The 114,962-nt window shown below is 37.8% G+C and overlaps 10 protein-coding genes and 1 pseudogene across 14 annotated transcripts; 5 read left to right on the forward strand and 6 right to left on the reverse strand.

The window, feature by feature from the left end:
- The first annotated feature begins 11,036 nt into the window (after nucleotides 1–11,036).
- On the forward strand, nucleotides 11,037–17,318 carry LOC103405850 (T-complex protein 1 subunit theta). Its single transcript, XM_029097274.2, has 13 exons — nucleotides 11,037–11,424; nucleotides 11,557–11,819; nucleotides 11,905–12,051; nucleotides 12,196–12,357; nucleotides 13,497–13,574; nucleotides 14,311–14,444; nucleotides 14,623–14,695; nucleotides 14,779–14,856; nucleotides 14,964–15,086; nucleotides 15,250–15,344; nucleotides 16,032–16,241; nucleotides 16,709–16,766; nucleotides 16,998–17,318. The coding sequence occupies exons 1-13, from the start codon at nucleotides 11,289–11,291 to the stop codon at nucleotides 17,064–17,066; spliced, it is 1,626 nt and encodes a 541-aa protein (XP_028953107.1). The 5' UTR covers nucleotides 11,037–11,288; the 3' UTR covers nucleotides 17,067–17,318.
- A 1,174-nt stretch (nucleotides 17,319–18,492) lies between these two features.
- On the forward strand, nucleotides 18,493–20,810 carry LOC103426199 (uncharacterized). 2 transcript variants are annotated; one of them, XM_070816982.1, is made up of 4 exons: nucleotides 18,493–19,363; nucleotides 19,624–19,734; nucleotides 20,487–20,610; nucleotides 20,671–20,810. In XM_070816982.1, the coding sequence occupies exons 1-3, from the start codon at nucleotides 19,109–19,111 to the stop codon at nucleotides 20,565–20,567; spliced, it is 447 nt and encodes a 148-aa protein (XP_070673083.1). In that variant the 5' UTR covers nucleotides 18,493–19,108; the 3' UTR covers nucleotides 20,568–20,610; nucleotides 20,671–20,810. The 2 variants fall into 2 exon arrangements, with proteins under 2 accessions (XP_070673083.1, XP_008362516.2); XM_008364294.4 differs by having other exon boundaries at nucleotides 18,499–19,363; nucleotides 20,487–20,810.
- Nucleotides 20,811–20,974: 164 nt separating this feature from the next.
- Nucleotides 20,975–23,342, reverse strand: LOC103426200 (large ribosomal subunit protein uL5). Of its 2 annotated transcripts, XM_008364296.4 has the most exons (5): nucleotides 23,118–23,342; nucleotides 22,893–23,000; nucleotides 22,727–22,769; nucleotides 21,702–21,897; nucleotides 20,975–21,362 (listed from the first exon to the last, which is right to left on the reverse strand). In XM_008364296.4, exons 1-5 carry the CDS (start codon nucleotides 23,118–23,120, stop codon nucleotides 21,164–21,166), a joined length of 549 nt encoding a protein of 182 aa, XP_008362518.2. In that variant the 5' UTR covers nucleotides 23,121–23,342; the 3' UTR covers nucleotides 20,975–21,163. The 2 variants fall into 2 exon arrangements, with proteins under 2 accessions (XP_008362518.2, XP_008362517.2); XM_008364295.2 differs by lacking the exon at nucleotides 23,118–23,342 and having other exon boundaries at nucleotides 22,893–23,006.
- A 615-nt stretch (nucleotides 23,343–23,957) lies between these two features.
- Nucleotides 23,958–31,224, forward strand: LOC103426201 (T-complex protein 1 subunit theta-like). Its single transcript, XM_008364297.4, has 13 exons — nucleotides 23,958–24,270; nucleotides 24,429–24,691; nucleotides 24,797–24,943; nucleotides 25,087–25,248; nucleotides 26,496–26,573; nucleotides 27,580–27,713; nucleotides 27,887–27,959; nucleotides 28,067–28,144; nucleotides 28,710–28,832; nucleotides 28,996–29,090; nucleotides 29,212–29,421; nucleotides 29,954–30,011; nucleotides 30,867–31,224. The coding sequence occupies exons 1-13, from the start codon at nucleotides 24,123–24,125 to the stop codon at nucleotides 30,933–30,935; spliced, it is 1,638 nt and encodes a 545-aa protein (XP_008362519.2). The 5' UTR covers nucleotides 23,958–24,122; the 3' UTR covers nucleotides 30,936–31,224.
- Nucleotides 31,225–31,936: 712 nt separating this feature from the next.
- LOC103405853 (photosynthetic NDH subunit of subcomplex B 2, chloroplastic) lies at nucleotides 31,937–33,867 on the forward strand. The gene is made up of 3 exons (XM_008344867.4): nucleotides 31,937–32,515; nucleotides 32,637–33,077; nucleotides 33,564–33,867. The coding sequence occupies exons 1-3, from the start codon at nucleotides 32,087–32,089 to the stop codon at nucleotides 33,759–33,761; spliced, it is 1,068 nt and encodes a 355-aa protein (XP_008343089.2). The 5' UTR covers nucleotides 31,937–32,086; the 3' UTR covers nucleotides 33,762–33,867.
- Nucleotides 33,868–34,230: 363 nt separating this feature from the next.
- Nucleotides 34,231–48,234, reverse strand: LOC108172349 (vacuolar-processing enzyme-like; annotated as a pseudogene).
- Nucleotides 48,235–55,322: 7,088 nt separating this feature from the next.
- LOC103405859 (aspartate aminotransferase, mitochondrial) lies at nucleotides 55,323–61,458 on the forward strand. The gene is made up of 10 exons (XM_008344874.4): nucleotides 55,323–55,683; nucleotides 56,253–56,338; nucleotides 57,735–57,941; nucleotides 58,059–58,164; nucleotides 58,338–58,442; nucleotides 58,545–58,717; nucleotides 59,370–59,529; nucleotides 60,564–60,659; nucleotides 60,871–60,965; nucleotides 61,105–61,458. The coding sequence occupies exons 1-10, from the start codon at nucleotides 55,522–55,524 to the stop codon at nucleotides 61,175–61,177; spliced, it is 1,263 nt and encodes a 420-aa protein (XP_008343096.2). The 5' UTR covers nucleotides 55,323–55,521; the 3' UTR covers nucleotides 61,178–61,458.
- A 672-nt stretch (nucleotides 61,459–62,130) lies between these two features.
- LOC103426248 (pentatricopeptide repeat-containing protein At1g25360) lies at nucleotides 62,131–65,551 on the reverse strand. Its single transcript, XM_029097432.2, has 4 exons — nucleotides 63,004–65,551; nucleotides 62,573–62,728; nucleotides 62,436–62,486; nucleotides 62,131–62,357 (listed from the first exon to the last, which is right to left on the reverse strand). The coding sequence occupies exon 1, from the start codon at nucleotides 65,382–65,384 to the stop codon at nucleotides 63,105–63,107; it is 2,280 nt and encodes a 759-aa protein (XP_028953265.1). The 5' UTR covers nucleotides 65,385–65,551; the 3' UTR covers nucleotides 62,131–62,357; nucleotides 62,436–62,486; nucleotides 62,573–62,728; nucleotides 63,004–63,104.
- A 586-nt stretch (nucleotides 65,552–66,137) lies between these two features.
- Nucleotides 66,138–71,886, reverse strand: LOC103405857 (shaggy-related protein kinase zeta). Of its 3 annotated transcripts, none has more exons than XM_008344871.4 (12): nucleotides 71,656–71,886; nucleotides 70,086–70,178; nucleotides 69,703–69,762; nucleotides 69,348–69,620; nucleotides 69,143–69,217; nucleotides 69,004–69,060; nucleotides 68,686–68,826; nucleotides 68,528–68,578; nucleotides 68,357–68,452; nucleotides 67,651–67,734; nucleotides 67,304–67,405; nucleotides 66,138–66,712 (listed from the first exon to the last, which is right to left on the reverse strand). In XM_008344871.4, the coding sequence occupies exons 1-12, from the start codon at nucleotides 71,776–71,778 to the stop codon at nucleotides 66,617–66,619; spliced, it is 1,251 nt and encodes a 416-aa protein (XP_008343093.1). In that variant the 5' UTR covers nucleotides 71,779–71,886; the 3' UTR covers nucleotides 66,138–66,616. The 3 variants fall into 3 exon arrangements, with proteins under 3 accessions (XP_008343093.1, XP_008343095.1, XP_028953270.1); XM_008344873.4 differs by having other exon boundaries at nucleotides 71,563–71,836; XM_029097437.2 differs by lacking the exon at nucleotides 71,656–71,886 and adding an exon at nucleotides 71,437–71,612.
- Nucleotides 71,887–97,206: 25,320 nt separating this feature from the next.
- Nucleotides 97,207–98,717, reverse strand: LOC103405860 (peroxidase P7-like). The gene is made up of 3 exons (XM_008344875.4): nucleotides 98,476–98,717; nucleotides 98,181–98,372; nucleotides 97,207–97,992 (listed from the first exon to the last, which is right to left on the reverse strand). Exons 1-3 carry the CDS (start codon nucleotides 98,677–98,679, stop codon nucleotides 97,444–97,446), a joined length of 945 nt encoding a protein of 314 aa, XP_008343097.2. The 5' UTR covers nucleotides 98,680–98,717; the 3' UTR covers nucleotides 97,207–97,443.
- A 10,589-nt stretch (nucleotides 98,718–109,306) lies between these two features.
- Nucleotides 109,307–112,260, reverse strand: LOC103405862 (probable serine/threonine-protein kinase PBL7). Its single transcript, XM_008344877.4, has 6 exons — nucleotides 111,941–112,260; nucleotides 111,376–111,614; nucleotides 110,937–111,075; nucleotides 110,241–110,502; nucleotides 109,969–110,101; nucleotides 109,307–109,809 (listed from the first exon to the last, which is right to left on the reverse strand). Exons 1-6 carry the CDS (start codon nucleotides 112,092–112,094, stop codon nucleotides 109,537–109,539), a joined length of 1,200 nt encoding a protein of 399 aa, XP_008343099.2. The 5' UTR covers nucleotides 112,095–112,260; the 3' UTR covers nucleotides 109,307–109,536.
- Between the last annotated feature and the right edge of the window lie 2,702 nt (nucleotides 112,261–114,962).

The following is a 114,962-nucleotide window of genomic DNA, read 5'->3' on the forward strand; positions in this document are numbered from 1 at the left end:
TTGAGATATATAGGATTCTCATGCCTTCTCAAAACAGATGTAATTGTTTGATTCAAGTTCAAACAAATACTGTGAATGCAAATTTTTGCCTTCTCCTTCTTGGACGAAAATGCACCTGCCAAACAATTAATACCTTAGGTCAAGGCCAAGAGCTTCACGCACCCACGATGACTGAGGGGCTTTGGCCGAAGAACCTCTGATGCCAAAGTTAGAATTTGAGAGAGAAAGTGTTTAGAGAAATTTGGAGAATTTTAGAAGAGAATTCGACTTAGGTTTTTGGGAGAAATGAGAGCTATTTATAGGGGTGTGGCAGGCCCTTATTTGGAGAAAAGGGGTCCGGCCACTTATGGTGGGTTTTTGGTGTAATTGCAAGATATTATGTAAAAATAATATCTTGTAATCAATTAGAAAATTAATTAATTAATTAATTAGGAAATTAATAAATTAATTTAGGTAATTAATCATAATTTGAATGAATAATTGATGGTTAACTTGTGGGGAGGATTTGATGAGGATGGATGAAATAGGTTTTGAATAAATACCTATTTTAGTCACTTTTGACCTTGATTGAGTCGTGATTGTTCGTTGCTTGTGCGTGGGAGTTCTGGTGTGGCTCGAGGGTACTTTTGTCCATTTCACCCAAAAGTACACATGTTACTTCCATAATTTTCTTGATTGTTTTTTACTCCACAAATGCCCCCAGACCTACTGGGCTGCTTGCAGGAAATGGCAGCAAGTGTAGAGATCTCCAGTTTTGATGCAGATTCTCACTTGGACTTGGAATTAGATTCTTCTAGGAAAGAGAAATAAATCACCTCCAAAGCCTATTTAAGCCTACCTTAAGTAGGGGATTAAATCAACTTCGGAGGACAATTATTTATCCCTACATGAAAGAGAGAAAACTAGAGGATATTTGTTCTCCCTCCTCTAGCATTCTTCTTTGCTTGCCCATGCAAAGAACCGTCTTCCGTTGATTTATTTGTCTTCTTCGTGCCACACCGATATAAGAAAAACTTAATTCTCATTGTCTTCTTTATGGGTAGTGATGTCATAGGGCAGCCGTCAGGGTGGTGTGGCATATCGGCTAGCAAGGGCAAAGAGTCGGCTTGGCATGAGGCCAAATAGATGGTGTGGCAGGGGCCATTACTTGTGCTGTTCGGCTTGACTGAAGCTAAGGACTGGTTCGACATGGACCAAGGAAGTGGCGTGGCATGGGTCACGATTTGGGCTGCCATGTCTGGGTTGCTTGCCAAAAATGATGAAACTGCTTAAGTTTGATTTCTCAACTGCCGTAGATGGAGCAACCAAGGATGAATCTGCCAAGATTGGAGCTGCTGAAGATGAAACGTCAGATAAGTGAACTATTGAGTGCTAAGTGGTTGTTTCCCCTTGACCATCTGTTGCTTAGTTGGTCTTCAAGTATTCTATCTTTTGAGCTGTGTGGCATTCTCGCACTGGAGAGCTTACCTATATGGGTGTCAGGGAATTAGTTTGCCTTCTCGCACTCGAGAGCAATTAGTTTACCCTATGGCACTGGAGAGCAATTAGTTTACCCTTTCGCACTAGAGAGCAATTAGTTTACTTTCTCGCACTGGAGAACTTACCCATATAGGTGTCGGGAATTGATTTACCTTCTTGCATTGGAGAACAATTAGTTTATCCTCTCACACTGGAGAGCTGACCCATATGGGTGTTGGAGAATTAGTTTACCGTCTAGCATTGGAGAGCAATTAGTTTATCATCTCGCATTATATAGCAGACTCGGATGGGTGTCGGAGAATTAGTTTACCATCTCGCACTAGAGAGCAATTAGTTTACATTCACGTACTGAAGAGTTTACTCAGTTAGGTGTTGGGGGATTAGTTTACTTTTTCGCACTGGAGAACAATTAGTTTACCATTTCGCACTAGAGAGCTTACCCAGATGAGTGTTGGAGGATTAGTTTACCCTCTCACATTGGAGAGCATGGAAATCGTTGTCATGAGTGCAGCTGATGAAAGTTAGACTATTGGACAACTAAAATAATCATCAGCTTGTGAAGTCTTGTTTGGTGATCTGCTTAAGGCTTCGAACTGCTTGTGGAACCTGCGTAAGGGTGTAAGCATAGTGAGTTGCTCCCAGAATTATTACGTCATCATTAGATGTTTTGTTGTGTGCCATTTTGAGGCTTGGTTGATGATTAGCTGAGAATCTGAATGGATTGCAAGCTTCTTCACCACTAAGTCTTTCGATAGTAGAGGCTGCTAATAAAGCCGTGTCTTCTGCTCTGTCGTTGGATGCTTTAAAGTTTGAAGTGTCATGGGTTTAGTCGACATGAGCCATGGGGTAAGATCAACATAGTTGGAAGCCGCGGTGCAAAATTGTCACATTTATGAGCCATATTGATTGATCAATGGTTGTCAGGAGCCATGGAGTAGGTAGGCATGATTGTGAAAGCAAAGCTAAGGCTGGCTTGAGCTATCTTGTGCATAATAGGAGGTCGGCTACTAGTGATGTGTTGCTTTAGTATTGAATTGCCTAGAGTGTTGAGAATAAAGTCTACCCGGATTCTAGTTATGCTGGTGTGTCCTTCTGGTACTCATCTACATCGCGGCTGCAGTGTATGTGGTACGTCTCTAGCAGGCGAGTGAACTTCTCGCAGGCTGCCGATTGAACTTGAGCTAGATTGAGTGACTGCTTATCTCCATCCATTGTGCTGCCTACTCCGATATGAGGTGAATGATGCTTATTGTGAGCCTAGACGCAAATAAACAATTCACCTGAAATGTTGCTTATATTGATTATCGAGAATGGTCTCAATTATGAGTGTATGCTCGTCGGTGGGCCCAATCGAGAACGCACACTCATTCGCGCGTTAGAACATGAATATACGCTATCTCGAGGACCCAGTTAGGAGTGTATACTACCGGAATGCTCAGTTCGTGGCTGATCGAGTGGTTGCTTGTCGAGACGCTGCTATAGAGGTTCTTCGTCTGCCCTTGTTCTACTTCGGGACTGATGTAAATTTAAACTAACCTAATAAATAGATTAATTCAACCCAAATTTACTCGCAAGTGCACAAATAAGTTGTAGTGGAAATATGTAAATACAAGATCGAATCCACCGGAGTTGATTTAACAATTTAATCCTATAACTATTACTTAACAAATTGAAATAAAGATTAGGTTTGTATCGAAGAATAATTAAAATTAACAATGCTTAAATAGAAATATGATTGAGAACAAATATAAGAAAACATTAAGGCTTTGATTCCACCACTAATTGTCATACCCTAGTATCCAATTGTCAACTCATGAATTATCAAATTAATGAAAACAACTTCCATACACATGTTCGTGGTCAGGTACACATGCCAATAATTTCCCAAATAGATGTGAATTTTACCATGGTCAGGCTTAAACCCAATTATTCCTACAGTCGCTATATCCATGGTCCAGTATACACAAACATGTAGAAATCCAATTAAGCAAAGTGAGAAACAAATTAACCACTTATCAACTTGGTCACATCAAACAAATAGCTAATTTTCTAGGAAGCCACACAAACCAATATTCGTCTACGGTCGGATCAAAATATCAGTTCAATATTCTCATTCACAGAGCATTGATAGAATCCAATTCATGGTCAGAAATAAATTCATATGCACATAATTTCAATATCAAAATTCTAGGCTATTGTCAAGCACAAAGAACCCAATATCAAAATTGCAATTCAACTAGTGAATGAAAACTAATCATCAAACTGAAATTCACAAATTGAACAATCAAAGTAATCATAATTAGGGCTTCCTCTTAGCCTTAGCTAAGAGTTTAGAACCCCATGAACGAAGAATTCATAGTAGTTCTATAGAAAATATGCATAAAATAAAACTGAATAAGAGAAACCAAATTGTTGCCACTCTGCCGTTACCTTGTTTTTCGCCAGCAGAAGAAATCAAAGACCCCTTTTATTTCGCTGCTCTCCCTCATTTTTATCTGTGCCTCTCTGTTCCAAGTTTTCTAAAAAATAGGAATACAAATCAAGTTAAGATTCATATGTTTAAAACATCTCCACCGCTTTACTTAAAAGCCATAGACTGGAATTTGGTTTTTGGGCCATGTTGATGCACAAAACCGGAGGGGTCTTGGAACAACGTAAATCCGACCGTGAATCTGCAAGAAAGTAAAGAACACAAGATGTATCGTGGTTCACCCCAATGTTTGGGCTACATCCACATTGATGTTGTATTTCTTTGTTTGTGAGAGGATTGAGAGGGAGAGAGAGATTCCTTATGTGAGGATGAGCTTATCTGAATATGAGAGGGGATGTGAGGCTCTCCATAATTGTGAGGGGAGGAGTCCCTTTTATAGAATAAGGGCTCCTTACTTATTACATATTTGCCCCTTCCTTTATTACATAATTACATTTAAGTCATCTGAGTATTTATACGAGATCTAAATACGGATGCCCTAAGTATGGTACAAATAGTAGTCCCCCAAGTCTTCAGTCAAGAGAGTCTTTTGGCTGGAGACTTGAAATTCAGTCTATGTGTGAGCCGAAGTAACTAGATGTCGTCTAGAACTGATACTCGATATGAGGCGATGCTCAATGTGAAATGATGCTCAATTAGAAGTAGCATATGTTGCGAGGTTGCTTGGCTTGTGGCTTGTGTTGCCTTGGTTGGCTCGGCTTGTGGCGTTGAAGGTGAGGGAGTCATTTTATAGAATAAAGGCTCGCTCTTCAATACATAAGTGATGAGCTAAGAGTTGATGCTCGCGGTGAGACGGTTGCTCTCTAATGATGGTAAGGGAGTTCCTTTTATAGAGTAAGGGTTCGCTCCTCAATACATAAGTGATGGGTTATGAGTGATGCTCTCGGTGAGGCGGTTGCTCAACTGGTGGCGATGCTCTCTAATAAAGGTGAGAGAGTCCCTTTTATAAAATAAGGGCTCACTCCTCAGTACATGAATAATGGGTGCTCTCTAATGAAAGTGAGGGAGTCATTTTTATAGAATAAGGGCTCGCTCCTCAGTACACAGATAATGAGCTAAGTCCCCAAGTATTTTTCATAAGGCCTAGTTAAGGCCCAATATATGGTACATAATGTAGTCCCCCAAGTCTTCGGTCAATAGAGTTTGTTGGCTGGAGACTTCAAATTGAATCCATGTATGGGCCGAAGTGGTGGTTGTTCGGAGGCAGTATTTGTATACCTTACACTGAAGCTTTGTAGGTGAAGCTTTGCAAGTGAAGCTTTTGAAGCTGGAGCTTTGTAAATGAAGCTTTTGAAGCTGGAGCTTTGTAAATGAAGCTTTCGAAGCTGATTGACATGAGTGATGCTCATGAATGTTTATGTTGATTGACATGAGTGATGTTCATAGATGTTAACACGAGTGATGCTCATGAATGTTGACATAAGTGATGGTCATGAATGTTTATGTATGATTGACATGAGTGATGTTCATGAATGTTTATGTATGATTGACATAAGTGATGCTCATGTATAATTTTGGAGTATTGGACGTACTTTTGATCACCTGATTGATGATAATAGCGGCAGGTTGCCGAATAATTTTGGAGTACTGGGCGTACTTTTGATCACCTGGTTGGTGGTAATAGCGGCAGGCTACCGAATAATTTTGGAGTATTGAGGGTACTTTTGATAACTTGGTTGGTGGTAATAGCGACAGGCTACCGAATAATTTTGGAGTACTGGACGTACTTTTGATCACCTGGTTGGTGATAATAGCGGTAGGTTGCCGAATAATTTTGGAGTACTGGGCGTACTTTTGATCACCTGGTTGGTGGTAATAGCGGCAGGCTGCCGAATAATTTTGGAGTACTGGGCGTACTTTTGATCACCTGGTTGGTGGTGATAGCAGCATGTTGCCGAATAATTTTGGAGTCATAGGGCTTGACTCTTTTGGGCATATGGGCCTTCGCCCTCCACATAACATTCCAGCCCATTATTTTGGGCTTGCCATTTTTTTTTATTTTTTACCCTCTGATGTGGTTTATACAGATGTTTCTGAAAGATAAGAAAAATAAATTACATGTTTTCAGCATGTTGATGGGCATCTTCTGGTCCAACAGAGAGTGGAGACGAGGAACCTTGGTGGCCATCTTCTTATCTTTAATCACGTTAGCCCGTGGGATAGTGGAATAGTGGAATAGTGGAGCATCTTCTTTTCGGTTTTTCCTTTTCTACTTTCTTTTGCTTTTACTTTATCTTTTCTGCTTTCTTTTTCTTTTCCTTTTTCTTTTCTGCTTTTGTTTCTTTTCCTGTAGCTTTACTGGTGGTCTCCATTTTCTTTTTCTTTTTCTTTTGCGTTGTCCGATGGCCTTTGTTTTTGTTGGACAAGATCGAATCTTGAAGCTTTTCTTGGAGGGACGAAATGTTGAGATCCTTACTTTCGGATTTGGTCTCCAATTTCTTGATTGTTTATTTCCTCCATCCTTGTTTTTCTTTCTTTTGGTTAGCAGATGGCAGACAGTCATCATATCATTAATAATAAAGAAAAAGAAAAAAACTTATCTTCTGCCTGTCTTCCACTCTGGAGTTCGCTCCATCAGCTCCAATCATGTTCTGCTTGGCGTCGATTAGCCGCACAATATCCGACTTGACACTGGAGATGCGCCAAATCCCATTGTTTTTCTCCTAAATACTGAAATCGCCATTGCGTTCTACGACATGGTTTTCCACACTCCATATCTCGCTCTCTGGTTTTGCGTTTCGGCGTGAATGTGGAGGACAGGGTTGCTGGGTTTGTAAGAGCCATTGTTTTTGTCTCTCCTGCTCTTGTGTGGAACTTTTCCAGACAGTAGCAACAGAGACAGATAATGAACAAGCTTAGCCCGAAAATCATAAACCAGACAGCAGCAACGACAAAGAAGGGAGTCGCAGTGAAACTAACAGAAGCCCAGTAATGCTTATTGGTGATATTCCACCCACCATTGTACTTCTTAAAACTATCAAGCGGGTCATTCCTGCACGTCCTATCCTCAGCCAACAGCAAAGACGAGTTCTGGGCAGTTTCGACCCACTAGTATCATCATCCCCTCTCTCAACACCTGTGTGGGAAATGTGAGAGCTTGTGAAGTGAAAGAATGAAAGGCACAACGGTGGACGGAAAGAAAGCGGGGGTCCAAGAAAACCCAAAACCAGCGAATCTGGCAGCGAATGCGCTTTCGTCGCTGAGATCGACGGCAATCTCGATTCGACACTGGGCTCCGGAGGTGAGGGTCCCGCTCGGAGGGTAGCGTGGGGACGGCGGTTGAACTGCGATTGCAGCGGCGGGCTGGCGATCCCCGGGTTTTGATAATGGACTCTTTCTGGGAGAAGCCATAGGGAGTTGATCGGAATTTTTGGGAAGAAAAATGGTAAAATGATTCAGGTGGTTTCTTTTGAGTATTTTTCAAATGGGGTTTGCTGGATATAGAGAAAAGTAATGAACTTTGGAGTTTTATTTTACAGATTCATTGTGGAGGTGAAAAAATGAAAGAGAACCGATATAGTTTTTCGTGTCATTTCCCATAGACGGCGCTAAATGTTGATGCACAAAACCGGAGGGGTCTTGGAACAACGTAAATTCGACCGTGAATCTGCAAGAAAGTAAAGAACACAAGATGTATCGTGGTTCACCCCAATATTTGGGCTACGTCCACATTGATATTGTATTTCTCTGTTTGTGAGAGGATTGAGAGGGAGATAGAGCTTCCTTATGTGAGGATGAGCTTCTTTGAATATGAAAAGGGATGTGAGGCTTTCCATAATTGTGAGGGTGATGAGTCCCTTTTATAGAATAAGGGCTCATCACTTATTACATATTTACCCATTCCTTTATTACATAATTACATTTGAGTCCCCCGAGTATTTATACGAGATCTAAATACAGAGGCTCTAATTATGGTGCAAACAGGCCACATAAGTAAAAAGAATCACCCAGCTGATTGGTCTTCAACCTAAGAATACAATAACATTTAATTAAATGGATGAAGCCAATGTGAAGACTAAAGCGTATAAGATGTATTAACACCATGTTAAATTCCACTTTTATCAATAAGCTTCATAATCCTTATAAATTACAAAACTAAAGTAATTTACTCCAAATAATCAGTATCAAGCACTAATAAATATAAATATAAAGGTAATAAATGGAATAATTATGTGTCTATCAGGGACACCTTGTTCGGGGCACGTTGCATCTCGGTGTGCTACAGAAGCTGATTCACAAAGGTCGTCTGCTGTGCGAGGGCGCTCGTCAACTCTATGACTTGTCAAGATAAGTATTGTTCTCCACTAGGTTAGAAGAGCTTGGATAAAATGTGTCTCTTTGAGTAGTGGAAGTGTGGTAGACTCCGAAAGTGAGATTTAAGTTGGAAAATGTCAAATCCACGAAGAAATATGGTGAAAATACCCCCGGTTCAATCGTCGGCCCATAAATTTGGAGTCAGGATGGTTGAACCAATCTTGGATACATTTGGGCTGCTTAGGACACCACGGGAATGGGCTGGAGTGTGTGCGGCGCACGTGGGTGCAAGGCTTGGGCTCGATTTGGGTGTGTAATGGGCTCGTGCTGGGTCGTGGCTTGGGTCGAGTCTTTTTGGGCTGGGCCTGTGCGGTTTGATGTGGTGCGGGGAGCTGAGCTGCATTCGACACTATTGGGCCTGCTCGCCTTGGGCTTGGACTAGTGTAGGTTACTAGAGGGGTCAAGGGAATAGGTTGGACCTCAAATTAAACCGTGGGAGCAGGTCGGGTCGTAAGCACGAGTCGGACCGTGGACGCGGGCTAGGTTGTTGAAGTGCATGGATGCTGGGCTTCATTCGGCGCGGCTTGGGCCTACAGATCTTGGGCTCGGCTTTGAAGGGTGCTGGGTCGCTTTCGGCTCGGCTTAGGCCTGCTATAGTGCAGCGCAGGCCTAGGTTTGGCGCTGCTTTGTGACGTGGGCCTGGGCGTGCCAGGCTTCAACTGCTGAGATCTGGGCTTGGGCTGCTGAAGTGGCAGCAAGCTGGGCTGCTTTCAAGGCTTGTGTCTTTTAGGTCGTGGCCTGCTCAATTTGGGCTAGCTTCCTTGTGGCACGGGCTAGGGCATGTTGTTGCGAGGTGGCCTACTCATGTGAGCAATGGGATCGCCGAGGGTTACTACCGTGGCTGCTACCACAGTGGTTGTCACAGTAGTGCCTCGTGAGGGTGATGTCACTCCACTCGTAATCTTGAGCCTCGTAGATCGTTGTGGTCCAAAATCTTGAACGTTGGAAGTTCCATTCGTTGTGGTTTCCGAATCTCTATTCATTATACTTTTCTTTTATGTTTATTCAAAGAATTTTATAAAAAATTCTAGGAATAAGAATGTACAAAAAATCTACAAATGAACGAGAAATTAGAAATGTTGAATACGAGAGTCTTCTTCGAGCTTGTGAATCAAACTCTTAATGAAACCACCAATTTGTGGATGCAAATTTCCACCTTCTCCTTCTTGGACGAAAATGCATTTGCAAAACAATTAACACCTTAGGTCAAAGCCAAGAGCCTCACACACTCACGATGAATGGGGGAGCTTTGGCCGAAGAACCTCCGATACCAAAGTTAGAATTTGAAAGAGAAAGTTTTTAGAGAAATTTGGTGAATTTTAGAAGAGAATTCGACTTAGGTTTTTGGGAGAAATGAGAGCTATTTATAGGGGTGTGGCCGACCCCGATTTGGAGAAAAGGGGTCCGGCCACTTATGGTGGTTTTTGGTGTAATTGCAAGATATTATGTCAAAATAATATCTTGCAATAAATTAGGAAATTAATTAGAAACATAATTAATTAATTAGGAAATTAATAAATTAATTTATGTAATTAATCATAATTTGAATGAATAATTGAGGGTTACCTTATGGGGAGGATTTGATGAAGATGGATGAAATATGTTTTGAATAAATACATATTTTGATCACTTTTGACCTTGATTGAGTTGAGATTGCCTGTTGCTTGCGCGTGGGAGTTTTGGTGTGGCTCGAGGGTAATTTTGTCCTTTGCACGCATTGGGGAATTCTGAAATTGTCGCCCGAACTTCGTTTCAGGCTCATAATACCCTATTGGAAATAGTGCGATGTCCCAGTTCAAACTCATTTATTTGCTGTGATGTATGAGGATTTTATCCATCCGATGTCGTTTACTTAGTCCAAAAACTCATTTTTAAGTTTTACAACAAAAAATAAACTTTCCATTTCACATCCAGATATTGTCGTTGTTTGTTCTAGATACTATCGAGTCTTTCCAAAGTTGAAATTTTAACTCAAACATTGTTCTTCAACACCAACAAGGATGTGCCCTCAACCCACGTGCATGATATATTAGTTGTCATTCGTATACATATGAGATGAAGAACATGGAAACTATGGGTCAAATTTGTGAATGCAAAGCCGAGAAGAGGGGTAGAGGGAGGTGAGTAACTACCTCCAATTCTGGAGATGAAATGAGAATCGAGGGACTGATACTTGCTCCTCAAGCATCATAGTTATATAAAAAGGGAGTTGAGATAGAGAACAATGTACACAATCTGAAACCATTGACTAGATAATGCCAATTCATCCTGATTGACGTGAGCATCGAAGTACTTTTTTTGCAGGTACACCACCACAACCACTCAAACAAAGCCACCCTAACAGCCTTTAGAGTTACATCTCGACGAGGGATTCGACAAGCGTGCAGATTACAATCAACGAACCTGTGAAGGTATTTCTTCGTGTAAGAAATTTCGGTCTTGTGGTGATAGAGTATTCAGAATAAAGCCCCATAGTAAAAACATTTAAGAATTAAACCCTTGTCATAAAGTTTGTTAGATTCAAGTCCAAAATTAAAAGTTTCGCTAACTCTTCGTTAAAAGTCTCAACATGCAGGCGATCAAAAATTTAACTTGGTGACGAAACTTTTAATTTTGAACGTAAATCCTAATGGACTTTATCATATGAGTTTATTTAATTTTAATTTTTTACCGTGAGGGTTATCTTATGAATACCCCGTCCCCGATTCACCATGAGGGGTTATTTCTCCAATTAACAAGAGTTGTTTCAAATGACCTGGCAACCGATCAATCCATTGGATTAGTTGGAGGATGCAGATTTCGTACCGGGCAAACAAGTGCAGAAGGCATAACTGCAGAGGAGCCGCATCCTTGACAAGAAAAAGAGCTCCGCGCAGTCTGAGTTCAAAGAAAACGTCTTCAGTTGCAGAGAGTAGGGTTTTGTAAGGCAGCCATTTCTAGGGTTAGGGTTTTGCAGAATCTGTGAGAAAGAAAGAGTAGTGAAAGAAGAAGAAAAGAGTTCAAAATGCAGCCCTACGGAATACAATCGATGCTGAAGGAGGGCCACAAGCACCTCTCCGGTTTGGACGAGGCGGTGGTGAAGAACATCGATGCCTGCAAGCAACTCTCCACCATCACCAGAACTTCTCTCGGTCCCAATGGTATTCCTTTTCTTACTCTACTGACTACAAATCACAGACCCTTTTGGTGGATCTCTTTAGTGGATCCGATACTTGCAAGCATACTTTTTAATTTTAATTTTTGAATTATTTGTCCACTTTTTCACTAATCAGGTATGAATAAGATGGTAATCAATCACTTGGACAAGCTATTTGTGACAAATGATGCCGCCACCATTGTCAATGAACTGGAGGTTCAGCATCCTGCTGCCAAGATTTTGGTTTTGGCAGGCAGGGCTCAGCAGGAAGAAATCGGCGACGGCGCTAATCTCACCATTTCTTTTGCCGGGGAGCTCCTTCAAAACGCAGAGGAGCTTATCAGGATGGGTCTGCACCCGAGTGAGATCATTAGTGGATACAACAAAGCCATAAAAAAGGTTTTTCAATCCCCCTTTCTGATTTTTATCTGTTATTAGAATTTCTAATGTTCTGAGTTTTGTTCCATTTTTTTGAATATTTCAGACGCTTGAAGTCTTAGATGAACTGGTTGAGGAAGGTTCCGAGATTATGGACGTGCGCAACAAAGAACAAGTGGTTTCTAGAATGAGAGCTGCTGTTGCCAGCAAGCAATTTGGCCAAGAAGATATCTTGTCCTCACTTGTTGCCGATGTAATTATTACTTGTTTCCCCTTTTGTAATATTGGTTAATTTCTATGTCAGCTACTCAGTTATTTTGAAGCCAAGGAAAGAAGTATAGCATGTCACTGTTTGTTAGCAAGTTCTAATGGTAAACATTTTTATTGGATGATACAGGCATGTATACAAGTATGCCCCAAGAACCCAGCAAACTTCAATGTGGATAATGTACGTGTTGCAAAGATTGCAGGAGGGGGTTTGCATAATTGTACAGTAGTTCGAGGTATGGTGTTGAAAACTGATGCTGTGGGGAGTATAAAGCGAATTGAGAAGGCCAAGGTTAGCAATCTTTTACACATCTGCTTTTGAACTTTTGCATAAGATATACATGATATACCCTTATATGATGAGTTTCATTTCTCATGGTCCATTAAAAACTTTGTCAGATTTACTCTTGTCTTTTTAGCACCATTTTGGGAGTTTTCACTATCCGTTAACTCTGGATTTTGATATAAAGGCACAAATTACTGGTATTGTGAGGACGCTATACTGAGGATCTCATATCAAATTTGGAACAGCTTGTAAATGATGGACGAAACATCATTGAAACTTTCAGCATGAAATATTGGGTATAGGGAAGAAGCAACTCAATAATTATAAGAAAATGAGCATGATTTTCATATCTTTTCGTTACCATAAATGTCCTTGAAGGTAGTTTATGTTGGTCAAGGGCAGTTGCCAAATGGAATTGCTATTTGCTTGTGATAGTCAGCATGGTTGAAGATACTTTTGAAAAATCTATGGAAATTGTGGGTTTGTTGAATGATTATGATGTAAAATTGATGATTCAACGCAAATACCCATTAGAATAAGTAGGTGTTGGTCTGGTGTGAACTTACACACTGCCTTCTTCCCTATTTTTCATACTTCAAACTTTTGGAATCAGGAAAAATGTTGGCCTGGTTTGTTGGGTACCAGAGAAAATGGTGTTCTTTTTATTTTATTAATTGTGGTGATTAGGGCTTCTGATTTCATGTTATTACATTGATAACACTAATTTTTGGCATATTGCATTCAATAATATGCTATGCTCAAGATTTGCAGCAGCCTTCTTGTCATAACATGTTCTTCTTCATGTATTGAAGTTCAGAAAATGCACCACACGTTGACTATTTGGAATTTAGTTTTCTATCTTCACGTATATCTGCTAACAGTTTGCTTGTTTTCGTAAGCTAGTAACATAAGTGTGTGTTTGTATTGGCGATTTGAATAATATTATTAACTTTATAGTGCTTTGGTGCCGTTGAACTTTTGAATCTTCTTCAATTGTAGTTTATAATACTTTATGCTTGATCATACCTGTTTTCTGTATTGTGATCGCTATCTCTTATTATAAAACCCTTTACCTTTACGCGGTCTAAATATATGCTTGAAAGGTTCAAGTTTATGAGCTTGTATATTCTGTTAAACCTTTTCAGGTTGCTGTGTTTGCGGGTGGAGTTGATACCTCTGCAACTGAGACGAAGGGAACTGTTCTAATTCATACTGCTGACCAGGTATGTTTGTGTGTGTTTGTTGTTCTGGAGGAATGGGAGATTGTTTGTAATTCTATGTAGCAAAAGTTCGAATTTTCTTTTTATGTTGCAACCAAAAAACTTAGTTTATATGTGCAATTGATCCCATAAAGGTCATGTTTGGTGGCAGTTTCTTGAATACTTAGTTTATATGTGCAACTAGTTAAGTTCTTCTTCGTATGCATATGGTTCACAAGGTTTAATTTATTTCTATTGTGCTTGTACATGATTGGAACACTCTGTACTCTTCTTGAAGTGGTCCTTGTTATTTCTTTTTAATCTCCCCTAGTTTGTCTTTTGGTTAAAGGGCTGTACATGAAGAAGTGATGATTTCTTCTAATGTGTTTTACCAGTTTCTGCGATTTCACTTTACTACTATATCTAAGTCTGTTTTACTTTCATTTTGGAAAAGTTTCACAAAATATAGTTTCTATCCCTTTGTACATCTTAACAGAATGTATTGGACCTCTTGGTGTTTTAATATGCTTGCCTTTAGGTCCATAGTACTTGAGCTGGTGTCAGTTTATTGCAGCTAATTTTTTTTTGGTATTTCTTAAAATGTTTTGATCTATTTTCTCCTGGGTATTAGCAAAATATCTGTATCTGTTTCTGTAGTTGGTATTTTAAAGTTGTGTGCCTTTTGTCTTCCATTGTTTGCAAAGTTAGGTTTAAGGTGGTTGATATCTCATTAACTATGATTTTCTTGGTCATTATGTAGCTTGAAAATTATGCAAAAACTGAAGAAGCTAAAATTGAGGAGCTCATTAAAGCAGTTGCAGATTCTGGTGCCAAGGTAATTGTGAGTGGAGCAGCAGTTGGAGAGATGGCACTACATTTCTGTGAGCGGTACAAGTAAGTATCAACATCTTGTCATATTTTTTTTTTATCCTTTCCAACCGTTGCAGCATAAACTGATACTTGTGTCCGTAGAATCAGATAAACCCTTCAATACCCATCTTAAGGTATTCAAATCTCTTTAAGAGATCTTTGAGCTCTTTTTCTGTTTTAACTTGTTATTTCTTGATTCCAGGCTCATGGTGCTGAAAATCAGTTCAAAATTTGAATTGAGACGATTTTGCCGTACAACTGGTGCTGTTGCCATGGTAATCTCACGAGAATCTGATTTGTGAGAACCTTATTGAATGTTTCTTAATTATGAGAATCTTACAAAGTATTTTTGCAACAGTTGAAGCTTAGCCAACCTAACCCAGATGATCTGGGATATGCTGACTCTGTCGCGGTTGAGGAAATTGCCGGTGTTAGGGTATGCTGAAAAGATGTTTCCTTAGACCTAGTACTGTATCAAAATTATCTTGTTCTCGGTTATTTTCTTTTTCATCTTCTTGATACATCTAACGATTTTTTATGTAGGTCACTGTTGTGAAGAATGAAGAAGGTGGGAATTCAGTAGCTACTGTGGTTCTACGGGCAAGTACTGATAGTATATTAGATGACCTTGAAAGAGCAGTTGATGATGGAGTGAACACATACAAGGTAATTTATGTGGAGCATTAAGAGTTTTCTGTGTTGTTTGGCTGGCTTGTTTTAGCAATCACTGGAGGCATATTGTTCTCTGGAACTCTTGAAGTTGTTCTGTATTCAGGTGTCCAAACCATTGAAAGTAATTTCTTGCTTTCCTAATGCATTTCATTGTCAGGCCATGTGCAAGGATAGCCGCATTGTTCCTGGAGCTGCTGCTACTGAAATTGAGTTAGCTAGAAGAGTGAAGGAATTCTCTTTTAAAGAAACAGGGTAAATTGTCTCTGTTTTTGAATTATTTTAGTTCAACTGAATTACATAATACACATGGAGATTTCTGCTCGTCAGACAAAAATGACCAACAATAAGTAATGATTTAATCCTCAAATGAGGTGGAATTAGCTAGTCAAAGGTTAAAACGTAGACCGTTTCTAGAATTTAAGTCACTGTTTCTGGAATTTAAGTCATTGTTTATGGATTTTGGTTCTTTTCTTTCCAGATACAGTGTTTGTTTGTGCATAGACAAAACAAACACCGTATCTGATTTTTTTTTTCCAGAAACAGTTTTATGTTTTGGTTTTGTTTTGTTTTTTTTTTTTTTCAGACACTTTTTCGCCAGTTTCTGTCATTAAACTTCTTTGAACTTGTTTCGGCAGCTTTGTTCCGATGAATGCTTCCTTTTTCGCAGTTTTAAATGATCCAACCAAATTAACACGTAAAGGAAATATGACTAGCAGCAAAAGCAAAACAAAAGAAAAAAAACAGATATGTCATGGATGTTCTGGTCCAAAAACGGTGTGGTTTAGAAATCATGAATTTTGATATGATTCGTTTAGATTTTTTAGGGTGATCTGCAATATTGGATTTGTAATTTGCTTGTAACGTTGTCCCTGACAGCATAAAATAGAATCTGGGCGTGAGAGAAATAAGTAACACACTAAAGAAACACTGGTTTTGCAGATTGGATCAGTATGCTATAGCAAAATTTGCCGAAAGTTTTGAGATGGTGCCTAAAACTCTGGCTGAGAATGCTGGGAAGAATGCAATGGAGATCATATCTTCTCTCTATGCTGAACATGCATCAGGAAATACGAAAGCGGGCATTGACTTAGAGGAAGGCCGTTGCAAAGATGTGTCGACTATTAATGTTTGGGACCTCCACATAACTAAGTAAGCTTTCTTTGTCATCTTTCAAGTCAAGTTTTTATGGGAACGGATTTCATTGTGTATTGTTACAACTTACAACTGTGATGCTTGATGCGATTTTGTTCATGAAGATTAAGTTTTGTGCATTAAATTTTGGGTCTAGAATTTGTTTGTAGAGGACACTTTGAATTTCCATGCCCTTTTTGGTGGTTTTGAAATTGAATAGTCAATGAGTTCCTTCTGCATCTGTAGTTGTTCATCAGTTTAGGTTCACTTGTTGGCCAATTACTCCTTACACAAGGGAATATTTGTAATTGTAGATCTTTTATTTGATTCATTGAAATCAAAATTATTTGTTGAACCACTAGATTTTTCGGTAAACTCTTGCCCAATGTTGTTTTTCTTTATATGTGATATTAGGCGTCCATATTTCGTCTTGGGATTTTATTCTTTCTTTTTTGGCCTGACCTTTCTTGTGATGTTTGTTACAGGTTCTTTGCTCTCAAGTATGCTGTGGATGCTGCCTGCACTGTCCTAAGAGTAGATCAAGTAAGTAATTAGTAACCATTGGTCAATGCTTTTTTTGGTCCCTAAGTGTATCGTTACCAATATATCTTCTCGTAAGGATGCCCACCTTATCGCAACTATTGCATATAAATTGACGGCTGCTTTCAAATATTTCGCTCATTATGATTACCTTAATAAATATAAGTAATGGTAGTAAGATAAAAAAAGGCGGCAGCTGATATTTTTTTTGACAATGCCTTGACCGTGTTGCAGATTATAATGGCAAAACCAGCAGGTGGCCCAAGTAAGAGAGATCAGCCTGCAGGGATGGATGAGGATTAACTTGTTTTGTGTCACAAAACAAGTTTTGTGCCACAACTAACTATCTCGCTTGTATTTTAGGATACGAGGACAGTTGAAAAGCGTGTTTGGTTTCTCGAGTTTTTGTTCTAGCTGGTCCTCGAGTTTTTGTGGTCTTGGCTGGTCCTTGAGGTTTTGTCGAAAGCTTTTGTTTTCGTATGTGCCCCTGCTAGACACTAATGGATTGGAATTATATAAATTCTCCTTCTATGACTGCAGATTATGTTTCTTCAATTCGTTCTTTCCTCTAGCCTTTGTTCAATGATACTTCCCCGGTGCAGTTTTCGTCTTTGTATTTGCTTGCCATCTTCTCTTTAGCTGTTCAAATGTTTATGTGGTCCTCTTTGTTTCTCAAAGTTGCTGTAATTCTGGTGTCGGTTTCTCCGATTGTCCTTTTTATTGTTCTTGTGAGAAAGTTTTTCCGGCCAAAAACTACACCCGAGGTCGAGCGTTTGAATCTCTCTCTTTCCCAATATCGTCTGTTTTGGTGGCTAAAAGAAAAACTCGGTTAAAAAAGGATTAGAACCCAAGGTTTACCATTCACCCACTCCCCTTTGCTCGAGCGGTTGAGCTTAATCCGAAATTTACTTGAGCAAAATTTTCTGTTCACCCTCCCTCATGCTGGTACGGTGGTGTTTTGATCTATTAACACAAAGTCATATGAAGTGAGATTAGCAAATTGTATTATATTATTTGATCGAGACGTCACTGTGAGAGTGTATGTATATAGTTCATCTAAGTTTCCTCTTTTAAAGGGAGAACCTAAGAGGGTTATTGGGCATTTTTAGTGTAAATTTACATCAAAAGAGGGTGCAACATTGCTCTTTTTTTTTTTTTTGAAATGCAAATAGCATTAAAGTGAGAAAGGTAAAATGCCTTGAAATGGGCATTGTTAGTATCTTGTTTGCCGGAAAGCTATTTAATAGTAAAATATTATCTTCGAAGGATGTTAATTTTTTACATTTTTAAAACCATCTCTAATTCTGAGCCTAAAATATAAAATTTTTAGCATAGAAAATTTAGGTTTTAACTCAGAAATAGCTTTTTTGCTCCAACCCTTCTGGCCTAGAATTTTAGCCCCAGATTATTAAATAATGAATTTAGACTATTTTTTAAAATTAACTTTAAAAAAAATTATGTAGACTATCATAAATTAATTTTATGAACATTTTAACAAAAAATATTTAAATTCCGATAAATATTGAAAAATCACTAAATCGATACATGAAACTCATGAAACACTATGGAAGAATATGAAAATCATGATAGGGATGTATAAACACAAAATATATGAAACACACAAGACACACAAAACACAAAACACATATGAAACATATACAAAACACATGATAGAGCCACAAACCTTCAATCATCCTCTATATAAGAATATGTTGAATATCTAACCATCACACAACATATTCACCAATCTTCCAACTTTCAAAGTGTTTTTGTTTCCTCAAAATCATTAATATCTCATCAATGAACGATAGAAGAAGGCGTAGCTTGACAATGCAGATGTCACAATACCAAGCAAGTGTTGAAATTGCGGATGCAGAAATGATTAACGAAGAAGCCGAATTGGTATACTCACTTATGCAATATGCGCACCATGCCGAATTTAGCTACCATGATTCTGTCAAGATGCGTTCATTTGTAAGTTCTGTTAGTAAATGAGAAATATAAATGTGATTTTTATGTCTCAATTTTGTATTTGTTGGTGAAAATACTCTAATATAATTATACTAAATTAAAATATAGGGAATAGTTATTGGTACTTTAAAAATTTTGTTTTGCACTTTAAACTTTTTATAATTAGAAAGAACAATACTGTAATAATAGTCTCCAAAACATTTAGACACGTATAAATCGGTTATTTTTTTTAAAACAAAAATGGGTACTTATTTGTAAGAAAAAAAAAGTCCTGAAGTGCCAAAGTAGGAGATCTGACTGAAAAACCTCAACCCCAACATAAAGTCTCAAGCTCTTCTCCTCGCCTTCCCTTTCCCCCCTTGAACCAACCATCAATGTCCGACCGAAGCTCCGCCGCTGGCGACGGCGATCCTAAGGACGACTCCATCGCCAAGACTGCCGGCTTAGTGGTGTTCTCCGGCATCGCTATGAGCATTCTCAAAGCTCTAAACCCTTTTAACAAAAGCGGAAATGAAGAAACTCCTCCACTCTCCGAGTCAACTCAGCCCATTCAGCCTCCATCGCAGCCGCCTCTCCCTTCCCAGCAACAGCAACCCATCACTGCCGAGGAACCACACCCTCCTCTTCCGGTACGCGCAAGTTTTGATTTGACGATTTGGGGTCACCCATTTCCTTGTTTGTTTCGACTTGTTTGTGAATTTTTGAATTTTTATTGTTATTTGAGTGATCAAATCATGTGTACATTTTAGAAAGAAAAAAAAAAAACCCTTTACTTGTATTCTGATTTAGTTTTGGAGAAAATTTTCAGTGTGTATTTTATCGTTTTATCGGGCCGTGTTCTGGCACACTGCAAAATCGACATTGATTTGATTTGTGGATGTTATTGCAGAAATCCATTACCAGCAAGGACCAAAATGCACGGGAGACGCCGAAGTCATCGCATAAAACGATAGAGATCGAGAAAGGAGACACTCTTTGGGGACTCTCTAGAGAACATGGGGTAAGCTTTTCAACTATTTTAACCGTCTTTGTATTGCACATGTGTCTACATTTTTCTTGGAGAATTGGCATCCATGAAGTAGTTCTTTTGGCGTCGAATTGCGGCCTGCTAAGTTTATGATTTTAAACCATATCCATATGCTTTGGGAGATATATGTTGAAGAGATGTTGAAAACACCTTTAACTTGCACATTGTGAATCTGTTTTTTCGAACAATAATCATACAAACAAGACGCAACCCCTGGAAAAAGAAAACAGCTGTGAAATTTTCGACGGACTTTGAAACATGTACTTTGTATCTCGATGACTACGTGTCTGTAAAGTTCCTGCCCTTTTGTCCTTGAATGTTCGGGAAATTCTAGGCCATGTTTTGAAAACCTTGAAATTTGTCACTTGCAAAGAAGTGGCTCGTTCGTGACTGAACTAAGCTTGATCCAACTAACCGGCTCAAAGGATTTGAATGTTACTTGGTTACTAGAGCAACATATAACATTTGATCAACGGATTTGAATGTTGGTTACCAGAGCAACATATGACATTTGAATTTGATTTACTTCATTCTGAAATGCTTGAGTGCTTCCGCTCGAGAAACGATTGAAGGTTAAGACAATCTGCATCTCTCGTTGCTCATTGCACAAGGCCTACTTCAATTGAATCGCAGCAATATGACTAGTTAGTTATATTTATTTTGGTAATCTTGGTTTGCTTTTCAATTGATGTATACATTGTCTTTTCATGCACGTCTCATATTAGGTATCCATTGATGCGATCAAAGAGGCGAACGGTCTTACAGGAGACACGATCTATGCTGGCAAGAAGCTTATCATTCCATGAACACATATGGTCCCTGTCGTCCTATAAACTGGTTTGGAGAAATGTTAGGCAATCAAATGCAGTCGCTTTTGCCTCCCTTACATCCTTTGTAGTTTCAAGAAAGGTTGGCAATCAAATGCAGTCGCTTTTGTCTGCCTTCATCCTTTGGAGTTTTGAATCGTATTTCTTTGGATTTTTGATATGGGGTGGTGTAAGCTAGTTACGAGACAATTTTATCAGAAATCTTTACTTTGATCCTGTGAATTCTCTGGATTCAATTTGTTCCGTTTGTTTCATTACCTGAAGTTGAGAAGTAAATTTATACTTTTGACTCTTTTAAATCGAACAAATTTTCAAGCAGATAAATACACAACTTGTTTCGACACAAACAAGAAGCTTACGACAAGCGTGCAGCAAAGAAACCGAAGTTCCGGGCAACTCAAGATCTAATGGTATATAGTAACTACAAAAATTTTGGAGGTACATCCAGAAGCTTATCATTCGAAAAACAAATTAACATACTCTGTTCCAAACCTTGACTCAAGCTTTGACAAAACTGAAATTTAACAGAAGCTGGTCATAGAGACCGAACAAACTAATTCGACAAAAGTTGGGGCCTAAGCTGTGAGCTGCTGCGACTTGTTAAGAATCACACCCTCATACTTGACCTGGAACCATTTCATGGCATCATCCTTTGTGACTCTGTGCCGGATCCCCACGCGAGATTTGCACCTGCGACGACGACCCACACGGTAACCTGGACGCTCCAAAACAATGTAGAAATCCATTCCATAGATACCAGTAGAAGGATCGTACCTGAAAGAAAGATGATAAATAACAAGAATGAATAAACAATGCATTGAGCAAGAACATCAGATAAATAAGACAGGAAAAGCAACAAAAGAGTCCAAATAACAATCAAATTGACCCAAAGTTTCTATAACTGCTTCCAGGACGGAATACAAAACAAACTAAGAACTGCTTCCTAAGAGTCACTGTAAAATTATAGGACAATCCTAACTAGCAAATACACTACTATGCATGCAAAACGCCTGTACATGGTAGACGGAAATTACATATCATCTACAAAATTCAGCTATTACGGTCTCCAGCAAAATCACGAATCCATTTATTCTAGAAAATAAAGCAGCTTACTTGATTCCCAAATCAATGTGCTCCTGGATGCCAAATCCAAAACAACCAGTGTCACTGAAGTTCCTTCGTAGCAACTCATATTCCTTGACCTTCAATCCACTCTCCAAAAGTTGCATCGCCTTGTCGCCCCTCACGGTAACATAACAGGCAATCTTCTCATTACGCCTGATACCAAAGGATCGAACAGTGTACCTCGCTATATATTGCAAATGAGAGAATCACATTAGTATACGGTATAACACAGATGAAAACATATACAACAAATACTCATAAACCAAATGAAAAATTACTATCCAATAAAAGGAAAATTCCAAAAATTCATACATTCACACTACTTAGTTCCAGAAAGTAATTACAGAAGAGGCTGGTCTATCAGCAAAAACCTTTTTACTAGAAAATTTAACCAGAGTTAACAACGTCAATCCGCTAGACTCAACGTCAATCTGCTAGACTCCTTAACAACTAAGTCATTAGCCAAGACCTTAAACATATCTAACTAGAAGGGCTAAAAGCACGAAAACAGAACAAAGTCCACACTCAATTCAACTTTTGGGCTCTTGGAGTATTATAGACAAAATTCCTCAACCGTTGAAGCAATAAGAAGGTAAAATATAGGCAAATTGATGAAACACAAAGGAAAAGATCATATGCAAACACCGCCCCATGATACAGATAAAATCAGAAAACTCTTAATGCACTCAAACTCATAGTCAATTTATGATTCCGAAAACAAATAACAAAAGAAGTAGTCAACATAGTGAAACATAAACCCAAGATTTTGATTTCACTTCCAATGAGAACCCATGAAAAGCAAACTAATTTGTAGCAGCAGACAGATGAAATAATGCAAAAAAAGAATTACCAATAAAAATCCAAACAACAACAACAAAGCTTTTTCCCACTAAATGGGGTCGGCTATATGAATCTTATAATGCCATTGGGCTCGGTTATGTGTCACGTCTTCCGATAGATCCAAGTACTCTAAGTCACCAATAAAAATCCAAACGGGTAAAAAAAATTATTACCTTTGGAGAAAACGGGTGTTTGGCCACTGAGTTGCTCCAACACCTTCAAACAAAAAACAATTAAATCAAACAGAAAACAAAAATTCCTCTACAGGCTCTACTATAAGATAGCATTACAGAATTTGTGTGAGATGGGATGGGAGGTGAGGATAGCAATGGGGAGTACCTTGGCGGCTCTCGTGAGTCTATCTCCGCTCTCACCGACGGAGATGTTGAGCACCAGCTTCTGGACCTTGATCTCCCTCATGGGGTTCGCTAACTTCTTCTCTTCAGCCTGCATTTCCCACACCCCACAAAATCCAATTCAAAACCATTACCAAACTTGATTAACATACACCCAAATGCAGAAATTAAACATTGAAATCGATGAGAGAGAGAGAGAGAGAGAGACCATTTGGGATTGGTGGGTGGCAGCCGCAGTAGGGGTCTGGTACGAAGAGTGAGAGAGAAGCAAGAACCCTAATATGACCAGAGCTCCAGTGTATGAGGAGCTAGGGTTTTAGGAGACACAAGCACCCCTCTTAGACTTTCAAAATTACAGTTTTGCTTCTATATTTTAGGGCTTGGGTAGCTTCGCACTGGCCCGCCCGTGGAGAATATCGTCACATGAATCACTCATTTCTACTTACCATATTTGTCGAATTGCTTCCAAAATTTGTATGTTACAGTTAATTTTCTTCTTGAATTTTAATTTTAATCTATTAATTTTAAATTTTTTATAATTAGCATATTTTCCTTTTAAATTTTAATTTTGCCAATTATTTTCTGAATTTTTATAAATAATTAATTTTTTAAGAAAACTAACAAAAAGTTCAAAAAAAACTTCCATTTTAATGAAAAGCCATTTTTAAAGGTATAATGAATAGTATCAGAGAAATGTATAAATGTGACTTTTCGTTAAAAGTAAACAATACTGGAAATGTTTTGTTAAAACTTCATAATTTTTTTTCCTAATGCTAGATATTAAAAATTTTCATCAAATTTACTATCCATTTTGATCTCGCATAAATTTTAGATCTAACGCAATGGGAAAAATTAACTATTTATAAAAGTTCAAAAAGATAATCACATAAAATTAAAGTTCAAAAAAAAAAAAAATGGTAGTTCTATACAAATTCGGAACAAACCCACAAATATCTCTTTCAACTTCAATGGGAGAATTTTTATTTAATATGCCTATTGGGCCACGTAAGCCGTCAGTAACAATAGAGTACTTACTGGTCAGTAGTTGTGTTTTACCTCTTTTAATGGAGAAGAAAAACCCGCGAGAACTAGAAGCGTCTGGGTTGAACGAGAAAGGGCTTGAGTTTGAGGGAGCAAGGTTTAAGCGGCCATTTCCACTTTTCTAGGGTTGCAGTTGCAACGAAAAGTACAGGAGTAGCAGAGGAAGAAGAAGATGGGGTTCGGAATGCAGCCCTACGGAATACAATCGATGCTGAAGGAGGGCCACAAGCATCTCTCCGGTTTGGACGAGGCGGTGCTGAAGAACATCGATGCCTGCAAGCAACTCTCCACCATCACCAGAACTTCTCTCGGTCCCAATGGTATGTCCTCTCTTACGCCACCCACTACAAATCACACTCCCTTTTGGTGGATCAGATGCATACTTTTGCAAGTGTGTGTGTGTGTGTGTGTGTGTGTGTGTGTGTGTATATATATTTTTAATTTTTTCGAATTATTTGTATACTTTTTCGATAATCAGGTATGAATAAGATGGTGATCAATCACTTGGACAAGCTATTTGTGACAAATGATGCCGCCACCATTGTCAACGAACTGGAGGTTCAGCATCCTGCTGCCAAAATTTTGGTTTTGGCAGCCAGGGCTCAGCAGGAAGAAATCGGCGACGGCGCTAATCTCACCATTTCTTTTGCCGGGGAGCTCCTTCAAAACGCGGAGGAGCTTATCAGGATGGGCCTGCACCCGAGCGAGATCATCAGTGGGTACAATAAAGCTATCAAAAAGGTTTGTCAATTCCGTTTTATGACTGAGTGTTTTTTTTTTCTCGTTGAACTGAGATCATTGGAATTCTTGTGTTCTGAGTTTTGTTTTATTTTTTGAACGTTTCAGACGATTGAAATCTTAGATGGACTGGTTGAGGAAGGTTCTGAGAACATGGATGTGCGCAACAAAGAACAAGTGGTTTGTAGAATGAAAGCTGCTGTTGCCAGCAAGCAATTTGGGCAAGAGGATATCTTATCCTCACTCGTTGCCGATGTAAGTATTACTTTTATCTCCTTATGTGTTAGTCCTTAATTTCTATGTCAGCTACTCAGCTTACTTTGAGCCAAGGAAAGAAGAATAGTGTATTACCGTTTGTTAGCAAGTTTTAATGGTAAATTTTTTATTGGACGATATAGGCGTGTATACAAGTGTGCCCGAAGAACCCAATAAACTTCAATGTGGATAATGTACGTGTTGCAAAGATTGTGGGAGGGGGTTTGCATAATTGTACAGTAGTTCGAGGTATGGTGTTGAAAAGTGATGCTCTGGGGAGTATAAAGCGAATGGAGAAGGCCAAGGTTCGCAGTCTTTTATGTATATGTACTTTTGAACATTTTGCATAAAATGTACATGCTATACCCTTGAAATGATGTGTTTTGTTTCCACATGGTCTATTAAAAACTTTGACAGATTACTCTTTGCTAATTACTTTGAGTTGTCCTTTTAGCACCCTTTATGGAGTTTTCACTATTCTTTACCTTTGGACTTTGATATAAAGGCACAAATTATTGGTTTCTCTGGGAACTGTAGGGACATTATACTGAGAATCTCATATGAAATTTGAAGCAACTTGTGAATGATGGGTAGAGGTGTACTTTATTTGAACTTCCAGCATGGAATACTGGGTGTAGGGAAGGGGAAATTCAATGATTGTAACAGGAAAGTTAGCATGATTATCATTTATCATACTTTTTCGCCACCATTAAATGTCATTAAGCTGGTTGATATTTGCCAATGTCAGATGCCTAAATTGATTTGCTTTTTGTTTGTCATAGACAGTATAATGCAATGATATTTCAGAAAAAATTCACTGGAAATGGCAGGTTTGTTGAATGATTAAAATAAACCTTTGGTCTGTGTTGGTCTGATGATGTTTGATCAAAGAAATACCAGTTAGAATAGGGTAGGTGTTGGTCTGTTTTGGACTTACAATGTCCCCTATTTGTCACACTTCAAACCTTTGGAAGCAGGAAAATAGTGACCTGGTTAGCTGCAATTCACATAATAATGTATTATTTTACTTTTTTTAACTGTGACTGCTAGTTTAGTTTAGTGAACTCTAGAGACATTGGAGAACAGCTGATAACCCAGTAAAGTCCAATGCTTTACAATCTGTATATATTTGACCATTTTATTTGTTGTTTTTGTTATATGTAAAGGGTAACTGATATTTCAGACACATTTAATTTTATTTTTGCTTTTTGGATTGTACATATACTTAATATGAGTGTGCTTCGGTCTTTCGTTTATAGAGTGTTAAATTATTAAACCAAAAAGGCTTTGGAGCTAAATTTGTTAGTTATATGTTTGTGTTTCGTGAATTGTTGGTATGAATAATAGTAATTAAAGTTATATAGTTTTGGTGCCATTTATTTTTTAAACTTTCTTCTGTTGTAGTTCATAATTCTTTATGATCGGTCGTGCCTGTTCTTCGTTGTGTGATCCAGTTTTTATTAAAAAAATCCTTTAACTTTTTTATGTGCTCTAAATATATGCTTGCAAGGTTCAGGTATCTCAGCTTGTATATTCTATTTTACCTTTTCAGGTTGCTGTGTTTGCTGGTGGTGTTGATACCTCTGCAACTGAGACCAAAGGAACTGTCCTAATTCATACTGCTGACCAGGTAATTGACGAAGAGGAAGGTTTTCTGTGTGTTGAAGCTGATTAGTGAGAGAAGTCTTTTGTGTTGTATATAGAAGTCCTTTATTAGTGAGAGAAGTCGTTTGTGTTGATAAGTTGATATAAAGACACAAATTATTGGTTCCTGTGGGTGTTGCGAGGATCATATACTGTGCATCTCATATCCAATTCGTAGCGACTTGTATATCTACATGTCATTGATGATTTGGTACAGATTTCCCTGTGTCTAGAATTGTGTCATATATAATACATCTTAATAGTTCCTCTGACGGTGTCTCACATTGTGGGATTCCAACCCCTTTAGGCTTCTTTATCGTCCTTTCCATGTAATGAGATAATTTGTTATTCTAGGGTGTAATGTTGGGTTTTAGGACTGGGGATTTAGAATTTAGCTTTGTGTTTGGGGCCTTGAAGTGTGGGTTTTGAATATTTTGCTGCATTGTTTGGACATTTCCATTTGAACCGTGAGATCCTGTTTAAGAAGCAATCTCGTGTACGTGTATACTAATATATACATATAGTAGTTTGGGTTTTCATAATTAAACAGTGTTAGGTTGACATCTGTTCTTGAACTCTAATGACAAGACTAACCTCATGTACAAATACAATTAAGCCTCTTGACCCTACTGAAATCTAGTGTGTATGCAGACTATTGTAAACTCATTGTCCCCTACAGATCCATGCAACCACTTTTGATTACATTCCTTCTTTACTTTTAGTCTCAGGAAATTGAGACATGGTAAATATGTTTGAATCGGGTGATGCATGAGCCTGAATTATTTGGTATTTGCATGATTAGTTTAACAGATTTTGTTTTAAATCGTTCTGACCTTTTCTTTCTCTCTTTGGTATTAGCAATATATAATATGTCTGTTTCTCTAGTCTCCGTATATTAATATTTTGCCTATATGTTTCCATTATTTGCAAAGTTTAGTTTAACGTGGTTGATATGTCATTAACTAGCAACTGTTTTCTTGGTCATCATGTAGCTAGAAAATTATGCAAAAACAGAAGAAGCTAAAATTGAGGAGCTCATCAAAGCAGTTGCAGATTCCGGTGCTAAAGTAATTGTCAGCGGAGCAGCAGTTGGAGAGATGGCACTACATTTTTGTGAGCGGTACAAGTAAGTGTTAACTCCTTGTTATTTTTAACTTTTTCGGACCTTGTAGCATTCATGCTACGTAAACTGTTTTACTTAGAACTGCAGAATCAGATACACTTCAATATGTGTACTTTAAGATCTCTTTAGATATCCTTGCGCTCTTTTGTGTTTGACCTTCTAGTTCTTGGTTCCAGGCTCATGGTGTTGAAAATCAGTTCAAAGTTTGAGTTGAGACGCTTTTGCCGTACAACTGGTGCTGTTGCCATGGTAATTTTAGAAGAATTTGATATCTTATGAGAAAACCTTTTTTTGGTCATATATCTTATGAGTACCTTATCGAATGCTTCTTAATACACTTTGTATTTTTGCAACAGTTGAAGCTCAGCCAGCCTAACCCAGGTGATTTGGGATATGTTGACTCTGTCTCGGTCGAGGAAATTGCTGGTGTTAGGGTATGTTGAAAGTTGTTTCCATGAACATCAGTATTTTCATTGGGGTGGGTGTTGAGGCGAGGTTAAGACACGTTACTTTAATTGGAAGAAATATAAATAATTAAAAGAATTAATTACAAGTATAAACTTTATTTCAAGGGTGATGGCAATCCTAGAACAAATAACATTCACTTTGTCCATAAAATACAGTTCCAAACTAACATCAGTATATCAATTGTATATAACCGTGCAAACAACCAATTGAGAAGGTTCAAACTCTCTCAGAAGAAAGCTGCTCAAGTATTCAAAGATAAACAAAAAGCATAGGAAAAGATACAGGTAGTTTGTGGCATTCTTGCTGCCACTGCAGCATCGTTTGTACCTTGTGCCGTCTCATTGTCATGGCAGAAGCATGTCTTGCTAAACCGTACAGCAGAGCCTGTTCTTCGGCCTTGCTCTGATTCACACCTCAGAAATGACTGTGATAACAACACTGGGCATAGAATTTGGTTTATAATATATATTTTTTTTCCTGGCCTCGTTTGTTTTTCCTTGTTTCTTTTTGACCCATTGATTTATCACATAGGTCACTGTTGTGAAGAATGAAGAAGGGGGTAACTCTGTATCCACTGTGCTTCTACGAGGGAGTACTGACAGTATATTGGATGACCTCGAAAGAGCAGTTGATGATGGAGTGAACACGTACAAGGTAATTTACGAGAAACATTCAGATTCACATTTTCTTGTTGGGATGGTTTTGTTTTACCTCTGCATCATTACTAGTGTATGGTTCTCAGGAACTTTTAAGAAAATTGTTTAATCAGGTGTCCAAGCCATTGGAATCTTTCTATCATGATGCATTTCATTTTTAGGCAATGTGCAAGGATAGCCGTATTGTTCCTGGAGCTGCAGCTACTGAAATTGAGTTAGCTAGGAGAGTAAAGGAATTCTCTTTTACAGAAACAGGGTAAATAGTATCTGCCTTTTGTATTTTATTTATTTTTCAGTGATATTTTATATGTAACATGCCTGTTGTTGGCCTCGATTGGGCATGAGTGAAATCATGTACTAAAACAATGGTTTTGCAGATTGGATCAGTATGCTATAGCAAAATTTGCTGAAAGATTCGAGATGGTACCTAAAACACTGGCTGAAAATGCTGGGCTTAATGCAATGGAGATCATATCTTCTCTATATGCTGAACATGCATCAGGAAATACCAAAGTTGGCCTTGACTTGGAGGGAGGCTGTTGCAAGGATGTGTCAACTCTTAATGTTTGGGACCTCCACATAACCAAGTAAGCTGTTAGATGTCTTGTAACAATCCATACTTTTGTGTGAGAGTTCTCAATACGTTGTATGATGTTACAGCTGTGATGTTTGACGCAATATTGTTATGAAGATTAAGTTTTGTACATTAAATTTTGGTCTGAATTTGTTTGCAAAAGAAGTTAAGTTTTGTGGTCTAACAACTACATCTTTATGCTGAAATCCTTTATTCGCCATATGACCTAGTCATTGAGTTATAATGAAACGACAATGCCACATTTTTCATTTATTTGTTTTAAAGATACTTGTGGATGGTTCACATTAGTCAATATGAGCTACATCTGCGTGAAAGGATTTGTAGTATTTTGGGACCAATGAGGTTTCATTTGGATAATTGAGTAGTAACTTGAAAAGATCTTGAATTCATACATATTGGATATTTTAGTAATTGTAGACGGTTCTTTTTCCTTAATTTATGGGAATCAATGTGTTTTGGTTGGTCAGGAAAGTCGTATCATGTCTTATAGGTAACAATCTTCTTTGTTGGGCTGTTTGTTTCAGGTTCTTTGCTCTCAAGTATGCTGCAGATGCTGCCTGCACTGTTCTACGAGTAGATCAGGTAATATATCTTATATTTGCCAATAACTTTCTTAGTTTTGGAGTACCCAAACTTGGTATGCACTTCTTTTATAAATCTCCGGTTGCATCTTTTGAGGCGAAAGTAGAAAAATGCTAATTAGTTGGAAATTGGTCGAGGCACTATGGATTAGTTGTCTATTTATCTTTTGTTTTATGTAATGTTTCTCTCATTTCGTCTTTGAGCTACGTTCTAACTTAGTACACACGCATATATTCATGTGTATCCACACAAAACAAAGTCCCATTCTAACCATAAAGAACCACAAATGTTAGTTTTTTATTTCCACAGAAGAAAAGAAGAAAGATTTGGGAGCAGCCTCTCCATAAATGGGGTAAGGTTAGCCGACATTCACCTCTCCCAGACCTTGCGTAAAGCGGGAGCCTTGTGCACTGGGTACGACGAGAAGAAAAGAAGAAAGATAGTTTTGTGAACTGTTTCACCTTTTTAGTAAATTTGGCGTCAGTGCAGAAGGCTCGATAGGAAATAGGAATTTCCATATGCTTGGCTGTCGGGCTTTCTGGTTACCTAAATACGTGAGAGAGAAGAAATTTTCGGCTTCCAAATGCATTTTCTAATATAGCATCTGTTAGTGTTGCCCATCTTATCACAGCTGAGTGCATAAGTAGGGGGTCGTTTTTCAAAGGTTTGGTTGATTGGCTCTTGATGATTACCTACCAATAGAAAATTAAACGACGAAAACAAGATCACAAAGTGCATAAAAGCTATCTTGATGTCTAGTCCAGTGTCGAAAGTCGTTTTTCTAATTTCACGGCTGAGATGTTTCTAATATTCGTTAAGAAGTGTTTATTGACAATGCCTTCGACTGTCTTGCAGATCATAATGGCAAAACCAGCAGGTGGCCCAAGTCGGAGAGATCAGCCTGCCGGGATGGACGAAGACTAATTTTCGTGCGACACACAATTGACGGACTATCTTCCTTGTACTATTGCTCCGTTAGTGATATTTTGTTTCATTAAGATATGAAAAGCACATTTTAGAAACAGTTTTGTTTAGAGGAAAAGAAACTTATCGCTGATCACGCTTTGTAAATGCCGCTTTTATGTTACAGTAGAAGCGTTGTTTTCGCGTTGTTTGCCCGTTGTTGGGGTGTACAGGTTTTGGATCGGAAAGACGATTTGGTGCTTGAGCCATGTTTAGTGAAAAGCTTGAATGAATTTTGTTTTCTGTTGTATTTAGCTCTTGAATCTTTTTCAAGCATTAGTGATGAATGCCACGAATATATAGTCTGAGATTATACAATCTTTGCTGTGGATGCTGAATGTTTGTTATTCGAGTTTGGGGATAGTGAGTCGACTTGAAGTCTTTCTTGGGAATTCTCAGTCGATAGAGAGGATAAGTGCTATACAATTAAAGTTGACTCGTTTGGAAGTGCTCTTAAAATGACTGAGAGTGCTTTAAGAGAATTTTTTTAGGCTCCAAAAGCAGTTGAAGTGCTTTAGAAAGCACTTCCAAGTGTGTGTATTTTTTGTTTTGTTTTTATTTTTATAAGGATTTATTGGCGTTTTTACCTAAGTTTAATTCTAAAAACATTTTCAACAAAAGTGTTTAGTTATTTTAAAAACACTTCCAAATAAACCCATAAGCTGTCAGGTTTGTCAACTGGATAAATGTTGTATTGCCAAAACTTGAAACTACTGAGTTCCTTTTTTGAATATAGGAGATATCGTACCATACATTGATGATATACTAATCCCCTTCTTATGCAGCCTCGGTACTACATGAGGGCACAATGTAAGCCAAAGCAGAGCCAATAACCCTAAGAAATACATTCATGGGAGTTTGAGCTCAAATTTGATGTTTCAAACCTCTACTCGCTTTCCACTAAACCAATCCTATGGTTATGCTTAAGGTTTGCAAAGAAACATTTATGTGGAACTTTGAACAGATAGGCTTAGCCAAGAGAAAAAGTGGTAGTGTCCAAAATATACATACAAACAAAACAGCTGAGCAAAAAGGATGAGCCTCCTAACAAACTAGTGACTAGAGTGTGTGGAAGCTGTCAAAAGCTTCTTCATTCTCTCTCTCTTACTCCCATGGCTTCTCTTCTTTCCTTCTCCGTTCCCACTTCAAAGATGATAAGAGCTTCTTCAACAGCTGCTTCTGCACCGGCAATTTCGGTTCCAGAGACCCTCAGTGACAAATTTGGCAGAAAAGGCATCAAGTTTTCGGAGTCGGACAGCATCCCAATGGTTGAGCTCACGGTCAGAAATGGAAGTTCATTAAAGCTTCAAATACCCAATGCCCATGTGACTTCATACAAGCCAAAGGTGTACTGGAATGACGACGGCTTTCAGGAGGTTCTGTACACCATTCCAGGCAATGAGACGGATTCTATCAAAGCCAAGGGGGGAATTGGTTTGGTTTTGAATGATGCATCGGAAGCAGGCTCTAAAGGCTCAATTCTTTCCGCTTCCGAATGGACTGTTAAAGATGTTGATTCCGATGCCATCGATGCTCTCCAGGTAATTTTTCGATTGCCATTACAAACAAAAACTCCAGGACACACCGGCACATAGTAAAATTTTCGGATCAATGTATTGTTTCCTTATTTTCCCATTGGGTTTGGAACTTAATTTGTTGCAGGTTGAGCTAAGCAGCACTAGTGGAACACTTGATATAACATATGTTGTGACACTCTATCCAGTAAGCATGGCAACGGCTGTGATTGTGAAAAACAAAGGCCGGAAGCCGGTGACTATGACGAATGCAATACTCAGCCACTTCAAATTTAAACGACGAGGCGGAGCAGCAATCCAAGGTCTCAAGGGATGTGGCTACACTGCGCACCCTCCACCGTCTTCTCCTTTCGAAATTATGTCTCCCGGTGAAGCAATGAAAGCTGACACTCCAGGGTGGTTCTCTTTCGGTTCTGAGCCTCAAGAAAAACCAGGTTCCTGGAGCCGCCAGGATGTGCCGTACACCATTTTGAAAAACAAGCTCAGCAGAGTCTATGCTGCGCCTCCTCAAGAGAGACTGAAGCCCGTTTATAACACCCCACCTTCAAAATATGAAACACTGGATAAGGTAACACATTCATTATCTAGTATTTTTACATTTAAGTCCTGAAAAACATAAACATAGCCGATGCGCGTCTAGTTTAGTGACATTTCATCTTCACTTTGTTGGAGCACGTATTAAGGATGAGAGTTTCATGTGTTTTTAATGGAAAAAAACACATTTAGTCTAATGGCTGTTATATACCTCCATTTTGTGTTCTGAGCTCAAATCTCATGACCGAGAGTTTGATGTGTTGTTCAATCTAAACAATAAAAAATCGACAAAAACATAAAGGATGGAAACTTGGCTCGGCCGGACGTAAAGCCACTTGATATTGTTTGGCAGCTTTTGACCGGATTTCCAGACTGTGAATCAGGGCCGTGCCACTTACCTTAATCAAGGTTTCTGATTCACGGTCGGGTGGGAAAACTAGCAATCCTATAAAATGTTGTACATGTTCATATATGTATATAGACAAACTCATTTTGTTTTATTGGTTTGTGAATATTTCAGGGGCGTGATTTGTTCTACAGGGTGATACGCATGGGATTTGAGGATATATATTTGTCAAGTCCTGGTTCTTTCTATGAGAAATATGGCAGTAAGGAGTACTTTATATGCACTGGACCAGCTTCATTGCTCGTTCCTGTGGTTATTAACCCTGCTGAGGAATGGAGAGGAGCTCAAGTTATTGAGCACGATAATTTGTAGTAAATAAATCATAAAAAATCAAAAAAAATTTCTTCTTCTTTTAATTATATATATCTGAGTGAACTGATTGATTGTTTGTTTTAAATTTAGAAGTGCATTTAAAATCGCTCTCAGAGACTGAAAGTATAGATTTTTAGTTGTTGGCGCCTTAAAACCTCACAAACAATCTAAATTCCCTTCGCCTCAGCTCAAGATCATATATGAGCTACCACCATAGTTTGAGCCATCGGTTCCCCATGTACCATAGAAAGAAAGCTTATATTTGACGTTTTTGTTCAAGATGTCTAATAAAGTGGAGACTGAATACAACTAGACCAACCATTCATGTCAATTTTGGCGGTCTATGTGCATTGAAATTTGTTTTGCCAATACAATGGTATTCAACCAACTTAAGAAGAAGATGCATGAAAGGTGTCACATATGCATGACTATTTATTAATTACTTAATTCAATCAGAAACAAATTAAAACTAGAGATGGGGTTTCTTAGAACAAGCTTCATGTGAGGCTGCATCCATTTTCTCCATGCTGGTCCCAGCATTGCATATGTTGGCAATTGCCCTTGGGTATTTCCTTCCATATCTTGATAAACCTTCACAACGCCTCCCATAAGTTCCCAACTACATACAAAAATAAAATAAAATTCCAACATCGATCAACATCCAATTTATTAGTTTAATTAAAAGAACTAAATACATAATTAGCACAATAATTTTCTAAAGGGGAGCGATACTCTAAAGTCTAAACTACAATAATCTTCCGTGGTGGGATTTGAACTCAGGTGTCAGGCATCGGATTCATTGCCCTGGCTACTTGGCTTAGTCTGTAACGTTATGTTTGGAGTTAGCGGAAGAACTTACAAGCGTCTTAAAGCAGTCCCAATCATCTACCAACCGTTGCCCCGGAGGCCTGACATTCATCAACACCTTGGAGGCCATCTCATTCCCAAACAAAAGCTCGCCAATTTTCTTTACGCTGTAGTCCGCATGCTCCCTTTGAGCAATTTCATCGAGCAGCTGCTTCCGAGCTTCCAGCTTCTTCTGAGAACCAGTTGGAGCTCCATGGAACTGAAGATTAAAGGGACATGGTTCATAGATATAAGACAAACATCTCGAGCTCATAGAATTAAATTATCCAAGTGTACGACGAAATTTCTCATATGTTGTCAGACTGAAAATCTGAACAATGGATCAACGTTATAATGCAAATAAAGAACAATCGAGGCTAGAAACTGAGGATAAACTAAGAGTATAAAACCTTGTGCAGGAAGTAAACGAGGTCGGCGTCGAGTTGGCTAACAATCCTTGAGCTCGATGTGGAGTTGTCTTTGATGGAAGTGGAAGTATAGCTAGGGTTTGCTGCAGGAGCTCCACCCATGTAAGTAGAGAGGACATCCTGCCTATGACTCATATCTCCATACTCCATAACATGAGATGCATTTGTTCTTTTTCGAACCTGTAATTTCATCGACATGATTATCATACATTTACTTTATATGGCGAGAAAAATTATTATATTGCGAGACCATAGATCTTGTTTAGACAGTTAAATAAAATCATAATTTACAGTAAGAAAAGAGGAAGTTGCAGATTAATACTACATTATAATTTAAACAGATAATTAGATTTAAGACTAAAAAAAATTCACGATTTTAAATGGGACAGGGATCAATAAGCCCCTTAATTTGAAAAGACAAATTTCATGACTTTACCAGTTCATATTGCTTGGCCAAAGTTTCTGTCTGCAAATCTTCTGCATCGCTGCTCTCAATGTAAACACCAAAAGTCTAACGCAAGAGCAAAGTAATTAGTATTAGCCTTGGATTGGATTTAAACATGTTTAAATACTGATAAATCAAAGTATTTTGTTGCATTAAAATATGTTATATATATTGCATGCATGCATGCATACCAATCCTCCATCCAGGATATACTGTACAAGTCTCCCAAGCAGGTGTGATATTCTGGAGGAACATGAACTTGGCCAGGGCAGTAAGTTGCGTAACTACTCTCTTCTGCATTTGCTGCAGCCATAGCGTAAATATTTATGCTGTTTGGACTACATCCAGGTAAATTACCTGATCATATATATAATTTTTATAAATAAATTAATAAATGTCTTAATTTTGAAGTGGTAATTTAGATTTAGTGAGGCAGCGGAAAATTCTTATGAATTAGGATTTTTTTTTCATGTTATTATTATTAAGAAGAATGAGAGAGTTCGAACACATTTGTAAAAATCCAACATCCTATTCACCTACTATTTATTAAGTCAAAAGGAATTCTTACCATGCTTTTGTAACCTTTAGCACCATGTTTTTTCTCCAACACATGTACGAGATCTTTAGCGTAAGCAGGATCACCCACAGGTATCCCTGGAAACATTTTATGCATACAGAAGTTATGCAATAATTAATTGGACAAACTGAGATCAAATATAAATCCTTTTCTTTTTTAATTTAAATACTAATTTAGTACTAGTTAAAAAGTCAAAGAAACTTTTAGCAAAGAAACTTCTAGTTTTTACTTTGTGCTTGAGATCATATACGGAAAGTATAAAGGAGAAATAAGAGATGAAGGATGGTTGAGGAAGATAACGAAATAACGAAAAATGAATAAAAACAAAATCGATATTGAAAATAAATTGAAACAATTTAGGGGATACCCTTTTTAGCTTTCGATTTTTTATTGGGTTTATCCTTTATTGTACATTTCCTCTATCTCTCCTACCGCCATTCATCCATTAGAGCAAGTCCAGCGTATCAAGGCCCTCTAGGGCAACTTCCTATTAAATAGTCTTCAGTGAACAATAATTGTCTTTAATGAACAGTAATTATCTTTTACATCTCCACCCCTAAACTAAATAGCCATGACAATAAACAATAAAATATTAGTATTTTTTATTTTATAAAATAATAAAAAAATAATTTTATTTGTAATTTCGGATATGATTTTTAATCGGTCTCATTGTACCATGTGTCATTAAATAAGAAATTACAACCCAAAGTATTTGAGAAAATATAAAATTGTGGTGTAAGTTGGAAGATAATGATAACATATTTATAGAAAAATTAAACCTTTTTTTTTTGTTATTAATTTTTCACATTTTTTTTAAAATTTTTAAAATTAATTTATTACCTTTTTAATTAATTTCTTACATTTTTTTTATTAATTTTATAACGTGGCTGACGTCACCATGACGTTAGCCTTGCATCAACTCGCCTCAAGCTCTCGGGCTGTGGATTCCCGCTTCCCATTTCACTCGGACCTCTCCTGAGCCCAATCGCCCGTATGGGCTGGAGCAAGGGAGGGAGGCAATTGCAATTAAATGGTCCCCGGTCCAACGGGCCATCACCCCCGCTGGACTTGCTCTTAGCTCTTCTTTATTATTCTTTTGCACCATATATTTTTCTTATAAATACAAACAACAACAACAACAACAACCGAACTTTGTTTCACTAAGTGTGGTCAATTGTATGAATCCTAAAACGCTACCGCGCTCGGTATTGCGTCAAGCACAAAAAATAGACGCTAAAAATAAAAAATCAAATAGTTATTAGCATAATGGGAATAATCCAAGTAGACCAAGTGAAATGAAAAACCCCAACCATTCTTTCTGGAAAAGGTGCCAAGTGTTAGAATATAATGTTGTATGGATGAGATCTTGTCATTTGTAAGTAGATTAGGTGGTTTGTTAGATTAGTTAGTTTGTTAGGAAGTCTGTTAGAGTGACTAGTTCACTATAAATACATATTCTTGTAATTACTTCAACATTAAGTAAACAATTCAGAAATCTGTTTTACCTTTTTACTTCTCTCTCTGTTCTTTGCTACTCTTTCTCATAACTATGGTTTCTATTTCTTCATATTAACATGGCATCAAGAGCCAAAGAAGCTTAATCGCAAAATTTCTTCGATCATTTGTTCTTTGCTTCCGTTATTTACGATCTCTCTGGGACCTTTCCTATGTGATTTCCTTAAATTGGCATTTATTTGAGGCCTATAAGTTTCTTCCCGTACCTCCCTATATCCAAGTTCCGATTGTTGCTGCTACTGTTCCCGCGCTTCTCCTCTGGCAAATCTCTTTCTTCTCGACGCCCCTATTTTTTTTTTTAGGGATCTTGTTTCCGTTTTTGACTAACCAGAAGGTATTGGTTATGTCTTCTCTGTTTTTCTGGGCATCTCTGATTGCCCATTTCTGCATTCTACATTCAATAAAGTTTGGCACACCAAGTGTTTGATCTTTTGCCTCAGTTAAATTTTCTACAATTTCTCAACATGGTTGCTGCAAATCAGCTACAAATCTTGCAATCACCAATTACTGGCTTGATTTCTTCGGTCTCTACATCCGTTTCTGTCAAGATGGATGAGACCAACTACCTTTAATGGCACTTTCTGTTGTAGTTGATGCTTGAGGGCCTTGGCATTATGGGATTCGTTGATGGATCAAATTTATGTCCTCCTCAGTCTGCAGCAACCTCTGCACATTCTGTAATCACAAATGGGCCATCTACTAGCCATGAATTAGATGAGTTTAAAGCATGGAAATCACATGATTATGCTTTGATGTTGCTATTTATTGCAACTCTCTCTTCATCTGCTATTTCCTGTGTAATTGGTAGCAAGAGTTCTCGAGAGATGTGGGTTCGTCTTCAAAACCACTTTTTCTTACCAAGTACAAAAAGTAGTATAATTAAGTACAGAGTGATCTTTACAACATGAAGAAATGATCAGATTCAATTTCCCAATATCTTCGAAGGCTTAAAGAAGCAAGGGATGGACTTTTTGTTCTTAGTGTCACATTTGATGATGAAGACTTTGTGATCATTGCATTAAATGGACTACCTGCAAAATACAACACATTCAAGTGTGTAATCCGGGGGCGTGAGAGTGCCATTTCACTCAAGGACTTTCGTGCATAATTGCTTGATGAGGAAGCCCTTGTGGATTGTGCTTCTGTGACACCTCTTATGTCTGATATGGTAACTCAATATGGTGATTGTGAGACACAAGGTTCTTTCTTTTCTCTCACTAGCTCTCAGTTGCAAGCTAGTTTTAATGATGGTTATCATGCTTAATACAAGTTTAGTTCATGCTAGTCAAGCTATAACAATATTCTTGATGGTTATAATAGTATGTACAAAAACTTTCGATTCAAGAATCATGGTAAATGGAGGTTCCATTACGATAATGGTGCAACCTACAAGTCTTTTCCTCATTTTTCACCTGGAATTCTTGGCTCCCTTCCATCTCCATATCATAATTCTCTGCCACTTGAAATTACTACATGTCAAATTTGTTCACAAAAGGGCCATCTTGCTGCCCATTATTCTGCTCAAATTACCAACTAATCTATTACTCGAGATACAAACTTGCAAGATCAGCTTCGAGTTTTTGATTTAATGGATTTCGTCGAGCAGGACTATGTTATGGTAAATTCCACAATAAAAATTGAGGAACATGCAGCTAGTTTTGGTGCAAAAAGTTCACAAACTAGCGAATCAGCTAAATTACCAACATCTTGTGATTCAACTCCATTACTGGAAGTGCAAAGACTATCTATACTGCACCCTTCTACTAGGCTCCATCTGGTACATCAATTTGTAGAGGTTCTTGCAGACATGTCGCAAGAACAGTATAATGCATGATTCTTTCTCGAATTTTTGGTTCAACTTGTTGTTTTGGCCATATGGGAGAAATATATTCAAACTGCTGCACATGAGGATATTATGTGTCTTGCTTATGCAATGGTGGCGATATATTTGATATTCAATTGGGCTACCATATGGGCATTTGTGAAAAGGGAGGTGGCACCAGCAACCTCACTTGCCAACTGCAGGGAATACACCAAACTAATGTTCTTTGACAACCTGATGAAATACTACATTTGTGGTGATACTGCTTCAACCTCATGATTGGGCACCCCAATCTTAAGATTGAGGGGGGATGTTAGAGTATAATGTTGTATGGATGGGATCTTGCCATTTGTAATTAGATTAGGTGGTTTGTTAGATTAGTTAGTTTGTTAGAAAGTCTGTTAGAGTAACTAGTTCACTATAAATACATACTCTTGTAATTACTTCAACATTAAGTAAACAATTCAGAAATCTCTTTTACCTTTTTACTTCTCCCTCTGTTCTCTGCTGCTCTCTCTCATAACTATGGTTTCTATTTCTTCATATTAACACCAAGAACTAGAATTTCTTCTTCGTTCCCCAATAAGGTTTTGGTTCATAATTTGGGGCAAGTTCAACTTAGGTTTTTCAATCTTTATTGGGTCAAACATGCAGCTTAAGTTTTATTGCACAAGTCACACCTGTTTGTAGAACCTCGGCAAGAAAATAAGAAAAATAGACATAGTTGCTAACCAATTAATCCTGCAGCACCATGATCAGTATATTATATGAATACATGATCATTTGGACCACTATTCAGAACCTTTGCCACTACCTCCACTGAGGGCACTTTTGTTCCCAAGAATAACTGCATACAAATTCCCTGCCTTTACATCATCCTTTGTATAATCCTGCTTGGAAAAATGAACACAAAAAAAAAAAAAAAATCCAATTAAGTACATCTAAAATTTGCACGCTATTGTTGAGAAAGAGCTAATCTTGTCTAATTCTTATATATTTTCATTAAAAAAATGAAATACTGTTAAACTTATAATTATGCTGGTAATTAAATAGAATGAGAAATACCAAAGGGACTCTCTAAAAAATGACACTTTTCATAGACTCTCCACCACCTTATAATTTTGACACAATGCTTTATAATTTGGCATATAAATTAACGTTAAATTATAGAATAACATAGAGTCATGTTAGCGTTGCTCACTTAGAAATCAATTAGAACAAATAAACCTTTGGAACTCCTTTATAAACATCCTTGCCGTCTGGCTTGTTGACGATGACACCAGATTTGGGATTATCCTCGGCCAATGTAATATCATCATACATGAAAACAATGATATTTTCATCATTCATTCCACCTTTCTTCAGTATTTGGTGTGCATGGCATACATCAGCTTGCAATAACTAAGCCACAGTAATTATTTATGTTAGATTTTCTCTGTGCAGAATGTCTGGCCTTTGTTTAAGGTTAAAAACTGTGAACACGGAAAATTCCTGAAACGAAAGAGACAAGAACGACGCGCACAAATAAATATTTGTATTTGATGATTTTGGGTTACAATCTCTCTTCTATTTGATCCTCTGATTCGATCTCCGTAAGGTGTTGATTTGTGGATGTTTCGTTGATCCAAGGGCCGTCGAGGTTTGATCTTGGATGAACTGTTGGAAGTTTTTTTCAAGGGGCCGTTTAAGGCTTGATCTTGAATAACGGTGATGAACGGATCTTCAAGGGCTTTTGGGCTTGATCTTGAAGAACGGTTGGATGTGTGGATTTGTTGATGATGTTGATCCAAGGGCCGTCGGGGCTTGATCTTGGAAGAACGATGAACGAAGAACGAAGAACACTTTCTTCAATCTTCAAGATGAACGGATGATGAACAATGAACACTTTCTTCAAGGGCCGTCGGGGCTTGATCTTGAATTGGTAGAAGTTCTTCAAGGGCCTTTGGGGCTTGATCTTGAATTGGTAGATTGTTGATCCAAGGGCCGTCGGGGCTTGATCTTGGAAGAACGATGAACGAAGAACGAAGAACGCTTTCTTGATTCTTCGGGAACCTGGATGCTTGAGAGCTTCGGAGTTTCAGAGCTTCAGAGCTTCAAGAATTTTGCCTAATGATTTTGGTTCCCCCCTAAATGAATGAAATGGGCTTGTATTTATAGAATTTTCCAAGGCCTAATTTTGAATATAATATTCCAGATGAAATAAGTCGTTTCTGCCAGGTGTTGACACGTGTCATATTTGATGACTTTTCCAACTCATTTCAATTTTTGTTGAGTCACACGTCACGTGTAAAATTTATGTAATACATGAGCGTTGACACTTTAATTTATCGGTCAACATTTATTTACCGAAATTTCGATGTCTACAAATGCCCCCATGACTGATGAAGCGGTGGAATTTACAGTATCTTGGGTTGTCGGTACGATTCATCTCTTCCGGCCGTCTGCACTCAGGCAAATTGATCACCTTCTTGTCCAACAGGTCATCCAGCATGGCAACAAGGTGTGTATTTGTGGATGTGTGATTGATCCAAAGGGCCGTTGGGCTTGATCTAAGGATGAACGTTCTTCAAGGGCCGTGGACTTGATCTTGAAGGTGGATTTGAGCGGATCTTCAAAGGGGCTTTTGGGCTTGATCTTTGAAGAACAGTGATGAACGGATCTCCAAGGGCTTTTGGGCTTGATCTTGAAGAACGGTTGGATGTGTGGATTTGTCGACGTTGTTGATCCAAAGGGCCGTTGGGGCTTGATCTTGGATGAATGGATGATGAACGATGGTGCTTTCTTCAAGGGCCGTCGGGGCTTGATCTTGAATTGGTGGATGATTGTTGATCCAAAGGGCCGTTGGGGCTTGATCTTGGAAGAACGATGAACGAAGAACGAAGAAGGCTTTCTTGATTCTTCGGGAACCTAGATGCTTGAGAGCTTCGGGGTTTCAGAGCTTCAGAGCTTCAAGGTGTAATATGAATTCGTTTTTCAAATGAATGAAATGGGCTTGTATTTATAGAATTTTCCAAGGCCTAATTTTGAATATAATATCCCAGATGAAATAAGTCGTTTCTCCCAGGTGTTGACACGTGTCCTATTTGATGACTTTTCCAACTCATTTCAATTTTCGTTGAGTCACACGCTACGTGTAAAATTTATGTAATACATGAGCGTTGACACTTTGATTTATCGGTCAACATTTATTTACCGAAATTTCGATGTCTACAAATGCCCCCACTTCAAGGCGCGTCGTATACATGTGATTGTCACGTGTAGGAGATGCGTTTTGAAGTCCCTTACTGTAGATGTCGATCCAAGGGCCGTTGAGGCTTGATCTTGAATTGGGCTGGAGATTTCTTCAAGGGCCGTCGAGGCTTGATCTTGAATTGGGCTTGAGATTTCTTCAAGGGCCGTTGAGGCTTGTTCTTGAACTTTTGTTTGAAATTTCTTCAAGGGCCGTCGAGACTTGATCTTGAAGGTTGAAATTGGGCCACAAGGAGCTTCATGTGGTAGATGATCTTTGGCTTTGGTAGTGGATGAATCGGCACGTATTTTGTTGCGCTTGTTGACTTTCCACAGCTTTGATTTTGAACTGGGTTGGAGGATTTTCTGGATTCCTCCAATTGTTGATTTTCCACAGCTTATTCTTGAACTAGGTTTTGATTCAAGGGTGGTAGACACTTGATCTTGAATCAGACTTGTGATTTCTTCCAGGGCCGTCGAGGCTTGATTTTGAATTTGGCTGAAAGCTTCTTCAAGGGCCGTTGAGGCTTGATTCTTGAAGGTTGACTCGAACATATGGCAAGCAGGCACGAGGTGAAGGTGACGACTTGTTATTTTGTTCAATCTTTCTAATCCACACCTGAGCAGTTTGGTCAGCGGTATGATCTTCAAGATTGATGGGCTCTTCTTCCAATTGGTGACTTGGTCTTTAAGGATTTGATTCAAGGGTGGTGAATCGGCACGTGCAGCCTACAACGCCTAGTAAGTCGACCCAAGAATTTGAGGGTCAAAACGAATTCACCGTCAGAGTGATTGCAACTTTGATGATATGAGATACCCTTACTTTTGAAGAAGTAGCGGATGAATCAGCACGTGCTTGGTTGCACTTGTCTCTACATGCTTCAAGGTATCATCTTCATTTCCTTTATCTGTTCCTCAGGCAGAGGTGGCATCTTCTCGAGTTCTTCGTCTCAGACTTTTTCTGCTGAGTTGACTGTTCATGTTGCATTCTTCTCTGCTTGTTTCTTCAGGCAGATATGGCAGCTTCTCGAGTTCCTCAGTTCGGACTCCTTTTGCTGAGTTGACTGTGCAGACTGCATTCTTCTCTGCTTGTTCCTTCCGCACGTTGTCTCCACATGCTTCAAGGTATCTTTTTCACTTGCCTTATCTGTTCTCCGGGCAGATGTGGCAACTTCTTTGAAAGTACAGCAGCAATGGGAGGGGGGGTACTTGAGAGCAGTGCCAGGTAGGCAATCATGGAAGGGTTTCAAGCAGTTGGTTCCTTACCCGAGTTTGAGTGGAGGTTCCGGCATATTGTTTTCTTTATCCTTGTCTTTGTAAGTAAGAACAAGGACAAAGGAAAGGACAGGGAGAACGCATGATATGAGATACTCTTGCTTTCTACCCTAGTGATATGAGATACTTTTGCTTTGGTGTCATTTGTTTGCCGAGGTACCCCAAGGAATAAGGAACACTGAATGACTCGAAAGGCTTCGTTGAGAAAGCATATTTGGAGATGAAGAAAGACTCTGTATGTTTGCCTTGCTATGGAAGGTGAAGGTGGACAGTTATAGGATGTCCCTTAATACCTGTAGAGGTACTATTCTTTCACTTGTGTCGGCAACTAACGCGTGATTGAACAGTAAACTTTCACGTGCTTTCTCCTTCACTGAAAATCTTCGGCAAATTGCCCGCGATTTGCGCAAAGTTGAGTGCGCATATGACAGGTGATGACGCGGCTGAAAATGACTGGCGCCTCTTCGATATCTGGGATTGGCGCTTCGACAAATTACCCGTGATTTCCGCAAAGCTGAGTTTGCGTGTGATGGGTGCGACGCGTCTGGAAAAGCAAGATGCTTCTCCGATTTCTGAGCTTGCCTCTTCGATTTTTGAATGGCCTCTTTGAATTCTGAGCGCGCCTCTTCGAGCTCTGAAATCCCGTCGAGCGCTGATTTTTATAGAGGCATGCAGTTCGTTTCAAAGCACACTTGAATTTTCACTTGTGAAAACTCCCTTCTTGCACTTCTAAGATCTTGATTTGTCCGATCTCTTATTTCTTCAACACTTTGAAAATGTCTGGACCCTCCGACCGTCGTTTTGACTTGAATCTTGGTGAAGAGGCAGTCCCGCCTTCTCCAGACAACATATGGCGCCCATCCTTCATATCCCCTACTGGTCCTCTTACCGTTGGGGATTCGGTGGTGAAGAATGATATGACCGCTGCGGTGGTGGCCCGGAACCTTGTCACTCCCAGAGATAACAGATTACTTTCCAAACGGTCTGATGAGTTGGCTGTTAAGGATTCTCTGGCGCTTAGTGTGCAGTGTGCAGGTTCTGTGTCTAATATAGCCCAACGCCTATTTGCTCGAACCCGTCAAGTTGAATCCTTGGCGGCTGAAGTGATGAGTCTTAAACAGGAGATTAGAGGGCTCAAGCAGGAGAATAAACAGTTGCATAAGCTCGCACATAGCTATGCGACAAACATGAAGAGGAAGATTGACCAGATGCAGGAATCTGATGGTCAGATTTTACTTGATCATCAGCGGTTTGTGGGTTTGTTCCAGCAGCATTTGCCTTCGTCTTCTGGGACTCTGCCGACCGCTGAGGCTTCAAACAGTCAACCTCCGACGCCTCCTCTTCCTGGAGCTCCGCCGAGTTGTGAGGCGCCACCTGATCGTTCTTGAAGATCCCCTCTTGTAAATTTGATTTGATTTGATATTTTTTTTTTTTTTTTTTTTTTTTTTTGCATAATGCAAATTTGTGTAAAATTTCCAGAAAAAAAATAAATAAAATGGACTTTATTTCTCTCGATGCATTTTTTTTTGTTGCTATATACATACATATATTATGTACATACACACCATATTATCATAACTTCATTTTCTTTTCTTTTCTCCTTCTTTTTTTTTTTTTTTTTTAAAAATAAATATATATATATATTTTTTCTTTCTTTTTCTGCACATGGTGCCAGACGCACCATGAAACCCTTTTTTTTTATTTTTTGTATTATTTTCTGTTTCTTTAGTTGGTGCCCATGCACCATTCCCTTTTTTCACGTGGTGCCAGATGCACCACCACCTTTTTTTCTTTTTTTTTTTTTGTGTATAAATTTGGGTGATGGGTAGAGGAACTTGCAGGGAGCGGACGAAGACGGACGGAGAGTTGGAGTTTGAGGAAGCGCTTCTCGGCCGGCTAGTCGTTTGACAGCGGTCTTTGAAGTTGTTGGCAGCTGCGAGGCAAGAGACGGAAGAGGTGGAGGCTGATTTATCGTCAATTAGCGTCTTCAGCAGAGTCCCCGACTCGGTGTCCCAAATCTTACAGGACCCGTCGTGGCTGGCGGAGACGACAATCGAACCGTCGCGATTGAAGCTCACGGAGGTCAGAGGCTGGTGCTGGAGAAGGAGCAATGGACTTGACCGCTATGGAGAAGTGCCCTTGTTGAACTGCTGAACACATATTGCCTGATTCCACATTGCTGAAATTGATTGAACCATCCAAATGGAACAAAACACTGTGCCACTGCATCTCCACTGCACCATCCCCATTGCTTCTGCACCGCACACTGTTTTGCATCTTCACTGCGCTGTTTCCTTGCTGCACAGCCTTGTCGTCCTCACTGCACAAAGCTTTGCACAAAACTGCACTGCCCTATCTCGCTTGCTGCTGCACCACTGTACCTTTACTGCACCACCACTGCCTTCCCCGCACTGCTGCTGCATCACCACTGCAAGGGGAGAGACAGATTGACAGCGCTTCCGAAGCTTCTTCGCCACCGTCAACAGCGCCAATCTTCGCTCTCTTAGTTAAGCAAAAGCTTCAGGATCATTTGCGAGTCCAATGACCGAGTCATGAAGATGGAAAGCATGGATCCTGCAGCACCAACCCAAGTCACAGCCTCAAGCCGAGTCAGAGACACCAATCTAAGTTACAACCTTCAAGTCCAGTGACTGAACTTGAAGATGGAAAGCATGGATCCTGCAGCACCAACCCAAGTCGCAACCTCAGTCTTGCACTTCTTCCTTCTTTCGACTAGCTGTGGGAGACCAACCGAGAGAAGCAGCAGCAGTGATAACACCAGCTACAACAGCAGAATTCCGGTATTTGTCAGTCGATACCTTGGCAGTTGACGCTCCAGAGGAAGAGGCATTTGGTTTGGCATCAGAGACTGAGCCTCCTGAGCTTCCAGCTGATAGATCTGCTCGTTCAGAAAGCGGCAACTGTTAGTCGTTGATCCTGATCGTTGGGTGCGGTAACAGCACCACCGTTCTGGGGCGTCGTCGAAGTCTCCGGGTTCCGATTCGCCGAGTTCGACCCCACGCTCTTCCCAAGCTCCACCCCTGCATTCTCAACCACTGCCATAGCTCTTTCTCTCTCTCTCTTCCCTTTTTTCGAAAAAGGAGTTCCTTTTCGGATTGGATTTGGGATCCAACCTCTCTCTCTGTTGTGAAGATCGTCTTCACCTCCCATACGACATCGTCTTAGGAATGGCGAGGGCTCTTCAACTCAGATTCTGCTCTCCCTCTCTCTCACTCAATCACATCACCATCAATACTATAACCACAATCTATTGGAATCATAGAAGAAGCAGCAGCAGGAATAGTACCAATCTAGAACGCCCAGCAGGTGTTTGAATAAATGCTTGAGAGATGACAGAGAGAGCTACATCTACCTGGTGCAGAGGGCGATTAAGATGGCGGCGGGTGTCTCTACTGCGGCAGAGGGCCTGCCAGAAGTAGGGTTTGAAGCAATGGACCGGCTTTTATCACAGCCTGCAAAAGCTTTCCCTTTTCAGGCAACGGCTTCTCAGGCAGCAGCTCCACTGATGGGTGAGGCAATGATGGTCCTGGTGGCAGCTGCTGGGTTTGCTGAATTGGGTCAATAACTAGGGAAGAAACAATGCTTTCTTCACAATCTGAGAAGGAGAAGCCATTGTTGGAGTCGATTCCTCTTCTGGGTTCGTCTTCGATGCTTGAAATTCCAGAGAGAGGAGTTGTTTGCTGATTCTGCTGGGTTTGGTGCGGGGAAGGAGGACAGTGTCGGTCTTCTGAGCAACGAGGTGGGATTCTTGGGTCGTCAGCGTAGGCGAGTGGCTCCAGTCCGATAAGATCTGGTCGGGTCAGCTTCGGGTCGTGTCGTGCAAGGTCCACTGCGAGATCCGGCTGGAGGATCCGAACTCCAGCGAGCTGTTCGCCGCCTACTTCGTGCTCAAGATCGAGGATGGCACCGGGAAGCACGCCTTCATCGGATAGGATTCGCGGAGGCACGGCAGTCCAGTGTGACCACGCTGACCGTCGGCCGTGTGTCGATTAAGTCTCGTTTGAGCACGACGTACTGAACCAGGACGTCCGTAGTGTTGGACTTTGGGATATCCGAAGTGGCTTCTGAACAAATTTTGAACCAACAACTTTCTCCGATGAAGGTAGCAGTTGTATGATTAGCAACAGCCTTTGGTAACACGGTTTTACCGGTTCCAGGTGGACCATAGAGTAATACACCACGTGGGGGGATCTATTCCAATCTGGGCCAGGATCGACAATGGCGAAAGCTACAAAATGTTGCAGACGGTGGGTGCGGTGTCGATCGAGAGAAAAACGGGCTTGGGCTGGTGCGTTTTGTTGCCTGGGCCTAGACATATACACATATATATATTTCCTTTCCTTTTTTTTTTCTTTTTTTTTTTTTTGATCTTTTGAAGAAATTGTTTTTTTTTTTTTTTTTTTTTTTTTTTGCACAAACAAATTGTAATAGCATCAAAACTTTTAATAAAATTTCTTATTCTTTATTTTTTGATGTGACTGAACTCGAAATTGAATGCTCGAGTTGCCTACGTACCCTTCCAAAGAAGAGATCAAGTCGTAACGTAGTTCAAATACATACATATTTTTTTTGTATTTTCTTTTTGTGCCGTTTGCAGTTTTAACTCATGCAGGCAAGGAGTGTTGGTGCCATTTGCAGTTTCAACTCGTGCAGGCAAGGAGCATTTGGTGCCGTGTTGCAGTTTCAGCTCGTGCAGGCAAGGAGCGTTGGTGTTGCATTTTATGCTCGTGCAGACCAGGAGCGTTGTGCCATGCAGTTTAGGCTCGTGTAGGCGAGGAGCCTTGTGTCTTGCAGTTTAGGCTCGTGCGGACAAGGAGCTTTGGTTCGTCAAGCGATCTGAGAGAGTCGTTCCTCGCAATCTTCATAGCAAGGAGCCTTGACTGAGTAGTTGAAGAAGTCTTCGGGCAAGAAATCACGCATCGTGATGGGGATGGACGATCTATGTGTCGAAATTTCATCATTTTCAACACGTTCACGTTGCTTTGAAGGTTGACAAGCGCTGCTTTGCCCCCTTTCCAATTGGCGGACTTGTGGAGGAGACGTATGCTTCTTGTGCAATTTCTTAGGAGTGACTTGAGTCCATCCTTCAATTTTGCTTGTCTTGGAGGATGCCCCTAGCGGTTGAGGTGAAAACTTTGAGTCGGAAGAGCCAGAAGTGAAGGTGGTATAGTTTGACTTCACCACATCGTCAAGATCTAGCTCGATGATTCCTTTCTGAGCCAGCTTCATGATGAGATCTTTCAGCACGAAACATTTTTCTGTCGGATGACTGATGAAGCGGTGAAATTTACAGTACCTTGGACTGTCAGTGCGATTCATCTCTTCTGGCCGTTTGCACTCAGGCAAACCGATCACTTTCTTTTCCAGCAAGTCTTCTAACATGGCAACCACATCAGAGTCGGGGAATGGATAAGTCCTCTCCTCAAGCTCCTTCAAAGTGCGTCTACACATCTCTTGATCACGAAAAGCTTCGGTTTGAATCGCCTTGCCTCGTGTGGAGATTTTGACGGGAGCTGTGTTGACCGTCATTGCTTCCTTGGTGGGTTTCCATGCAGCCTTTTCCACCTTTGTCCCAAGAACTTTGTTGTTCTTGTAGTCGGCGATCGGTTCTTTCTTCCCATGATGGGCGATGCTCAACTCCATGTCATGGGCGCGAGTGGCCAATTCCTCGAAGGTCCGTGGTTTAATGCCTTGAAGGATGTATTGCAAACCCCATTGCATGCCTTGGATGCACATCTCGATTGAAGAGGTTTCCGAGAGCCTATCTTTACAGTCGAGGCTTAGAGTGCGCCATCTGTTGATGTAGTCAATGACTGGCTCGTCCTTCCACTGCTTTGTGCTTGTTAGCTCTAGCATGCTCACAGTGCGGCGGGTACTATAGAAGCGGTTGAGGAATTCCCGCTCTAATTGCTCCCAACTGTTGATGGACTCAGGCTCTAGATCCGTGTACCACTCAAAGGCGTTTCCTTTCAGCGAGCGCACAAACTGCTTGGCGAGGTAATCTCCTTCGGTTCCTGCGTTGTTGCAGGTTTCAACGAAGTGGGCAACGTGCTGTTTCGGGTTTCCCTTTCCATCAAATTGCATGAACTTTGGTGGTTGATAACCCCTCGGCATCCTTAAGGCGTCGATCTTCTTTGAATACGGCTTTGAGTACAACCCGAAGGTATTTGAGCTCCCTTCGTACTGTGCCTTGATGGTGTTGGTGATCATCTCTTGCAGCTGCTGGATAGAAAGAGATCCCATGAGTGCCGCTGCTTGGTCTGGCTCGGGCTTTGCATCGTTTTTCTCCACCTGAGGCTCATCTTCTGGGTTAGGGTTCTCGTCGTCCTGTGGCTCCAGTCGGCTGACGAGTGCAGCGATTTGCAAGTCTTTTTCTTCCACAGTTCGGGTTAGCCTTGCGATTGCTTCATTCATCTGAGCCAGTTGTTCTTCAACGGAGGTAACGCCGATAGTCATGACTTGTGCGACCAATAGACGTGACTTTCCTTTAGACATCCAGGATGCTGATGAAGAACGTTGTTGGCTACTTTGAGATGTCATCTTATGTGCCTCAGCATCATGCTTCGGTGCCCCCAATGAGGTCAGGTTGATGACAGACTCACACCTTGGATGCTCCCCTTGCTCTTTTAGCGGCACCAATTTTGAAGTGGCATGTTGAGGAGCGGTTGTGGCGCCAATGGATTGTCCGTTTGCGGCAGAAGTGCTTAGGATCCTTCCCTTAGTGGTTGCAAGAACGGCTTGTCCCTTGCTTGATGCCATTGACTTTGAGGTGTGCTTGGATTCCTTGAACGGAGAAAGAGATGAGAGGTAGAGATTGTCCCACTGGGCGTGCCAATTTGTGAACACGGAAAATTCCTGAAACGAAAGAGACAAGAACGAACGTGCACAAACAAATATTTGTATTTGATGATGATTTTGGGTTACAATCTCTCTCTAATTTGATCCTCTGATTCGATCTCCGTAAGGTGTGTATTTGTGGATGTGTGATTGATCCAAAGGGCCGTTGGGCTTGATCTAAGGATGAACGTTCTTCAAGGGCCGTGGACTTGATCTTGAAGGTGGATTTGAGCGGATCTTCAAAGGGGCTTTTGGGCTTGATCTTTGAAGAACAGTGATGAACGGATCTCCAAGGGCTTTTGGGCTTGATCTTGAAGAACAGTGACGAACGGATCTTCAAGGGCTTTTGGGCTTGATCTTGAAGAACGGTTGGATGTGTGGATTTGTCGACGTTGTTGATCCAAAGGGCCGTTGGGGCTTGATCTTGGATGAACGGATGATGAACGATGGTGCTTTCTTCAAGGGCCGTCGGGGCTTGATCTTGAATTGGTGGATGATTGTTGATCCAAAGGGCCGTTGGGGCTTGATCTTGGAAGAACGATGAACGAAGAACGAAGAAGGCTTTCTTGATTCTTCGGGAACCTAGATGCTTGAGAGCTTCGGGGTTTCAGAGCTTCAGAGCTTCAAGGTGTAATATGAATTCGTTTTTCAAATGAATGAAATGGGCTTGTATTTATAGAATTTTCCAAGGCCTAATTTTGAATATAATATCCCAGATGAAATAAGTCGTTTCTGCCAGGTGTTGACACGTGTCCTATTTGATGACTTTTCCAACTCATTTCAATTTTCGTTGAGTCACACGCTACGTGTAAAATTTATGTAATACATGAGCGTTGACACTTTGATTTATCGGTCAACATTTATTTACCGAAATTTCGATGTCTACAAAAACGTATCAATAAAACATATTTTTCGATTCCAAAAGCACTTAAAGTGTTTTCTACAAGAATCACTAATAATGTACTTCTTTCCGGAAGCATTTTAAGTGTTTTTTTTTTCAGGATTTACTTGCATTTTTACTAATGATTGGTTTTAAAACATTTTCACTAAAAAAACTTTCAGTCATTTTGAAAGCACATTTAAACGAGTTTTATACTACATGGAAAAAATTTGGACAAAATATAACCGTTTGATCCAGTGCCCATGTTTTTCCCTCATCCTCGTTGGTATTTGGAGAGGCATTGGCGATGAGGCACCAACTTGCAACGGTCAAGCTTAAAAAAGCAAGGTACAACCCTGACTAGTCATGATTTTGTACTAGTTCAAATTAATATGTTCTTGAAAATTTTCAATGAAAAATATTTCTCTAAGGCTTAATTTATAGAGTTTTGTGGCTGAGATTTATTTAATTATTTGTTCAGATTAGATCTTCCATGTGTATAAAATTCATAGCTAATTAAACAAATCCTTCCCTTTTCTTTTTCTTTCTTCTTTTCCTCAAATTTTATGTGTTCAAACTCATTTAAACAAAATCCAATAGCTAATTAAATAAAATCCACCAGCCATTTTTTGTTTTCACAAGAAAAATACATCTGTAGTTAGACCAAATTTTGAGAGTTAATAAAAAAGACAATTTATCATTTCCCATGATATGTTTTATATCAAAACAAAACCAAAAAGTTTCTATGAATCTGTTTGGACCCAAAATTACACAATCAGCCCGAACGATCGAAGTCGTTGATGAACATAGCTCTCAACCGTTGGATGACATAATAGTTAAGATAATTATTATTGAAGGATATATTGTGGTTTTAATCATGATATAATCTTTTGATGGTGAATTATCTTGATACTTTATTGTACAAGATAGATGAGATGCAAACTATATCTCAAGCTTTGGGACTCTTATCTGGTTAAACAACAATTTGCGTGCAAGTTAAATGTTGGTTAGATAAGAGAACAAAGAGGTACATATGAGGTTGAATGGGTGTTTGACTGATGCCGTGCAAGAGCTGGATGGCATATACTTTTGTCTTATCATGAAGTCTATCAAATGATAAGTTTGATGGAAGATGGTCTTTAAAGTATCAGATTATATAGCGATTAAAGGTAATTTATTATGCATGCATGGTTGTACTTGGACCAACATGGTGGAAAAAGAGAAGTTTTAGTTGGAATAGGATGCATTCATTTGGTCAGGCCATGCATGTGGAAAAGGTATCTTTATCTTTTCAAGGAAAATTGGGAGATATTGGATGGCTAAGGCGGTTCCACACAATCTAATGGTTCAGAGTCAACGTAGCAAGTGATATTCTACAAAGTTAGAGAGGCGATTGGACTTTACAAAGTTATCAGGCTGTGCTAAGCAAAATACAACCACTATAAATACAGAATTGCATACAACATTAAGGCCCCTCCATTTCAACACAAAAACTGCCTTGCGCAACCTCTCGCTCTACGCGAAACCTCTCAATAACCTTGAGATTTTTATTTTCTTTTCCCGCCAACACATCTTCAGTTTGGATAAATAGCACTAGAGCCATAGAATCAGCTGACCGCGGAGCACTTTCAATTTGGATAAACAACACTGCATCGAGGCCGACTGGTTATCTATCCAAGTCTTGATCGAGAAAGATTTTTGAATCCTTATTGGCAGAGGTAATCTCATTAACCTTCTCGACGAAGTGAGGTGTTACAGATTACTACATTCGGCACATTGAAAGCCGAATCTAATATTGAACTTCGCAGAACTAGCAACCTTGTCTTCAGGCTCTAGAACCCAAATGTTGAGACGTGTTCCTTCCTCGGTCGCAGTCGCAAAGTTAAGAAGTCAGCAGCGTGCTCAACGCCACATCCACATATTTTACTCACCGGCTAAGCTTAGCCATCGAGTTGGCACGCCCTGCACATAATCGAAAGACGTAGTTAGCTTATTAATTACTTGGCCTGCGTGCCACGTAGGCTTGGTAATTTTTAGGGTCAATAAAATCAAAGTCTTAGATTACAAAATAAAATAGTAATTTAAAGCTAACATGCGAAGTTTTTTTTTCTTCTTGATTATAATAATTATTGATCCCTTTGCTTGTTGGATTTTTTTTTTCCTTATTCAAAACGAAATTATTTAATAGTGTGGAACCATCTATTTATCTTTTACTCTACTTTTTATATTTCTCAAATAATTAGTTATTTATTGTATAAGAATCAAACTCATGAGTTTAGTATTAAACTCGAGAAATGAAATCACTATTTAAAAACTCAAAATTCTTGGGCCATCTTAAGAGTTTGATTCCTATAAAATTGAATCAAATTCAAAATTTTCCGACCCAATGGGAGGCCTAACTGTCATGATTTAAGCTTAAGCTATCAAAAAAAAAAAAAAGAAGAAAACTTTACCAATTTAAATCAAACCTCATCAACTAGCTAGTTACTTGAAGTTTATTTTCTTTAAAATACGGAGTAGTTTGTTGAACCTGGTAAATGAAGAAGGCATTTTGAGCAAGTGTTCAACCTAAGTTCACGAGGCTACCAACCTCCTGTGGCGTTATACCAAAGAGGAGTTTTATAGTTGCAACCATAGAAGAGAAGGATAAAACTTAGCAAAAGCAGGAAGAAGAGTGGAAATCAAAGGATTCCCAAGTTGGGAATCCCTATAAATTAAAGAGGTCAGTACGTTGAAGGGGACAACAACGAGGGAAAGAGGGGATGGACTAGGGCAAGAACGCACCAAACAGAGCAAACTTCCTCTAAGTGCAAGAAACCTTATTATTGAGTGATAAGCTTTCCTTTAATTCTCCCCTAAGTTTCCTTAGGCTTTATAAAACTGCCAAAGTATTAGAAACCCTAGATTAGCCATCCTTAAACCATGCATGCAAGCACAAGCTATCTTTCATGATAAATCAGTGACCTTTTAGCTTTCATGCCATGTTTCAATCAGGCAAGTTACAAGTTATTGTAATTATTCAATCCTTGCTAAATCAGAGTCATTGATTCATTTGGAATGCTTCCTAAAACGTGTTAATTTTTTCAAAATATTGTGGGACTTGGTGCCGAAAATGAATCAAAACAGCTGAGAGTTTTTACCAAAGCCCAAATCCAACTCGATCATGCATGTTCTGCCTCCAATATTTTGTCTTGCAATGGAAATGCAAAGATTCATATCTTTAAACTCAAAGTTTAAGAATACACGTTTTTGCATTTGAGATTTGAGTAAAAAATCAAAATACTTAAATTCTTTTTGGACCAAAGAGAAAAATATAAACTTAAAATTTACGTATTTACGAATTTAACTATAATGATTATGACGTTGAAATATAATTTACGTGAGTATATGAAATGCTCTAGGCGGATGGAGTGACATGGGGAATGCTTGTGCAGACTAGTGACAGCAGAGCCAGTCAAACCCCGTAAGCATTACAGCCAAAAATGGAATTGCACCCATCCTGATCCAATTTATGGGATCAAAATGATCTTTTTATTTATCGTGGATCATAAGATCAGAAATTTTTTAATTTTTTAATTTAAAATTAAACATAAATATTATTTAATAAAAATTAATCGTAAAATAGTACGGTTAAAAATAACCAACTAATTAGTAATTATAAAGAGCGAGAAGAGAGATGCCAAAAGAAGCGTCAGCAAAAGCGTAACTAACATTCTAGAAACAACGCACACAAAATTGTCACGCACATCAAGGAATCCATCCCAATTCCCATCACTGCCCACCTGTATATATCAACTCTTAATCCCTCGATCTTGTCACTCCCATTTTAGAAACCAAAGTTAGGCTTGCTTTGCTGCTTCGGCTTCCCGCATCCCCTCCAGTTCCGATGGCGCTTTCCCGGAAACTTGTTCAGCAGCGGAGCTCCGTATTCGGAAGCCGATCCATGTCGTGGTGGCGGAGCGTCGAGCCGGCTCCTAAGGATCCGATTCTCGGTGTCACCGAGGCTTTCCTCGCCGATCCAAGTCCCGACAAAGTCAATGTTGGAGTGGTGAGCCTCTTTCATCGTTTTGAGAGAGAGAATGATTAAGCTTTTGATAAGAAAGAAATTGAAACATAAATTTGTTTGTGTGTTTATATTTTCTCTGTGAAACTCGATTAGCTCAACCGAGACCGGAATTTTCAGAAATTTTGGAAATTCGGTAGGAAACAGGGCCATGAATACAACAGTGAAAAAAAATTCCAGTACTTTTTTAAATTTTCACTTTCTCAGAAGCCAAACAGGAATTAAATGAACTAAAGGAAAAGCAGAGGATAATTTCTTTTGCTATTAATTGAAGGACATGCAAATCCTCACCGGGCTGGACTGTATCTTGTGCTTGGTTGGCGGGATTTTGTTTGATCCGAATCGACGATAATTTGAATCTCAATATTTCTGCAGTAATATTTAAGATGATTTTATCTCTTTTTTTTTTTAATGTTTTATTTATTTTGTAATATGTTTGTCAGTCAACAGCTAACACAGTGATGCTGATTTATCTCTGGGCTATGTTGTTTGTTCATTGCGTTTAATATTTTTTTCATATTTATTTTCTAATTATTTTGTTTAATTAATTAAAGGGTGCGTATCGAGATGATAATGGAAAGCCAGTTGTTCTGCAATGCGTTAGAGAAGCCGAGCGGAGGATTGCCGGAAACTTAAACATGTGAGTAGCAACTAATTTAGCTACATTCATCATTTTCAAAAACTAAAAGTTTGATCCAAGAAGGATACCGAATAGATTGATCCGTCACTTCCCCATTTTTATGCATTTTTAGTATTTTTATATTTATAATTAGAGCTGTGAAATTATTCGATATGTCATCGTGTTTCACAACTTGCCAATGTTTCAGTGGTCCCTTTAAGTTCACCTTTATATTGCCCCACTCAGGCACAAACACATTTGATTCTTTTGTCACGTTGCTCACATAGTGTGCTTCCTTTTCACTATTTGGATTTAGATTCTTAACTTTATTATTCACTGACTCGAATCTCTATCATCCAAGTAATATATGCTTCTGCTTTTGCTGTTTATTTAATTTGGGGAGTACTTGTAGCTAACGGGAGACTTGGCGCAAAACCAAGCGCAATGACGTTCTAGGATTCATACAGCTGACCTGCTTAGTGGGACAAGACTTTGTTGTTGTTGTTGTTGTATTTTATTTGGGGAGTGCTGGAGCTTTATAGAATTGGATGTTTGATGTACTGAAAAACTGGACTAGCATTTGGCAACTTTAGAAGATAATCATGAAGAGTCAGTCCATGCTTGGACGTGTTTTCTTGATAACCAGGTCGTGGTGAATGAAATTTTTACCTGTATATTGTATCATGACTTTGTTATTTGAGTTTCGTAATGTTGTGTCTGGTATTCAATAATTGGATTTGGATTGAGATTTCATTTCCTTCACAGCTGCATTATTGGATGATTAAAGCATGGGTTGTTGCTACCACCCTATATAGCTGAGAGTTGTAGCCACCACCTTACCGAGCTGTTTTCACTTTACCAAAGTATGGGGTGTAATAGTGCTTAGACCTTACTAACCCATCATAACTGTCATATGTTATGGGTCTTCAGTATGGTGCGGTTCTAGTTGCTGACCCTCAATCTTTCTTCATGTATATATCTTCTTGTAATTGTACATCTCAAGATTAGTATACAATTTCCTTATCAAAATCTACACAAAAAAGGGTTTATATAGGATGTGAAATGTAGGAGAAGTCTGTTAGCAGCACTAGCAAAGGAACATGTAATCCTTTTACAAGTATGAATAGAGGGAAGATAAGTAGGTAGAATAGAGTTAGTCAATCTACTGTTCGTAGACACCCTAAACTGCCACTCTCCTTATAATTCAAAAAGCACTCGTGGCAGATAAGTTACTGTGGGAACTTTTGCGCAAAGTAGAAAGTAAGGACTGGAATCTTGCAAATACATGCATCTTTTACATATTACAATAGGAACTAAAGACCAAACACCTTCCATTGTTATCATGCAAGTTCACTTATCTTCTTAACTTCTCCTTATACTAATGTATAGTGATTTACGATTGGTTTGTTCGCAACAGGGAGTATCTTCCTATGGGGGGAAGTGTGAAGATGGTGGAAGAAACACTGAAGCTAGCATATGGGGAGAATTCGGAGCACATCAAAGATAAAAGGATAGCAGCAGTGCAAGCTCTCTCTGGAACGGGTGCATGCCGTCTTTTTGCAGACTTTCAAAAGCGTTTTCGTCCCGAGTCTCAAATCTATATACCAGTGCCAACATGGGCCAAGTGAGCATTGTTTAGAACTTCTTTTATTGCTTAAAAATTTCCCATTTCTCTCCATTCCTCTCCATTTTAACTATTAGCATTTTCTGATGCGGGGCTTCTTAAATGAAATATCAACAGCCATCATAACATCTGGAGAGATGCTCACGTCCCCCAAAAGACATTCCATTACTATCATCCGGAAACTAAGGGGTTGGACTTTGCAGGACTGGTCGATGACATAAGGGTAGAAAGAAACATATCTTACTTTTACATTATTCCACTTGCGTTGTTTTAAAATAATTAATTCTGCTGCTTTAATCTTTCCTGGTAAATATAATTTGCATGTACTTTTTACCCTATATGTATGTTCTCTTCATTGACACCCTGTTCCTTGCTCTGCGACTGGGCATTGTACAGAATGCTCCAAACGGCTCATTCTTTCTACTTCATGCCTGTGCTCACAATCCCACTGGAGTGGATCCTTCAGAGGAACAGTGGAAAGAGATTTCAAAACTGATCAAGGTAAATTTCTTAGAATATTTTCTTTAAAAGTTTTTTCTTCTTTACCTCTAATAACCTTCCGCTACTCCCTTTGGTTAATTTTGATTTTTGTGGTTGATTCAGGAAAGGGGACATTTCCCCTTCTTCGACATGGCATATCAAGGCTTTGCTAGCGGTGACCCAGAGAGAGACGCAAAAGCCATCAGGATTTTCCTTGAGGATGGTCATCTAATTGGAATTGCCCAATCATATGCCAAAAACATGGGACTCTATGGCCAGAGAGTAGGATGTCTTAGGTAATTGTCTATTTCTAAATACAGTCTATTTAATTTGGTACTTTTAATCCTACTGCCTAGTGGCTGTTACTGCAATCTTAATGAAAGTAGCAGCTGCTTGTTTCTTTTGTTCTATCTGTTCCCCCTATCATCCAAGACACGACTGAATATGAACTATGTGATCAATTAGCAATTCTGTAAAGGATGACATAGAAGTAGGACATATTTTTTATGTTTAGTACTGTGTACAACCTTTACATGTGATGCTTAAATTGATTATAGTCAATTTCCGGTATATTTCAATCAAAACTCGATGATTAATCTCGTACATCACTTTGCTTAATATCACACTGGTTTCATCAGAATCTCTGTCCATGCCTTTTACGTTGTGAAGTAAACATAGTTTATATATGATAAATGAGCATTCTTCATATCGCAAGTAGTTTGAACTTTACTCATGCACAATGTGAATTTTTATTTTCTCCTTTAAATGATAGTGACTAGTCTTGTGGAGTAGCATTTGTAGGATTATGGCCATACTTTCTAATGCACTTTAGGTACCTAGTGTACACATGGCTTATATGTCCATTCTACTTATAAGTTATGGAAGTATACTAAGAAAGCAGGGGGTCTTTCGGTACATCTTGTATGCTTATGTTCTTTATGTTTGCAGCGTGCTTTGTGAGGATGAAAAACAAGCCGTGGCAGTAAAAAGCCAGTTGCAGATGCTTGCCAGGCCCATGTATAGTAACCCACCTGTTCATGGAGCGCTTGTAGTTTCAACTATCCTTGGTGATCAAGAATTGAAAACTTTATGGCTGAAGGAAGTTGAGGTAAGTAATTGTTCCTATGCTTCAAAGTTATCGTTAGAATTTCTTATTAAGTCTCATTTTAGAGTAGGATAGATGTATTCTCAACTCTTTACCATAAAGGAGATGCCAATATGTGATCAAACCAACTACCAAGTAGGAGCCCATATCCAAGTATAAAGTAATTGAAAGTGACTTTGGATCTATGTTTATGTACATATGTACAGCTTTAATGAAATACTTTTGATACTGCATGAAAAGCTTTGTTTCAAAGCTAACGTTGAACATGAAATATACGGTAAAGAGTGAGGTCTGTAAGTTGATTAGTGTGTTCTCTAGTTCCGTATAACATGCTACCAGAAGTACCAGTATGTTTATCATGAAATCGACATCTGGAGCCTCCTAGATGTTAAATTGTTTCTGTTAAGTTCAAAATTCTCTTCAGGTCATTAGGTTAAAAATAAGTACTAGCTGAAATATGGAGAAGTGAATAGTGAACTGTAGAACTTCTTTAAAAACTTGATCATCATGTATAGGCTTCTTGTGTTTACCATTTCTGTGATGAACTTCATTCTTTTAAGGTGATATGCTATAACTAACTTACGCTTTTAGCTGGAAAAGTAGAAGTAAAGTGAACAGAGTACACTCCTGGGGACAAACATTTTTATATTTATGAAGGACATCCGACACGCTTGTTTTAGTGTTTCAACTTCCAATGACGGATGTTGGCTGGTTTGCACCTCCTATAAGAAATTTTGTTATGGATTAGCTGGCCAACTTTGGGCTAGGCCTCATTGTCCTGGGAGTGCAAATCTATTTATCCTCTGAGACTACATAAATTGCGTGATTCTACCCTAAAAACTCGTTCTATTATTTTGTTTTTCCTTGGAACTGGGGAATTTGAGGATAAACTTGTATTTCATTCAAGTGTTTCGTCGTAATGTATTTTGAATTCAATTGCTTTTATCCTCTCAAATATGTAACCAATGATGGCATGCTATGCTGAATCTTTGTTTCTTTTATCTTCTGATTTTTATCTCCATCATTCTTCTCTACAGGGCATGGCAGATCGCATCATTGGAATGAGAACTGCTCTACGAGAAAATCTTGAGAAAGTGGGGTCACCCTTATCGTGGGAGCACGTAACTAATCAGGTGTGTCGTCAAACAAACATTACCTAAATTTTAGGGCGCGGGCCTAACGTTAAAGAACACTTTCTTTTTTGTTGGTATTTTCTGTGTAAATGTATTTATAATTAGGGGTCCCTTGTCTGTGGTACATACAATCTGTGTTGCTCGGTCCCTATGGGTCTTCAGCTTGTTTTTAAGTTATGTTATTTACGATCTTGCTGGTTTTTGCAAACAGATAGGTATGTTTTGCTACAGCGGGATGACACCTGAACAGGTTGATCGCTTGACTAATGAATTTCATATCTATATGACTCGCAATGGTCGTATAAGGTACCCTCTCTCTCTGTCCCTCCCTCTCTCTCTCTCTCTCTCTCTTACACACACACACACACACACACACACACGCAGACACACAAACACAAGCAGTGCTGTTGGATATTTCTCACGTATGATATTCATGTGCATGCAGCATGGCCGGTGTTACAACGGGCAATGTTGGATATCTAGCAAATGCTATACATGAAGTCACAAAATCAACATAGAGAATTCAATCGTAGGTCAGTTAGTCCCCAAGGGACCTTAGGAACTGTATCAGACATTGATTTGCTTGTCGTCCTCATCTTCTTATGATAGAGAAGGAAGGATCAATAAACTACAACCGCCATTGGTGCGCTCTTCTCAGTTTCTTCCCCCATTTTTCGATTCTGCAAGGGCGAGCTGTCATCTATACAAGTAGTCCTAAAAGAAGAGTGACATGTATCTCGATAGTTTGTAGTAAAATACTTTGGGTTTTGCCTTCAGCAATAAAATTAGGTTTGAAGTATTTTGTTGCATCAAATCATCATAAAGTACAACCATGATTTAGACGATTACGATATTTGCATGGACAAATTGAAATCTAAATGGTGGGTAATAATTTCTGCAATGAAATTGTGGTTGCATATAATTTCTACCATTGTTGTTCTCTTGGACTCTACAGTCCGAAGGAAATTGTGGTCATCCACAGTGTCATTTAGCTTTTGTCGTACTTTCTCTTACTGTTGGATTAAGATTAAACGATAGGTCATCACAATTTCGTGGACCATGAGATTTAGGAGATTGAGACTCTAATCTCTACCGAGGAAATTTACATTTGAGATTAACACTTGAAAGCGTATCAAATGGTAGGGCCTCTGTTTTTTTTCCCCCTTAAAGGGGGACTAACCGGTGGCTTCGCCACGTTAGTCCTCTTTTTCGGGGGTCAAAAGTCTTATAGAGGCATTTCAGCCTCTTATGACCATCATCGTGTGGTTGATCAACATCAAAAAAGCAAACTCACGACGTGTTGTGTAAAATATAGGCCTGGAATTCGTCCACAACCACTAGATCACCCCATGGTTATTAAATGACGGGGCTTGTTGGCTGCCATAGAAACATGGCTCGTATACCTTCCCCTTCAGCAGCATTGGAATGCCGAATAGGGAGACTGTTAACACGCTACCCTTTCAAGTTAGCATTGCCAAAGAAAAATGATCTCTTTATGTTCAGAATATAAGGTGCAACACTGACTTTTGGTTGCAGAATACACAAATCATGGTCTGATGTTGCAGATCTACGTGTTATAATACAAGTGAACAATAGGGTTATATCTAAGGTCCTATTACAAATAAATGAAGCTTATAACATGGGTTCGGGTTCATGCGTCGAATTTCTTCTCTAGTTGGATTGCCAAGAACCTGCATTCTGCAAGAAGACACCTAAACCGTAAATTTACGCTTTTCACATGATCCACTTGATTCAACAGAGAAAGTGAGGCTTCACCTTCATAATCTCTATAAGGTGGTCCGCTGCATTCCCTCCCGGAAGCAATGGCTGTAGAAGAGTTTGAATTTCTTCAATTCAAAATGGGAATATATTTCAACCTAAAAGTTAACTTAGGCCAAGACTAAGAATATTACTGCCAAATGAGCCGATAATCTGGCACAAGAGCTCAGCAAGGACACCGTCTGACCAGATATTGACGGATGTTGTATATATTCTGTTGCACCAAAGATGAGACCAGGAGCCTGATAATAATGCGAACATATGTATGATATCTTTTCATCCCCCTTGACCTGATTAGAAAGAAAATCACTAGAATCATACAAGGAAACTGATTTTCTTAGCAACGTAGCAACTGCATTAGCAAGATTTTTTTGGTAGCAATATGTTGTGTTGAAGTCGTGCATTGTTTTTCATCAAACCAGACGGGATGGATTATGGTTTTATCAGGAAGTAAACATTCAATGGTAGTGAAAGAAACTGCATCTGGTCATTCTGCTACCAAAGTTTAAATAAACAGTGTAATGATATAGCCGAATAAAAAAGTATGACGAAAGGACGAACGTACCGGAACTTTTGCACTTCCGGGGTCACGAAGCTTAACCTGGTGGGTGAAGGGATCAACTGCCTCGTATATGAATCCTCTTCCCATCAAGCTTTCATTCCTGGCTACCAGTAATCGCCACAAGAGCATTCACCGTTCCTAAAATGATGAAACCTCTTCCCATCTCTCACAATTATTTCTCTCCCTACCACTCTTGATATAAACTTGAATGCATTATGGCAATCCCCACAAATCCTAAGATTCTTAAATACTCTGATTGTGTGTCCAGGAGGAAGCTTCATGAGCCCAAATGCAACTGCAAGCTTCTCACTGTGAGTGGAAATGGCATACTCCTTATGTTCGGACTCCATATCATGCAACACATAATTTGTGTCCGGTACATATCCTAACTTCCTCATTTCAAGTCCTAGTTGCTCCAGATACTTGTACACTGCTTGCACCTCAGGGTGCTTTGTGTCATCAACCAAGAAGACGTGGACCATGTTTTCAACGTCAATCCAACTACAACCAGGCTCTTTCTTAACCCCTCTATCTCTCATTAGTTTCCGTACCTTAGCCACATCATCCCAATAGCCTGCGGTGGCATACAAGTTTGACAACAGTACGTAGGTTCCATCATGCTGTGGCACCAACTCCAAGAGTCGTTCTGCAGCTTGAATTCCTAAATCCAGATTCCCATGAGTCTTGCAACCAGCAAGAAGAGCCTCCCATATTGGTGCACCTGGCTCAAAAGGCATTGATTCAATCAAGTCCTTCGCTTCTGTGAACTCCCCGCACCGACACAACAGATCAATCATGCGAGCATAATGTTCTTCATCGGGGCTAATACCATAAGAATCACGCATTGAACTAAAATAATGGCGCCCTTCTTTGACTAAACCAGCATGACTACAAGCTGAGAGAATGATGAGGAAAGTTACTCTATCTGGTAGCATATCCTCCTTCAACATTTGCTCAAAAAGTCCTATTGCTTGGACACCATATCCATGCTGTGCGAGAGCTGCAATCATAGCATTCCAAGACACGGAATCAATATAAGACATCGTGAGGAACAGAGTGTTTGCATCCTCAACAACTCCGCATCTACCATACATCGTGATAAGTGCATTTGCAGCTGAAAGGCTTGAATCATGCCCCAACCTAATCAGTTGAGCGTGGAGCTGGCGTCCATGCTTCAATGCTCCCAGCGCAGCACAAGAAGTAATAGCTCCAGCAAATGCATAATCACATGGTTCACAACCCTCTAATCTCATTTGGTTGAATAGCTTCATAGCCTCTTCTCCAAATCCGTTTTGAGCTAAACCAGATATTATCACAGTCCATGTTAGAATGCTCCTCTCTGGCATTTCCTTGAAAAAGGATTTTGCTTCTTGGATGCGCCCTGCATTTACATATCCTGACAGGATTGCATTCCAAGAAACAAGATCTCTAACAGGCATATTATTAAAAATATAACGTGCTTCATCAAGTTTATCACATTTATAATATAGTGTAATCAATGCATTGCTCACTGATAATGAAAAATCCAGAGTGGGCTTTGCTTCGGTTCTTAGTATGTAAGCATGCACCTGCTTCCCCAACTGAAATAATCCAATATTAGCACAAGCACTGATAACACTTGTGTATGTAAACTCATCCTGACGAATCCCCAGCAAACGCATTTTCCTAAACAACAACAATGCTTCTTGGAAAGAATCATGACGCACATAACCTGAAATCATGGCATTCCATGCAACTTCCAACTTTTCATCCATCCCGTCCAGCAACTCACGAGCTGCATCAAGGTCTTCATTCCTTACATACCCAGTAATCATTGTCGTCCACGACAGTTCATCTCTCTTAGGCATCTCATCGAACAATTTCCTAGCTTCCCTCATCAACGATGACGATGATACCAATGGCGAAGAAGCACATTTAACATAAACAGATAATAGCGCATTCCACACTGAACTGGCAAACGCCGTTCCAGACTTAACTATTCCACAATGCAGTTGCTTGCACTGCTTCTCGTCATCCACTATCTGCGCCGAGGCACTAAGTACACACGTGAATGTGAAATCGTCAGGCCTAACATCCCCTCGCCTCATGTCGCAAAACAGTCTAACAGCGGCATAGCCATCGTTGTTATGGGAATAGCCAGTGATCATGGCATTGTAAGAAACAGTGTCTCGCATGCTCAACGGGGTTTCATCGAATATTTTACGGGCCAGCGTTAGATTTCCAATGACAGAGTATGCCTTAACCAAGGTCGTTCGAGCAACAATGTCTGGTTTGGGAATTTTATCAAACAGTTGGCGGGCGTAGCTAATATTTGAAGATTTGCAGTAAATATCAATCAAACGGTTAAGAATATGGCCACGTGGACTGAACCCAGAAGCGATCATGTGGGCGTGGATGGTTCGAGCCAAAGAGTGAGAGGTGGGGCTTTGGGGGCAGCATAGCTGCAGCTGAGCTGCGTAACGGTTAGCCACTGTAAACCAAGTGAAGCGGTTGAAAGGGAAGCAGTGCAAAAAAAGCGCCTATTTTTGCAGGCTGCTAGGAAATTCGAAATGGGATCCGAATCTCCTTTTTCTAGGTTTTCTTACCAGTAATGGTGCGGGTCGGGTCAACCTGGATCCAAACCAGTTTTGTTTTTAACTAATGTTTAGGGATAGAGTTGTGCTGAGGGTAGACTTGGCAAACGGGTGTTTTTTGGTCTGGTCGTGTTGTTGGACACAATTCCCTTCCTTAACAAGTTGACACAAGTCGAGATCCCTTCAGGATTTTTATGTTCGGAGTCCATAGATCTGGAGATTTGAACCGTTGAAGTGAGAAAAAAAATAGAACCTAACCTTCAGTTTAACTTTATCATATAATGAACCCTTTTTTAGGTTTTTTTTTTGTTTTTTTTGCAAGGTTGACCCTTAAAAAAGTACTTAAAATACAGACGGTTCAAATCATAAAATCGTCGAACACTACGTTTATGTTCTCAATAGGTTCAAATCATTGAACTTTTGCCCATCTATTGATTTTTATTTTGGATATACTATACACATTGAGAGGCAAATTTGTTATTTGGTTTTACCTCAAAGTTAGAAATAAAATCAACGCTCCAGGAGTAATATTACGTCCCCAAGAAAAATAACTGAGTAGAAAAATACAAAGCAAGAATATTCAGCTACATTAGAAATTATCCGGAAAGTGCAGTACTGAAACGGACGGTGATCAACGATACCAAAGATAAAATTTACGAGGATACCGCAAACAGACGGTAGAAATAACATACGATGATCAAAAGTAAAAGACACGCCGCTACTATTACGCCCCTCGGGCTCCTGCTGGACTTTTTACACCCCCTAATAGCTAGATGCGAACAGCAATACCTTGTACATTTGGCTTTCTGGAATCCTTAACACTCAAAAATGATGTACAGACGGCGGAAGACAGCTAAAATGACGGTTGATAGGACCAACAATTTCCAGGTTAAGCCGGAGAGCCAGTATATGTATCATCTTCGGGAGGCGAGAACAGCAGGTTAGGCCAAAATGCTCAGTTATATATAGACCACAAAGAGGCCCTCTTTTGCTTCACATCCATGCACTAGTACAAGATAATTCCTTGTTTCATCGCTTTATATTTAAGTACCGACTGGGTGTGGGAATCCAAGTCCAGCCTGCTGCCGCACATGCTCTGGTATGAGCCTTTTGATCAGTTCTGGTGACACTCCGTTTAACTGCAAGTCAATTTTGGGGCCGGTGGGAGGAATGAATCAATCAACACTTGCAGGAGTATAAAATGTGAAAATATGATTGCTAAGAAAGACGGAAAATTTTCATTTTAACTTGTGGATGGCAATAGAGGTCGCACTTGGTGCGATGGCAAGTGCCTTCGCCCATAAGCGGTAGGTCTCGGGTTCGAGACTTTGGAGTAGCCTCTCCATAAATGAGGGTAAGGCTAGCCGACATTCACCTCTCTCATACCCTGCGTAAAGCGGGAGCCTTGTGCACTGGGTACGACCTTTAACTTGTGGATGGCAATGAAAAGACGAGACATAAATATTATTTATATTTATATGTGTCAAAGTATGTTCATAGAGTTGGTGCCTTACGAATTTACAACCACTTAGATGTCCCCTACTCTAATTCTTTCAGATTATGCAACCCATCTAAACCTAGGGAAATGGTTGCTACTTGACCTTCATGTTACTAAAATTCAAAGAAATTCAACACGTTCAAGTGCTGAAAGGCCCAGAATATTTTCAACAAGCAATGAATATTTTCAACATGTCATTAACAGGTAGAAAGTAAATGAATATGGAACTCACTTCTTGTTTGAAGTTGAAAAGTGGCGGCAATGGGCGACCATTTGGTAGGCGAGCATTGGGCTCACGAAGATCGTCAAAGAAAGGATGCGTGCATGCCTCTAGCTGTAATTGGACAATCAATGAGAATTCGGATATTAGAACATGTAATGGAGTGAAGCAACTCAAAATCGACAAATAAATCTTTCAAATGCAACAGCTGAGTGCAAAAGCTGCAACTCAGCACAAAAATGGAAGATGCCATATAGAGGGAGCTCTTTAAATCTTCATTCAAAACCACATCAATGTCAAGGCATGATGTCTTGGTTTTGAAAACAGTAGAACTCCATGTGAATAGAAATCCAACTCACCGCAGTGCAGCGTAGACTCGGTGAATATTGAAGTAGTCGTGAAGCAAGGTCAATTGCTTCTGGCGGCATTCTCTTGTGGAAAACCTGAATAGAGGAGCATTGTCACATATGCAAACTTTAGGATGGATGCAAAACGAAAATAATCCCACAGATAACAGTAATTAAATCCCTACAATCATAGCATAATAATCAATAATTTTATTACCACATAAACAAAATTTTACTTGAGGAAATTACATTTTGTGGAGCAGTAGTTCACAGCAACAGAGATGAAACTAAAAACTCTAAATTGCTACCATACCACATACCCAAGAAATAAACAACTATAAGAATAAAACAGAACGAAACAAAAGCTCCTTGAATTCCATCACAACTGAAGCCCAAAGAGAGGACCAGAAACAAATTTTTTCCCATAGTTACTCCATACCCATTCCTTCATAAATTTCAAGATTCTTCTACTTCGTTCCCACAAAACCAACCAAAGTCCAGCTAACACCATACTCCCAAAACCAATTTAGCTTACTTAACCCTCCCAGTCACCTTATGCTACCAGACAATAATGGCTAACTCAAATTTTGAACAAAAGATTTCACCATGTCCAGAACTTAGATACATGTATATGTATGTCTTCACAGTGTTCTAGCATTTTCCTCTACAAGCATTGCATTAACAATCAACTTATTTGAAGGGTTAACTAAATTCATACCTTATGCCAAGGATGAGCTTTGATCTGAGGGAACCTAAAATCTGTGTAATTCGGATTCATGCATCGAATCTCTTCTCTAGTTGGAGTGCCAAGAACCTGCAAGAAGACACACAAATAGTAAGCACACACACTTGAGTGATCTATTTAATTCAAAAGAGATAATGGCATGACCTTGATAATCTCCACAAGTTGGTCCACTGCATTCTCTCCTGGAAATAGTGGCTGTAGAATAGTTTGAAATTTTTTTATTAGTCCAAAGTACAAACAGTTTAACCCAAAAGTTAAATTAGGCCAAGAATAAGAACTTTATTCCCAAAGAAGTAGATAACCTGGCCTAGAAGGAGCTCAGCCAGGACACAACCAGCTGACCAGATGTCAATGGATGATGTATATTCTGTCGCACCAAAGATAAGTTCAGGAGCCCGATAGTAACGAGTACATATGTATGATATGTTTGCTTCCCCCTTGACCTGATTACAACCAGAATCATTAAAACAGAAATTATACAAGGAAACTGATTTTTTTTTTTTCACAACTTCGCAACTGCATTAACATGAAGCCTCTGGATAGATAGATGACTGATGTATGGCCAGTCTAATATTCAGACTAGCAGAACTATGTGGAAAATAATGTGGAGGACACCATACCAGAACTTTTGCACTTCCAAAGTCACAAAGCTTAACTTGGTGCGTAAGGGGATCAACCTGCCGAGTGTGCGTGAAAATAGAATAAGTACTTTAGTTCATAATGGAGAATGAAAATAAAAAATAAACAAAGAGCACGTACCAAAAGATTTTGAGGCTTCACATCTCTGTGGCATACCCCAGGAACAGCATGGATATAAGCCAGGCCCCTAAAAATCTGAAAAGGTTTTTTTCCATTTATTACAAGGGCATAAGTCAATACAAACGATTATCAACAAAAAAAAAAAAGAAAAAAGAAAAAAGAAGTTAACAAGGAAAAAAGCATCATAACAAACAATGAGTCATACTTGATATGTATAAAGTTTCACATAGAGGAGTGGCATCCTTTGGTTCATACTACTGTAGTGCTTCAGAACTCTCTGCATAGTCTCGGGTACATACTCCATAACCAAATTCAGGAAAAGCTCATCCTTAGTCGTTGTAGAGAAGAAACAATGCTTCAGTGAAACAACATTTGGATGATCCATCAAGCGCATCAACTGCAACTCACGATTTTTATACCTCCTGTCCTGTAAGACCTTCTTTATAGCCACCGTTTCTCCAGTTTCAATACATTTAGCCTGAATTAAAAAAGATCATCAGAGACTCAAATAATGATTAGAACGTGAAAGCGCTTAGCTGTCATTATAGTAAAATATATACCTGAAAAACGATTCCAAATGATCCAGTACCTACAACACGTTCTGCCATATAACTGATCGTCTGTAATTAAGAACAAAAGGAACACTTAAGAATACAAAAATAAATGGAAACTGCATAATTCTTCAGAAATCATAGTGTTCACATAGAGCCTCAACTGTTAGAACCTCTTTCTGATGAACATGAAATAAAAAATTGACCAAAAACAGTGTTCACATAGAATTTATCCTCTCTCATGTCATGTAATCCTTGATTATGAATGAGAAAACTGCACAGCTTTTTGTGCTATAAAAGGAATTAAATGGGATGAAGAAAAGTTTGATCGTAGTTTTAGCCATCAAATGGATCAAAAGGGGTAAAGGATGGAAGAAAGAACCAGTACTAACCCGCTTGGGTTCGCCATTTTTACCACCTATTGTTGTTGAAATAATGTGACCGGTGACTGCATCATTTCCCTCCATAACAGGAGCTGACATTTCCTGCAATTTACAGAAACACAAAAGTTCAAACACAAGCACAAACTTCAGGCTTGCTTTGAAAAAATATGACTGGCAGGCTGGTGCTTGCTAAGGATTCACCCTGCCTAAATGCAACTGAAACCAGTAGGCCCCTTATGGGTGATACCCCAAAATAGCCCTAAAAGAATCCAAATGAACACGTTGACAATGTCTTTCTGTCTTCTTCATACCAATTCTAACATTTATCACTCTTCGGTCATCACTTTAGGTAACCTCTAATGGCTAGTAAGTGCCTTATGTGTATACCATATTGTTTTGTATGTTTGAATATGTGATGCAGTACATTATGTGTATGGTGAAGTTACAAAAGCATGCACCCCCCTCTATATTATAATAGTAGTAAGAATTGGGAAAAAAAGTTACGCTTGGAAACCTATGTACTACACAAAGTGAGAAATTAAAGTACACTTAACAACCGTCTTAAGCAACCAAATGTTGAATGCATTGATGATAACAGAAGTTAATACATACAAGTTTAAAAGAGACTCAACAAACCAACATAACTGCCGCAAACGTATGGATATTCAGAACGAAATTTAGGAAAGGGGAAAGCACAAAGATCCCAAGACATATTTAAACTAAAAGCAAAACAAGGTGACCCTAGTTTCCAAGAAAGCATCACATGCTACAAAACTTGCATGCTAAAGAATCAAAGAACATCAACTTCCTGAAGCAAACTAGAATACTCTGAAGAACAATCCACCTCGAGGAAAGAAAAAGGACAAAAAGTTGGCAAAAATTACAACATTGTTAACAAAACTAGAAAACCCAAACGAAAACCAGATTAACAACAGCCTCCAAATACCATCAGATGAGTGCCAAAACAGGCATTTGATCACAAGAAACCGAGTCGGAAAGCAAAAGTGCAACGGCGTCAAACTTAAAATATGAATTTGCACAAAAGGAAACAATTCAAAAACAACAAACCCCAATTGCTCAAATTAGCTGCTAAGTGGGAAAGTTCGAGCAATCAGAACTTCTAAATTCAGCTCCACTAAGCTATAATTTCCATTTTAAGTAACTTAACAAGCTTATAAACGCAATTATAATTTAACCCAATCCCACATTTTCTATAATTTTTTCTCCTAATTGTGCTAAAGCAGCTCCACCTCATTCAGGAAAACATAATTTACAAAAAAAATATTATAACTACAGAAATAATAGAAGAAATACCAAAATTAAACAAAAAATTTGAAAAAAAAAAAGCACAAAATCTGACCGGAGAGAAGCTCCGGCGAGGTGGGTAAGACCTCAAAAGACGCAGAAAGTTGCGGATCGACTAGAATTAGTGACGAAAATGAAGAGTTGAGGTGGATCAAGGGCGATCTGAGCACCAAAAACCTACCTTTACGCAGATGAAGCAAACCTCTAAGAGGAGCAGAGCTCAAATAGGTGTGGCTGAGAAATGTGTGAGAGAGAGTGAGGAGAGAGAGAGTACCTTGTCGGAGTCCATTTGGGGGGCTCGGCGAGTCACGTGGTTCAGTGGCTCACTGTGGTCTGGCTGTCGCTGTGGCTGTGCCTCTGCTTGTTGATGCTTCGGCCCCAAACCCACAGAGGCCATGTGATGTGAGATTGCGAGTCTCTCTCACACGCACACCCCTTCTCTCTCTTCACTCTCTTACTCTCTTTTACTGTTACAAAAGGGGGAAAGTCTATATTTCCTAACATGTCGTTATTTTGGTATTACGTCAGAGTTGAAAACTTTTATTTTCTCTATCATTACAAAGATCATCTCGTCAAAAGAATATTTCTAGAAAATTTCATTTGATTTGGAAACTTGAATGTCGTTCGATTATTTATGAATTATAAAATTAAAAGCTTTTCATGATAAGGCTACTTATTAATGTGATCGTCAATTAGTTTAAGCATATGAATGTTTAAGCAGTTTCTAAATCGAATTTTTTTTATTTTTGACAAAATCAAATAAAATCTTCTTTTTTTTTCTGAATAAATTCTTTCAGATACGATGTTTATGTCAGGATAAAATGAAGGTTTAGTTTACCCTACATTTAATAGAAAAATATATTAGTATCGTTTAATTTCAACGTTAATACTTTAATGTAATAACGTTGGAGTATAACTTTCTACCTTAACTATGTGATCTAGCATCTACATCTTAAAAGGCAACTTTGTTGTGGTAATGTAATTAATTATAATGTTGTGTAGTGTAAGTTTAAATGATTACAATGTAACCCCACCTTAGACGTTGAATATTAGCGTCATGTTGTAACACCATTACGATGTAGTGTAATTTTATGTTGTTTCTTATTAATAGCATACGTCTATGTCATAATCGGAACTCAATGATGTAATCATAAACGTTGTTATTGTAATTCAATCACATCTAAGTATAAAAATATACCATTACACTGTAATAGAAAGTCAAAAAAAAAAAAGGGGGGGGGACAACTACAGTTATCCACCCTTTATAGGGGCCGGGAAGACTCACGGTCTTCAATGTAAGTACTAACCTTGTTATAGTAATAACAACGTTATTATGTGCTATTAATAACCTTGTAGTATTAACTCTCTAATTAAATGATATCAATACCAATTTCTTACTAAAGGTACCATAGAATTGTTAGGGTCTTTTTCGTTCAAAGACTTTTGTTGGACTTGTGTTTGAAATTGGTGGACAAGCCTTCGTTTTCCCCATTTCTAAGTTAGCGAGAAGTAGGCACAAAACATCCTGAAGAGAAGTGAGTCCCTAGGAATATACTTTGTTGTTCTTTCAACAGCTCCTAAGCGTTTGGTTTGTTGTTACGTTGAAATGCTTTCGGAGTTCATGAAATGTTCCCGGGTGGCTCTTATAGTACTTCCAGTGGCTATTTAGGAATTTTACAATGTATTTGCTTCTTTTAGGTTTTCTTGTCAATTCCAATCTCCCTCTTTGACTTACCTTGAAAAAACATCGAGCTAAAGCTAATCCCAACCCAATCCTTGAGCTTGAATCTTTCTCCAAAAAATATATTGCAAAACCATACACAACTTCTCTTCTAAATTTTGCATCAGTTTTTGCCAATATGTCTGCCCAACCTCTTTGTGCAAATCCAATCTTCCATTCTCAAATTATACATTTAGATTTTGATTACCACTTCGTTAGAGAAAGGGTGCAACAGTTGGTTGTTGATGCAGTATATTCTTACTAAATATCAATATTTAGATGTCTTCACTTACGTATGCACAGTCCTACTTTCTTTAAACATTGCTTCAATAGCAAGGTTGGTTACCTATCTGAGATTGAGGATGATGTTAAGAAAAGCTTATTGACGTTAGTATAAGATTGGAGACGTACCAACTCAACCTATATTGTTAATTAGTAGTGTTAAAGAGACTAAGCTAGCTAGGTTTAAAGAGGTGACACTTCAAAATTTCTTTTAAATTGAAACCTTGGGATTTCATTGTAGGCTCTGGAACAACATGCACACAAAGATTCAACAACATATGCAAGCAAAGGATAAAAGCGGAAGTGCCTTTAAAATAACAGAAAGCCGGGGTCGATGTTGGTCTCGTTGTATATGCGGGTTTTGAAAGAAGAACACTAAGACTGGCCTAATGTATGGCCGCCGGAGAGCACGGTCATGTCACTGTCAGTTAAACCTTTGGCTGCGAAGCTTGAGATTAGGGTTGCGAGGTCGGCGAATGGGGAGGGGAGCTGGTTGTTGGCATCAGTTTGGCTTGCGGTTCTTGCATCTCTTCGGCCTAGGGCTACAGTCCATGCGGTTCCTCCAAGCTGCATATTGAAACAAACGACAAGTGCTCATGTCAATATTTATCATGTGATCAAAATTATCTGATTAACCCTAGAGATAAGTGGAGTTGCATTGTATCCATGCAAATTGTACGTAGCAGGTTAATTTGTCCCCATGCATGACGACGGAGTTGGCATGCAGCAATATATGACTAAAAGCCAGAAAGTAGGGACCATATAGTTGAGGAGAAAATTTTGAAGGTGCAAGGCACACGGATACATACATCACATGTTATTATATAATTAGAAAGACACTTGAATAAAAAAAAAATCTTCCCTTCAATTATAATGAAATTAATGTATTGCTTTGTGTTCCAGAAAATTTAAAAAGTTTCTCATGATTGATAGTTCTGCACTCATTCAAAAAGAGGGAAAAAATTAAGGGGTGTGATATCCACACACCCTTTTTTACTTCTCTCACACCTTTTTTATTTTCAGCCGTCGGATCGGATGAATTGAAGAAGATCAACGGACAGAAATTAACAAAAGGTGTGTGAGAAGTAAAAAGGGGTGTATGGATAGCACACCCCAAAATTAAATAATTGACAAGAATAATTAACCTATTATTTTTAACAAGACTACTCGTCTTCTTTAATAAATAAAGAAACAAATCAAGAGATCGAAGACAAAACAACTTTAATTTTGTGAAAAGTTGGATCAAACTGAAGTGCAACATGATGAATTCACTGTTCTAGCTAATTAATATAACGCACCTACAATATAGCGATAAGTTAATATTGATTCTACTAACTAAAATTATGATTTATATACTATATTAAGCATAGACACACACACATACAATGAAAATACACAGCTTAAGTATATAAGGCTTGATGAGGGTTTTTAAATGTTTTGTAGGAGAAAAAAGAGTTTGCCGTATAGCTAGAAAACTAAAGACGGCTAATTCTCCGCAAAATTAACAGTGTTGCAGGTACTAACCAAGACAACGCCGTCTCTTGCTGCAAGTGCTAAAATATCTGCACACGATACAGTAGCATTACAAGCAGCTTCAACACGAGTTTTAGGGCTGGTTTGGTATTGCTGTGCTTTGAAAAAAAGCTGCTGTGAGAATAAGCGGCTGTGCTGTAGAGAATAAGCGGCTGTGAAATAAATCAGCAGAATGTTTGGTAAACTTTTTTGTAAAAGTGCTTTTGGAAAAAAAAGCAGTCTAATAGTGGGTCTTTTCATTAAATAAGCACTGTAGCTCCGTGTGCTTTGAAAAAAAGCCAGTTTTCCAAAGCTGCAAATAGCAGCTTCAGCTTTTTCCTTTGATTTCAGCTTATTCTCAGAGCAGCTTCCAAAATAAGCCCTTTTTTTTTCAGTTTACCAAACACCTAAAACCCTCACAGCTTTTTTTCATGGGTGCTTTTTTTTTAAGCACCTCACTCCCAAATTAGGTCTTAATGGTGTCAATGACTTCAAAACCCCTAGCTGAGTTCCGGTGTGGGAATACATTCTTTTCACCTGTGAAGGTGGCCGTGTCGTCCAACAGTATGGAAGCATCGCAACCCTGCAAGTAATAGACACAATCAGAAAGTCATGAATCAAATTAAACCACATAGTTAAACATGAGTCATGTAATCAGCATATATTGTGTGACAAGAAAAGATTTATTGTGCTATCTATTCTCACATTTACGAAGCAGTCGTGGAAGAATAAACGAGGGATAGAGGCAGCCATCCGACCCTCGCGAGCAACAGCTTGACTCATGACATTGCGAACGATGGATGGAAGAGTTGGGGCAAGTTTTTGCATAAAAATTGGCCGAGAGCTGTGCATTGACACAACAGCCAAAGAAAGGGGCGATGAAGAGTACTGTAATGATGAAGCATTGGGATAGAGGGCCCATTGTATATGATATGAGCTTCAATATTAGAGCTGGAGATATGAACCAGCTTGCTTTGTGGGTGTAAGGAGAAGGTTTAAGGACACTCTCTATATATATATATAGAGAGAGAGAGAGAGAGAGAGAGTAAGATTGTGAATTGCATGCATTCCCGGGGGGGGGGGGGGGGGGGGTGAGAGAGAGAGAGGAAATTTGAACCTATCTTTCCTGGTGTTGGAAATTCAAACTTTGCTACTTAATTAACGCGTTTACTTGCTGGGGTATAAAGGAACGCCATCGAGCTAGCTCCATTACAAAAAGAAAGCATCCAACCATTAAAAGCAGGGTTGACTTCTTTGCAAATTGCACGTACGTATGAACCAAATGCATGTAATTGTAAAACAAGAAGACATTAAACGGGGGTAATTAAACTATAATTATTGGGTAATGCTAGAAAGACTAAATTTGTATACAAAATTTGTAAACTAAATGATGTGTCACTAATAGGAATGAGCACATTTATCAATGCTTAAGTCATAATCAAAACATCAACTTCCATGTCCTTTTTTTTTAACAAACAATATTATCTAGTCTCTGCACAAAGGGGGGTGGGTTTAGGGAGGCTCACAATAGACTAACAATAATGTGGTTCAAATTTGCCTATGGCGAGTAAGGGTGGGCACGGTTCAGTTCGGTGCGGTTTTGAGTGAAATCGCAACCGAAAGAGAATTTTTTTGCGGTGCAGTTCGATGCAATTTTGAAGCCAAAACCGAAATGAAACCAAACCGTTTGGTTCGGTTCTGTGTGGTTTCAAATGGTTTCAGTTTGATTTTTTAGAAAAAATGTAGAGTTTGAAATTTACACTTATCTACACGTAACACGGTTTCATTTTCCACATAATACATGTTTACACCTATCTAATGCAAGTGTTAGTTTATGTTGAAAATTAATAAAATATGATCGTCTGTATGTTTTCACTTGGCCACGAAGGAGATTTGTATTTTGCAGCAAAGGCAGATTAGCATAATACAACCTACATTGTACATGTACACATGAGGAGGATGGGAGAATTGTTTTTAAGTCAACCCAATTTATTGAGTAATGCTAGGAATACTAAATTTTGGAAACTAAATGACATGTAAGTTGATGATCGGTTTATTACTCAGGCGGTGATAGACATGCTCACTTCTATTGGTGACAGATCATTTAGTTTGCAAATTTAATCTCTCTAGCATTACTCCAATATATTTGCTTGTAACAGATATATATATATATATATATATATATGCAAGTGTTGATTTGCACCATCTACCATTAAGCTTATGGTTATCAAACCTAAGAACATGGTTGATTAATTCGTGTTTTGGTTTTGGTTTTTGGTATCAAGTGCTCATCCCTATTGGCGAGAATTGAATCTAAGACCTCTCACTTACAAGTGAAGATGAATACCACTAGACCATAGTATTAAGTGACAACTTCCATGTCATTTAGTTTATAAATTTAGTCTCCCTAACATTACATATAATTGATTAGAATAAAAAATCCAAAATGTTACCTTCTATTATTTTGAGACTCGTTAATTGAAAGGATAATATTACGGTGACCAAATTTTTAAACCAATTTTGCAAACAAAATGATATGATCACCAATATGAAATGGGTAATGTTAAGGAGACCAAATTTGTAAACTAAATTTGCAAACCAAATGATGTGGGTGTTGATTAAACGGTTGATTAACGAGCACATTATTTAAAATCTCATCGTTTGTTTATATATAATGAAATTTGTAGTTATTTATATATAATGAGATTTTAAAAAATGAATTAGTAAGTGTTGATTAACGTGCTTATTTCGTATGGATAATGCGAGGGAGACCAAATTTTTTAACCAAATTTTGCAAATGATGTGTCACCCATAATAAACAAGCACATTAATGACAATTAATAATTCAATCATCTATAATAAACAAGCACATTATTTAAAATCTCATTACATATAAATAACTACAAATTTCATTTTTTAATTTAAAAATATAATAACCTACATAGAAATACATTATTATATTAATGTTAGGAACTTCGATAAAAAACTAAAAATTACAAAAGTTTCAGTCAAAGAACATTGGTAGTTAAGAACATCATCCAAAGTGTCCCTAAAAAATTTGTCCACCTAACATTAACTGGATGAAAATGTTTGACTTTATTTAATTAAGCTACCCATTTCACCAAATTAAATAGGATAAACCAAATATTGGGCCACCAATACATATCAATATCATCCTCAAAATATAGGTAGCTTTGAGCCACGAAAGTTGCTGCCTCATGGATTAAATCCATTTTGAAGTAGTTATTGAGTCCATGGTCACTTATAACTCCAGCTGCTTTATTATTATGGCGCTAAAAAATTCTCATTTATCAAGAAAGTTGAGGATTATAAAACCAATTAGCAATATGAAAAGTAGCTTGATATGAGACTCTTTTCATGCCAAACACGTTGTAACACGAATTGGGTGATGTCGAGTACGTGTGGCCGTTGAGATTCACACGTAGGCCAACCTGCTCTAATATCATGAAGAAAATTGAGGTTCCACCATCATAGACAGAGCTACTAAGGGACCAGAATAGTCATGAGCCCATTCTGCCTTTTTTCTTGATATAATAACATATTGTTATTGTTGCTGCTTATTAGTGGAATGTCATTAAATTCAAGTGTGCCCCTTCTTAATCTAAACTCTATTCCTTTTACATGCCCCCTTTTTCACTCAATCTCTCTTATTTCAGTGCAGACTTCCTTTCCCCTACTTTTGCTATCAACTTTTCTTTGTCATTTCTTTAGTCCTTTTGTTATATTTTCAAATCTTTCATGCTTAACTCTTACCTTGTATTCAAGTGTTTGAGTTTGTACAATGTTTTTAGTTCTTTGTACTAAATTTGATTGGTTTTCTAAATGTGCAATTTTCTACAACTTTTCATGTTGCGAGGCCTCTCCTCACATAAAATTCTTGCTCCGCCACTGTCCACTATAAAACCAATTGGTAATATGTGAAGTAGTCCAAGCTCTTATAAGTCATTTCAAGGTTTCTGCTTTTACCAATGTAGGACTTTTATACCTTCACATCCTCACAATTTACACTCCACATTTCTATAGTTAGAAAAAATAATACACTTATGAGGAATGCAAAATGAAAATTTTTAAATGCTAATAACAATTTATTATTATTATTATTATTATTATTATTGTTTAAAAAACAGTGAATTTCATTGAAAATGATCAATTTAATCGTTAGTATATAATTAACAGTACTCTCTTTTTTCTAAATTGAACATTACTCTTCTATGGTATGGGCTCGTTTGGTATAAAGTAATAGGTTGGAATGGATATCCGTATGAATTCAATGCACATTGAAAATAGGTGAGAGCTATTTTATATTTTAAGGGAATATGGAAAAAACATCTTCTTCTAATCTTCCTACTTTGGGACGGATTGTAATGGATAAGTTTCATGCTACAGTCCTGTGTTATTAGAGTAAACAAGAGAAAATGTATATATGTAAGGAGTGCATGGTAACGTTTTTAGAGTATTGAACACACCTTAAGGACATGAGTACTTGTACAAAGAAATGATAACTATACATGCCTTGTCTCATCCTACGCATTTTTTCTTTATTTCTGATAGTTAAATTGAATAATAAAACAGAAACAACGAACCAAAGTAAATAGACGTGTGCATAGTAATGTGTGTGGCAATCGTTTTTACTTGTATATCATAACATCAACATACATATGATATGGACATGAATATTGCCCTATATAATTTTGATCGTAAACTTTTTTGAGTTTTTTTTTTTTAACTCAATATATATGTATATATATTCGTATAGATGCCTTTTTTGGTCAATTATTATAGTCTATAGATTGCTATTTTGTTTTCGAACAACTTATAGAGATTGCTTTATGTTTGAATTTGAACAACTTCAGTATGTCACACTCACATATATATCCAGAAATGTAATTAACAAATATTGCGTGCATGTCCTCTATTTTCTAAAAATACTTTGGGAAGGAGAAAAGTCAAGAGAGGCATGCATATATATATAGGGATAGGATCAAGGGAAAAATACTTTTACATTCTTTTTAAACCTTTTGATTACATGACATCCAATGGTTCTTATTTATTCATTAAATGACATGGATGCTTATGTGGATTTTAACTAATATTAAAGATAAAATAAAACTGGAAAAAAAAATCTGAAAAATTAAAAATATAATTAAAAGGGGGAAGAAACCCTAGATTGATACGAAGTTGAATATATTACCCTTGAAGAAAAAAAGGCACAATTATTATCAGATATTCGTCATACAAGGGTAATATGAACAGTTTAAGTGAAGATTTCGACTTCATATATTCGTCATCCAAGGCACAATTATTCGTCAAGGGTACATGATCCTATGGCAATTACATGAAGTTGAATATATTACCCTTGTTCATGTTATTTTAGTTTGAATTGTGTTTCGGTTGTTGAACAATGGGGATTCAGTTTTGTTTTCTTGGAAGGTACTTGAATATTTGAATGATTATTTTTCAAAATTACTTGTATAAAAAACCGTCTATAAATATAAACTCGAGCATGTTTTTATCAGACCAATTCAAAAACAAGATGATAAATACGATAAAAGCTCCAAGGAAGGAAAAGAGTATGTTGTTTTGTTATTATTAGGGTTTATTTTTGATAAAAATAAAAACTCAATCCTTGTTTACGTTGGGTATTACCTATGCCTGGTATCATGTTTCTTTTTTGTTTTTAATTTAAAATGTATCTTGTTTTGTTATTATTAGGGTTTATTTTTGATAAAATGAAAGAAGAGATTCTATCAAGCTTCCTCATCGGAAAAGAAGAAGTTTCATGATTTTTTTTATTAGGGTTCAAAGTCTGAATCCAAGTCTTGATCGAAATGGGAATGGGAGAACCAATTTCAGTTAAATTATCTTTCTTTTTTAATTATATTTTTAATTTTCTATATTTTATTTTATTTTTTTCAGTTTTATTTATCTTTAATATTAATTAAAATCCACATAAGCATCCATGTCATTTAATGAATAAATAAAAACCATTGGATATCATGTAATCAAAAGGCTTAAAAAGAGTGTAAAAATATTTGTAAAAATATTTGTTCCTTGATCCTATCCCATATATATATATATATATATTGTTTGTAATAGGTTGAATGCAGTTGATTTGAACTCCAAGTGGAGAAATTTTTAATTGCGACCGGAACACAACTGGTACACCACGTGCTTAATTGAAATGGTAGGAAATTTTATTTTTTAAGTTATTAACTGTTTAGCACACATATCCAACCATTTGTATAATGACACATAGTGTACTACCCCGTGTACCAGTTACACTAAAAAATATCTTCTCCAAGTGGGATGAGGGATTGGTTACTTTTCCTTATGTTCAATTCAACTACTCTCGTGATAAGCTTAAGCCAATTGATAACTTAACAATAATTTGGTATTTTTGCTTTCGTTTTCGATAAGTTTGTTGATGCACAAAATCAGCGAGGACTTTGGTACAACAGAAAGTGTTAAGTTTGTGACCTTCGCTAGATTGCTCCGGTCATAGTGTGGATAAGTAAGTAAATGGATAGGGACAGGAAAGCAAACACAAGATGTATATGGTTTACCCAGATTGGCTACGTCCACGAAGTAGAGGAGTTCTCATTAATTGTGAAGGGTTTACACAAGTACATAGGTTCAAGCTCTCATTTAATGCGTACTAGTGAATGATTTAGTACAAATGACATTAGGAAATATTGTGAGAGAATGATTTCTATTTATAGAAGAAAGTTTCTAGTTTCATTCTGACATTGACACGTGTTGTGTTGTGATTGGCTTCTGATGTTGACATGTGTCGCACTATGATTGGCTTCTTATGTCAACACGTGTCGCTCTGTGATTGGCCTCCTGGTTGGAGGGAAACTCTTCTGGGTCCTTGACGGTATAACGTTCACTGGTGCTCAGTAGTTTTGGGATTGGTCAAGTATGGTACAAATAGTGCTTCCCTAAGTTCCCGAGTGAGGGAAGCTCCTCGGTTGGGGACTGCAAGATCCAAGCTATTAAGTAATCACGAAACTTCTAAGTACTGAAGTGTGGTATCATTTTCACTTGCCTTATCTGTCTCATATGTAGATGTGGCATCTTCTCTGGAAGTACTTTTCCTCCATCCATCGATGGTATCTTTAACCGATGAAGATGCACAAGGTAATGTATCAACTTCACTTGAAGCTTACTTGTAGTTTCGGGCTTGGTCAAGTGTGATACAAACCCTATAGTAGGAGTCCTCCAAGTCGCCGAGCTAAGAGATTTGCCGAATGAGGTAATAGACAAGGTAAGCAATCAGACTTCCAAGCAAGCAACCTGGATCGGAGGTTCGACTTCGGCTTCTGGTTGATTGTTTTCCTTCTCCTTGTGTTGTAAACAGCAATAAGGATAAGGAGAAGCAAATGGAGAAGAGATGATATGAGATACTTTTGCTTTTGAAGAAGTAACTTTCTACAGGCTTATTCTTGAACTGGGCTGGAGGGTTTTCTGGTTTTCTCCAGAGTATAAGGCCGACTTAAGAATTTGAGGGTCAAAACAAGTCCATTAAATTTAGAATACGTTCAACCTTGATGATATAGGATACTTTTGCTGTTGACAAAGTAGTGGATGTATCGGCACGTGTTCTGTTACGTTTGTCTCCACATGCTTCCTTGTATCCTTCTTACTTACCATATATGTTCCTCAGGCAGATGTGGTATCTTCTTTGGAAGCATAAGATGTTGAAGAGGAGTACTCGAGAGCAATGCCAGGTAAGTAATCAGGCAAGGGGTTCCAAGTAGTCAGTTCCTGACTGGAAGCTTGATTCCAAGTGCTAACTGATTGCTCTCTTTCTCATTGTCTTGAATGTAAGAACAAGGGCAAAGGAAAGGACAGGGAAAAAGCATGATATGGGATACTTTTACTTTTGACCCTGATGATATGAGATACTCTTGCTCTGGTGTGGCTGGTTTGCATATGTATTATTAGGAGGGAAAAGCTGAGTATTTCGAGAGGCTTCATTAGGAGTAGCCTCTCAGATATGAGGAAGGGTTGAGCATTTTTGCAGGTCTGCTTGTCCGTGGAGGATGAAGGTCGACATATATAGGAGTCTCCCTAACAACAAGTAGTAATGCTATTCATTTACCCTTCTTAGTCATAGCAATGTAGTGAGAGCTGCAAGCTTCACGTGTTTTAACTTTGTCAGAGCACTTTGAAAAAATGGCTTATGGTATCTGGAAAGCTGATGTTGCGTGTGAAGATTGCAAACAAGCTTTAACCAAGGAAATCTGGCTCTCGAAGTTCGGAGAGTGGTGCCTCTTCAATTTTCGAACAAGCAACCTGTCGCGGATTTGGCTCTCGAGATTCGGAGAACGGTGCCTCTTCAATTTTTGAGAAAGTAATCCTGTTGGGAGTCTGGATAGCGGTACCTCTTCAATTTTTGAGAAAGCAATCCTGGTAAGAGTCTGGCTCTCGAGATTCGGGGAGCGGTGCCTCTTCGATTTTTGAGAAAGTAATCTTGGTGGGAGTCTGGCTCTCGAGATTCGAATAGCGGTGCCTCTTCAATTTTTTAGCAAGCAATCTTATTGGGAGTGTTTTCTCGAATGTGAGTAATGGTTGGGCATTTTTGCCAGTCTGCCTTGCCACAGAGCACGGAAGTTGACACACATAGGGACTTTCTAGTTATCAATCAGTGGTGTTGTTCCTTTACCTTTGTGGGTAATAGTAGGGTAGCTGGACCTTCAAAATTTATGTGTCTAAACTTTGTCAGAGATCTTTGGCAAAGTTATCTGTGGTACCCGAGGAGTTGATGTTGCATGTGGAAAGTGGTGCCTCTTCGAAATCCAGAGAGTGGTGCTTCTTCGATTTTTGAATCAACGGCCATGTTACCCTTTCTTTTATAAGGGCACCAATTGTGTGCAAGAAGTACATTCAGAGAGTTATTGCTTGTAGGAATTTTCACCTTACTTTAGAGATTTATTGCACCTCATTTCTCATTCATCATTTCTGAGAATGTTTGGCTCATCCGACCGTCGTTTTGACTTGAACTTTGATGAAGAGGCAGTTATGCCTTCTTAAGACAACATATGGCTCTCATCCTTCTTATCCCCTACTGGTCATCTAACCGTGGTGACCAGGAACCTTCTCACTCTCAAGGATAACAAACTACTTTCCAAACGGTCTGATGAATTGGCTGTTAAGGATTCTCTGACTCTCAGTGTTCAGTGTGTAGGTTCTGTGTCTAATATGGCCCAACGCCTATTTGCTCGAACCCGCCAAGTTGAATCATTGGCGGCTGAAGTGATAAGTCTTAAAAAGAAGATCAGAGGGCTCAAGCATGAGAATAAACAGTTGCACAGGCTCGCACATGATTATGCTACAAACATGAAGAGGAAGCTCGACCAGCTACAGGAATCTGATGGTTAGATTTTACTTGATCCTTAGAGGTTTGTAGGTTTGTTCCAAAGGCATTTATTGCCTTCGTCTTCTAGGGTTGTACAGCGTAATGAAGCTCCAAATGATCAACCTTCGGTGCCTCCTCCTTCTGGGGTTCTGCCTAGTACTGAGGCTCCAAATAATCACCCTCTGGTGCCTCCTCTTTCTGGGGCTCTACCGACTGCTAAGACTTTTCCTGAGCAACCTTTGTGAATGTTCCCTCTTGTTTGTTTATTTTGATTCATGTATATGTACATATTTGTAACTTATCGGAGATATCAATAAACAAGCTTTGCTTCATTTCAACGTATTGTGTTAAATACACCAAGGCCTTCTTCACTAAGTTCTTTGAATTTTTCCTTTTGTTGAAGCTTGTATGTTGAAGCTTTGTGAGTGAAGCATGTAGGTTGAGGTAGTGCTCCCTTAATTTCCCGAGTGAGGAAAACTTCTCATTTGGAGACTTGAAAAATCCAAGTCACTGAGTGGTCGTGAGACTTCCGAGTATCAAGGTGCAGTAGCGTATAGTAGGTGTCCCCCAAGTCTCCAGTCGATGGAGTTGACGAATGAAGCATTTCCTTTCTAAGTGGTAGCCCAAAACTCCTTCTTCATATATATTTGTTATGAAAGTTGTTAGACCTAAAGAAGATGAGGCCTAGGCAATTTTTTGTTTTCGAATTTTTTTTTTTTTCGATTTTTCGAATTTTCGAATTTTCGAATTTCCGAAAAAAAAAAAATATATATATATATATATATATATATTAAAGCTTTGGTGTTAAAGCTTTGTTGGGTACCATGAATTGATTTTGCTTCACACTATCTTGATCAAGATAGTGTGAAGCTTTTGTAGGTGAAGCTTTGTAGGTGAAGCTTTTGTGGGTCAAGCTTATGTGGTGGGTGAGGCTTTTATGGGTGAAGCTTTTGTGGTGGGGGAAGCTTTTATAGGTGAAGCTTTTGTGGGTGAAGGTTTTGTGGTTGGGGAAGCTTTTGTGGTGGGTGAAGCTTTTGTTGGTGAAGCTTTTGTGGTGGGTGAAGCTTTTGTGGGTGAAGCTTTTGTAGGTGAAGCTTTTGTTGGTGAAGCTTTTATGGGTGAAACTTTTATGGGTGAAGCTTTTGTGGGTGAAGCTTTTGTAGGTGAAGCTATTGTGGGTGAAGCTTTTGTGGGTGAAGCTTTTGTTAGTGAAGCTTTTATGGGTGAAGCTTTTGTTGGTGAAGCTTTTATGGGTAAAGTTTTTGTAGGTGAAGCTATTGTGGGTGAAGCTTTTGTAGGTGAAGCTTTGGAGTTAAAGCTTTTGTTGGGTACCATGAATTGATTTTGCTTCACACTATCTTGATCAAGATAGTGTAAAGCTTTTAAGAATTTGTAGTTGTCCTCCATTGATGAAGCTTTTGTTGGTGAAGCTTTGAAGTTGAAGCTTTTGTTGGTGAAGCTTTGAAGTTGAAGCTTTTGTTGGGTACCATGTGAAGCTTTTGAGGATTTGTAGTTATCCTCCATTGATAAAGCTTTTGTTGGTGAAGCTTTGTTGAGTACCACGAATTGATTTTGCTTCACACTATCTTGATCAAGATAGTGTGAAGCTTTTGAGAATTTGTAGTTGTCCTCCATTGATGAAGCTTTTGTTGGTGAAGCTTTGGAGTTGAAGCTTTTGTTGGGTACCATGAATTGATTTTGCTTCACACTATCTTGATCAAGATAGTGTGAAGCTTTTGAGAATTTGTAGTTGTCCTCCATTGATGAAGCTTTTGTGGTGAAGCTTTGTTGGGTACCACGAATTGATTTTGCTTCACACTATCTTGATCAAGATAGTGTGAAGCTTTTGAGAATTTGTAGTTGTCCTCCATTGATGAAGCTTTTGTTGGATACCATGAATTGATTTTGCTTCACACTATCTTGATCAAGATAGTGTGAAACTTTTGAGAATTTGTAGTTGTCTTCCATTGATGAAGCTTTTGTTGGTGAAGCTTTGTTGGGTACCACGAATTGATTTTGCTTCACACTATCTTGATCAAGATAGTGTGAAGCTTTTGAGAATTTGTAGTTGTCCTCCATTGATGAAGCTTTGTTGAATTTCCCTTTTTTTTCTTTGGGAAACTAGAAATTTGAAAACGTGGGAGAGACAACATATACAAATTTTGCTTCCATACTGTTAAGCAAGAGATTGTGATGCAAGTCACACCTTGTAGTAGTCAAAGGTTTGGATAAACCATATAAATTGAATTTGCTTCGAATGTTTGAGAATTGTAGTTGCCCTCTATTGATGAAGCTTTTGTTGGCACCATAAATTGGTTTTGCGTCACACTATCTTAATCAAGAGTGTGTGAAGCTTTTGAGAATTGTGGTTGAATTCCTTTGATGACGCTTTTGTTGGCACCATAAATTGGTTTTGCTTCACACTGTTTTGGTCAAGAGTGTGTGACGCTTTTGAGAATTGTGGTTGCCCTTCATTGATGAAACTCTTGATGGCACCATAAATTAGTTTTGCTTCACACTGTCTTGATCAAGAGTGTGTGAAGTTTTTGAGAATTGTGGTTGCCCTCAATTGATGAAGCTCTTGTTGCCACCCTAAATTGGTTTTGCTTCACACTGTCTTGATCAAGAGCGTGTGAAGCTTTTGAGAATTGTGGTTGAACTCCTTTGATGAAGCTTTTGTTGGCACCATAAATTGGTTTTGCTTCACACTATTTTGATCAAGAGTGTGTGAAGCTTTTGAGAATTGTGGTTGCCCTCAATTGATGAAGCTCTTGTTGGCACCCTAAATTGGTTTTGCTTCACACTGTCTTGATCAAGAGTGTGTGAAGCTTTTGAGAATTGTGGTTGAACTCCTTTGATGAAGCTCTTGTTGGCACCATAAATTGGCTTTGCTTCACATTGTCTTGATCAAGAGTGTGTGAAGCTTTTGAGAATTGTGGTTGCCCTTCATTGATGAAGCTCTTGTTGGCACCATAAATTGGTTTTGCTTCACACTGTCTTGATCAAGAGTGTGTGAAGCTTTAGAGAATTGTGGTTGAACTCCTTTGATGAAGCTCTTGTTGGCATCATAAATTGGTTTTACTTCACACTTGTCTTGATTAAGAGTGTGTGAAGCTTTCTACGAGTTTTAGTGTTTGCATTGTTACAGAGGGGAAATGTTTGAAGCAGATGCAAGAGGGTTGAATAGCTTGATCTTCGTATGCGATGCACTGAAGTTGTTGTTGGCTTGCAATAAGACTTTGTTGGTGACTATAACTCTTGTTGGGTATAAGTGCTCCCCTGGTTGAGTTGTCAAGTTTGAGGGTTTTGATTATTTGTGAATGTTAGGAGTTCACATGTACAAGTTGTACCACTCGTCTTCTGGTAGGTGGAATGAATGGTGAGTTGCTTTCATCACTTGGTTAGTGGTACGAAGGTGAGTTCTTTCATAACCTTTCATCACATTTCATCACCTGGTTGGTGGCACGAGGATGAGTTCCTTCTTCCCCTGGTTGGTGGCATGAATGGTAAGTTGTCAAATGATATTAGAGTACGGGTTGTACATTTCATCACCTGATTGGTGGCATGAAAGAGAGTACGGGTTGTACATTTCATCACCTGGTTGGTGACATGAATATGAGTTCCTTCTTCACCTGGTTGGTGGCATGAGTGGCAAGTTGCCAAATGATATTAGAGTACGGGTATAAATTTCATCACCTAGTTGGTGGCATGAAGGAGAGTACGGGTTGTACATTTCATCACCTGGTTGGTGGCATGAATGGCAAGTTGCCAAATGATATTAAAGTACGGGTTGTACATTTCATCACCTGGTTGGTGGCATGAGTGGCAAGTTGCCAAATGATATTAGAGTACAGGTTATACATTTCATCACCTGGTTGGTGGCATGAAGGAGAGTACGGGTTGTACATTTCATCACCTGGTTGGTGGCTTATAGATGAGTTCCTTCTTCATCTGGTTGGTGAGAATAAGGGCAAGGTGTCGAGGCACATTGTAGCAAGTGTCGAAGACACAAAGTATGTTGAACCCTTTCGAAGCACAATTGGCTTATGTATGAATGTGTTGGAACGTATGATGTTTATGTATGAATGTGTTGGAATGTATGATGTTTATGTATGAATGTGTTGGAATGTATGATGTTTATGTATGAATGTGTTGGAATGTATAATGCTTATGTTGATTGATATGAGTGATGCTTATGAATGTTTTGCTATGCATGAAGGGATCCATGCTTTTGATATGTGAACCATGTTGGTTGTAACACTTAGTATCACATACTTTGTGTCAAAGTACGCATGTTGAAGCTCTGAGTTGGAGTATAAGGGTAGGTCAGCGTAGACCAAGTGTTCCAGTGCTAGGAACATAAAAGACTCAGAAGAAGTTGTCTAAATTCCCTCTTCTTTAAATATTTGCCAAATGGCTTGTGTGACAAAAGATCTCAAGCGGTTGAGAGTCGAAACATTTGTAATGTGTATGCCTTCTTATAATAGCATTTCCTTCAGTACCTAGTCCTTCATTTTGAAAGAGTGAAGCTTGGCCCCATAGTCATAATAGTCGACGTTACGTTCACCCCTGGTTGTCTTGATACGAACTTTTATCCCTCTTGATGTAATGGGCTTGCTGAGAGTAAAAATCATTCCTCTTACCAAGAGACAGATACGTTTGGTGACTTAGCGAGTAGCTAAATGAGGCAGGAAATGATGCAATGGGTGTTTGAATGACCAATATCTCATCACTTGGTAGAACTTGACTTCCACTTCCTATTTGTTGATAGGGGTTAACCATATGGGGGTTCCCTTGGTATGTCATTACTTCGGCGGAGGCGTGGTAGTAAGCCTATGCCATCACCTCAGAGTAAGTCTTCCAAGTGTTGGCATTGATCGTGTACTTGAAGAAACAATCACGTAGGTCTGCCGTGATGACCTTGAGGGCGGTCTTGTCATCTACCTCAACGCAGCGAGAATACTCATGGCTGAAGCGACCGACATACTCTCGTAGTGACTCGTCCGGCTTCTGGCGAATAGTGTACAAGTCATCTGCAGAATGCAAGTGATCGGTCTGGAAGATATGTTGAGAGACAAATAGTTTCCTCAATTCCTCAAATGAGTCTACTGTCTCAGGTGGAAGAAGGCAATACCAGTTTAGAGCTCCTGAGTGGAGTCATTTGAGGTATGTATCTGATATGCCATGGTTGACTCAAAGAGGTTAAGGTGTTCAATTGGGTCATCCCTTCCAGTATAGAGTTGTAAACCAAGTTTTTGTTTTGTCTTCGCTTGAAGGGGGGTCGAGGATCTTTCTTTTGAGAGGGCCAGACCTGGGTTAGTTCCAGTCAGGTATCTCGACCTGACGTTCGGCCTTCAACTTGCTTACTTCCTCAAGGAGCTGTAATACAAGAGGGTCCTGAGTGGAGTCATGTATCATTGGAATTTTCTTTCGTAAGTCTCTATCGCCTCTTAGAAGTAGGAAAGTTTGAGCAAGGGCTTATGGTTTTTTCTTGGACTCGCCGTACTGACTTCTAGGGCTAGTCTGTCAGAATACCTCAAAGTCCCCCGTACCTTAATATTCCTCTAGGACCCGTCGTTCCTTCCCTAAATTGGCAGCTGGCCTGAGTCGTGGGAGGGGATCGAGTCTTTCAGAAACCCTTAGGTCATTGATCTTCGAGCATATGTGGAGGGGATTCTCTCGATGTTGCTTTAGAAAGTCTCGGTAGTCACGATAAACGGCTTTTGATCATTCCAACCTTTATGCAATGAGGTGTCTTCCTCCACTTCTTTTACTTCGAGTCGAAACATCTGGGTTGAGAGAAGTCTCACGTTGATCAACGTTTTGATGATTAGCTCGCTCCTCATCAGGGATACCCATGTCGAATGGAGGTAACCCTCCATGTTGGGGGGCACCCAAATGATGGTTGATGTCCACAGGGGCAACGAGCTCGCGTGTTTGAGTACGCCTAGTTTCGTGGAGCATTTCAAAGAGCTTCTTATACTGCTCTTGGAATACCTCATTCTTTATTGCTATCTTGTTGTTCTGAGCTTCTAGCTTATCGACTTTAGCTTGAAGAGCAACCCTCTTTCCTTCATTCTTTCGTTGCTTCGCACTAGGTGTAAGATGGGTGTCATTCTGTGTGCTGTGGTTTCCTTCACTCCCCATGTTGGAAATGGATGCCTGGTCAAAAGAGAGTGTACGAATGGTGGAAACCAGCTTGGCAAAGCTGAAAAAAGTGGGAATAAGTGTCGTTCCCACAGACGGTGCCAAATGTTGATGCACAAAATCAGCGAGGACTTTGGTATAACAGAAAGTGTTAAGTTTGTGACCTTCGCTAGATTGCTCCGGTCATAGTGTAGATAAGTAAGTAAATGGATAGGGACAGGGAAGCAAACGTAAGATGTATATGGTTCACCCAGATTGGCTACGACCACGAAGTAGAGAAGTTCTCATTAATTGTGAAGGGTTTACACAAGTACATAGGTTCAAGCTCTCATTTAATGAGTATTAGTGAATGATTTAGTACAAATGACATTAGGAAATATTGTGAGAGAATGATCTCTATTTATAGAAGAGAGTTTCTAGTTTCATTCTGACATTGACAAGTGTTGTGTTGTGATTGGCTTCTGATGTTGACACGTGTCGAGCTATGATTGGCTTCTAATGTCGACACGTGTCGCGCTATGATTGGCCTCCTGGTTGGAGGGAAACTCTTCTGGGTCCTTGACGGTATAACATTGACTGATGCTCAGTAGTTTCGGGATTAGTCAAGTATGGTACAAACAAAGTTCATATATGTATATGTGTTTGCTCCCTAAATTTGCCATGTTTGTCGAGCATGCCGGGAATTTACTCAAACATGAAATTGTTGGGTACAAGCATGCCACTACTAGATGCCGCTAGTAGATGGGGTCTAAATGATTGAGGTTGTGCCTGAATTCGGCTTCAAACCAAGAGATTGTGCCATTGATTGGGAGTGACTCAAATTAAAGTTCTTTCTTTGCCTTAAGGATAAGGACTTTACTTATATGGAGAAATGTAACAAAAACTAAATCACAAGGTTGCTGGAAGTGTGAATGACAGAGGAAAATAAATGACTGGTATTGTAGATTGTTTGTAATTTAAATGACTGAAAATGAGTTGTACATAAATTACCAAGGAGATCGATACTACCAGATGAGTAGCAGATCTAATAAACTAGATAAAAGATAGCTTTTGTGGGGAAATCTAAACAAGAGATAGCTTGTTGCTAAAAAGATCTGAGATATGGGATGATTGCAGCTTTTGGATGCAAATATGGCTTGAGAGCAGAGTTTGTATGTTTGTTTGATTGGTTGTTTGAGTGTCTCTAATCCTCGTGCTTCTGCTTCTTTATATAGAGAACTGAGAAAGCCCATTGCTGAGAACATTGCACTTGCCCAAAAGAGACTTCACTGCTAGCTTGCATGTGAAATGATATTAAAAAAGGCAACTTGTACTTCCACCACAAGTTGGCTTCTTTCACATGTCTTCTGCAAGAATGTCTGTGTGGTGTCTTCCCATTCACTTGCAATGAAAAAACATGCATTTGTCTTGATTAAACAAATCTCTTGGCAAACCTCCATCACCCAAATAAATGGGAAAAGCAATATTATAATGTCAAAAACTACCCCACTTGCTTCCAAATATCCTTCTAAGTTAGCCTTTCTCCCAGATAATCCTCCAAATGCCATACTTGTCATATTTAGCCCGAATGACACATTTTAGATGCAAACAATATGTATGTATGTATGTATGTATATATATAAGGATCAAGTCAATCATTATGCTTAGACCTGACAATTTCTTACACGACCTGTTAACACGACATGTAAACGACACGAAAATAACAGATTTCGGATCAACACGATAACTAATTGGGTCATTATCGGGTCACACGATAATAACCCGTTAATAAGGGTCCTTAACAGGTTTACACGAGAGTGATACGCAGGTAACATGTTTTGACACGATAAGAAAAAAGTTATTTTGATGATTTTAATTTTTTAAACTACTAAAAAAAACTTATTATAAAATACAATAGATATAATGAATATGTATATATGGTTTATTAATTATTATTCTATATAAATTTTAAAATTTATGTTTTATTTATTTATTTATTTTTATAGTATATTATAGGCAAAGATTGAGATTAAAAATCATAAAACACATTAAAAATACCAAACACATTAAAAAAATTATAATAATTAATTTACATGTGCGAAAAATATGAAAAAAAATATGCAAACGCTCGTAGTTGCATCATCTACGCTTTGAGGATGGGTATATGATCGTTTGAATTTTTAATACCATACAAACTCTCATGAATAGTATTTTTAAAGGAGTTCAAAATAAACAAAATTCATAATCATTAATGTATAAATCTGAAAAATGTGAAAGCATAATAAACATTCATAATTTCATCCTCAACGCTTAGACAATGGTTACATGGTCGTTTAGATTTTTAAAAGGGAACTTTAACGAAAAGCTCCCGGTACTGTTCACTTTAACAAAAAACCACATTTTTACACTAAAAAGTCAATCCTGGTACTATTCACTTTACCCTTTATTTTGTTCTTATCGTTAAAACTCAAAGTTTTCAAGTCATTTTTATTAGTTTTCCTTTTTTAAAATCCTCCAAATCTCATGAACAATGTTTTTTATTTGAGTGCAAAATTAATAATAATTATTGTAAAAGTGTGACAAACTGTAATTACTCCTAATGAAAAGCTTTACAACTTTCATGAAGGGGTCAACTCCTAAATTTAGTATTATGTTTTACATTTTTTGGGGTCAATTATGTTTTTCATTTTCATTTTTATTGATTTAAAATATATTTTTCTTAACGGTTAATAGGTCGGGTCATATTACCTGACAATATTAACAGGTTGATTTTGGGTTAGGTCATATTATCCGTTTACTTTAACGGGTATTATACAATACAACCCGTTAAGCTATCGGGTATGACATGAAAACAATACGAATACGAAAAATACGACACTAAAGCATAACGATTGACTTGATCGACAACCCAAGAAATAATTGTTGATATATACGGTAATATATTTAAAGCTCATACCTTGAGGCTTGAAAGGATTATTTTCGTTTAACAATGAAGACTTAAGGTTTGGGGAAAGAGGATGACAAAAGGTCTTGGGTAGGCATTTGAGCCCAACTTTGACACTTAATTTGGAAAAAATAGCCAATTTTAGAGACATTGAATTTTAGCAAAACTTTCTAACTTGTTATAATTCTAACCAAAAATTCAGATAAAAAGTCTTAATTACCCTTAGTAATACTAATCATCTCCCTCTTCTCTTCCCCTCTCCTTTCTCACAAGCTTGAGCCACTACAATTTTGCGGTGGTCGGACAGTAAGCGTTGGTCCTAGCCCAACAGTAGTCATTTTCTCATTCTTTATTGGACCATTCCGCAGTGCCAAAAACCCAAGAGAGATGTCGGTTTACGTTTCATATCAAGAAATAGCCGAGAGGCAAGGAAAGTATTTTGCCAATTTACTAAACAAAATTGGTAAAGCTAGTGGAAGGCGTGATATAAGCAAAATCTAGATTTAACAAGGAAACGAAGATACCTAGTAGCATGAATACTATTGATAGCTAGGTGATGCTGGTGGCACAGCGGTGAGACCAAACTGTGGCAACAATGATGATGTGGTGGCGGTGTGTGTTGTGATGGTTAAGGATTGGATTCAATGGAAGGTTGATGGTTGTAGTGGCAACTCAACATATGCATCCCGATTTCGAAGGACTAAGTTACAGAAAATATAAGTTCCTGCTGTTCTATACTTTATAGGACACCCGTTGGCTGTTTTCCCGTACTGCCAGAAACCCAATGGAGAGGATTAGCAGCAAGGGTAATTAAGACTTTTTGTTTGGATTTTTTGTTAGTAGAAAAACTGGCTAAAATTCAGTTTGTGCATCTAAAATAGGATATTTTTCAAAATTTCCCGATATCTCAACAAATTGTGCATGATGCGTTAGGCTTCACCAAGTTTGGTTGCAATGATCGTTGGTGGTGAATAGCTGGGGTTCAAGTTAAAGAGATAACGCTCCAATACGGCCATCTTATGATGTGATTGATCAACTTGATCGTAACTGAGACAATGTTCTTAATTCTATATAAGTGCATTCAAGGCTAAATATGACTAATGAACGTGATGGTAAACAACATTTTGAACAACAGTTAGATGAAAGAGGAATTGTTTTTTTAGTACATCAATATTTTTACACTAAGGGGAGAGGGAGTTCGGTTAAGCCACACAATGTGCAGCCTAATTTGGTATCGAATTCACCATCCACGAGATTCGAACCTAAGACGTCTTACCTCTAAGCGAAGAGGAATACCACCAGACCGTAGTACTGAGTTCAATTCAAATTTCATTTAGTTTAACGCTATTATTTTGTTCGCATGAAATTTATATGTAGTTCTTCATTTTCATTTCGATTCAATTTGTCTTAGTGATTAGTCGATTTTATACTATGTATTTAACCTATTTTAGTATGTTTTAGTAATTATTTTGGTAAAATTTTGATACTTTGATTTATATTCTTAATGGAGGACATGCAATTTGTTCTTGAGAAAAAAGTGATTAAACAGATGAATTTTGAAGTCATTCCAATTGGAAAGAAGTTCATGAGTCATTCAACTTATTCGTGTCAAAGTTTCAAATTCTTCAACCATTTATGGCGATGAAATAAAGAAGCAGTGCTATCAAAAGTGTTTTTGGGCTTATTTGGGCTTTTTGGCTTCCAAATTAGTGTCTTTTAGGTTCGGACCCTTCTAGAAATATGTTCAGGACATCTCACGCTTTTAAAAAGAGTCATCTTGGCCTGTTTTAGAGCTGTCTAAGGTTCAGAACGTGGAAGAGCTGTTTGATTGCGGATTCTACTTTGTTGATTAGGTGATTGCTTTCTTAGTTTCTCTTAATTTATTTTCATTTCCTAGTTTTTAGAAGACCATTTCTAGGAAGGATTTAAATTGTAATAGTAAATAATAAGATGGCCGGCCCTAGGAATTCTCTACACAACTTTGAGAGGATTGCCGAAAGCTTTGGCAAATTAAAGACTTTATTCTACAAGCTGTATTTCAATAAAATTCTTTTTGATTTTAATAATAAATATGCGTAACTAACTCTCTTTTGCTAAGGCGATGTCATGAATCTTAGCATGAATATGTAGTCTTTATTTAATTGCTTATGATATTATGCATGCATACTTTGAATTATTAATCACTATGCTTAAATTGTCTAACTGTCTTAATTTTAAGCTACCATTAGGATGTTTGGATAAGTAATTGGATGCAATATCTATTGGAATTTCACCATGAAATTGAGGAAATGTTTCTTGTGGTTAATAATTATAAGTTCACTTAGGGCAAATGCCACATCATAAGGGTAGCATGGTTTTTCAAAGGGTTGTCACAAAGCGTAATAGGTTATGCATGTTCACATTTGATCTGAATGTCATAGACGGATTGCATGTTAAATATACGTTCTATCTTGAATGCCACAAGTAGAATATGCGTTAGGAAAACCTACCCGTTAAAGTTACATGTGTGATTCATAAGTAATTGGTAAAACTATATAGGATTCTTAAGGTGACGGACTTTTACAAATTGATTTTTAAAAATCGTTTCCTTTCAAATTGATTTTCTTAAAATTGTTTTCTTGTTGATTTCTTAAATTGTTTTTCATTAAAAAATCATTTTTATTATTTTAAATTTCATATCAATCTTTTCTAAAACTTTGTCTCTAGCAATTAATTAAGATTTGGTTTTACTACAACCATATTGTTCTCTTGCAAGTATTTTGCGAGATTTTTCCCCTCTTTACTCAGGTACTAAAAATCCTATCAATTAATTTCCTCCGCAAGGATACTTCAATCTTTCAAGTTTTATCCTTTTCTTGGTTGTCCATCAAGGTTTTTTTTCCGAAGGCTAGAAAAATAAACCTGTCCTAGTCTCCTAGAGAGGAGGTTCTTTGTCCGGCCACACAAAGCTTAGTCGAAAGTAAGGACCAAGGGGCATTTAGTTCAGACCAAGACACGAACTGGTGGTGGCACGCTCATGCACCCTAAGTCCAAAAGGGACCAAATTGTGGACCTGGATTGTCTGTCCTCCCCATCTCATACCTTTCCATCCCCTCATATTTTTGTAGTCACAGTTAAACCACGTTAACATTTTATATTCCCATTGTTTTTTGTCTTATTATTTCTATAAAAAAAAATCAATATAAATTATTGAATTGGCTTAACCGTGACTACAGAAATAGGAGAGGATGAGATGGGAGAGGGCAGACAATCCAGGTCCCCAAATTGTCTGGTTGTGGCTTTTCCAAAAAATCGCGAACATAATTTGGCACCCCGGTGGGATAGCTTTTATTGAAGCAAGATATCAACAAAAATGCTTTTAGCTACAAATCGCATTACAAGAGGGAAGACATACACAAAATCAGTTTCAAAGAGGCCTCTTTGACATAAGGCACCAACACGATTGTTAATGTTTGGAACATATAGCACAGTGGCTGCCTCTTGTAGACATCTCTTGATGTTGGGCTCTCTAGACCTCGTGATGTTTTGCTTTTTAGTTTCTCTTTGTTGGGCGTTTAGCCCCGTTGTTTACCAAAAAAAATCATTTTAATGAGGTTAATCAAAAGTTAGAGGATATGTTAAAAAAGATGTTGGCATTGCCATCAACGAAGGGAGAAAGTCTCACTCTTATACAAAGCATTATTAATCTGCTTGTCCTCTTTGTTAAGTGGGTCAACCTGAATACTGCCAAACATGCTTGGGCCAACTTTAAATAGGTCAGACCAGTTTGACACTTCTAATTGAATTGATTTTCCAACAAGAAATGAAATAAATCACAAACATATTATTTCAAAGCATAGGAATATTGGGAAAGCATCGATTTCTTTATCAAATAAACACATAAATGTAAATTATTTCTTAATTTAATTATCACGTACCTTCTTCATTGCAAAGGAAATTTTACACTATATGTTGCACTAAACTTGAATTGCATGATCTTGCTGAGCACTTCTTTATAAGACTTCTTCAATCAAACTAGGGGAAACTTAATAACATTTTCCAGTTACATAATTTCACAGTTATTGTAAACTTTGTTTATGGTTATAGTTATGTATGTTTAATTTTGGAATCTGCAATTCCTTCTGATCTCTCCTTGTGTCCCAGTTAGAGGACTAATGTTGCCCATCTTCACCATGGACCCAGCAAAGTCGCTTCTCCAGGCTACATTGTCCCTACTATAAGTTGTAACCAATGAATCCTGAGGCCCATTATTAAAGAACTCCTGATCCGAATGAAGAAGACCGCGATGACCAACAAGGGTCTTGTAGTAGTCATTGTCGAAAGTAACTGGTGTTGCATCAAAGGGGGCTAGATTGCTGTCTCCACCAGAAGCTGGACAACCGATCTTCCGAAAATTTGCAAAAATGGGGTTTATGTTGGTATCATTGTATATGTGGCTCCTGAAATTTGCACACTGAGCGTAGCCTACTGTGTGGGCACCAACGAGCACCGTCATGTCCTCGGCATCTAAGCCTTTGCTCGCAAAGTTGGCGGTCAGGGTTGCGATGTCAGAGAACGGGGCTGGGATTTGGGTGTTGGCATCACTTTGGCTTGCTGTTCTTGCATCTCTTCGGCCTAGTGGTACCGTCCAGTTGGGTCCTCCAAGCTACACATATACAGCAATTAGAAAATACGTACTTAACAATATAGCCTGTATGTAAGATGTCACCTATCAGGGCTTTGATCTGAAATCTCTTTTGCCCGTAAGCATTAACAAGTATGTCTACACTTTTCTTAGATCCAGTTTCCGATTCAATTTTGCAGAGACGAGAAAATAGTGAGGTGGCTACTCACCAACACTACTCCGTCTCGGGCCGCAAGTGCTAAAATATCTGCACAAGATACAGTAGAACTGCAAGCTGCTTCCACACGGGTTTTAATGGTATCAATCACTTCAAAGCCCCTAGCTGAGTTCTGGTTCGGGAGCGCATTCTTTTCGCCTGTGAAGGTCGGCGTGTCGTCCAACAGTATGGAAGCGTCGCAACCCTGGAAGAAACGAATCAAAATGCACACTGTTAACATGAAAAACTTGGTTCAATTAACACATATAGCGTTTGTGTAGTGTGTATATATAGATCGACGATCTCACATTGACAAAGCAATCGTGGAAGAACAAGCGAAGGATAGAGGCACCGATCCGTAACTCTTTAATAACGGCTTCGGTCATAGCTCTGCGCACGATGGTCTCGAGGTTTGGGCAAGTTGAGGCGTAGAAGTTGGGAGAGAGCTGTGCATTGCTGCAGCAGCCAAAGATGAAGACTACTGCAATGAAGAAGTAGGATACAGAGGCCATGATAATATATTAGCTGAAGAGGCCCGTTGTAGTGTAAGGAAGAAGCGAACAAATACTGTCTATATATAGAGTGCGTAAATTCGTGAATTGTGATTGTGCATGCATGGAGAGATTGGAGAAAGACTTTTTTTATTTTATTTTTTTTATCCTTACCAACCATCGTGTGCAATACGGGTCTGAAATTTATCCCCTACTTGCCCCGTGATGGTTACTGGAGAAAGAATTTCTGAAGTTGGTTGGAATTGCATTTCAAACTTTGTTACGGAAAGGTATGGAAGGAACATCATCAAGCTCCAATAAGACAAAAAAATATTGATAAAAAAAAAATTAATTCGAAAAACATCTTTATCTTCTTGGCAAAGTCTTAAAATTTTAAAATCTCTAGAGTCCAGTTGCTCCATGTCGGGGCTGTTCTGTTTATCATTGTATATGGGTATGCTATAAAAGTGATATTTTGTAAACCAAATTTAAATTATTTCTCTAATTCACGCTATTCTTACATTAGTCTTGCAACATGGTTTTTAATTTTCTAAAATCTCGTATTTATCTTGTGTCTCACTTCAGCCCTTATTATAAATTTTGTTTGTTTTTCTATCAAAGTATAACATTGGACAAAATATGAGGATTATAAAATGGTTTCAGAAATTAGCATAGCTCCTCACTTGGTTCATGAGATTTGAAATCGATAGAAGTGGTCCTTGAATTTGTCCACCATCAATCATTTTAGTCTTTTCGTGAAAAATCTCTATTAAACAAGGACCAAAATGACAAAAACTCTTATAATCCATAAAAAATAAACACGTTAACCAATATTTAAGTAATAATCTAATCATCAACCACAATATAATTTGGTTTACAAATTTAGTTTAAAAATTTTCATCCACCTAGCATTACCCGGATGAAAATGTGTGACTTTATTTAATTAAGCTACCGATTTCATCAAATTAAATTGGATAATCAAATATTAGGCCACCAATCCATATCAATATCATCCTCCAAATTTAGGGAGCTTTGAGCTACGAAAGTTGCTGCCCATCGATAATATCCATTTTGAAGAGTCAGTTGTTGAGTCCATGGTGGTTGTTACTATTATTATTTGTTGTTATTATTATTATTATTATTATTTGGTTTACAATCACCTTATAATTTGGTTTACCAATTTAATTTAAAAATTTTGTCCACCTTGCATTAGCCGGATGAAAATTATGATTATGCTACCCATTTCACTAAATTAAATAGGATAATCAAATATTGGGCCACCAATACATATCTCAACAGGATCATCTCCAGATCCTTTTTGTGAGGATCCCGAAGATTCATAAATAATGTCCGTTCATCGTGTATCATGCGATTAGTTTTGTCAGGTACTATATGTGTTTAATTTTAAATAAAAAAATTAAATGATTTTTTACTATACAATGTACAATGAACGAACACGATTTATGGATTCAGGGGATCCTCATAAAGAGAATCCGGATTCATACATATCAATATCATCCTCAAAATTTAGGGAGCTTTGAGCCACGAAAGTTGCTGCCTCATCGATCAAATCCATTTTGAAGAGGTAGTTGTTGAGTCCATGGTGGTGGTTATTGGATGAGGAACATTTTTGGATTCTCTTTCTGAGGATCTTAAGGATTTTCACATCCTATATGTTCATCGTATATCGTACGGCCAGTTTTTATCAGGTACTATTTGTGTTTAGTTTTAAATAAAGAAAGTCAAATGATTTCTAACCGCACAATATACAATGAATAACTAAAATATGAGGATCCATAGGATTCCCACAATTTAGATCCAGATGAGATCCAAATCCGTAGTTATTATTAGTTTTGGTTGAAAATATTATTATTATTATTATTATTATTATTATTATTATTATTATTATTATTATTATTATTATTTGGGAAATATCGGTACTAGGATATAGGATGAACGACAAAGAGAGAGAACCGGAGAAGGGAGAAGAAAGAGTCAAGGAGAAAGAGAGAAAATTAATGAAAAATAATTAATGAGATGGGAGAGAAATAATCTTTAGAATTTATTCCCAATTACTTTAATAAAGAAAACTAATTTGATTAATTAGATTACATCTCAACCCTTAAAAGTATACAAATATAATGATCTAGGACTTGTGTCAAAACTTATATTTTTTTTTTGTGGTGTCACGGATCCGTCACCATATATAATGATCCATCGCCATATATTTTTTTTTGTGGTGTCACGGAGTCGTATAGATGCTTTTTTTAGTCAATTATTATAGTCTATAGATTGCTATTTAGTTTTTGAACAACTTATTATATATTGCTTTATGTTTGACTTTGAACAACTTCAGTATGTGTGATTGCGTGTGTGTAGACCCGGCAGTTTCTAACACGATACGGTGACACGATATGAAAACGACACAAAAATAACGGGTTTCAGGTCAACACAATAACTTATCGGGTCATTATCGGGTGACCCGTTAAGAACCAGTTAATAACGGGCTCTTAACGGGTATACAGGCGGGTAACACGTGGGTAACCCGTTTGGACCCGTTAAGAAAAAATTTATTTTGATAATTTTAAAGTTTAATTACTAAAAGATTTATTATAAAATACAATAGCCATATTAATATATACAATATATTCTATATTAAATATATAGTTTTGTATTATTATTCTATATAAGTTTTTTTTTTTAAATTGTCATTATTTATTTTTATTATGAGAGTTCCTTATTATCATTACTAGGATAAATTTTACTTAACATGTTGTTGTCCAAAATTAAAATAAACTAATATAGTATTTATATAGGCAAGAACTAAGAAGACATACATACACATATGAAAAATGTGAAAGAATATATAAACACTCGTGATTCATCATTATTCCTCCACGAGTAGATAATGGTTACATTTGCATTATCGTTTAGATTTTTAAAATTGTCCAAACCTTCGTGAATAATATTTTTTATTTGAGGGCAAAATTAATAAAATTAATAATAATTATTGTAGAAGTGTAAAAAATGTAAAAAAGATATACAATCACTCATAGTGACAAACTTTACAACTTTGATGAAGAGGTCAACTTCGAAATCCAACACTATAATTCATAAACCTTAAATTTATATTTAACCATCGATTGCCATTTATGCTTTATTTTTCTTACTGAATTTCATTTTTAAAATTTTCTTTTTTTAAAACATGATCATCTGGCGGATGTGAGAAGAGGAACGGTTCAGATCTTTGATATCACGTTTCGATATTTATGGTTAACTGAAAGATGAGTCGATATCATATAGTTTGTAAAAAACTTTATAAATATCAAGCAATATTTTCACTAACCGTAAAACTCTAAATATAATATCAACGATCCAAACCGTTCATCTTCCTCCATCCTCTAATAGATCAAGTTTTCAAAAAAGAAAAGCTGAAAAAACAAAATTTGATGTGAACAATGAAGCGTAAATGTAAACAACAATCAACGGTTAAATTTTGATCTATGATTTTTATGATTATAGTGGCGAATTTCGAAGTTAAGCTCTTCATGAAAGTTGTAAAGCTTGCCATTACAAGCGTTTATAAATTTTTTCTATATTTTTTTACAATTCTACATTAATTAAAAAACTATTAAAGACTTTAGGTAAGTGAAAATATACTTAAAAAGAAAAATGCGTTTTTATGTTTTGGATGTGACAATATGGTATGTATATACTTATTTAGTATTATATTTTTCATTTGATTATTTATTGGTTTAAAATATATTTTCCTTAACGGGTAACGGGTCAGGTCAAATTACCTGTTAATATTATTAGGTTGGGCCATTTTACCCGTTTATTTTAACGGGTGTTACACAACACGACCCGTTAAGATATTAGGTATGACACGAAAACGACACGAACACGAATGTCAGGTCTACGTGTGTGTATATATATATTTATTTTGTAATAGGTTGAATGGAATCAATTTGAACTCCAAGTGGGAGGAGGGTTTGGTTACTTTTCCTTATGTTCAATTCAACTACGCCCATTCTGAGCTTGAGCTAGTTTTTTCTCAATGATAATTTGGTGGTACTGCTCTCGTTTTCAAGAAAGCATAACGATTGACTTGATCATTTGACAGTCCAAGAAATAATTGTCGACATATATGGTAATATATCTAAAGGTCAAACCTTGAGGCTTGAGATATTTCGAGGGGATTATTTTCGTTTAATAATGAAGGTTAAACCTACCCCTCCTCTCCTTAGTGTAGATAATATCGTTTGTTAAAAAAAATGAAGGCTTAAGGTTTGAGGAAAAAGGATAACAAAGGTCTTTGGTATGCATTTAAGCCCAACTTTGACACCTTAATTTTATGTTAGGCATTGCTCCGATTAAGTTAGGTTGTGATGAGTTAAACGTCACCAAGTTGCGTCACGATGAGTTAGGCCACACTAAGTTAGGCCCGATGATCGTTGGTGGTGAATAGTTGGGGGGCCAAGTTAAAGAGATAACGCTCCAATTCTGCCATTTAATTATGTGATTGATCAACTTGATCGTAACTGAGACAATGTGCTTAATTGCATATAAGTGCATTCAAGGCAAAATATGATGGAATGAACGTGATGTTAATACAATAGCTTGAACAACAGTTAAATGAAAGAGGAACTAAGCGCTAATTTTAATTCAAATTTCATTTAGTTTAATGCTATCATTTTGTTCGCATGAAAATTATATATTGTTCTTCAGTTTCATTTCATTTCAATTTATATTAGTATCCTCCACAAGGATACTTCAATCTTTTACCGTTTCTTGGTTGTCCTTCAAGGTTTTATTCCAATGCTTGAAAAATAACCAGTCCTAGAGGAGGTTGTTTGTTCGGCCACACGAAACTAGGTCGAACTAAGGATCAAGGGGTTATTAATTCATCCGCTCACATCTCTTCATGTAGACCTCCAAGACACAATCTGGTAGAGATTTTTTTGTTTTTTTGTTTTTTGTTTTTGTGCCCGGAATACGAATACCACCACGTGTCATTATATAAGTAGAGGGAAGTTTTATTTTTTAAGTGTCTCATCACTTGTATAATGACACATAATATATCACCCAATGTTCTAGGTACACTGAAAAATCTCTCAATCCGGTGGTAGTACACCCACGCACCCTAAATTCAAAAGAGACCGAAATGTTGGCCTAGGCTTTTCCAAAAAATAGCGTTCATAATTTGGCACCCCTAGCCACTTAGTACTACGGTCTAATAGTATTCCTCTTCACTTGTAAGTGAGAGATCTCAGGTTCGATTCTTGGCAAAGATGAATTTAAATCAAATTATTATGGCTAGCCCACTGTGAGGTTTTGCCCGCTCCCCCAACTCTTAGACCATCTCTAATTCATGGGATAAAGCTTAAAATATAAGCTTTAAAACCCCCCTCAAACCATCTCCAACCATTGGGCTAAAATAAGCTTTGGGGAGAAAATATATTTTTGGGCTAGATTCCTTCCAGAATTTAAGCTTGAATTAACTTATTCTGGACTCACAAAACTATCATGTTACACACCTTTTTTAGTTTTTTACTTATATCTAACGGTTGTGATCAAATGAGATCAAATCTAATGGTAAAACGAATATTTGACGGCCCAATATTAAATTTAACGTAAATTATTTAAATCAAATTTTACTTCAAACTTTATAAATATTTATGTATTTGTATAATTTTTAATTACTTATCGGAATTTAAATATTTTTATATTAAAATGTCCATAAAAATAAATTAAGATAATATACATAAATTTTATTTTCAAAAAAGTTACCGAAAAAAAAATAATCTAAAATCATCATTTAATAATCTCGAGCTAAAATTTTAAACCATAATGGTTGGAGGAGAAAAACAATTTCTGAGTTATAGCTTAAAATTTTATGGCTTAAATTTTTAAACTTTATCTCCAAAGATTGGAGATGATCTTAATATAGATAATATCGTACGTATTAAAAGAAAAAACAAATTTGACATCCCCATTGAAATCTCATGATAAAATCTCATCATCAATCAAGAAGATAGCCTTTATTGAAGCAAGATAACGACAAAAATGCTTTTATTTTCCAATCGCATTACAAGAGGGAAGACTTGCACAAAATCAGTTTCAAAGAGGCCTATTTGACATAAGCCACCAACACATGTGATTGGATTGTTTGGAGTTATTCGAAGCCAAATACTTAAATAGGACTCCTATGGCCAAAAATATGGCTCCAATAGCCTTTGGCTACGACACAGTGACTGCCTCTTGCCGTTATCTTTTGGCGTTGAACGCTATTGTGATCTCTAGACCTCGTGATGTTTTGCTGTTTAGTTCCACTTTTTTAGACGTTTAGCGTCGTTGTTTACCATAAAAAAATCAATTTGATGATGTTAATTGAAAGTTGGAGGATACGCTAATGATGATCGCATATTTTACTATTTATTTACTTTAAAAATTGTATTTTTCTTGTGACATGTTGGATTTAAATGAAAACATTTACACGTTTATTGTGGCTTTATGGTTAGGCAAAGGAGATGACTAAATTGCATTACATTTATATGATTTTGTTGAGTCAAATGGAACCATTGTCATTCGTATTTTGAATGCAAGGATGTCTTTATCTTTTGTTTAAGAGAATGGAACTGTATAATTGGCTTGCACAAAGAGAGGACTAGTTAACATTTTGTGAGGCTCTATTATTATAAAGGAAAACTAAAGAAAATAGCTTGAAAACTTTGAGTTTCAAAGATAAAAACAAAATAAAGGATAAAGTGAATAGTATCAAGATTGACTTTTTAGTTTAAAAATGTGATTTTTCGTTAAAATAAACAGTACCGAAAACTTTTCGTTAAAAATCCCTTATTATAAAGCTAAACTCACTCTCACTTAAATCATATCTAGATTTTCTACTTTGACGAGGAACATTGAAAGGAGGTTTGACAAGTCAACAAAATGTGGAAACACATAAAGCAAGGTATAAAATATCGATGATATCGGAAATATTGGTAGTCCAAAAACACGGAAATTTCGATGGAAATATCGGGATATTATCGATATCCATAAAAATTGAATAAAAACCACGGAAATTGTAAGAAAAACTTGGAAATTTTTATTGAAACCTTGCAGGATGTTTATTTAGTCAATTATCTATTAGTTTATCACAAAAAATTAGAAGGAAATGCATTGCATGATAGATATAAATGATTTAAGTTGATTATATAGCGAGCTGGCAAACATTATGAGTGTAGAAAATATGTAGTAATTAATGAAAGAAGTTTAAACACACCATAATCATTTATATATAATGAATTAGTATAATATTTACACTTTATACATTGCAGGATAAGATACATGAGTGACTTAGCAAGGTCTAAAATATCGATGATATCGGAAATATCGGTAGTCCAAAAACACTGAAATTTCAATGAAAATATCGAAATATTATGGATATTTTAGACCATTTGCAAGTGATGTATTCAATTGCACAAAGGCTGCCCTTATTCTCTCATCTGCACCGACAGAGAAAAGAAAGGCCTAATCCAATTTTTTCTGGAGCAAGCCGCCACATACAATTGTAGCAGAGCAAGAGGCATTAGACGATAAGATTAAAAAAAGAGAGATGGAAATCCAGCTTCCTAGATCAAATTCCAGTTTGAGGGTTTCAAGCAAAAGTATGAACATGAGATATTTATTTGATGATTATGATTTGTTGTGGAGATTGGCCAAGTGCAGATTTGGTGGATGTCCATTTTGGAGATGTGACTGTCATTAAACACTTAGCAGAGCATTGAAGAGGTAAATTAAGGAGGCCTACTACTGCAATGAATTGATTCAGAGGTATAAGGCTAGGGGTGATGGCAGTGAGATATCAATGAGAAGGAGTTAAAAGTTTCTTCCATTTCTCTTCTTCATGCTTGCCAATTAATGGGTTTTAAAACCTTTGTTGGTTATGGAAAAGGAAAGAGGAGGGGGAGGAAAAAAAAAAAGAGAACTGATCAAGATTCGAAGAAGCAGAGACAAAGGGAAGAAGGTAGCGGCAAAGCAAGAGATTTTCAGGCTTTTTTAAACTTAGTTTTCTTTTAATTTTATGAATTCAATAATATTTTTTATTATGTTTCGGAACTAATTTTTCATAGCTAGGGCTATGATGTAGCCTTGACTATGAATGCTTAAATTCTGAATTGAATTATTTTCAAGTTTTCAATTTTCATTGAGTATCGTTTGCTGTGCTTATATGCTTGGTTTTAGCATTGGTGATTAGCTACCATATTGACTTTTACTTAGTAAATGTGATGCAAGTTATGTAGATGCCATGTTTTCAACTTGAGTAATAGTTTCTTGCAAATAGATACCATAAATTACCTAGAAGTAGATGCCATACTCCAGGATTTGTGTAGTCTTTAAATAAATTTCCATTGATCGTATTGAGTTTCATTATGTTAAACTAATCCAGATGCCATGGATGGTTGCAAATTGGGATATACATAATAGTCTAGATGCCATAGATATTACATGTGTTATAGAAATTTGACTATCAATGAGATTGAGTTCTTGCTAATAATTCGTTACAAGAAATAAGTAGGATTGATTATAGTGAGTCGGACGCTTTAGTGTTTCACTCGATTGAATTACAACTTGTTTTCTTGGCTGCCACTTTTGCGTTGTGATCACACGTTCTTGTTTTCATTTTTTCTTTTACTTTTAGTATCAACTCTCAAAACCATCATTTTTTATCAATCTTTGTTAAATTTCACTACGTTGCAATTGGATTTAAGTTAGTTGTTTAGAATTAGATTAATTTATGTGGGACGATATTAAGTACTTACTTTCTATACTATCGAACGATTCGTACACCTGCAAACATAAAATTTGAAACTAAGTTAGACTAATTTCAGTTAGTTTAAATTTCGCAACAATCAATAAGGAAGTTGGCATGCCATCAACAGAGGGAGAGTCTTATACGAAACATTATTAGTCCGCTCGTGCTATTTATTAAGTAGGTCGACTTGAATACGGCCAAGCAGGCATGAACCAGCTTTAAATAGGTCGGACAAAGCCTGTTTGACACTTGTAATTGAATTGATTTTCCAACAAGAAATTACATAAATCATAAACATATTATTTCAAACCAGAGAAATATTTGGAAAGCATCGATTTCTTGATCAAATCAACAAACACAAACCCGCCCCTCGCTATTTTCTCTCCATTTTTCTCATCCATAAAATTGCTAATTCCATGGGAAAAAAGAATTCATGCCAGTCAAAAAAATAACGCTTGCAATTAAGGACTTGCAGCTAAAGGGAAACAATTGAGGAAGACCTAAATTCCATAAAGAAGATGAAAATTGCGTGACAAGTGCAATGAGAGAGAATCAAGAGATCTAGCGAGAAGACGAATGTGAGGCTGAGATTTTGTGAAAAGTGCACAGGTATCTGTTGATCTATAGAGGCTATAGAGCGAGAGCTTGATTTATAAAAGGAGAATCTTTTAGAGCAATATTAAAAAAATATGAAAATAACAATAAGAATTACAAGAGATCATATATTTTGTGTGTGTGAACAACCGCTCACCTCCTCTCACGTTCTCCTCAAGCATAACTGCTTCAGTTCATTCAAACTATCCAAAAAACATCATGATTTCATTTACCTGTATGAAAAAATAATGGTGGGACAATTTCTCTTAATAAGTGCATATTTTTATCTTATGTAAATATTTTGATACAAAATTACCATTTTGCCCTTCTTATGTAAATATTGTGTATCAAAAGTGAGGGCAAAATAGAAAAAATGAGAATATGATTGTCATTTTATCAAAAGATACAAAATTACTATTTTACCCTCCTCATGTCAACATTGTGTATTCAAAAGTGAGGGCAAAATTGAAAAAAAAAGGGGCAAAAAGTTGACAAACCCTCTTCTCTTAATAAAATAGATTATAAAATGATTCACAACATTAATTATGTATAAGATTAATATAAACAACTAGAGTGAAAATTAGAAAAACTATCAAAACTTGGAGATTGAGACTTACATAAATGTAATGTCCTAAAGACAAAAGTTCGCCCCGTACTCTTGGCTTGTAGTTCGGTAGGCGTCCGTCTCCCAGAATTTAACAATCTATAATCTGAAGTCGAAGCACTTCAATCTTCAAACTCTGACAAACTTCATATATTCCGTACTCTCAAGACACGACTCGAAATTTGAATATAAAAGACCTTGGAGAAAAACTCTTCTCTATTTTTTAATTCTTCTATTTATCTCACGGCTATACTAACGTGAGTTTATATAAAACCTAAGATACTGGTTGATTAAGAGATACAAACATTCATCTATTAGATGATACGGTTTACCAAGGAATGCCTGGATCCCTTTCAAACGGTTATGCATTTTTCATTTCAATATTTTGAATTAAATATTATAAAATATAAATTCCAGGGTCAAAATTTAAGGGTGGAGTGCGGAAGGTCGAAAGGGAGACCTGCCTCTAGTTTCTTCCTCCATCCTGCATAAGAAAAATAGCTTCCCAGCCATCTTTCCGGCACAGTTCGGTAAAGTCAAAACCTCATAAACTGCGTGTCATCATCATATTAGACCAAGAACTCCAAAGAAAGAAAATGGAAACACAGAAATCACGAGAGAGAGAGAGAGAGAGAGAGTTTTAATCATCTACTACATAAGGAGCCTTCTTAAGTCGACCATGTCTGCTAGCTAGGTTCATAATTCGGATGACATTCTATTTACTTCAATCTACATTCTTCCTCGATCAAATTAGCAGAGACTACAAAAAAACTTACAGGACTGATGATGAGATTACACATAATCTAATCTTAGCTACCTTAGGAACCACCTTCAGTAGGTGATTTACGCGTGTCTTCAATTACTTTCATAGACTTGCTTTACTAATCTGCGCTGTAGGTGACTTTGTAGCATGAAAACTAGATGAGCTGCCTACCTTCGAAGTTGACCTGTGAACTTTCACAAGCGGTACCAGTGATTGCACAACATCTGCCATCAGCGGCCTGTAATCGGCTTCGGGTTGCACGCACATTGCAGCAATTGCTGCCACCTGAATGACTTCCTTCATTGAGTACTGACCCTCTAATGCAGGATCCATGATTTGTACAACCTGCTCCCTATCTGTCAGCTGGGGCAATGCCTACAGTATAGAATGTTTAAAAGAAACAAAAAAGAAATCTAAGTATGGGAAAATAATGTGAAGGAAACAATGCCAGGTAAAATATGGGATGAATCAAAGAATGAATTGGGTAAAGAGTAATTCTATTGCAAGAACTGAAAATAGACCTAGGAAACCCACCCAAGAAACAAGAACACCCTCGCCAGAAGGTCTCTTCATATCAACTGGAACTCTGCCTGTAAGCAACTCCAAAAGCACAACCCCATAGCTGTAAACATCTGATTTAGTTGTCAAATGCCCTGTTAATGCATACCTGGATTGCAACCGAATTAATAAAAGCTGCTATTCCATGGAAAATATTTCAAAATATGATGGGAATTCAACAAAGGGTAGTTCTTATGGTACAAATCAACCAATATGCACATTGCAGCTAAAAGTTTCGAAGTGCTTACTCGGGGGCAATATATCCCTGTGTACCCAATACTCTGGTGGAAACGTAATCACCAGCTTTATCAGATCCAAGCAGCTTGGCCAATCCAAAATCAGAAACTTTGGCATGAAAGTTTTTATCCAAGAGAATGTTGCTGCTCTTAAAATCTCTGTGAATCACAGGAGGACTGACATGTTCATGGAGATACTCCAAACCCTTCGCAGCTTCAAGAGCTATTCTCAACCGGGTTTCCCAGTCTAACTTAAAGGAGACAGCATTAGAACCTGCAGAAATGAACCCAAGTGGTTAATCCAACAGACATTCAGAAAGCAATTGTTAGTGACCAGGACAATTAAAACTATGCACAAAAACTCTGCGTAAATGTAATACGCAAACAAAGAAATGTAGGTTCAGCAAGTTTTCTCAAACATAAACACAAGCACACACAGACAGGAACGGAAACGCAATGATCAGAAAGAGAGAGGGAGGGGAATGTAGAGGAAATAATGCGAGTAGGAAAGACCAACCTTAGACTTAACTCACATAATAAAGATGAAATACAACCATATGATATAAATTGCAAAGTGAAGTGGGTGTTCATTATATCTTTCTATGCCCAAACAAACATACAACATCAGAAACAAGAAGGATTTGGAAAGAACCAAAAAAAAAAAAAAAAAAAAAAAAAAAAAAGAGCTACCAGACACGTTATGCTTACCATTGACAGGATACAAATGTTCCTGCAAACCACCATTTGCCATGAACTCATACACCAGCAACTTATGACTACTGTTATCTGAGCAATACCCAAGTAGTGCCAGCAAATATGGAGAGCACAGCCTACTTAGCAATTCCACCTGCATTTAATTATCAGCCAATCAATGACCAATTATAAACGATCTGCAAAGCTAATTTAATTTTTCAGTTATTGCTGACGGATAAAGTGAGGAAATAAAAACTAATTGCATTATTCAGTGGCTTGGGTAAGAGAATATGAGCTATCATTTGAACCAAATTCTACCAAAATCCTTTGCTTCAGGTGAGCTATATGTTCATCTTGCAAGGGACAAAGATGGAACTGTGAACTTCAGCCATTTTCTCCCACTCGCAGAACCTAACAGAGCCAAAGTAAATAGGATGTAGACTAAGAATCAAACCTCCATTTTGAATTCCTCTGCTCCCTGCTTTCCTGCTTCGTCCATAAACTTAACCGCCACTTTCCTCCCATCATGGAGAACACCTCGGTACACTAACCCAAAGCTGCCTTTGCCAACGACATTTGACTTGCTGAAACCACCAGTTGCGGAATGTAGTTGCTTGAATGTGAAGACCTGAAGTCCTTTGTTGGAAGCAACTTGCAAATTTGAAAAACCACCTTTGTCCTCAGGGTCAGACCCTTCAAAGAAACAGAATTAAACCACAGATCAAAAAACAGTCCAGCCCCAATTGACAAATCCCAATTTTAATCAAAGACTCGAACTTTTTGCCCTTATGTCCTTAAATTTAAGTTTCCACACCAAACCCAACAGAAATTATCAAATTAACAAGCGTTTCCTTAACAAAAATTCAAATGTAATTAACTGGGTGACCTCAAAAACTCTTATAAACAAAAAATTTAACTCCTACCCAGAAATCAACACTAAATTTTTTTTTAAAGTCTGGTTTTTTTCCTTTCACTTTCATGCATTTTCTGAGTAAACAAACAGACATTAGTGTTTTCACCTTTGTGGTTCTTGAGGCGCTTGGCGACCTTGTTGCGGACGTAGCAGTAGTAGCTGAAGGCGACGAGTAATGAAGCGACGGACAGTGAAGCAAGCACCACAATCACCAACAATGCCATGCGCTCCTTCCTTCTGTACTCTTCTTCCGACTCCATCTTTCTGCAGATTAATTTCAAACGGGCAAACCTAACCCTAACCCTATCCCCAATACAAGTCAGTGGAGATGGAAGAATCTCAAATTGGAGCTTTGAAGTTTTTCTCTCTCTCTCTCTCACTCGTTTTTGTATTTTTCTTGATTGTGGCGCGGAAAACAGTGCAATTATTATAATAGTTTGGAATTGCACCATTGTAATTAATGCACTTCCATTTTTATTCAATTTTTTGTATTTATTTAATAGTTTCCAAAAAAAAAAACACACTCCAAGTGCTTTTGAAATATAAAAATATTTTATCTAAAAGTACTTCTAAACATACCATAAACTATAAGAAGGGAAAAAACTGTTTAAACAGTTCAAAAACAAATTACTTGACACTGGAATGTGTAGTATTGGAATGAGGATCCTTTCCAAGTCCTCTTTATGAGGATCTCGGGATCATCTAATCATATTCGTTCATCATACATTGTGCGGTCAGTATTGATCAAGTACTATTTATATTTAATTTTAAATAAAAAAATTTACAATGATTTTTTATCGTACGATATACAATGAACGAATGTAATTCAAAGATCCTAAAATCTTCACAAAGAAAACCCGAAAATGATCCTTATTTGGCACTCTAAAATTTCTATAATTAGAAGAAAAAATACATTTATAAAAAGTATAAAATAAAATTTTAAAATGCTAATACCAATTCACTTTCTTATTAGTTGTCGCTATTTGAATATCAATTATTATTTTTCGGTTGAAAACGGGGCTTAGAGCCCAAACAAAATTAAACAATGATAATTGAAAAGTGCACGACTGGACATCTCAAATCGAGTACGGAAAAAAGTATTTGAACAAAAAGAAGATTATCAAAATAATGATTTTGGAGATTTAAAGCAAAACTATGATTTGCCAAACTTTTAACCACAAATTTTCTTTTTCTATAGATATGTGAAGCCCGCATTGTTAAAATCTTGCAAGCAGCTCCTGACAAGCAAAAATAATAGAACATAAAAGATGATATTCAACGGCTGTTTATACAATTCATGCGTGTTTTCAATAAAAATAGTAAGAACCGTCTATTTATTAGTTGGAATTGATTAACTAAATATTCTTAGTTTTAATTAATTTTTTTTAAATAATCTTTACAAAAAGATTGATAACATAAACAGTTTTAATTATAAACACAAATTCTGTTAATCGAACACTTATTGAATAGAGGAGAAGTTCTTAAGGGGCCAAGCCTTGCTCGTGTTTATTAGTTTAATACTTGCAAAAAGCATAGGGTTCTTATTTGATCATAATCAATAATTGCAATGAATGATGAATAATTGATTTGACTCGCCTGTCCTCCCACCCATCATACGATGATAAAGTAAAAACCTCAGCTGAAGACAAAATATCTAAGATATTTTGGCCATTTTACTTTTATGAGAGTACGTTAGTTGTCTAGAATAATGTGTCCTGTCTGTCCTTTAGCTTGATTGTCTATAAATTAGTCCATGCAGTAAACAAACATGGGATTACACTGACTAGTAATTCTAGCCAGTCCAGTGAAACTTAACGAGGTCAAACAAACACGTCATTTATGAATTCTAGATGAATATCAGAGCAAGATTATGAGATAATAAGAATATTATTAAATAAACAAAAATACCTAACGGCTACAAAATCTGTAGAAGTTACATTATGACTAACTTATTATTCATACTAAACTATAAGCTATATTTATAGAGAGTAAAACTTAGAAACTCTAATTTGGATGGGTTATGCCCATAAATTAAACTAACAAGCAAACCTAAATAATCAAAAAACCATAAAATACTAATATTTTCCAACATGCCCTGCTATCTCACAGTTTAATGTTAATTCTCGTGCCAACATTATAAAATATGTGCAAAAAATATGACTTTCCGGGCAATCATCTTCTGAGCTCTAATCTACGAACACCCTCACACTGCAATTGATCCAACGGACAGATGCCAGTTCTGCTGATCCAAACCTCTTCTTCCGGACCAGAACAACACGTAATGCATCTTCTTTTTTCTGGGAATGCATGGTTGAGAGCTAGCTAGAAATCCAAAAAATAGGATATCTATTGGCCTCGGTTAGAAGGTTATCTGCCCTGCCTTGAGTTTCAGCCTTGTGCATTCAAGCATTGAGTATGGCCTAAGAAGGGCTTTCTCGAGACTGAATGTAGATGTGTATCTATTCAGGAGGTGATAGAAAGATACTTACTTTTAAGAGAGCCTCCTAGTGAAGACAAACTATACGAGTATAACAGGAAGATTGGGCATTCAGCCTTTGCATTCATAAAACTTTTGTCTTTTTTGGTCGTATTCGCTTGGGGGACAAGGTCATCAGGGACCAGAGGTCATGCGACATCGTGAAGGCTAGAAAAATGGTTGGGCCGCTCTTCCGGCGACCATGTGGAAGTTGCCCACCAAGTACTTGATGAAATGTTTCTCCCCATGCACTCTTGGCAGCTGTCCACATTCCATGACCACTATACTGTTTTTTAAGTAAAATGACCCCACCAAAACCACGTTACTTTGTGTTTTCATTGGTTGGTATGAATTTTTATTTTAATTGATGTGTCGAATTATAGAATGATAATTTAAAGTTAACATTATCAACAATTAATTATCATTCCTCCATGACAAAATGTCGTCATTCACTGGACAGATGTTAAAATTGGAAACTTATAAAATTCTTTTTTATTTTGTTGTGAAAAAAACTCAAACAATATACAAACTATTTAAGCAATTAATAGTTCATAAGGAAATTAAACGCTAATTCGTTTGTCCCAAGTTGACGGTCCAAAATCAAATCAACTTTTCTAGAAATGATCTTTAGCTAATAATAAAGAAAATGAGT

Source organism: Malus domestica, chromosome 17 (genome assembly GCF_042453785.1).
Source record: "Malus domestica chromosome 17, GDT2T_hap1".
NCBI classification, from domain to species: domain Eukaryota; kingdom Viridiplantae; phylum Streptophyta; class Magnoliopsida; order Rosales; family Rosaceae; genus Malus; species Malus domestica.

Coding starts and splice junctions, on each gene's coding strand:
- LOC103405850 (XM_029097274.2), top strand. CDS start 11,289: ATGCAGCCCTACGGAATACAATCGATGCTGAAGGAGGGCCACAAGCAC. Junction 14,445..14,622: donor CATTTCTGTGAGCGGTACAA/GTAAGTATCAAC, acceptor TCTTGATTCCAG/GCTCATGGTGCTGAAAATCA. Junction 15,087..15,249: donor ATGGAGTGAACACATACAAG/GTAATTTATGTG, acceptor TTTCATTGTCAG/GCCATGTGCAAGGATAGCCG.
- LOC103426199 (XM_070816982.1), top strand. CDS start 19,109: ATGTCCGACCGAAGCTCCGCCGCTGGCGACGGCGATCCTAAGGACGAC. Junction 19,364..19,623: donor AACCACACCCTCCTCTTCCG/GTACGCGCAAGT, acceptor ATGTTATTGCAG/AAATCCATTACCAGCAAGGA. Junction 19,735..20,486: donor GACTCTCTAGAGAACATGGG/GTAAGCTTTTCA, acceptor GTCTCATATTAG/GTATCCATTGATGCGATCAA.
- LOC103426200 (XM_008364295.2), bottom strand. CDS start 23,006: ATGCAGGCTGAAGAGAAGAAGTTAGCGAACCCCATGAGGGAGATCAAG. Junction 22,770..22,892: donor GACTCACGAGAGCCGCCAAG/GTACTCCCCATT, acceptor TTTTGTTTGAAG/GTGTTGGAGCAACTCAGTGG. Junction 21,898..22,726: donor AACACCCGTTTTCTCCAAAG/GTAATAATTTTT, acceptor TGCAATATATAG/CGAGGTACACTGTTCGATCC.
- LOC103426201 (XM_008364297.4), top strand. CDS start 24,123: ATGGGGTTCGGAATGCAGCCCTACGGAATACAATCGATGCTGAAGGAG. Junction 29,091..29,211: donor TTCTCTTTTACAGAAACAGG/GTAAATAGTATC, acceptor ATGGTTTTGCAG/ATTGGATCAGTATGCTATAG. Junction 30,012..30,866: donor CTGTTCTACGAGTAGATCAG/GTAATATATCTT, acceptor ACTGTCTTGCAG/ATCATAATGGCAAAACCAGC.
- LOC103405853 (XM_008344867.4), top strand. CDS start 32,087: ATGGCTTCTCTTCTTTCCTTCTCCGTTCCCACTTCAAAGATGATAAGA. Junction 32,516..32,636: donor ATGCCATCGATGCTCTCCAG/GTAATTTTTCGA, acceptor AATTTGTTGCAG/GTTGAGCTAAGCAGCACTAG. Junction 33,078..33,563: donor AATATGAAACACTGGATAAG/GTAACACATTCA, acceptor TGAATATTTCAG/GGGCGTGATTTGTTCTACAG.
- LOC103405859 (XM_008344874.4), top strand. CDS start 55,522: ATGGCGCTTTCCCGGAAACTTGTTCAGCAGCGGAGCTCCGTATTCGGA. Junction 58,718..59,369: donor CAGAGAGTAGGATGTCTTAG/GTAATTGTCTAT, acceptor TTATGTTTGCAG/CGTGCTTTGTGAGGATGAAA. Junction 59,530..60,563: donor TATGGCTGAAGGAAGTTGAG/GTAAGTAATTGT, acceptor TCTTCTCTACAG/GGCATGGCAGATCGCATCAT.
- LOC103426248 (XM_029097432.2), bottom strand. CDS start 65,384: ATGATCGCTTCTGGGTTCAGTCCACGTGGCCATATTCTTAACCGTTTG.
- LOC103405857 (XM_008344871.4), bottom strand. CDS start 71,778: ATGGCCTCTGTGGGTTTGGGGCCGAAGCATCAACAAGCAGAGGCACAG. Junction 70,179..71,655: donor CCCAAATGGACTCCGACAAG/GTACTCTCTCTC, acceptor TGTAAATTGCAG/GAAATGTCAGCTCCTGTTAT. Junction 68,579..68,685: donor CTGAGCTCCTTCTAGGCCAG/GTTATCTACTTC, acceptor ACTATTCTACAG/CCACTATTTCCAGGAGAGAA.
- LOC103405860 (XM_008344875.4), bottom strand. CDS start 98,679: ATGGCCTCTGTATCCTACTTCTTCATTGCAGTAGTCTTCATCTTTGGC. Junction 98,373..98,475: donor TCCACGATTGCTTTGTCAAT/GTGAGATCGTCG, acceptor CGTTTCTTCCAG/GGTTGCGACGCTTCCATACT. Junction 97,993..98,180: donor CCCGAGACGGAGTAGTGTTG/GTGAGTAGCCAC, acceptor GTATATGTGTAG/CTTGGAGGACCCAACTGGAC.
- LOC103405862 (XM_008344877.4), bottom strand. CDS start 112,094: ATGGAGTCGGAAGAAGAGTACAGAAGGAAGGAGCGCATGGCATTGTTG. Junction 110,503..110,936: donor ACATTTGTATCCTGTCAATG/GTAAGCATAACG, acceptor TCATTTCTGCAG/GTTCTAATGCTGTCTCCTTT. Junction 110,102..110,240: donor CAGGGATATATTGCCCCCGA/GTAAGCACTTCG, acceptor GTTGCAATCCAG/GTATGCATTAACAGGGCATT.